The 140,600-nt window shown below is 48.5% G+C and overlaps 5 protein-coding genes and 1 pseudogene across 14 annotated transcripts in view; 3 read left to right on the top strand and 3 right to left on the bottom strand.

Moving 5' to 3' along the window:
• The window catches only part of Dcun1d2 (defective in cullin neddylation 1 domain containing 2), a 29,396-nt gene extending 17,289 nt beyond the window's left edge, over positions 1 to 12,107 (bottom strand). For all 3 annotated transcript variants that reach the window (XM_085844173.1, XM_085844175.1, XM_085844174.1), the window contains exons 1-3: positions 11,886 to 12,107; positions 4,855 to 5,071; positions 2,416 to 2,584 (exon numbers count right to left, since the gene is read on the bottom strand). In XM_085844173.1, the coding sequence (XP_085700299.1) occupies positions 2,416 to 2,584; positions 4,855 to 5,071; positions 11,886 to 12,107 (608 nt within the window). The remainder of the gene's footprint in view (positions 1 to 2,415; positions 2,585 to 4,854; positions 5,072 to 11,885) is intronic.
• Positions 7,040 to 7,139, bottom strand: LOC115031776 (U6 spliceosomal RNA; annotated as a pseudogene).
• A 101-nt stretch (positions 12,108 to 12,208) lies between the features above and the next one.
• On the top strand, positions 12,209 to 45,536 carry Slc9d1 (solute carrier family 9 member D1). 2 transcript variants are annotated; one of them, XM_021169926.3, is made up of 13 exons: positions 12,209 to 12,466; positions 15,438 to 15,952; positions 16,511 to 16,690; positions 18,364 to 18,555; positions 19,513 to 19,641; positions 21,658 to 21,750; positions 27,457 to 27,643; positions 32,244 to 32,361; positions 34,024 to 34,219; positions 38,418 to 38,568; positions 42,904 to 42,983; positions 43,827 to 43,976; positions 44,866 to 45,536. In XM_021169926.3, exons 2-13 carry the CDS (start codon positions 15,509 to 15,511, stop codon positions 44,977 to 44,979), a joined length of 2,034 nt encoding a protein of 677 aa, XP_021025585.1. In that variant the 5' UTR covers positions 12,209 to 12,466; positions 15,438 to 15,508; the 3' UTR covers positions 44,980 to 45,536. The 2 variants fall into 2 exon arrangements, with proteins under 2 accessions (XP_021025585.1, XP_021025584.1); XM_021169925.3 differs by having other exon boundaries at positions 32,241 to 32,361.
• A 17,373-nt stretch (positions 45,537 to 62,909) lies between these two features.
• Tfdp1 (transcription factor Dp-1) lies at positions 62,910 to 103,241 on the top strand. Of its 6 annotated transcripts, none has more exons than XM_085844168.1 (12): positions 62,910 to 62,959; positions 63,808 to 63,882; positions 81,213 to 81,279; positions 89,222 to 89,328; positions 94,282 to 94,403; positions 95,292 to 95,457; positions 95,707 to 95,850; positions 96,157 to 96,225; positions 97,367 to 97,518; positions 97,839 to 98,005; positions 98,759 to 98,837; positions 101,932 to 103,241. In XM_085844168.1, the coding sequence occupies exons 2-12, from the start codon at positions 63,871 to 63,873 to the stop codon at positions 102,077 to 102,079; spliced, it is 1,233 nt and encodes a 410-aa protein (XP_085700294.1). In that variant the 5' UTR covers positions 62,910 to 62,959; positions 63,808 to 63,870; the 3' UTR covers positions 102,080 to 103,241. The 6 variants fall into 6 exon arrangements, with proteins under 6 accessions (XP_085700294.1, XP_085700296.1, XP_085700293.1 ...); XM_085844167.1 differs by having other exon boundaries at positions 62,959 to 63,073; XM_085844169.1 differs by lacking the exon at positions 62,910 to 62,959 and adding an exon at positions 63,675 to 63,696.
• An 8,009-nt stretch (positions 103,242 to 111,250) lies between these two features.
• Positions 111,251 to 119,288, bottom strand: Atp4b (ATPase H+/K+ transporting subunit beta). 2 transcript variants are annotated; one of them, XM_085844363.1, is made up of 7 exons: positions 119,177 to 119,288; positions 116,224 to 116,352; positions 114,666 to 114,779; positions 114,342 to 114,541; positions 113,453 to 113,509; positions 112,050 to 112,160; positions 111,251 to 111,412 (listed from the first exon to the last, which is right to left on the bottom strand). In XM_085844363.1, the coding sequence occupies exons 1-7, from the start codon at positions 119,286 to 119,288 to the stop codon at positions 111,251 to 111,253; spliced, it is 885 nt and encodes a 294-aa protein (XP_085700489.1). The 2 variants fall into 2 exon arrangements, with proteins under 2 accessions (XP_085700489.1, XP_085700490.1); XM_085844364.1 differs by having other exon boundaries at positions 112,050 to 112,145.
• A 7,732-nt stretch (positions 119,289 to 127,020) lies between these two features.
• Grk1 (G protein-coupled receptor kinase 1) lies at positions 127,021 to 138,178 on the top strand. Its single transcript, XM_085844362.1, has 7 exons — positions 127,021 to 127,719; positions 129,715 to 129,842; positions 131,192 to 131,349; positions 131,744 to 131,827; positions 135,053 to 135,177; positions 136,332 to 136,533; positions 137,880 to 138,178. Exons 1-7 carry the CDS (start codon positions 127,021 to 127,023, stop codon positions 138,176 to 138,178), a joined length of 1,695 nt encoding a protein of 564 aa, XP_085700488.1.
• The last annotated feature ends 2,422 nt before the right edge of the window (positions 138,179 to 140,600 follow it).

The raw sequence follows: 140,600 nt of genomic DNA, 5'->3' as shown, positions 1-140,600 counted from the left end.
TGTTTGTGCAGTGAGCACAGACCTGGGCCGTTGGCACTGCTGTGCTTAATGTTCAGGACTTAGGAAGCCTTGCTGCTTAAGCACTTAGGGGCCTCCTCATTGGTGCAACTTCAAGTTTGAAGTAGCTGGGTGTTATAAAACCTATTCTTTTTACTTTGGTTTTTTGAACTGGAGTCTCTCTGTGTACTTCTGGCTGCTCTGGAACAGTGTAGACCAGGCGAGCTTTGAACTCAGAGAGATCCACCTGCCTGTGCATTCCAAGCGCTGGGGTTAAAGGTGTGTCCAAGTAGTATTGTTTTACAAATAGATTTTCCTCCAAAAAGGCAATCACATTTAAAAACCTAATCAGCCTGGACTTGGTGTGACTCAGAGGTGTTTACCTACTGTCTGTAGGCCCTGGACTCCATCCCTAGCTCTGTAAACTGAGACAAAAAGCTCCCCTACCAAGAAACCCCCAAACACCTTGGTAAAAATATTCATTATTCTTTAAGACAAAAATGTGAGAAGTTGAAAATGAAATTGATGTCTTCTGCTTCAACTGTCCAAGCGAAGTCAAACTAAGGAGACCAGAGCAATTGGTGACAGTTGATTTCCAGACGGCCTGCCACTCCTATCCTTATGAACTGTGGATAGGATGTGGCACAGCTGCAGCCAACCATTGGTGAAGCAGGTACCACCCACAATAGGGGTAACGCCTAGGTAGTAGGCACCAAGGCCTATGGAGGCCCAGAGAGGCAGGGCCAGCCAGCTCCACTGGTTTTCTGTCTCTCTATCCCACCTTGATGGCATTCCTGCATCCGAGGCTGATGTAAATGTGAATTCCAGCTATTTTGTGCCTGGTCTTTAGACCTACATTATGTGTGTGAGGTTCATCCTGTGGTGTGTGCAGATACAAGCCAGTCAGTGCTTTTGTTACAAGAACCTTTCACTCACTCACACACACACACACAATTCATAAATAATTTATAGGACATACTGATGGCAAGTTGCCTGTATGTAGTTTTCTCATCACAAGTAACACCGTTAGCATTTCTACACACATGGCCTGAGCACACATGAACATAAGGCAGGAATGTGTTGCTGGGAGCAGCAGCTCTTGGGTGAGTGCCAGTGCAGGTAAGATGTGATAACTTGTGTGACTACACACCATGGCTCCCAGGCCTATCCCATTGCTTGCTGCTCTGACTTATTACAGCCTCAAGGCTCTGAATCACTGCACATCTCACCCAAGCTTCCGTGAAGAACGAGCCCACATTGTGCATATTTCACATTTCTTGTTTACTTTCCACTGAGGTTTTCATCATTTGTCAAGTTCTTTAAGAGGTAGGTATAAGCCCCTGTCAGTGGTATTTTCACACTACACTCACCTAGAATGTACCCTGTCTTTCTACTTTATGTTTTGTGTGTCAACTTGACACAGCTGAGTTATCACAGAGAAAGGAGCTTCAGTTGAGGAAGTGCCTCCATGAGATCCAACTGAAAGGCATTTTCTCAATTAGTGATCAAGGGGGAAAGGCCCCTTGTGGGTGGGACCATCCCTGGGCTGGCAGTCTTGGGTTCTATAAGAGAGCAGGCTGAGCAAGCCAGAGGAAGCAAGCCAGTAAGTCATAGCCCTCCATGGCCTCTGCATCAGCTCCTGCTTCCTGACTTGCTTGAGTTCCAGTCCTGACTTCCTTTCGTGATGAACAGCAGTGTGGAAGTGTGAGCTGAATAAACCCTTTCCTCCCCAACTTGCTTCCTGGTCATGATGTTTGTGCAGGAATAGAAACCCTGACTAAGACAATGATGAAGAGTTAGGTTTTGTTGTTTTGTTCTGTTTGTTTTTCTTTTGCACAAACACTCTTAAAAAAAAATTTCTTCCTTTAACATACTGATTTGGTAGAGCCGGGCGTGGTGGCGCACACCTTTAATCCCAGCACTCGGGAGGCAGAGGCAGGTGGCTTTCTGAGTTCCAGGCCAGACTGGTCTACAGAGTGAGTTCCAGGACAGCCAGAGCTACACAGAGAAACCCTGTCTCGAAACAAACAAACAAACAAACAAACAAACAAACCAAAAAACAAAAACAAAAACAAAAAAAGTTTGGTAAGTGAAGACATCCCAAGTTTTCTCTTTGAAATTTTAAATAATAGACTCTGGTGACAAGAATGAAAATGTCACCAGGAGGCTGACATGTTTGAACACTTGGTTCCCAACCAGTGGAACTGCTTGGGAAGGACTAGAGGGTCTGCTTTGTTGGAGGAGGAGGACCACTCAGGGTGCAGACTCTGGCCACTCCCTCTACCTCTCTGATTCCAATCTGCTGATTAAGATATGAGCTCCCAGGGGTTCCTGCCCTCATGAACACTGATCCTGATTCTAAGCCCCTAATCAAACAAACACTTCCTTTTATAAGTTGCTTTGATCATGGTCACTTACCCCAGCTCCGTCATGCCATCCACAAATTCCTTTTTGCTAAATTCACATTGAGTGGCGGCCCTGAACTTCCACGCTATGACCAAAACGCTGATACTGGCGGGGTCCAGACTCAGGTCATCACAGAACTGCTGAATCCCATCGATTCCGATTTTGTTTTCGTCCTGTGGGTCTGTTGTTAAGATTAGAGAGAGGAGGGGGATCATACCACATTGAAAAGCAATCCTCAAGCACCTTGTTAGAATCACACTACTCCTACATTAGAATCACACTACTCCTACATTAGAGTCACACTACTCCTACATTAGAATCACACTACTCCTACATTACAGATCTATCAAGTATTTCAGCCACACCAATCAATGAACAACCATGTTCTATTAAGTATAAAACAGATATAGAGCATTACGAATCTATTCAGAAAAGAGTTTCTGGATTTTAGGGAAAGAAAAAACATGGAAACTCTTGGGAAAGGATGTTGTCCTGAAGAGTCAAGGGCTGGGCGCACAAGCTCAGCAGAGAAGGGCGTCGTGGTGTGCTCGAGGCTCTGGGTTCAAGCATCAACAGCAGAGGGAAAGCAAAGCCAAGACTGCAGTTAATGTCTCGCTGAGCACGAGAAGTCACAGGATTGCTTCACGCGCACACAGACATGGGTTTATCTAGAGCTCTGATGCAGGACAGCAGTGCAAAGGAAAGAGAGTTCTGACAGTTCTGCCAAAGCAAACGGGATTGCCTGCTTTCTTTTTGAAGTAATTTCACGTGCCAGCTCTAATACTGTGGGACAGTGACTACTTTTCAAATTCAGTTAGCTTATGCGCGCACACTTAACTGCTTAGAGATTAATACTCCCTACCTCATATGTCTAGTTTAGAAATAAAAGAACTCAGAATCTGTCTACCAGAAAATAAAACAATAAAGTGTTTTAAAGGCACTTCTGCAAAATCTCAAAAAACTAGATCTTGGGCTGGAGAGATGGCTCAGCGGTTAAGAGCACTGACTACTCTTCCAGAAGTCTTGAGTTCAATTCCCAGCAACCACATGGTGGCTCACAACCATCTTTAATGGGGTCTGATGCCCTCTTCTGGTGTCACAATACATCACCAAGGTACCAGTGTGAATTCCACTGGCTTAAAGATACTCCTTTGCTGAAATAGTGACTGCGCTACACAGAGAACTTACCTTTGGCTACTAAAGTATTATACACAATTTTCATATATGATGGTAGAAATGTGTGCTGTCTATGTGGTGCATGTGTGTTGATGCACATGCCTGTGTACGCATGCATCAAGGCTCAAGGTCAACCTGAAGTATTTCCCCCATTTCTCTCCATGGTATTGTTTTCAAATGTTTTCTTTTCTTTTTTTCCTTTTTGGTTTTTCGAGACAGGGTTTCTCTGTATAGCCCTGGCTGTCCTGGAACTCACTTTGTAGATCAAGCTGGCCTTGAACTCAGAAATCCACCTGCCTCTGCCTCTGCTGGGATTAAAGGTGTGCACCACTATGCCTGGCTAGGTTTTCTTTGTTTTATGTATATGAATGTTTTGTTTGTCTGTATTAAAACACAAGTATGCCTGTTGCCAGTAGGAGCCAGATAAGGGCACCGGTTCCTTGGGAACTGAAGTTACCAAGGGTTGTGAGCCACTACACAGATGCTGGCAACCAAACCCTGGTCTTCCGGAAGAGCAGCAAGTGCTCTTCTGTGCTCAGCCAGTTTTCCGGCCTCGCTGTCTTATTTTTTGAGACAGGATCTATCACTGAGCCTGGAGCTGGATGCTTTGGCTATGCTGGCTGGCCAGTGACCCCTGGAATCCATCCATGTCTACTCTCCTCGGAGTGGAGGTGTGGACGTGTCAGCGGTTGGTTTTTATGTGGGTGCTGGGGTTCTGAACTCGGGTCCTCATGCTGTACCACAAGTGCTTTACTCACTGAGCCGTCTCTTCAGCCTACTACTCTACTGTAAACAACACATGTGTTGTCTTCTGAGACAAGGTTTTGCTGGGTATCCCAGGTTGGTCTTGAGTTTGCAGCAACTCTCCTGTCTCAGCTCTGGAAGTGCTGGGATTATAGGTATGTACCATGGTGCCCAGGAAGGAAAACTGATGGCACAAACGAAAGAGAGAAAGCAGGTATCTCTCTAACTGTATCATACTGAGAGACCCCACCATGCCTGTGGGACAAAGGCGGTTAAGGGCGTATTAACAGGTAGCACACAGCTCCAACAGTAGCCTGCAAATCGGTTCCCTCTGCATGGCACTCACTGCATGGGGAGATATGGATCCAGGGGTCAGGCGACAGCTCACTCGTTATCAGTCTTTTGATTCCCCCCTCATCTCTAGCCTTTCTGCCAGGAGGGTTCTCACAGGGGGAGGGTGGTCTGAAACTCTTGGCCTCGACCCCGCCAGCGAGCGTCATCAGCCCCACTCTCCCACCATTCCACCCTTACCTTTGTACCTGCTGTACAGTTGCTCCAGCTTCTTCTGGTCCACACTGCTCTTCATAGACTCTCGGTGAAACGCCTCCGGGTTTTGGAAGAAACTGTCTGTGGCCTCGTCTAGTTTCCACTCATTCTGTGTCAGGCAGTAGATGGCAGTCCTCTCGCTAGCCTGAGTGCATGCCATGAATTGGCGGACCTTGTCCTTCTGAGCTGATTTAAGTTTATGCTTTGGGATGGAAAAATAAAAGTGGGAAAGCCAATGAAGCCATGCTTGTTCAGCCTGTTCTATGGGTTTTTGTTTTTGTTTTTGTTTTTTGTTTGTTTGTTTGTTTTGTTTTTGTTTTTTTTCTGAGACAGGGTTTCTCTGTGTAGTCCTGGCTGTCCTGGAACTCACTTTGTAGACCAGGCTGTCCTGGAACTCAGAAATCTGCCTGCCTCTGCCTCCCGAGTGCTGGGATTAAAGGCATGCGCCACCATGCCCGGCAACATCTACAGTTTTACTCCATTTATTTTTCTGGTTGGGTGACTCCACTTTCGGAACAACAGCAAGCAAAACCCTGCTGTTCATCAGTTAAGACTGCATAGTCTTCTGAAAATTGCAACGACATTTTACAGAGAATAACATCCTGAGGCCAGGAGTGGTGCTGCCAGAGCCGGCCTCGATACAATGAATTCTACGTTAGCCAGGGATATACTGGGAGACCTTGTTTATAAATAAATAAGTAAATCAGCAAGTCAACCACAATTAATCTAGTACATGGAGGCAGAGATGTGGATCTTCAGAGGTCAGCCTGATCTACAAAGTTCTAGGCCAGCCAGGGCTACATAGTGGGCCCATCTTTTAAAAAGCAAGAAAAGAAAAACATTTTTTCTATCTATTCAGTTCCATTTTTATAGAATATAGTTTTCCCCTTTTAAAACATTAGCACAATGTCTCAGTAATATACATCTGGACTTCTGTCAACAACACAGGGGCCTGAGGCCGTCACAGGGGCCCACCTTCAGAGCCATGAAGCTTCCATTGAGTTCAGGCTGTAATAAATAAGGAGAAGGTGGACAGTTTGGAAGCACGATTGTTTTAGAGGTTTTCCTACTTTAAAAGCAGAGCTGTGCCGATGGAAAGACAAAGTAACTGAGAATTTCATCGGAGGCAGTAACTTAAGGACCATGGCAAGCTTGACAAAAAGTGCTTATAAGGAAAGTAGTAAGGCTGTGTTTGAGATGAGGGGCTGTGGGTGGATGGTGCATAACAAACCGCCACACAACGGTGCTTAGACAGTCTACAGTGACACAGGATAGCTCTGTAGCTTTCCACACTAGCACGGCTACTTCTCTAAATAACTTGGAGAAAGCAACAGCACAAGTAACTGGCTCAGTTCTAGAAATCAAAACAGAGTCCACCATACTCAGGTGTCTTTATTTATTTGGTAGTACTGGGGGTCACCACCGGGTCCTCGTGCATGCCTCGGAAGAGCCATGCTGCGGTGCTGGTGATGTATCACCAGTCTTGACAGAAGGTTCATACAATAAGAAGGGAACAAGTTTTACATAAGAGGATTACACTTAATCTTGTTCCAATGAAGATGAGAAATTATAGCAATGCTGAATAAACTTTAACTTACAGAAATGCATAATGAGCACCAAGATACAGATGAAGAACTAAAGGGGAAAAGGAGGTAAGAATAGGGTTAGAATATAAGACATGCATACCAATGGGAGCAAAAGCGGGCTCTAAGCCTCCTAGCTGCTACAACAAAGAAGGAAATGTGATTAGGTTAGGAAAAGCTCTTGTAATAACATGTAAAGGTCTACCAATGGATAGACATAGTCCTGCGCTCCTGGCCTCAATCCTGAGGGAATGGTCCTCACATTATAAGATGTGTGCAATGCCCCCTGTAAATATGCAAATACCAACAACAAACAGAGCACATTCCAGAGTCCTAAGGTAAACATCACTGTTGACCCAGCAGGCATAAGATGATGCAGTCCAAAATACATCATGATTGACTAGGCGCTGCAGACCCCGGGTATGAGACCTTTGGGGGCTCCCGATGAGAAGACAAGATTTCCTCAGGCTCTAAATGGCACCAGTCTCATGCTTTTCTCCTCCTGAGTATGCAGGAGAGGCCTCCAGGGACGCCACGATTTGTGATACCACAAGAAGATGAACACAGAAAGACTGAGACCTTCTTTAAAAAACACGGAACACTTCATGAATTTGCAGGCTGACCTTACACAGGGGCCACACTAATCTCTGCATTGTTCTAATTTTAGTCTGTGCTGCTGAAGAGAGTGGAAGAACTTATCTTTTATAATACTGGACAGTAAGATATTTTCAGAGATGTAAGGCAAAAAAAATGATTCGATGTTGCAAATTTTTAAAAGATCTTTGATATTTTTACTTATTATTTTCCTGTGTATGTGTGTTTTGCCAGCTATCTGTTTACGCACCATGTGTGTGCAGTACCCCTGGCGGCCAGCAGAGGGTGCTGGATACACCAAGACTGGACTTGTAGATGGTTGTGAGTTGCCATGTGAGTGTTGGGAGTCAAGCCCAGGTCTTCTAGGAGAGCTGCCAGGTGCTCTTGACAGCTGGCCCCACTATTACAAATTCTAAAGTATGTTTACTTATACACACACTTATTCCTGGCATGGTAAATTCTGATGACCATGATTATAAGTGATTATATAAACAAAGCACTCTGCAATCCCAATTACTAAAGACACACAGGGTTCCTGAGACAAAGACCTAGACAGTGAACACCACAGACTATGGCCATACAGTTTTTCGCTCATGCTCAGCTCTGCAGAATAAAGCCAACAGTTTAGACACTATGAACATGCAAATAAAACATACAGGCAGCTGCTGGTTTGTTGGTTCTAATCTGCTGCCCCAGTATAGGTTCTGAAGGAATATATTCTAGATACTATTCCTTAAAACTAAACTTTTAAAAATAGGCAAAGAACTCAATGTCCATTCTTAGCTAAGATCAAATTTAGTTAAATTAGGACAGATCTTATACACTCTCGTAGTCATCTGACAACTGATAGAGACAGCATCTTTTTATGAGTCTGACAATCTCCCCAAGGGAAGACTGGCATAGCCAGAAATATGTAAAAAGCCTTAAGAGAAAGGCAAATTTGCCATCCCCAAATGGCCCTCTATTAAGAATAGACAAGGCATCTTTACAGTGAAATAGCTGTTAGAGCTAGATTCAAAAGTTCTGTTATGGTTATAAAACTAATTTTGGTATACATATACAGAGTATCATTCAGTCGTAAAAAGGGATGAAGTAATGACAAAGCCACAATGTGAATCTTAAAAACACTGTGCTTACTGAAATAACCAGACACAAAGTGCTATACAGTATAGAAAATGCTATATGCTATGTGTGGAATATGCAAATTCGTAGGTTAGTAGCTACCAGGGGCTGAGGGGGAGGGAGGAACTTGGAAATGCTTATGGGTACATGGTTTTCTTTGAGGTAATGAAATGTTTTGGAACTAGATGGGGTGGGGTGCACAGTATTGGGACCATGCTAATCACCATAAACTTGTACCCTAAAAGAAAACTTCAGGATAGCAAGCAAGAACCTCCAGGTCTATCCACCAGATAGGTCTCTGGAGCAGCCACACTATTTGACAAGTGTAATACCACAGAGTGTTGCACATCAAGAAACTGAAGACAGGATGATGCCTGGGTCTGAGTCATATAACTCCTAAAGTCACCCCTGTAGGCCACCCTCCACCCCCCGTGTACGACAACTTAGCTTCACTTACTGCAAAGAGCCTACGTCATAGACATAAGTACGTCGGGCACTCACAGACTTTTTGAATGACCTCTATGTTAGACAGTGGGCAGAAGTGGAGACAGGGAAATAATCAGACCCCTCCGATATATTAAAACTGCCTTATCTGTAGAGGATACCCCCACCAACTGCAGACCTCAGGAGAGTACCAACATGTGCAGCAGTGTATTACACACAGGAGGAGCCAGGAGCTGGCACCACAGTCACATGGTCTGATGTTAGCCTTTACAGATTAAACATTGTATCCAGATGCTGGCTGTGATGGTGCAGGCCTTTACTCCCAGAATTTGGAAGACAGAGGAAACTAGATCTCTGATTTGGGGATAGCCTATCTACATAGTGAGTTCCAGGCCAGCCAAGGATACATACTGAGACCCTCCACCCCACACCCCTTATGGTCTTCCCCACTACTCCCGCCAAAAAGAAAGTGCCTGGCGAAGCAGCTCAGTGTGCTCACTGCACGAGCTGGACAGCCGAGTTCCATCCTCAGAGCCTACACAAGCGGGGAAGGGGAGGGGAGGGGGGAGAGGAGGGAAGAACTGACTCCACATGTCCACCTCAGAATAAAAGAAATGAATGATAAGATTTATTTCTATTTTATGTGTATTTTATGTCTGCATGTCTAGTGCCCATGGGAGCCAGAAGAGGGTGACAGATCCCTGACATTAAGGACATCAGTGAGCTGCTGTGTGGGTGCTGGAACCCAACCCTGAGTCTCCCTGAAAGTTCTCTTAACTGCTGAGCCATTTCTGTGGCTCCAGTAATAAAGGTTTTTAAAAACAATAATCAAGAGATAAATCTAAGGAGTGTTTGTTTTGCATTAAAAAAGTTAAGAGAACGGGGGTTCAGTGGGAAGAAATGGGAATTGGTAATAACTTTCTTATGAAAAATGCCTCATAAACCAAAAATTTACAGACAAGAGAGCATCAAGTCCATCCGTGTGTGAAATCCATGCTAAGTTCTGCTCAGGCAAGTGGCTTTCATTAGAGCTTCCCTTGTCACGGAAGCCAAAGCATTGGGGGCATTTTCTCTTCCATTATTTTAGTGTTTAAAATGCATAGGATTTAAAAAAAACCGTATGTAATTTGTGTGTATGTGTCCCAACGTGTGTGAATGTGTGGAGATCAGAAAACAACTTGTATTGCTGGTCCTCTTTACTCACCATTTGGATTGTACTTGATGGTAGCTACCTTTACCTGTAAAGCCATCTCACTGGCCCCAAAAATGAAAAAAATTCCTTAACTAAACACTGGACAGTCCAGTTGACCTCAAGAATTGGTATAGGCTTGCCTGGCCTGGAACTTGTTATATAGACCAGGATGACCTTGAATCTAGATTACTGCCTGACCCTGACTTCCAAGTGCTGGGATTAAAAGTATGTGTCAGGAATGGAACTCAGATCCTCTAGAAAACCAGCAATTGGTGCTGAGCCAACACTTCAGGCTGGAGTGGTAGATTTTACTTTACGCTTTTGGTCAATTAAATTGCAATAAAATATTACACTTAGAAAAAAGACCATCGGGCTGGTGAGATGGCTCAGTGGGTAAGAGCACCCGACTGCTCTTCCAAAGGTCCAGAGTTCAAATCCCAGCAACCACATGGTGGCTTACAACCATCCGTAACGAGATCTGACGCCCTCTTCTGGAGTGTCTGAAGACAGCTACAGTGTACTTACATATAATAAATAAATAAATCTTTAAAAAAAAAAAAAAAAAAAAGACCATCAAGAAGAGACTAGCAGAACTCCTTCAGGAACAACCTTTTAGGGGGTCATTCTCTGCCTAACAGTTCCAATGTCTTATCTGCATCAATTTCAGATGTTTCAAAACTAAATTTACAGTAGACTGCTGCTAGAAGTGCCCGTAGCCACTGATTTATGTTTTCATAGACTCCCACAGAGCTCAACACAGTTCCTCACGTACAACAGCAGCTGTTTAGAATTGTTTCAGCAGGTGACAATCAGTAAGAGATACAGGACAAGTGGACCTTCCAAACAACAGAAGCTGGTACGAAAAAGTTTCATACACTTTGTGTTATCTTGTGAAGAATAACACACAACCTAGGCACAAGAGTGCTCCTATATAAGATTTTAGAAAGCATCTGTAAAATGCCCTTCCACAGACACTTAGCAAAATACCTCCTCTTATGGTCAATTTCAAAGGGCTCATAGGACAAACATTTGATCAAACAGATTTGTGGTCCACTACAGACTGACTGTGCTTTGCCATGTGCAAGCCTGGAAATGAGGGCATAAAGTCCAAGTGTTCTCCAATCTTCAGCCTCCCACCATTTCCTTCCCCAGTGACGTTCCTGTTCAAGAGCGCAGGTGAGTGGCTTGGCCGCTGAAGTCTGCTAGCAGCTGGTCAGAGGAGTCTTTCTGCTGCTCTTCTCCATTATTTCTTGATTTCTAGGTTCAAACCTTTTAGTTTTCCAGCCTCGTCCTTCTCGGTATTCGTTCCATCCCCTCTTCCCTCCCCGGGGTTCGGTCCTCAGTCCCCGTTTCCTCTACGCAAACACCAAGCCAAGCAGACATCTCTCCCAGGACAGAGACAAAACTTGTCTTCCTCGGCTCCCATTCGCTCGCATCCTCTCGGAGCAAGGCTACCCCGAGATCCAAGGAATGGGACTGTCAGGCGTCCTCCCGTGGTCCAGGCCTTTGCATGGCTCTACTAGGCAAGCCCTCCTCTACCTCCAGGGCGTCCAGTCCGTCCCTCCCCGCCTTCAGGATTCCCAGCCTGATCTCAGGAAGAGAGCGGGCGAGTAGGGGATATCCTCGCCCCGGCGAAAGCTGAGCGGATCGCAAACCATGCTTAACCCCGCGGAGCCTTGCGCACCACCTTCCGGGGATCGCGTCCTTCCACCTCTTCCAGAAACCTCCCGGGGCTGACGGCTTCAAAGCTCCGCCAGCTCCGCCCCAATCGGCGTCACTGTCCACTCAGAAGCGGGACGGCTCCGCCCAACAGGCAGGTTGTCACCCGTCGCACAGCCCCGTCCCGCCCTCCGGTCTGGTCAGCACCCGGCTGACCCGGCGCCGCTGCCCTCCCCGGAGATCCAACTGGGCTCCTCACACCCCTCTTCACACCATGCTACTCCAAGTCAACCGCGCTCCCCCTCAACACCCCGACGGGCACGCCCGGCCTCTCGGTTCGGTTATCCTGAAGCCGCTACGGAGCGGTGACCTCCGCGCCCGGCTCTGGCCCGCACCTGCAGAGCGCAAAGCCAGCCACCTACCATGCTCCCCAAGGCTGCCGAGGCGACTTCAATTTTCTGCGCAAGCGCAAGCCGCTCTTCCTTTGCGCAGGCGATCGCCGCCGCGGCTAGCAGCAGGCGCTCTGCGCAGGCGCAGTGTCCGAACGCTCCCTTCAGGCGACTGGGGGGCTCGCTCTGTCTTCGGCTCTCCGCGTGCAGCGTTGACAGGCGCTTCAGCTCCGAGGCACGGCGTTTGGGGCACATCGTAACCTCTCTCGGAGGCTGTTGCCGTTCTGTGGCTCTTAGGCTTTCGCACCCTCTGGAAGCTGGCTGGCCGGCGGGCTGCCGGGACTCCAGTTCCCGGCGTGCACCGCGCCGCGCGAAGGACGACGGAGCTGTCCATCCGCAGCCTGCTTAAAGGAGCCGCACCTACTTTCCAGCTGCGCGTCAGAAGCGCCTCAAGTAAGAAGAGGGCGGTGCCGTCCTCGGTGTCCTGGTCCCGAGGCCAGGAAAGAGATGAGGGCAATTCTTTGGCGGCCCTGAGGTTCGCTGCGTCGGGGAACTCTCGATCGGGGACAGTGATGCTGAGGTCGCATGTCCAGAGAGCGGCCTCCTCCATCGGGGTAAGCTCTGCGGCTGCGGGACTTCTGTCCTGAGATGCGCTCCACCGGGGTCCTCATCCGGGTTGCTCAATCCTGGCGACTCCTACCCCGGGCTCCTCCTTGGTTTGTCTCTTCCAAAAGGGGATCCTTCCTAGGAGACTGCCTTTGTCTACTTTCCAGGGGGTGGAGGGTCTTTTCCTAGAAGTTCTTTCGGGGTATGGGGGAAGACAACCGTTTCCAAGACTTCACCTAAACTCGGAGGTTCAGCTCCCCGAGCCTCCCGTTTTTTGTTCTTCCCTGTAATTTTTTGTCGTCTCTCTGTCCCGCCTCGTGAGGCTGCCCCCAGACAGCCTCTTTGTAAAGCTATACCTGGAAAGACGCCCCAAGATTGTCTTTCTATAAGGGCTGTGGGTGCCCTGCAACACTTGACTTAAGCTTATACAGCCAGGGAGGTGGTCAGAGTCAACAATCAAACCAAGATGGTTTACACATTAATTTCTTAATTTAGGTGGTAAAACCAATCAAGTAAGTTGAAAGTGACAGGGAAGGTCACTCTGGCCCAGTGGGTTTAACCTCTCGTTTATTTATTGTCAGCATCCATCTCATCTTCCTGGGGTGCAGTGTGGATTTGCTTACTTACCAGAGAAGTGTTTGCTGCTGATGAAAGGGCCTCTTTCTTCATAGATCTTTTTCTCCTCCTTGGCTTCCCTAACTAAAAAAAGAACAAGCAGCTGGCTAGTGAGTAGGCTCTGTGTCTCCTCTCTTTGTGGATTTAAGTTGGCACCTCCTGAACAAATAAAGTAGCTATTTGAACAGCCCTTTGGGCACCACCAAGAAGCCATGGTTCATTGGTTCTAAGTCATAGGCTGTTTGCTCTGCCTCTGTTTTTCTTATCTTCCTATGGTGCATGGCATCTTATTCCTCTTCTGTGTTATGTTCTTTTTTCTTTTTCCAAAGTAGTTTACAGGATTGGCCGGCAACTGAAGTACTTCATCTTTGGCAGCTACCTGTTATGCTCATGTGGGTACATGTGCTCTTTTAAAATGTACTTTAGAGTTAAAATAGGCTTTGCTGATGGAAGTAGACACATTTAATCCCAGCACATGGGAGGCAGAGACTCAGATCTCTGGGAGTTTGAGGCCAGCTTAGTCTACATAGCTAATTCCAGGACAGCTAGGGTTGCATAGTAAGACTGTCTCAAAAACAAATAGGTAGATAGATAGATAGATAGATAGATAGATAGATAAATGGATACCTAGATAGATACATAGATAGAAAGATGAATGGAGAGATAGATAGATGGGCTTTAATTCTGTAATTTTTCCCATTGGGACTTTTCTTTGCTGTCTCATCCATTTCTCCTTTTCTATATCATCTTGCAGAGAGCAGAGCTCTACTTTGGAGGCTGAGGCAGGAGAAGCAGATGCTTGAAATTAGCCTAGTTACATAGTAGTAAACATAGTGTTTCAAAAATGGATTTGAGATTTTTTTTCTTCTTAATAAACTCATGACTGAGATTATAAGGCTGAATCACCATGCCTAGAAATTTATGTGATTCTTATGCTGGAAGTATTGATGTTGCTGTGCTAAATGAAAAGTAGCCCAGAGTTTGACTCTCAGAAAGTTTCTTCCTCAAAAAAAAAGAAAAAAAAAGTAAGAAAGAAAGAAAGAAAATAAAACTAGGGACAGCATTACACACCTTTAATCCTAGCTGCATTCAGGAGGCAGAGCCAGGAGGATCTCTAAGTTTGAGGCCAGCCTGGTGTACAGAGTGAGAACTAAGCCAGAGTTATACAGTGATACCCTGGATCCTGTCTGTCTCTCTGTGTCTCTGTCTCTGTCTCTCTCTCGCTCTCTCTCTTTCACACACACACACACACACACACACACACACACACACACACACACACACACAGAGAGAGAGAGGAATGAATGGAAAGGAAAACAGAAAGCAAAGGATTTCATCTGTGTTGCCCTGGTTGTCCTGGAACTCAGAGATTCAAGTTCTTGTGTTTGTTTTTGTCAACCTGTCTCCATTGGCTTTCCCTTCCTGGTCTTATCAGAATGCTTGCCTCCCTCTCCTGGGTAGAGTTAGAGTCTTTAGAAATGCCACCTTTTATTTTTGCTACAACTAGCCCACGTCTGGAAAATCAATGGGGGTAGCAGAGAGGTAAGTGTGTGTGTGTGTTTAGGAGGCAGACTCCCAGGAAGGTGAAATGCTGGCATATGGGGGTAGAGGATGCTGTACAGGCAGGACAGTCGATTGGAGGCTCCGCTAAGAGACTAGAGGGGGTACATCCATGAGCTGTAAATTGTGTAAACGTGGTATATTTTGTTTTCTTTGTGGGCATAACTCCAGGGGTTCCATGTACATCTGATTCCTAGAGTTTAGCTCCCTTTCCCTTGGTTTCTTCTTCAGCCCATTTCCCGGCCTCCTAGATCACTGTCTAGGAGTAGCCTGGTCAGACTCTTGTGAATGTTTTTAATCCCCGTGCTTCATTAACTACGGCTCATTTTGGAAAATTAGCAATACTCCAAAAGGATTTGGAAAGCAAGCAGGGCGGCTGAGCACACCATCAGTGTATCGGGAGGCAGGGGCTTCCGGGGTGATGGGGAGTTTCTCTCTTTCTTCTACTTTTGACATGTGGCTCCTCTTAAGTCGAATGGATCTTTTTTCCTTCACACAGGGTCAGTTTATGAAGCTGTGTGAGCTACTTACTGATTTATCTGTAGGGCTCTTCTGAGACAGGATGTCAGAGAGCATAGGCTGGCCTCAAATTCCCAATCCAATCTTTCTCTTTCCCTCTCCTAAGTGCTTGGATTACAGGCTTGTGACACTGTGCCTGGGAGCTATGTCTTAAACCTTTAAAATTGTCTTTAAAGTCAGATGAAACCCCTTTACCCTCCACTAATGGTACTTAACATTCAGTATTTGATTGTAATCTGGATATGGTAAGTTCAGAAGTTGATGCAGTGTCGACTTGTTTTTCAGCTGAAAATGTGTGTGTAAAATGCCAGCCGGCTATAGCAGGGGTCTCTGCTCCCGCCCCGCATCCTTGGACCATGAAGGTACTGGACCAGAGTCTCCTCTGGATGCTGCTTCCCTTCTTTCACCTGATAGCCAGTGCTGCCGAGCACGAGGAGGTGGCCAAGCATGCCATCAAGCTGCACCGTGGGAAGGGCGCCACTGCCACTCAGAGGAAACAGTGGGCCCTGGACAGCTGCAGGAGGCTCACCGGGCTCCTGCGGCAGAAGAATGTGGTCCTCAACAAACTGAAGAATGCCATCAGAGCTGTGGAGAAGGACACCAGCCTTTCGGGCGAGGAGAAGCTCTTCCAGGTGCACACATTCGAGATTTTCCAGAAAGAGCTGAATGAAAGTGAAAATTCAGTCTTCCAGGCCATCTACGGACTGCAGAGAGCCCTGCAGGGCGACTACAGAGATGTGGTCAACATGAAAGAGAGCAGCAAGCAGCGGCTGGAGGCTCTGAGGGAGGCTGCCATTAAGGTCAGCTGCCACTCTGGGGGGTGTCAGGGGGGTGGGAGTTGGGGTGGGGCGACACACAGAATTAGGAAGGGCACCTGGAGGGATTACCTTTTGCGAGGCCTGCTGGTGCCCTCATTGCGTCTAGGAGGTGCCTATGCATGTCAGGTAATTCCTACTGCTCAACTCACACTGACTAGGAAATGGATTGGGCTCTACCTGTAACGAGTATCAGTGCCTCACTAATGGCAGCACAGTGCTTCGTGGCATTGCTGTGCCTGGCACATGGTTTCATGTTAGCAAAGGACCTTCATGGGTGAGGAGCAAGCCCGTTTACAGTAGGATGCTTTCTTCATTGGTGTGTTTCCTTGTTGGCTTGCCCTGTCCATTTTGCCAAGCTCAGCAGATTTGAGCGGTTTAGGATGCACGGCGCCCTCTGCTGGGTAGAGCTAGAGTTGCACCTGGACAAACGGCCCATTGACTAGGAAACTCCCAAGTCTGATTCAGAGAGCCTGTAGTAGATTTGGGTACGTCACACCTTGGTGTAAGCTTACTAAACCTCCCCTCCTTACAAATCAACAGGAGGAGACAGAGTATGTGGAACTTCTTGCCGCAGAAAAACACCAAGTGGAAGCCCTTAAAAACATGCAACATCAAAACAAGAGTCTCTCCATGCTTGACGAGATCCTCGAAGACGTGAGGAAAGCCGCCGACCGTTTGGAGGAGGAGATTGAGGAGCATGCCTTTGACGACAATAAATCAGTAAGCAGACCAGAGCCCACCAGCTGAGCCACTGTGCTGACATGTGCCCTGAGATGTGTGAGATACTTGTGTGTCTCAGGGACGCTGAGAGTGCAGATAAGCCCAAGCACTTCTGTGCCACATTGAAGTTAATCTGGCATGTCTTCAGAAGTGAGTAGCCGCTCTGCTCTCTCTCCTCAGTTCTCTGAGACAGGGTTTCTCTGTGTAGCCCTGGCTGTCCTGGAACTCCCCCTGTAGACCAGGCTGGCCTCCAACTCAGAGAATTGGCCTGCCCTGCCACCCTAGTGCTGAAATTAAAGGTGTGTGCCATCACTGCCTGGCCACCACCAGCTCTGCTTTTGTCTCTCAGGACAACCACAGTCGCTTTTTTTTTTTTAAGATTTATTTATTTTATGTATATGAGTACATTGTAGCTGTCTTCAGACACACCAGAAAAGGGCACCAGATCACATTACAGATGGTTGTGAGCCACCATGTGGCTGCTGGGAATTGACCTCAGGACCTCTGGAAGAGCAGGCAGTGCTCTTAACCACTAAACCATCTCTCCAGCCCCCACAGTCACTTCTGTGTGATAGCTTTGCCTCTCAGACTGGGTCAGGACTCAGGTTTCAGGAGGTTTAAGTCGTTGGATTTCAGAGCTTATGTTTGCAAAAGACAGGCTTAGAGCAGAAATAGGACCCATGCATTACCTCTGCTATGCTGAGATCAGAAGGGGAAATCCCTGATGATGCTGAGAACTGCGGTCTTGGATGGACTAGAGACAGTGACGGAGTAAAGACAAAGCAGACTGAGAGTAGGCGTTTGGGGAGAATGGGAACAGGAAGCAACAGGGAGGCCAGTTCATCAGCTTAGGATCGGAGAAGAGTTCCTAAAAATGTTTGAAAGAGTATACTGTAAACCAGGCAAAGTGTGCAAGTAGCATAGGTCCTAGTATTTTTACCCTTAAATTCTCTAGTTGAAAAGTTCCCCTAATTCTGGCTAATGGACACCGTTGGGTTGGTTTAATTCTGGCTAATGGATACCATTGGGTTGGTTTAATTCTGGCTAATGGATACCATTGGGTTGGTTTAATTCTGGCTAATGGATACCATTGGGTTGGCTTAATTCTGGCTAATGGACACCGTTGGGTTGGTTTAATTCTGGCTAATGGACACCGTTGGGTTGGGTTGGTTTGGTTGTTTGATGGAACTGGATATTGAGCCCAGGGCTGTGCACATTGCCAGGAAAGGCCACAGCACTGACTTAGGCACTCACCTTCTTCTCACTTGTCTTCTGAAACGGGAGCTCACCCAGCTGTCTATGCTAACCTTGATTCCCTCTGGAGGCCACAGAGGTCTTAAACTTGGGTCCTTGTGCCTCACCCCCACAGACCCTGACAACAGACTTCGCTTTCCTGATCTCTTTTTCACAGAATACAAAACCATTTCCATTATTCTTTCTTTCAGTCTTTACTTTTTTTTTTTTTTTTTTGAGTTTTCTAGAGAGGGTCCTGGCTGTCCTGGAACTCACCCTGTAGACCAGGCTGGCTTCGAATTCAGAAATCTGCCTGCCTCTGCCTCCCAAGTGCTGAGATTAAAGGCGTGCACCACCACTGCCCAGCCTCAGTCTTTCCCCTTTAAGTGCTGATGTGAAGGCATTTGATTGTAACTGTATAATATTGGTTATCGTTGCAGGTCAAAGGCGTCAACTTTGAGGCAGTTCTGAGAGTGGAGGAAGAGGAGGCCAGCTCCAAGCAGAATATCACGAAGCGGGAAGTGGAGGACGGCCTGGGCCTCAGCATGCTCATCGACTCCCAGAACAACCAGTACATTCTAACCAAGCCCAGAGATTCTACTATCCCACGCGCAGACCACCACTTCATAAAGGCAAGCCGTGGCCTTCAGCAGGGGCTGGCCAGTGAGGCCGTGTCGCCTGCCTCTCACTGGACACCAGCTTTCCTGCTGCCAGAGGCTTCCCTGGAACACTCAGATCTGTTCTCTCAGAAGCCTTTCTCATTTTGTTTTATTTTGTTGAGCCAGGCTCTTACCATGGAGCCTCGGCTGGCTTGGATCTCACCATGGAGTGCAGATTGGCCTTGACTCCTCCACAGTCCTCCGGTCTCGGCTCCTGAGTGTCGGGGTTATAGGCATGCAACACCACAGCTGAGTGTCAGATAGCCCCTCCCATGGGCAGAGAAGACAGGATGCCCAAGGGCTCCTTCCAGGTGCTAGTACTTGCAGAAGAGCCAAGCTCCTGTCAGGTGCTGCTGCTGTAGGAAAACGTAATCCCAGTCCAGGGTTTCCACCCTGCCTGTAACCATTTAGTTCCTGGATAAAAGCCACACACAACATGTATATTTACAATAAGGCTTAATCAGCACAAGAGCTGGACAGATGTCTGTCCTCTGGCTGTTCTGTCTGTTTCCCAGCCAATAATCTCTTTATATAATTTGCTGTGTTTCATCTGGGCTACTCTTAACTCCAATTAGCCAACCCACATGGCCATCATTTCATGACTCAGCTAACCCATGGCGGCTTCCTTCTCCATTCACCTTCTCCTCGCCCCTCCTGGTTCTCTCACACCCCAAACCAGGGAGCCCTACCCACCCCACCCATGTCTCCTCTGCCCAGCTATTGAAGAATGCTTTCAGGGAGCTTGAACAAACAGACAGGTCATCACTTAGAGCACAGCTTAAGGTTCTCAGCTTCTGTGTGAGGCACAGCAGCCGTGAGAATCTCCCTCTTACTTTCATCACTTGCTGTTTATTCTCACGAGATAAGAGGACATCAGAGACCTCTTCCCTGACAACCTCTCTGTGTTCTGACTTTTTCTTCCCGTGTTAGGACATCGTGACCATAGGGATGCTGTCCTTACCATGTGGCTGGCTGTGTACAGCAATAGGTCTGCCTACGATGTTTGGGTATATAATTTGTGGCGTGCTTCTGGGGCCTTCAGGACTGAACAGTATTAAGGTAAGAACAATTAATTCTGCGTTAGTATGGAACACGATGAAAAGGAACAGGAGTAAAGACTAAATAGATGCAAGCTGCTGTCAGTCGGTGCAGATGCCAGTCAAGGGGGCCCTCAACGCAGTCTTTAACCTATGGGAATATTTCATTTCTTGATGCAGAGTGGCCTGATGACGGGTAGTTTGTCTCTTTAAATTATAGTAATATTTAAAAACGACTGGTGATGTAATGGCCTGTGTTATCCAGACAACCATTCAGACAGTAGGTCAGCTGAAAATGTTGGTCTCTGTGTAATTTTATGCAGCTCCCATGGTTTGGGGAAGCTGACTGAAGTCCCAGTCTCAAGACAGTAGAGAGATCAGGGTTCCTTTTGCTGAATGTATCTATCAGGAAACAGATACACTCTGACAGGAAAGAAGAGTCCTGGAGCATTTTGAGTGTGTTAGTTAGGTGGGGACAGTGGGGAGAGGATACTCGGAGCTCATCCTGGAGGAAATGATCTAGGAGGTCACGGGAGCAGCCTCAGAATCCTCCTCGCATCACTGAGACGCCCTATGGGAACAGAGGCAAGTGCTACCCAGGGAACCTGCAGGATGCTCCAGCCCACAATCCTTGAACCAGGTCGGAAGAGCTCAGTGACAACAAATGATCTTTGACCAGGAAAAGAGCTGTCTGCCTAGCCTGCTCAGGCTCAGAGCTTTGGGCCTTCCAGGAAGAAATTCACCTGCTGTGAAGGCAGCCCTCCATCCCGAGAGGTGCTCAAAGGCTCCACAGCCCAGGGAGCTATGCAGATTCGCGTTTGGAACAAGTACTCCCACTGACCTAGAACAGTGTAATAAGATTTAGTGGAACATCCCTCTCCCACCTAGAGTGTTGAGGATAAGAGCAGACACACGGGAGTACTCACAAACACGCTGCCGTTAAATCAGAATTACTGGGCCATGTAACACCTGGGTACTGCGAGCGCTGACAGAGCAGCTGGACCAGGGGAAGGTGATGTGCTTGTGAGGAAAGACCCAAGAGCATCCTGGCTAAAGGTGGCCCGAGGTCAGAGGAACCAGAGCAGTAACCATTTCCTATTGGAAGTTGATAGGCTTGCATTATGAAGGTGAGAAGTGGAGATGTGAGTTATCAGTAGGGCATCAGTGACTTATGGTCTGACCAAGAAAAGGGAAGAGAAATAGCAGGGAAATAGAAGTAACAGTGAGGAAGCATCAAATCAAGATGTCAAGGAGATGCCGTCACCCTCACAGTCAGTGCATAAATTCCCACACTGACAGACAGACTTACGGGTGGTCCAAACGGAGGCATCGCAAACGAGAGCTGTGGAGGAAGGACGGCGCAAGCGGCAAGGCCAAGCGTGCTGGCAGCTCAGGACACAGGGACCAACCACAGCAACAGTGAGAGACATGGGACCTTAGACCTGGTGTCCTGTCTCTTTTCCTTTAACATGACAGTGTTAAAAACAAAAGGCAAATGGGTCAAAAGGGGTGTGTGTGTGTGTGTGTGTAAATATAAAATCTATTGAACCCTACTCATCGAAACCTCTGTGATGTGGCCAAAAGTGAGGATTCCCCTCAGGAGGAAAACGTCCCTGCTTAGACATGCCGGTTTCCAACAAGAAGTGGTGGGAACTGGCCTTCACCTCAGCTTTGGGGGCTCCTTCTCCTCAGAAGGAAGCTGAAGGAAGGAGTCACTGAGGCAGAATGGCCGCTGTGTATGTGGAAGTCAGTGAACCCCACAGCTGATTCTTCACAGAAGCAATTATGAAAGTGAATATTCCTCTGGCAAATCAAGAAAAATTGTGTGTGCATATGTGTGTATGACACACACACTTTAAGAAGTCAAAAAGATCTCAGCTATAAGAGACATTCACAAAATCCATTTCCTTTTTGAAAAACATACTGGTTTTTTGAGGGGAGGAAGGGGCTGGAGACTATTTCTGTATTAGCACATGTTCTCTTGATAAAGAACACTAAGTAAATCAAACGTTACATAATACGCTTTCTTGTTTCTCAGTCCATTGTACAGGTGGAGACATTAGGAGAATTTGGGGTCTTCTTTACTCTGTTTCTGGTTGGCTTAGAATTTTCTCCAGAGAAGCTAAGAAAGGTAAGGACCCAGCCCCTCTGCCATCCCCTGGGGGAGACACTGGGTTCATTTATTTATTTATTTATTTATTTTGGAGACAGGATCTTGCTAGGCCAGACTGGCTTTGAACTCATTTAGAGTCCTCTTGGCTATCAAGTGGGCTTTTTTTTTTTTTTATGTTTTTAAGATTTATTTATTTTATGAATGTGAGTACACTGTCACTCTCTTCAGACACACCAGAAGAGGGCATCAGATCCCATTACAGATGGTTGTGAGCCACCATGTGGGTGCTGGGAATTGAACTCAGGACCTCTGAAAGAGCAGTCAGTGCTCTTAACTGCTGAGCCATCTCTCCAGCCCCACTTTTTATTTATTTTTAAAACTAGAATATGACATTTTAGTTTGATACTATTTTTAGAAAATCAATTTGAAAAAGTCAAAAGTGAATAAATGAGATGAATTTTCATATAGTTTTATATGTGTCCTTCCAAAAGCTACATAGCTGAGGGTAAAATGTAATAGAGATGTAATACTCAGTCTATTTCTCTAGAAGAAAATTCCCAAGATGGAGAGTGAATTGGAGATTTCTCTTTTACCTCAAAAACAGGGAAATAATTTCTTAAAGAGTAAAGGAGTTAGGGGACAAATACTATTGGCAGCCAAGCATGGTGGTACATACTTTCATTCTAGTATTTGGCAAGTGGAGGTCCTTGGGCTGCCTGCCAGTTAGTCTACCCTAATTGGCAGCCTCCAAGCACGTGAAAGACTGTCTCCAAAAGATGGGCAGTACAAAGAATGACACCCGAGTTTATCCTCTGGCTAGTGGATATGCAGTGTGCACTGTATACACACACACTGCTTCCCTCCCCTGTTATACCCACACACACAGCCAATGGTCATACAGTGTGCACCTGCATACACACGCACTACCTCCTCCCCCGTTACACACCCACATGCATACAGTTTTTGTTTGTTTTTTTTTTTCCGAGACAGGGTTTCTCTGTATAGCCCTGGCTGTCCTGGAATTCACTCTGTAGACCTGGCTGGCCTCGAACTCAGAAATCCACCTGCCTCTGCCTCCTGAGTGCTGGGAGTAAAGGCGTGCGCCACCACGCCCAGCTATGCATACAGATTTTTACCATCGAAGGAGTTTTAATTCCTCATGGTAACAAGTTTAAGAAACACTGGACTTAGGGACAGTGGCACAGGCCTTTAATCCCAGCACTTAGGAGGCAGGAGCAGGTGGATCTCTATGCGACCTAGACTAGCCTGCTCTACATAGGACATTCCAGGCTAGTCAGGACTACATAGTGAAACTCGATCTCAAAACCACCTCAAAACAAAGCGGGGCTGTTGGTGAGATGGTGCAGCACGTGAAAGGTGCTGGCCACCAAGCCTGAACCCCACACTTTGAGCTCCAGGACCCACGCTGTGGAATGAGAATACAACTCCTGCAAGGTGCCCTCAGACCTCCATAGGCAGGTTGGGCATCTCCCTACAGGCCGGTCTGTCAGTAAGGTAAATGATTGTCTAAATGGCTAAGCAGGAACTTAACTGTGATGGAATGTTGGGTAGTGACTAAAATTCTAAAGGGTGGCAACAAAGGAAAACGTTTGCTACAGCACTAACTGTAAGCAAATGGTGGAGCTGGAGAGCTGGCTCGGTGGCTAAGGCACTGTCTGCTTTTGCAGAAGACCATTCAGTTCCCAGCACCACAGCAGGCGGCTCAGGCTTACCTGTGACTCTACCTCCACGAGGACACAACACTCCTGGTCTCCAAGTATACTCGAATTTATGTGCACATATCTCCACATAAATCCATATAATTAAATGTAAACATAAAGGAAGGAAGGAAGGAGAGAGAGAGAGAGAGAGAGAGAGAGAGAGAGAGAGAGGTCAAACTGTGTCAGTAGCATGAACCTGTAACCCTAGTATCTGTCTGAGTCTGAGTCTGAGTCTGAGAGTCTGAGATCATGAGCTGCGTTTAGTCAGACTGAATATGGGATAAGAACATACTACTTGGTAATAGCAAGGTAAAGAAGCAAGCACACACAGGAGACAATAGGGAATAGCTATAGTTGCACCTTTCTATGTCTTTCCAATTTTTCCACAGTACTTTTAAAAAATATGTATTTATATATTTTATGTATGGGAGCCTATGTCCTGTCTAGCCATAGGTTCTCGACTCAGTAACAGTGGCAGGTCTGGGTTCCATCTCATGGGGTGGGACTTGAGTCCTCTGAAGGCGGGTGGTTACCCCCATGATGCTCATGCCACTATTGCACCAGTGGGCGTGTCTTGCCAGGCCAGTCGTTGTGGTGCGTGATTTGCAGATGGTTATGACTCGTGGTTGTAGCTGGCTTAGTGCCTGCTAGCACTGTGAAAGCTGTCCAGGGTTTTGGGTTTTTGTTTGAGGTTCCCCCACAACTCCTGGTAGAATCTGATAGTCATGAAGACTAGAACTTGTTTTAGTTCTTCTGTCTTTGCTTCCCACATCCTGGATGATAAATGTGCACCACCACCACCACCGCCACTCCTAGCTCTCTGGAGCTTTTTAACTTTCTTCTTAAAGCCCATTTGCTTCCAGGAGCGAGCACTGGTTTCTGACATTGTCTTCACACTGTAACATCCTTTGTTGCCTTCCCTGGGGAGAGGCTGCTTGTCACTACTGCCTTTAAGTTTCTTTCACCTCTTTTCTGCTGCCAGCTCTGTTATTCTGTCTGCTCTCGCCATCTGGGACTGACAGGCCGGGATGTGCTTCTTCCTGAGGAGTCTGAGTTGTGTCAGTGCCGTCTTCCAGGGACTTTGGTTTCCTCACGCACTCCTTCCCTCAGAAACCACACATCCATTTCTAAGCTGAAAGTGCAAAGAAAACTAACCATTCTTCTAGATCCTAAATTAAAAATTGGCTCCATTTTTCCTGTGCATTCTCTTGAAGAGTATGGGGTAGGAAGGGAATAAGCTTGCGTAGAAGGGATTTGTGGGGTGTCCTGCTTTGTTGGAGTAAGCTGGGATTGGCCATCACAAGTGCCATGTTGGGCAGGCTTCATGGAAACCTGTGACCTCTGTTTCCAAGTACAGTGGCTCATGTGGAGTTTTATAACTAGAGACATTTGGTGTAAATGTTGATTCATGACAAACAAGGCAGGGGAAATCCTGTTTCCTTATAACGAGCAATAAATTCGGACTCAGAGCCTTCCTGGTCAACAATTTCGGACAGTGTCTGTTGTTAGGGTTTTGTTGCTATGAAGAGACACATGACCAAGGAAACTCTTATAAGGACAACATTTAATTGGGGCTGGCTTACAGGTTCAGTCCATTATCATCAAGGTGGGAACGTGGCATCATCCAGGCAGGCATGGTTCAGGAGGAGCTTAGAGTTCTACATCTTGTTCCGAAGGGAAACAGAAGACTGTCTCATGGACAGCTAGGAAGGAGGGTCTAAAAGCTCACCCCCACAGTGACACATTTCCTCAAACAAGGCCACACCTAATTCAACAAGGCCACACCTCCTAATAGTGCTACTCCCTGGGTCAAGCATACTCAAACCACATCTGTATAGTGGAATTTTGTTAAAGTTTTTCCTGTGTTTTCATCATTAATTTTTTTTTCTGTAGTATTCAAAGGTTGATGATGAAATGACATTCTATGACATATTGTTAACATTGTAATTGTGCTAGTTCTGATTGGTACTGTTTGGGGTCTTTTGCCCTTGTAATCTAGACATGGGGAGAGCGTGTGAGAAGGGTTCTTGCTCTGTCAAGTGAGTGTGTTTTGGGTGCTTGAGGGACAGGATAATGTACCTGACTAAGGAGAAGAATGCTGGACTGGGAACCTGTCTTTCCTTGAGGCCTTGCTGGGCCTTCATTTAGTGGTCCTTCAGGGCCTCTCCTCTTGTCTGCTGTGTGGCAGCCCTAGACCTAGACATGTGCCTTGGCTCTGCAGTTGCATTGTTAAGAATGCAACTTGTTACCATTGCAGTTCCCGGGTTGGAATACAGAAGACTGGTATTGATTTAGCAAACCACAGTATTCAGTATGTCTCTACTACTTTGTCATGCAGGGATAAATGACTGGGGTCTTTAGGGTAACCTAAAAGTAAGGAGAGAGAACACTTCATATCAGTAGGTCTCTTCCATGTAGGAAGTTTATGTTTGGTAGAAAAGATCTGATAGTGTTTTCCAATATTTGCTGGACACCCTCTCAGGACTCGGAACCCTCAGAAGGGATGCAATACTTAGGTCTGTATAAGTAGAGTGCCTATCACCGTGGTCCCTCTGCTAGGCCGAGAGCCTAACTTAACCGAAATGCTGATCCTGGAGTTTTCAAACTGTCACGTGTCCTACTGTGTGTGTGTCACTGTGCTACGTGTATACTGAGCACCTAATAATGCCCATGTGCCCGGGGAGCCGCTCGGCCTGGGCTTGCCTCGGGTTCTGCTGCTGCTTCCTGATCATGTGACTTCTCACAGGCTGCTTCTGTATCTTCACATCTCCATAAAAAGTGGGAAGATGTGCTCTATACTTACAGGACTTGTTCTAAAGATTTTTAAAAACGTCTATACACAGTCGGGCAGTGGTGGTATGTACCTTTAATCCCAGCACTTTGGAGGCAGAGGCAGATGATCTCTGACTTCGAGGCCAGCCTGGTCTACAGAGCAAACTGTAGGACAGCCAGGGCTTCACAGAGAAACCCTGTCTCAAAAAAACAAAACAAAACAAAACAAAAAAGTGTGTCTACACACTGGAGGGCAGGGGTAGGGAGAGTGACAGAGAAGTCCTGTGTCTAAACGGCCTGTAGACACTTTTCCGTGTTGTGGGTTCTGCATCTGTGGATTCAGCCAACTGCAGAATGAACACATACGTAACAGGCTTACTTTTGTCATTAATTCTCTAATTAATACTACATAAACATTTGCAAATCATTTATATTGTATTGCATCTTATAAGTCATCCAGAGATGATTTAAAGTCTACAGGCAGGTGTACTAAGTACTACACGTAAAAAAAAAAAAAAATTATTCCCAGCACTTGGGAGGCAGAGACAGGCAGATTTCTGAGTTCGAGGCCAGCCTGGTCTACAGAGTGAGTTCCAGGACAGTCAGGATTATACAGAGAAACCCTGTCTTGAAAAACCATAAAAAAAAAAATACTACATGCTTTTAATAAATAGGAAGGTTTGAGCAAGGCTGCAGAGAGGGCTAGTTAAGAGCACTGGCTGCTCTTCCTGAGGACCCAGGCTCAGTTCGCAGCACCCATGTGGCCTCTAACAATATTTTATAACTCCGTTGTCAAGGGTTATGGCGCGTTCTTCTGGGCTTCAGGGGCACCAGACATGAATGTACTGACAAATGTACAGACAGAACATACATACACACAAAAAATAAGTAAAATTTAAAAATTAAAGATTTGAGCACTGGAGGATTTCAGTATTTGATATTTGGTGCTGGTTTATAAACAACCTCCAGAGACACTGAAATGATTTTACATAGTGTATGTATCTGTTTGAGAGTGTTTCAGCCTAGGAGTGTGTTTATCAGGTGAGCATGCATAGGCTTCAAGTTCCTTCCTGAAAAGCCAGCTCTCTGCTCTGGAGTGGCAGTTCAGAGATGAGCTGTTGCTTCAGAATGCGTGTGAATGAATATGCGTGTTCTTTCTCCACTCTGTGGCCATCACTCAGGGCTGGGCTGTTGCCCTGGAGTGTGTATCAATGCCTGTGCTCTGTCCCAGGTGTGGAGGATATCCTTACAAGGACCCTGCTATATGACGCTGCTGATGGTTGCCTTTGGCTTATGGTGGGGACACCTCCTGCGGATCAGACCCACTCAGAGTGTCTTCATTTCCACCTGTCTGTCTTTGTCGAGCACACCCCTGGTGTCCAGGTTCCTAGTGGGAAGCGCCCGAGGTGATAAAGAAGGTAGGTGAGCAGTGTTTTCTCAGTCTGTGTGTGGGGAATATCCATGTGCACCTCACCTACAGACTCACAAACTGCAGGTCCTTCTGTAGGACTGCCTAGCAGTTAACTCAGGCTCCTGTCGACACATCAGGGAGCTCCCATCTTGGAGTTCACTGCCTCCATGTATCCACCCTTCTTCTGGGTTAAAGGAAATACCCAGGGGCTGGAGAGATGGCTCAGCATTAAGAGCACTGACTGCTCTTCCAGAGGTCCTGAGTTCAATTCCCAGCAACTACATGGTGGCTCTCAACCATCTGTAATGGGATCTGATGCCCTCTTCTGGTCTGTCTGAAGATGGTGACAGTATACTTACATACATAATAAATGAATAAATCTAAGGAAGGAAGGAAGGAAGGAAGGAAGGAAGGAAGGAAGGAAGAAAGAAAGAAAGAAAGAAAGAAAGAAAGAAAGAAAGAAAGAAAGAAAGAAAGACCCACTGTGTGCTCATATATTTAGCATTGTTAGAGAGCTGGAAAGAAGTCAGACCAAGGCTAGGCAGTGGTGGAGCATGCCTTTAATCCCAGCACTTGGGAAACAGAGGCAGGTGGATTTCTAAGTTTGAGGCCAGCCTGGTCTAAAGAGTGAGTTCCAGGACAGCCAGGGCTACACAGAGAAACCCTGTTTTGAAAGCCCCCCCACCAAAAAAAAAAAAAAGACCAAGATCAGAAGCCCGTGCTGCACAGTGAACGGAGGTTGTAGAGGTGATAACTTCGTTGAGGGGTCTGTGTTTTTGCTGGTTTGCTTGGTTATGGCAGTACTAGGAGCTAACACAGTTAGGGAATTTTCCTGTAAAACCAGAGTGCTTTAGCAATGAAGAAACTCCCAGCTCTCTTACTTGGCTTGGTTTGTCCTGTGTGTGAGCTGTTGTCTCTCTGAGGCACTGCTTTGTATGGTGAGGCCAGAGCCGGATGGAACAGTCACAAGCAGCTTCATCTCCCAGCTGTGTCTTTGGCCGCATTATAAATTTCACATATGTGTGTTCACCAGGCATGGTTTGCCTCTTTGTGAAGGTAAAACAAAGCCCAAAATGTCACAGCAGCTTCATATTGACGTTTGAACTCATCAGCAATAGAAGAGAAAATATAAAAAGAAAACCAAGAAGACGTGGCCGACTCCTCCAGTGACACTAAAATGGGTGTGCTGGCACAGGAGCTGTGTGCAATAGTGTGTGGAGCTGGCCCCAGGCCTCCTGAACTCGAAGCTGGGCTGGAGCTCTTGAGTCCCTCTGGGACTGTCCCAATGCATTCATAGTATGACCTGGGAGTAAGGGGCTTCTTGCTGGCAAAAGAGGCTCAGAAAACTTCCATTTCTACCAGACCTGTGGAGCTCATGGGATACAGATGTGCCAGTTCCTTGGGTGACTCACCTGCTGTCACTGTATTAGTGGCCACATCTGTGGTAATCCAGCAGACAGGTCCAGTATTCCTATGGATGAAACCTGGGACACAAGACGGGGACAGAAGCTGAAAAACATCAGTCCAGGAGTGAAGAGTGTAGCAGCTTCACACAGCTTTGTGTGGCCTGAACAGGAGAGATCTGCTTCTAGAAAAGACAGCTATCAGCCTCATGTCTGTGCATCCGTCCTTCACGGGACTGTTCACTAGACCACAGTGGCATGGTCAGATGACTGAAAGCAGAAATGCAGGTGTCACATCCATGTAATTGGATCAGGTACAAAAAACTGAGAGCAGGGGAGAAGCAGGAGAGAGTATTTACACACATGCAGATGAGATGGAAGCTGCACGGAGGTCTGTGTGTGGGAGAAGCTATGGGGAATGGCTGGTGATTTCCCAGAACCAGAGGACGAGGTTAGCTAAGATTTAAAGTACATCTCTAACCCTGTGTGGGAAAAATGGAAAGTTTCCCTACCCATGTCAGAACACAGAAGTGTTTCCAGTCCAAGAAAATCTCAGAACTCTGTGGAAGAGACCAGTGGCTTACAGAAGTAGAGTGTACCTTCTCTGTACCATTAAGTCATTCCAGAGGGCAGGGAAACTGTAGCTGTGAGAGAGAAGGTCACATAGACAGAAATGCCACTGAGGGCAGGGCTAGAGGAGTGTCTTCTAACATCCTCTCACCCCGAGCTGCGGGATAGCAACAGCAAATGGTTGCTCACCAGAGCAAGCATGACAGGGAAGCAGTGAGGAGTGTGGGTTTTACAAGCTGCTATGGTTCTCAGCACCCAGGCAGCAGCTCACAATCTCTGCATTTCCAGGTGATCCAGTGCCCTCTTCTGGTTTCCTAGGGCACTTCATGCTCATGGTACATACATACATACGTACATACATACGTATGTGTATATATGCACATATATATATATACACACACAGGCAAACCACTCATACACAAAAAATAAACATAAATTTAACAAAATATTGAGCACAGGGCAGTAGTGGTGCACGCCTTTAATCCCAGCACTTAGGAAGCAGAGTCAGGCAGATCTCTGAGTTCAAGGCCAGCCTAATCTACAGAGCAAGCTCCAGGACAGCCAGAACTACACAGAGAAACCTTGTCTTAAAAAAAAGTGAGAAACCTTCAGATAACAGGACTGTCTGTGACTGTGACAAGGTGGCCTTGCCACTTGCACTTGTGGACAGAGCAGTACCCTAAGTGCTGCAGATATGAGGAAGGAAATGAGGAGTCACTGGTAAGAGCTACCGCCCGGTTCCATTGAAAGAGTGAAGTCAGAGCCCTTCCCTGATCGTAAGTAGTGTAATTTCTACACGGATCAGCAGCAGCATGTGAGGCAGGACCCGAGAGCTACAGAAGAAAAGATGGGACTTCCACCTTGACAGCTGTGGGCCTCCCTGTGCCCACAGGGATGTAGAGTTTGTCTCTGTTACCTTTTCTGTTGCTATGGTGAAATAACTTTGACAAAAGCTACTTAAGGAAGGAGGACTTACATTGGCTCACAGTTTTGGGGAGTCAAGAAGAAAGTTCATGTGTGGTGTTGACTCTGCAGAGCAGGGAGGCCTTGTGGCAATGGCAGCAGCTTGGAAGCCGGCAGCAGACGTACATCAGGTGGTGCTCTCTGCTTTTCTCAATCCACGAGGATTTGCAATTGCTCAGAAGAAAGAGCAGAAACTGCTAAGGTGGAAATGAAGTCTCTAGTTCCTGCTTTCCTGCGGTGGTTAAGAGGAGCCCCTGCCTGTGCCGGGGAGCGGGGAGGACGTTGGGTATTGGCGAGTGGTATGCAGAATGTGGAACCTGCCACCAGAGAGAGCTGAGTCTGGCTTGTTAGGGAGCTGGGACTAAGGACGAAAAGATCATATTTCCAGTATCCAAGCATGTCATCTTGTTTGCCAGAGCATCTTTTGATAGTAGCATTTTGTTACAATTATATTAATAGCAAGCCACAGGAATACGGTATTTTGATGATTTTCTTCATAAAAAAAGTTTTTCAGGAGGCTGGAGAGATGACTCAGCAGTTAAGAGCAGTGACTGCTTTTCCAGAGGCCCTGAGTTCAATTCCCAGCAACCACATGGTGGCTCACAACCATCTGTAATGGGATCCAATGCCCTCCTCTGGTGTGTCTGAAGAGAACAATGGTGTACTCATATAATAAAATAAATAAATAAAATAAATAAACATAAAATAAATAAATCTTTATAAAAAAGGTTTTCAGGCAATGGGTGTACACTTGTAGTTTAAGGCTCTACAATGTAATAAAACCTGCGCACCCCCATCTCAAACAACAGTAATTAAAATGTTTTCTTTGAGAGTGAACATTGATTTTAAAGGTTATAAGCCCTCTAAATTGTGTTTTGAGATGGGCCTTGCTTAGGATGGCCCCAAACTCTTGCCTAAAGGGATTTTTCTGCCTCAGTCTTACAGTTGTTAGGGTGCAGGTGTACCCCACCTACTGCTCCAAAGAGATCCTTAAAAATGTATGTATGTTTAAATTACAAAGATTATTGTGAGCCGGGCGTGGTGGCGCACACCTTTAATCCCAGCACTTGGGAGGCAGAGGCAGGCGGATTTCTGAGTTCGAGGCCAGCCTGATCTACAAAGTGAGTTCCAGGACAGCCAGGGCTATACAGAGAAACCCTGTCTCGAAAAACCAAAAAAAAAAAAAAAAAAAAAAAAAAAAAGATTATTGTGAATTATTTTGAAAATATGTCACTCCCTGTGATTTTTAAAATTGTTTTTATTTATTTATTTTATGTCTATGAGCACACTGTAGCTGTCTTCAGACACCAGAATAGGGCATTACAGATGGTTGTGAGCCACCATGTGGTTGCTGGGAATTGAACTCAGGACCTCTGGAAGAGCAGTCAGTGCTTTTAACCACTGAGTCATCTCTCTAGCCCCCTGTGGTTTTTTTTTTTTTTTTTAGCTACTGTGCGTGTGTACAAGCATGTACCGTGACATGCGTGTGGAGCGCAGACAGCTTTGTGGATTCAAGTCCCCTCCACCTTGTCCTGGGTCCTGGAAGTTAGATTCAGGCATATATGCTGCAAATGCCTTTGCCCACTGAGCAGTTGTAGCTGCTGCGGTGAGACCTGGGTGACCTGGGTTTTGCCTGTGGGACTTTGTTCTGAGTCGCTGTCTCACCAGCAGGTGACATCGACTACAGCACAGTGCTGCTCGGCATGCTGGTGATGCAAGACGTGCAGCTGGGGCTGTTCATTGCCGTCATGCCAACTCTCATACAGGCCGGAGCAAGCGCCTCTTCCAGGTGAGTGTCTGCACGCTGCGACCAACCGCTTGTTAGCTCCAAGTCATTTGTTTATGGAGGTGCTACACAACACCTTCACCCTGACACCTTCCCCAGCATGGTGCCTCTGCGCATAGGCTGTGGGACTCCAACAAACTGATTCTGGATTTGCTGTGTACCAGCTCCTGGTCTGGGATATTCCAGTCACTGCTCTTCACTGTGACTGTGGCATGTGACAGCGGCAGCCCTGAGGCAACTCAGAGGCTTAAATGAGTCAACAGGTGTACGTACCGAGAATGCACTGAGAGCGGTGACACACATCTTTGCACACGTGTGTTGTGACGTGTGATGATGTGTAGAGGTGTTGTGGTGGATGTCATTGCCATCGGCACTGCTATATCCTCTCCTTTCCATTCTTCCCCACAAACAGCCCCAAACCTACTCTGCTCTTGCTTGGTCCACATAGGAGAAGAAGTTAACTGGGAAAAATTATCTTGTCCGAAAGCCTTTGGTTGTGTTATAAGTCCAGCAGGCCTCCAGGACTGCCGGCCAGGATATAAGCACATTGGAACATAATAGCGAGCCTACAGAATGAAGAGTAGACTGTGAGAGGCTGGAAGCTTGGTCTGAACAGATGGGCTCTAGGTTACTCACAGAAAGACTGGGCTTCTCTCCAGTAGACGTTTAGCCCTCTAACATTATCATATAGTATCCATAGAGATCCAAAGCTGTCAGTTGAGACTCGGTGTGTATGCACGTGTGCACCTGTGAGTGTATATGGTTTGTGCGTCTATGTATGGGTGTGTGTGTGTCTGTATGTGGTATGTGGTGTGCATATTTATATGGTGTATTGTGTGGTGTGTGTGTATAGTTATGTCTGTGGTGTACATGAATGTATATGTGTATAATATATGCATGTGCATGAGTGTGTATGTGTGCATGCATGTGGTATGTGTATGGTGTACATGATTGAATGTATGGTGTGAGTGCATGTGTGTGCAGTGTACTTGCATATGGGGAGGGGTGCACGAAGAGGAAGACACCAGATATCCTACTTTATTACTCTGTCTTACTCCCTTGAGACAATGCCTTTCCCTTACTCTGGAGCTAAGATGGCACCAGCAAGCCCCAGGTGACCTCCCACTTCTGACCCCCACCACACAGGGCTTATGAGCATACTGTGGCCACATCCAGCTCTTTTTGGTTGTTGTCGAGACAGGGTCTTACTATGTAGCTTTGGCTAGCATGGAATTTACTGTATAGACCAGGCTGGGCTGGAACTTCCAGAGATCTGCCTGCCTCAGCTTTCTGAGTGCTGGGATTACCATGCTACCACACCTGGCCTTTTTTCCTGGCACTAGTTATCCGAGCTCAGGTCTTCATGCTTGTGAGCAAATACTCTCACCCACTGAGTACCTCCAGCCCCAGTAGAAACCCTTTATATGCTTGAAAACTGATTTACTTCAAAGCACAGATCCCCAAGAGACCTGCATTTGAATTACATGACTTGATTTTCTAAATTAATGTAATATATAGGTTTCCTTTCAGCGTTTAAAAATAAAAGACATGTATGATTTGGGCCATTCAGTTTGCAACATGTTAAGGAAAAATGTTTGAGATTATTTATGGACTCTGAAGGAATGCATTAGGGGTGAGATGACGCTTGTCTCTTTTCTTTCCTAGCGTTGTCATGGAAGTATTGCGCATACTGTTTCTGATTGGACAAATTCTCTTTTCGCTAGCTGCTGTCTTTCTTTTGTGTCTTGTCATGAAGACGTATCTCATAGGACCGTATTATCGAAAGCTGCACCTGGAGAGCAAGGGGAACAAAGAGATCCTCGTCCTGGGAGTGTCAGCCTTCACCTTCCTGATGCTGACGGTAACCCTCCAGTGTCTGCTGTTTGTTCACAGGGCCCCTGCGCAGCCTCCTGGAAGCCGACGGTTGCTTCTCTAGTTGAGAGGTGCTTGAGGCACCACGCGAGAGTGCTCGCTTATTCAGTTACCCTACCTACTTGGCCATCCAAGTACTTGTGAAAATATGATTTGTGAGTGTCGCTGTGTGAAACACAAATGAGTGTTCATGAATAGGCACACCGCTGTCTTAAGCTGCACGCAGCTTGCTTTCAAAATATCAGATCAAGTTTGAAACCACTTTCCATGCCTTTTGGTGAGGACGAGCTAGTTAACTGCATGGCTTCTCATGCTGTAAAGAAAGGTCTTTAAAACAAGTATGTATTTGAAAGAGAGCAAGGGGAAGGTATAGGAGAAGGTTTACACGGGGGAAGGGAAGGGAAATGATATATTATCTAAAAAAATAAAAGAAATAACAATAAAAACAAAACAAAACAGATTTGTGTTAGGAAGTGGGCATCCCATGAGAGAGTCGGGGAAAGGCCCGGAGACATCATAAATGGTTCAGTAGTAGCAGTGGAATCACTGCACACAGTGACTGTACTGTCCGGCAGCTGTGCGTGTTCTCTCAGAAACTTAGCCATGTTCAGGGCATTCTGGATTATAATAGCCAAATCTAGTCCAGTGGTCCTCCAAGGGGAGTGGCGAGTAACTGTGGCACACGGGGCTAGAGAGACAGTTCGGTTGTTGAAGTGTTTGCCTTGAGTTGGGATCCCTGGCTAAGGTGGTGAGAAGTGCCTGTGACCCGTGAGCTAAGGTGCTGTGGGGCAGACATGAGCGTCCCCAGTGCTGTCTGCCTGAGTAGGTTAGCTTCAAGTCCAGTGACAGGCCGTATCAGCAAAGATAAACAAAAATAAATAAATAAAACAGAGAGGGAATGTGATTGTGTAAAGAGCCTGACCTCTGCTCTCTGTCTGCATGCATAAATATAGAAACACTAAATAAATAAATAAGTAGGAACTGTTATACACCATACCTGGCAATCTGCCGTACAGTGAAACCGCTCATCCACATGAAGCCAAGGCGCATCTCCAGGGAGTCATGCAGAGTGCAAGGGTTGATCCATATGGCTGAGAGAATCCGTTTGTATAGTACTTACAAGATAGCAGTGTCAGAACCTAAGGAAGGAAGTGAGTGCTAACTAAGGGTTAGGAAAGGCCGAGCCAGAGTTAGCCAGGATGCTGCCTGGGGAACCTGACTGCTCCTCTTCAACTGTACCTGGCTCAACAGTAGGTCTCAGGGTTTGGGTTTGTTGTTGTTGTTGGTGGCTTGTTGGTTGTTGTTGCTGTTGTAATTGTTATTGTTGGTGGTGGTGGTGGTAGTGGTGGTTGGTTGGTTGGTTGGTTTAGTTTGGTTTTTCCAGACAGGGTTTCTCTGTGTAGTCCTGGCTGTCCTGGAACTCACTCTGTACACCAGGCTGGCCTCCAGCTCAGAGGTCTTCCTGCCTCTGCCTCCCAAGTGCTGGAATACAAAGGCGTGTGCCATTGTGACCAACATCTAGGTTTCAGGGTTTTTTTTAAGGTATATTAAATTATTTCTTTATGTCTGGTATTATTTTTATAACCTTGGGGAAGCACAAAACTTGCTTCTGTTCATGATGATGGTATGTCTTAGTCAGGGTTTCTATTCCTGGACAAAACATCATGGCCAAGAAGCAAGATGGAGAGGAAAGGGCTTATTCAGCTTACACTTCCATACTGCTGTTCATCACCAAGGAAGTCAGGACTGGAACTCAAGCAGGTCAGGAAGCAGGAGCTGATGCAGAGGCCATGGAGGGATGTTCCTTACTGGCTGGCTTCCCCTGGCTTGCTCAGCCTGCTCTCTTATAGAACTAAGACTACCAGTCCAGAGATGGTCCCACCCACAAGGGGCCTTTCCCCCTTGATCACTAATTGAGAAAATGCCTTACAGTTGGATCTCATGGAGGCATTTCCTCAACTGAAGCTCCTTTCTCTGTGATAACTCCAGCTGTGTCAAGTTGACACAAAACTAGCCAGTACACGATAACTCAAAAATGTTATTTAAAAATGTCCCGTGCCTTATCCATTCCAGAGTATTTCCTTAAGTAAAAGTAAGGTCCAGCAAAGCTGTGTTGATGTGTAGACTGGTGCTGCCTTCCCCTGGGATGTGCCAGCCAGCTAACTCCTCGCTGGCACTCAGTTCTTCCCTTTGATCACTCACCTGTGTTTTCTGGACAGCTGCTGTCAGGTGCAGCTATGACAGGAGGTGCCAGGCCTTTGCACATTAGCTGTTAATTGTTCGTGTGGCTGCTCCAGTTAGGGGTGGTGTGAGAGAGCTGCTGTTTGTTGTCTCTGTGGTTTGCCCCCAGATTTCATTTCTGAAGAGGTGGAATCTCTGGGCTGGAACACATATCTGGTTACCTTCACTGCTAGTCGGGTTTGCCCAAAGCCTGGCCTGTGACCTCAAGGTTGACGGGAGCCCAGTTCTCACCCCATTCTCGGTGTTGTCTTTAATCTCAGCCTTTCTGTTTTGTGTGTCTGCATACACAAATGCAGTAGATTCAGACTGCCATTTCCTTTGGGCTACTGGGATGTGTCCTGACACAACCCATATCTTTTTGGGATTGTTAATGTTCTTACTCATTTGTATGACTTAAAAATATTTTTGGCAAGTTGTCTGTGTCATTTAAAAAGCAGCTGTGATTTACTTATCCTTCAGGACTCAATCATCTTACTTACTGTGTGATACTAACAATCACCACTGACGTGCGGCTGCCGCCCCTTTCTCTCCTGTCTCCATCCTATCCTCTAAGCGCTGGTCTCCTTCCCCGCTGTCTGCTTCCCGCTAGCTGCCTCTTGGCTTTTTTATCTAAGTGGGGTCAGACAACATGTGGCTGATAGTGTCTGGCTTCTTCCAGCCTGATGCCTCCGGGTTCACATGTAGAGTGTGCCAGCACTTCTGGCCATTTGGTTGTATAGTGTCCTATGTCACATCCATTCTTACGAAAGTCTTCCTGGTCATGGCTTGCTCTTAATGGCAATTTTTAATAAACTGTGTTTTTTTTTTTTACTTCAATGAAATCCAATAGCAAGTGTTTTCTTTATGGTTAGCACATGGCATATCCAATGTAGATGTTCTGTGTTATCTTCTGCAAATACCATTGCTCCCCTTTCTCATTTAGATCTACGTTCCATCTGGGCTATGAGTTCAGTCTCTGTGTGAGGGGAGGGTTCATTTCTCACATGTACCTCTGAGGGCCACATGTATAAAAGAATCTTTGCCCATTGCTTCATAGTATAGCCTTTTCAGAATCTAAGTAGCTGTGTTGTGTATTTGTGTGTACATGCACTTGAATTCATTCTTGTGCCTATTGTGTGAGGTATATGTGTACATGTGCACTTTTGTAAATACATGTGGATAATGTATATATGTGTATATATGTATATATTTGTTATACATATATATGTGTGTATATATATGTGTGTGTGTATGTGTGTCTATTTATATTTGTGCATCTAGTGGGTTGGTGTGCACATGCATCTGTGCTTACGTATGCATGTAGGTTGCTCATACATGGTTAAGTTGTTATTTTGATTTGCCAGTGCTTTGCCTCTTACCCCATGCCTGCTCTCACACTGTTGTAGCAGACACCCAGTAGTATTCTGGCCCAGTCTTGAGCTCTGTGCCTAACAGAGCGAGAGTTACAGAACTGGTTCATGATGACCATCGTCCTCCCCTGGATCTACGGGAGCTCTCCCAGGTTCCTTGTCAGTGTAGTTGCCTGGGGTGGTTCTCTGTGAGGCTTGAGGTCAGTGAGAGGAGTAGCTTTCATGCTGGAGTGTGTACAGCTCTTTCCTGTTCCAGATAAGGAGAACACATTACAAATAGTCAAGTAAAGGTTGAGAAATATCCTCAATTAAAAATATCACAGTTGTCTAAGTGAGTGACTTTGAAATATTAGTTTTTCTCTCTTAAGGATGGCTAACTCAACCAATGTTAGTCTCTTGTGTGTGCTCTTTCTGGGGGCCCTCCTGGGACTCCCGAGGAACCTGTGTCTCTGGGGTGGTACTTGGGTGGTAGCTGTTCTTGCTGTCCCCTGAGGCTCTCCCTCCTGCTGGGTTGAGGCGTGTCTATCTGCGAGCACTCTTGACAGTAAGTGTGTGACTGGGCAGTACCAGGTATGAAGCTGACTCCCTCATCCTCAGGTCACAGAGCTGCTGGACGTCTCCATGGAGCTTGGCTGCTTCCTGGCTGGAGCGCTGGTCTCTTCCCAAGGGCACATGGTCACCGAGGAGATCATGGCTTACATCGAGCCTATCCGTGACTTCCTGGCCATCATCTTCTTCGCATCCATAGGTACTCCCCGAGGCACTGCGATTCTCTCGATAAGTGTGCAAGATTTGTCTGTTATGTCTGTATATAAATATGCTTCCTTAGAGTCTGAGGCAAAGACTTATCTTAAAAGAGGGAAAATGGGAGGAGAAAAAGGGACAGGAATTATCCGGTTGCTTGTCAGTTTTCATCAGTGCAGAGGTGAGAATCCCAGTTGTGGGGTTCCTGAGGATGCCATGAACTGTGGGAATTGAGTGGGTTATAATCCTGGAGGTTGGAGCAGCAGATGGGAGACGGAGCCATAAAGCACCCTGGCTTCACTACTCTCTATTGTTGGATGCTCACGTGCCTTGCTGTGGTCTGCAGATTGAGTGCAGTCCCTGGAAGATGTGGAAACTGAAAGCCAGGCCTTATGATTCACATAGAAATACAGAAGGCTGTGCATAGCTCTGTCTGTAATGAAGGAGAGGTACACAGAGGGGAGGCCAGCAGTCATGAGGGATGAAGTGAGACTATGTACCAGCTGCTCTAGTGTTCTCAGTAGATTTGGGCCACAAGACATCAGCAGAGTGTGTGATGACCCACATAGAACATGACCCACATCTTACCTTTCTTCTGCACTCCAGCTTCACCCTATGACACCCACTGAGCATGCTGACAGCTCACTAGTTCTGACTCCCTGGCCTGCTGTTCCCACTTGATGGTCCATCCTTATTAAGGCAAGCTCCCATCTGACCCATTTCCATATTCCCCCAGCTCACCTGGCTACTGTGTGCTCACCCTCCATATCCTGCCATCTGGGGTCATTGAGTATCCATATGTTTGTTTGTTTGTTTGTTTGTTTGTTTGAGATGGGCTCTCTTTATATAGTCCTGGCTGTCCTGGAACTCAATATGTAAACAGACTGGCCTCAAACTCAAAGAGATCCTGCCTGCCTCTGCCTCTTGAGTGCTAGGATTAAAGGTATATGCTGCCACACCCAGCAAATATCTAAATTTTGGAGTGGCTTTTGCATATTATTTTTTTACGATTTACCTTGTTTTTTCATTATGTGCATGTGTCTGTGTGGGTGTCTGGTGCCCTTGAGACCAGAGATGTCATATACCCCTGCAGCTGGAGTTGGTTGTGAACCACCCAGTGTAGGTGCTGGTGACCAAACCAGGTCTTTTGTAAGAGTAGTACATGCTCTTAATTGCTGACTCATCTTTCCAGCCCTAGAATAGGCTGTTAAACCCAGATCTCTGCCAGTGTGTTATTGAACAGAAACACCTGCTTCATGATCCTCGAATCAGGTTACTAAGTCCACGTGTGTTTGCTTCAGTTCTTTGTGCTAAATTCATCAAGGGAATTCAAGTTCATTTCCAATGGAGCACACACACAGCCTGCCATTCCACCTCTGGTCCCTGGGTCTTTCTGTTCAGGGCTCTGGCCACATAAAGGACATCAGTTCCATCAGACAACACTGTAGCGGTGAGGTGAGTGAGGCAGACACCTGGTGTAGGAATGTTAGCAAGTCCAAGGACAGCTGCTACATAGAAACAGCAGCAATCCCAGGAAGCTAGCAGTTATACAGAAACAGTAGCAATCCCAGGAGGTGTTAGACAACAACAGTAGTGATCCACAGAAGCAAGTCCAAGGACAGCCGCTAGACAGAAACAGTAGTGATCCCAGGACACTGGCCAGCAAGTGTGCATCTCAAAAGGAATCACACTAGCAAGGCACGAGGAATGAGGAGCAGTTTCTGGCCCATGGTGAGGAAGGGCTTTCTCTGTTGAGGGAAGACACTGAGGCTGCTGGGGAGAGTAAGAGCTGTTTTTGAGGGGGCTGGAGAGATGATGGCTCAGTGGTTAAGGGCATTTGACTGCTCTTTGACCAGAGGACCTGGGTTCAAATCCCAGCATCGACATGGCAGCTCCTTAACTGTCTGTAACTCCAAGAGCTCACACCTTCATGCATGCAGGCAAAACACATAAAACAGAAACATTAAAAGAGCTGTTGTTGAGGCTGGAGGTTTCCTGACCCAGGGTTATGCGGGCAGCAAACATGGTGTAGATGTAGCACCGGATTTTGTGGCCCATCTTCTGACCATCGATAAGGGTTGATCCATGTCCCAACCTAGCCTGCCGCCTGTTTTATAAATGAAGTTTTACTAGGACGCAGCCACACTCACACACTTCTGTTCTATGAATGGCTACTTTGATGCTGATATTAGCTTGGGATGTTATTACTAAAGACCCCAGCCCAGATCCCTCAAACAATAGATATTTCTCTTACTCCTCGAAGTTTCTATAATGAAAACAATGTTCATAGATGCCCTCCTACTAGACAGAGTCCTGTCAGCTGGGGCTCACCCCTGTATCATCATCACACTTTGGTTACCTCCTGCAGACTGACTCCAGATGGTCCCCTCTCAAAGTTTCAGCCTGAAACTTTGCAGGGCATAGATAAGTCCATGGCATCATGGCTGCTGCAGGGGCAGAGATGGTTTAGGTCCTGTGGTGTTGCCCATGTCTCTAGAGAGCAGGGCTGCCGACTGGCACGTCCTACCGTCCTCATCTGGCTCTATGAGTGATGCAGCCACTTGGTCCTGTCCCAAGTGTTCCACCTCTCCTGGGCAAAGGAAGATTCTGCGACTAAGACGCCTCTGTGGGGCAGGGCCTCAGAGCTGATCTTCACACATCTTACAGCATCTGCCTTGGGAGCATCTCACAGACCTCACAGCTGTGGCCTGGCATTAGCATAAGGGCCATAAGGCTGGCCACGTACTCCGCTCGGCGTTTTTTTATTGACCTGCCTCTCTAATCCATACTTATAGAAGCAAGTACACTAAGACCAAGCAACCATCCGTCCAGTGTCAGAGCCTGCAGAGGTTACCTCACATTGTACCGAGCCCGTGACATCTGCCACGAGCGGAAACCACAGTGGCTGTACAGCTGGCAGCTCGTTCACCACCACAACCACACACACATCACTGACACTTGTGGCCAAGTTGTTGAGACGCAGATCTTCCTTATTGGGTTCTGGTTCTCAGGTGTTCCTTCACACTCATCCGGGCAAGAAAAAAAGACTGACCACCGAGCAGAGGGTCTCTGGGTTAGGGACCTGGATAGAGGCCTCAGCTACAGCGCAGGTGCAGGAGCTCCATTTGTGCACAGGCTAAACAGATGACATCATCCCAGGAGAACCATTGTAACTAGGGTAGGAAGGCTAGCATTCTCCAGGGGAGGACCTCAAGGAAGCCTGGGGACAGGATGGGTGAGAGCAATGCCCCACACACGGCATTCCATGGGAGAGACAGGCAGGAATCTAGGAAGCCAGATTAGGTGCCCAGTACTTAGGTCGTACTTGTCCCCTGTGGGCTCAACCTGGGGAATCTCCACCGCTCTGGTGGTTGTTTTTTCAACATGAATATCGCTGTAGCACACACTGCTCCTGAACGTAGTTACACCTATGTGAGTGGGCTATGACACCAAAAACATCTAAACTCCCACATCACCAAGAAAGTCCATGTGGGCTGGTGGTGCAGGTTTTGAGTGTCCAGGCTGTGCAGTCGATAGGACTTATAGCCGGCTGGCAAAGGAGACCCCAGATGCTTTTCATGGCCTCAGGGGACTTGCGGGACATTCAGGAAGGTGGCAAGAAGAGGTGGGGTGGGGTCCACGGAAAGTCTGAGGTGGCTGTCTGATCTCTAACACTGAAGATGGGTCCCTAAAAGGGAGGCTACGTCACATGAAGCCAGCAGTAGAGGAGGGAGCTCCAAAGGGGCCAGGTGTACAGCTAGAGGGGCTGGAGGGCCAGGTGGATACGTACCAGAGTCTAAACCACTCTGGGGAAGCATCTCCCTGTCTCAGGAAGGAAGAAACTGTCTAGAAGGAGAGGGAGCATCCTTACGTCCGTGAATGTGAGTGAAGCAGAGACATCGTCTGCAAGAGGGGAGGGTGCGGACCGTGTACTGAGTGGTTGACTCAGGGCAGAGCCTCTGATGGGGAAGAAGGCCTCCAGGTACCAGTGTTCTCCTGAGAAGATGACAATGTTCCGAGTGGGCAGAGATGCTCCCCTCTGCAGGAACAGGGGACATTGAGAAGTACCTAAAGGTGCACTCCACTGTTTCCTCCTTGGCTGAACCAAGTGAGAAATGACAGACTGTGTAGATGTGGAACAGCTCCCGACCCTTCCTCCGGCTGCTGCGCATGCTCACGGTCCCTGGAAGAGGAACACAGCTTGCTGAAACACTCAGAAGGGCTCGGGTTTTAGTTTAATCCTCTGTAAGAACAGGTTTAACTAGGATGATAGAGTTGCAGATTCAGTTGCGAGCTATCTGGACCCCATTCTGAGGCATCTTGTCTCTGTCCCCCACAGGGCTGCATGTGTTCCCCACCTTTGTGATCTATGAGTTGACGGTGCTGGTGTTCCTCACCCTATCCGTGGTCATCATGAAGGTATGAGACTTTCTCCCAGAACCGGCAGCCGAACTCTCACACAGGTTACACAGGAGAGCACTTCCCGTTAGTCCTCACTTCCAGCCAGCAGCTGCCTAAGTCCCACAAAGCTCCAGTGACACTTGTGTCTCCAAGTGCCACTGTGTGGAGGGAGACACTGCTGATCCATACCCTTGGCAGACCCAAGAGGGCAGGTCTGGGCCAGTAGCTAGGCTGTTAGGGTGATGTGTCATTCAGAACTGAGGCGCTGGGAGTTTCCAGAAGCCAGGTCACGCAGATCTGCAGGCTTGCTCTGAACAATTCTAAAGAGCAGCCTGTGCCTCCTTCCTGATGGTGGCATATGTCAGCACGCAGAAAATGCAGTGGACATTTCCAAATGTCCATCCTCGTGGCTACTGATTACTGTGTTACCTGCCTGGTGCCTGAGTCCCAGAGTGACTGCTGCCTATTTAGCAATATCTGGTGAATTGCTAGTGCTGAGCTGCCTGGAGCTGTCCTGGCTGCTCGTTGGTGAACATCTCATGTGTGGACTGAATCTTCCTCTTGAGCACTTAATATGTAATGCTATTGATTCAACTTGCTGCGGGTGGGGGAGACTTATTTTCTGTCAATGAACCCAAGCCTTTTATTTTGCCTTCTTGTTCTAGATGAATTTAATAGTTTATCTATTTATCTTGTGCCTTCCGGGAGGGTATCTGATGTGCCACTGTGTGCACCTTCCCACTTGGTTTGTCACTAGAAGCAATGGTAGCCATTGGTGGTTTCCATCTCGGTTTTGTATTATGAGAGTTGTTTTTTCCAGCCTGTGGTCATGAATGGCGATGCGATAAACTACTCTTACAGTTTGTGTTGGCAGTGCTGGTCTTGTCTCTCATCCTGCCGAGGAGCAGCCAGTACATCAAGTGGATCGTATCCGCTGGGCTGGCACAGGTCAGCGAGTTCTCCTTTGTCCTGGGGAGTCGAGCACGGAGAGCAGGCATCCTCTCCAGAGAGGTGAGTGTCTATCATCTGATGGAAGTGAGAGCCCTGTGGAGCATGGAGTGCTGCAGTATAAGCAGTGAGGCTAAGAGTGAACCCCCACCCCCACCCCCTACCCCACCCCACCCCACCCCCAACGCCCTCCGCTCCTGACTTGGTAGCTCAGGCACACCAGGCCTCAGAGGCAGCAGCAAGCTCTCAGTGGGCGCTAAGCTGGCCTGGAAGGAAGCCTTCGGTGGGAGTCATGGAAGCTGGCTGCTTCCTTCTCATATAAGATGTCAAATTCCTTAGGTGGAAATAACCAGTTAATCCCACTGTTGTTTTTTTTATATTTGATCTTTGCCCAAAGGCCAAGAAGCGATGTCATTCTTCCTTACGGTAACTGTAATTAACAGGCTGTTATTTGTTGTGACGGGCTGTTATCTTGATCCTACAATAGAAGCTCCCACTGACACTCAGGGAGGCCTGTGCAGCATCTGCAGTTCCCAGGCTGTGTCCGTGTGTAAGGAGCGTGGGGAAGCAGCAGTGTGGGGAAAGGATGGATCTAGTCTGAGTCCCTCTGACTCAGTGTGTGGGGCCCTGTAGGGTTCACCTTCAGGCCAGCAATGGAACCAGGCTGCTACCCTGGAACTTACCAGAACTTACCACAACTTTCCGTCAGGTCGAATCCCAGTTCTTCCCACTGCAAATGTCCTCTCGCCTGTGGCGCTATTTCCCCCTCTTTAAAGATGGACACGCTTCTGGTTGACAGTGTAGCTCCCAACACTCAGTGGGGTCACACTGTCCACATGCGCTACTCGAGGTGTCCTCTGAAAATGCAGGACTTCCTGAGGCTCAGCGAGACACGCAGGCTGTGCGCTTTACCTCCCGAACTCTTGTGACTGTGCCCATTTGCCCATTGCAGGTGTACCTCCTTATCCTAAGTGTGACCACACTCAGCCTCTTACTTGCCCCAGTGCTGTGGAAAGCAGCCATTACCAAGTGTGTGCCGAGACCAGAGAGGCGCTCAAGTCTCTGACAACACCCGAGGATGACAGACTATGGGGTGGGGATCCTTCCGGGGGTTTCCAGTCCCGAGATGGTCTGCTGCTGTGCCTCTCCACTGGCTTCCCAGCTGAGACAGAGTAGCACGGACCAAGAGGCAGCGCCCTCACGCTTGCAGCGCCCTCACGCTTGCAGCGCCCTCATGCTTGCTTGCTTTTTCAAAGACTCTCCTGTCATGTTTAAGAATTTTCCAGAGTAATTTATTTGCAGTCAGTTGATTATGTACAGAGTTTTAACACTGCATTTTACAATCACCTGAACTATTTTGCCTGGATGTGCCTTTTTTAATGAAAATTATTAACTTCCATTTGTTAATTTATCAGCTTATGATTTTTTGGTAAAGAAGAAAAATTAGAAAGCCATTTTATTTATTGTACAATTATAATAGTTGGTCAAATATTTGTTATTAAACATAATAGCAATATGCGATTTTAATTTTATTCCTGAGCTTGGAAACTTACTTTTGATCTTTAAAACCCCAGTGTCCCCTTGCCTCTTGTCACTATTTTAAATAAAACATTTTCATGTTCATTTTTATTAGTTTTAATTTGATTTTGAATCACAAGAATATGCATTCTTAAATAAAGACCATTTATGATCAGGGTATAATTATTTGAAATTTACTGAGAATCTCATTTTAAAAAAAAAAGATTTACTTACTTTCCTGTGGTTCTTTGCCTGCGTGTACGTGTGCATATGAGGGTGCCAGATCCCCAGGGACGCGCTTACAGTTATCAGCAGCCATGTGGGTGCTGGGAACTGAACCTAGGGGCTCTGGAAGAGCAGCCTGACTCCTAACCCATGAGCCATCTTTCCAGCCTCCAAAAATCTCATTTTATGTTAGATTTTTGTGTTGAACTAATCATTGGCAAAATCTCGCCAATGTTTTATAATTTTAGATTTACTTATGTGTCTGTATGAGCATCACCTGTGTTCCTGGTGTCTGAGGAAGTGAGAAGGGGGCTGGATGCACTGGACCTACAGTAATGGGTGACTTTGAGATGCTGTGTGAGTGCTGGGAACCAAACCTGGGTCCTTTCCCAGAGCAATGAGTGCCCTTAACTGCCCTCAATTGTCTCTCCAGCCCCAGCCAGTGGTTTTTTTTTTTAATAAGAATCACTCATATGTCATCATATAGTTCTTTTTTTAAAAAAGATTTATTTATTGTTATATGTAAGTACACTGTAGCTGTCTTCAGACACACCAGAAGAGGGTGTCAGATCTCATTATGAGTGGTTGTGAGCCACCATGTGGTTGCTGGGATTTGAACTCAGGACCTTCAGAAGAGCAGTCAATACTCTTAACCACTGAGCCATCTCTCCAGCCCCATCATATGGTTCTTAAAAACCAAATGAATGCATTTTAAAGATGTTTTAGTTATCATGTACCCTAGAAATGAAGCCCTGACCCTTGCCAGGGCTCTCCTGAGGGGCGTGGTCACTCTCTCCATGGTGCTGTAGCTGGACAATCTGTTGGGAACTGGAATTTACTCTTAGTTTTAGATGCTGAGAAGCACAAGGTCAAAAGGCGGAAGGCTCTGTCCTGCCCTGGGGCTGTTTGCTGCATAGAGGATTTCAAGTAGTGAGGGCAGACAGCCCAGTTCCAGGGGCTTGTTTATAATTAATGTAATTAACCCACCCATGAGGGAGTTCTCTCTGATTGAAACGCTTCTGAGCCCACCCTTCCGACACTGTTGTATTGGGGATTAAACTTGTAGCACCTGAACTCTGGGTCTGGAAACATTCACGAATAGGTGTTTCATTTTTCAGTTGCATACACTTTCTATTTTAGTTGACAGTTACAATTATATATGTGTATACTGTGTACAACATCACTGTTACTTTAAACAATTTCTCTGTATATACTGGTTTTCAGAGCTGGACAAATTGACCATATACTCTGAGGTAGAGGGACAGAGTATAAGGTGTGATTATGTATTTTATGTGTGCATATATAGATTGCAGTAATGTAAATTAAGCCACTGAGATCAATTGAAATACTGTGTCTTCTTGAAGTGGTGAACAATAGAAGCATTGGCTTTTAGAAAATGATGTTGCTGTCCTGAGTGGTGTCAGATGGCTGGTTCCATCGATATGCTAAAGGAGCAAGATATCCTGGCACAGCTGCTGGCCAGAAGTGGCTACAAGGTTTCGTGACTCCTGAAGAAGGCAAAGATTGCTTGGAGACAGTGTCAGGAGGAATCCTGGACAGAGAACTCAAGGATGTCAGTTTTGCTGCCTTCTGGGAGCTTAACCATCAGCTACAGGTACCGATGCTTCAGAGCACAATATACTCATGGAGGCTTTGCTGAGGTCAAATGCAGCTCCAGGTATGGAGGGATATGCATCCAAGATGCTGTACTCCCAGAAGATATGGCAGTAGGACTGGGAAGGATACCTGGTTTCCCTGGCTTCCACCACGCCGCACACTGGTCATGACACACACTTGGGCAGGTCTGGAATATCTGAGGGAATAGAATTGGCACACAGGCTCACTAACCTTCCTGAAGTTGGTTCTAGAAAAGCCAAGGCTCTTGGAGTACCTGTAGACCCCATTAAGATGAAGGGGAAGAGAGATGTGTGCAGAAAGACCTGGTTGGAGCTGACTTCAGAATCCCCATTCTGAAGTCTGTAGGGAAGGAAGATGACTGGAGTCATATTCCTATCATGTCCCCGGAGCCTGATGATGACAAGACCCCTCACAAAGGGCTTTGTGTTCCTGCAGGGGCAGGGATGATAGATGGAGCTGTAGCTAGCACTTCCAGGTAGAGAGGAGGCAGTGTCTAGAACAGGGACTCTTGCCTGGAGGGGAAGATGCTGAAATAAACACAAGACACAGTGTCCAGGGTCGTCTCCTACCTAGCTGGACTGGGCCAGTCCCTGTTGTAAGGACAGTAGTAAGGATACTGCTCTACACAGGAGGAAGTGGAGGAGACCTAGACCATTCATTGAAGGGGATTTACAGTGTGATGATGTCACAGAGAAGCAGGCCAATAGGCACAGATTATTAAATTTACCTCTCCTTATGGAATTGAACTTTTTCCCCACCTTCCTTTCTCCCTCTTGCTCCGGCCCCAGCTCGCTCCAGCCCATAGGTTTTATTACTATTATTATTTGTTTCTCATTACAGATGCTTGTGAGCCACCATGTGGTTGCTGGGATTTGAACTCATGACCTCCAGAAGAGCAGTCAGTGCTCTTAACCGCTGAACCATCTCACCAGCCCTGGTGTTGAACTTTTATTGGGAATTCTTTTTCCCAAAAAGTTTATTCTTGAAAGGTAGATTATAGGCACCTTCTAGAGTTTTTTGTTTTTGTTTTTGTTTTTTTTTTTTGTTTTTTTTTTTTTGAGACAGGGTTTCTCTGTGTAGCCCTGGCTGTCCTGGAACTCACTTTGTAGACCAGTCTGGCCTTGAACTCAGAAATCCGCCTGCCTCTGCCTCCCAAGTGCTGGGATTAAAGGTCACCCTGCCCAGCTAATATTTTGTAATGATTTTTTTTTTTTTTTTTTTTTTTACGTGCATTGGTATTTTGCCTGCATGTATATCTGTGTGAGAGTGCCAGGTATTGGAGTTATAAATAGCCATGAGCTGCCATGTGAGTACTAGAAATTGAACCCAGGTCCTCTGGAAGAGCAGCCAGGGCACACTGCAGACTTAAGAGGTTGAAGACCTAGAAGGAAACTTGTCCAGACCATGGTGAACTGACTGTAGGTGGAGGCTGCCTGGAAGGGGTGGGCTTCTGTGACTGGCAGGCCTTCGAGCCAGCTCTGACCCCGCAGCACTGAACTATCTCAGCTGGTGCTTGCTAGCGTCATGGAGAAGCAGCCTTGGTATGGTCCTGCAGGACCAGCAGTTCTCACCTTTCTTGTGCATTTCAGCCAAGTAACTGTGGTCTGTTAAACCCAAAAACTGCACCGTGGGAGCTAAATTCCAGGGTTGGATGACAAAGATTTCCAGATACCTTTGGGTCGATACCCTCCAACCCTATGACGCAGAGGCACAAGTTGTCTGGGAGTTCACCTAAGACTAGTTCCCAGTTCCTTCCCTTCACGCCTCTCATGATACCAAAAGGAGTGCCGGGTGAATGCATAAGAATATCTTCACCGGGCGTGGTGGCGCACGCCTTTAATCCCAGCACTCGGGAGGCAGAGGCAGACGGATTTCTGAGTTCGAGGCCAGCCTGGTCTACAAAGTGAGTTCCAGGACAGCCAGGGCTATACAGAGAAACCCTGTCTCAAAAAACCAAAAAAAAAAAAGAATATCTTCATGTTTTTGTTTGATGTTTTCCTGCAATGGTTTGTATCTATGAGAACACATAGACACGACCTTGATGCTGCTGCCCTTTGTAGGTGTCAAGCAGAACTTTTCAACTTTTCAGGAATGCATTTGACCCAATTATCAGGCTTGAAATACCATGTTTGCTAATTAGGATACAATGTAACTTTGAGGTACCATCCTGCAGTTACTTCCCCTCAGTACTCATCCATTTCCTTGGTCCCAGCCATCATTTAGACTGAGTCCAAACAAACAATGTAACTTCCTTTCAAAGAAAGTTTGGGGTTTCTGATTAAACCAGACATAGTTTTACCATCAGATCCAGCAAGTACCCGCTCCCGCATTTGTCCACGGGAACTGCTGACAAATTTGTGTCCATATAACAATCTGTGCATGATGGTTTGGGGCAGATTTTCCTTATTGCCAAAACTCAACCCAGAATCCTTCGGAGAGTCTGTGGGCGCATCCAGAACGTGGAACACGCAGCAGTAAACAAAGAGTGATTGAGTTGTGAAAATACCCAAAGGGACTTTAAATGACACCGAGTGCAGAAGCCAGTCCAAACACGTCTCATTTGGCCTGTGACATTCTGAAAAGGACAACACTGTTGGGACAAAAAAAAAGGCAGTGGTGTGTGACAGTGGGCAGGGGGTTGGCAGACTGCAGAGGACTTTTAGGGCAGTGAATAGTTTTAATGAAATCATTCAGTAGGAGGTAGAGGCAGTCCCATGCCAGTGTGTGTTTTTCCCAATGCAAAGAGTGCATAATAAGATTAGAACCTGCCAGGCTTGTGGGGGCGTACCTGTAATTCCAGCACTCTGAAGGCAGAGGAGGGAGATCTCTGAGTCTGAGGCCAGGGCGAGGGCAGCATACTGTCTCAGAAAAACAAAACAAAACAAAGCCCCAAACAAGAGTAGGACCTGATATAACCTATGAATTCTCGGTGAGAATTATAAATAGGTGTAGGCTGTTTCCCTGGGTAGGATGGGTGGCCATGGGGATATAGTTTAGCAGTGTGCTTAGCATGTTCAGAGTACCAGATCCAATCTCCAGTGCTGCTGTTGAGAAAGCAAACGATCGGGGCACTGTTATTGTTCTTGAGATAAAGGTCCCACTATGTTGCTAAAGCTAGGCCTGAACTCACAATCCTCCTGCCTCCCATGAGTACCATGGATCAAAGATGTCTAGGGTCACACCTAGCTCATAAAAAAACCAGACGGCCAAGTTTTAGCAAAAAAATGCAGAGGCTTTTTATCGAGATATCATGGAACCTACAGGATAGTTTGAGGATGATGGCCAACTTAACAACACAGAGTCTCCAAACCCATCAATGTGGTTTGTATTCATATTTTTATTTAGATTTTTTAAGGCAATATTTTTTATTTTTATCTATGGGGCTTTTGCAAATCTGAATTAATTTTAATTAGATTTCTTTCATGCTAATATAGACTATATTTATAATACATTTTCAGTAGATTGTTGTTTTAAGGAACTGTAAGTTATTTTATTTAATTATTTGCAACATTGGACTTATACCCTGGCTCCCTGAACTGACCTTGCATCACGGAAACTGCTGTTTACTGGTTAACTGCAGTGCCTTCCTTGATTTTCCACATGTTCAGTAGCCACCTGTGAATACATGTCTTCCTGTTCAGCATTTATGTCTTTCAATTTCGTTTTCTTATCTTTAGGACTTTTATGGTAGCCTTGCCCTTGCCATGTTGGCACTGGTGTATGCTGGATACTGGAGCATGGCAGCGTGGCATGCCCAGTGATCCTGTGGAGGTCAGAGGACAGCTTTCAGGAATCTGTTCTCTCCTTCCACCTCTAAGACAGGCTCCCCCTTGTGGTTTCTGTTGCTCTCATTCCCATGCCCAAGGCTAGCTTTCCTGTGAGCTTCTGGATCGGTTTCCTGTCCTTCCAGCAGGGCAAGGACTCCAAATACCATCCATTGTATCTGGCTTTTGGGTTTCTGGGGATAGAATCCCTGAATTCATTGAGGCAGGTTTGTGCAGGTAACAGTTTTTACCCACTATATTGCAAGCCCCACTTTCTTGTCTTCTCACACTGTTTGGGACTTCCTGATTAATGCTATACAGGAATGAAATGTTATCCCAGTTATTTTGAAAAATTCAAAGTATATAGAGGTTGGGTCATAAAATCCCCACATTCTATGCAATTATTATGTTCTATCTGAAGCATGTGAAAATAAATTTCCAGTATCATGACCCTGTATCTATTTTCATACTAAATATGAGAATGATGTTATTCTATGAAAATTCCACTGTCATACCTAACAATTTGTCCTTGATAGCTTTGAAAAAGTCATATTGAGGGCTGGAGAGATAGCTCAGTGGTTAAGAGCACCGACTGCTCTTCCGAAGGTCCTGAGTTCAAATCCCAGCAACCACATGGTGGATCACAACCATCTGTAATGAGATCTGACGCCTTCTTCTGGTGCGTCTGAAGACAGCTACAGTGAACTTAGATATAATAAATGAATCTTTAAAGAAAAAGAAAGAGTCATATTGAGATATAATTAATTAAATAATTGGTATAATAATTAAATTCACTCATTTAATGTGTGTATTGGGCTTTTATTATCTTTTTAACTTTTGAAAACTCAGATACATACACACAAACACACACACACACAGACGTGTGTGTGTGAGTGTGAGTGTGTATGTGTGTGCGTGTGCGCGCGCGCTCGTGAAGTTTATCTTTTGTTTTGAGACAAGGTGTCTCTGTATAGCCCTGGCTGTCCTGGAACTCACTATGTAGACCAGGCTGGCCTCAAACTCACAGAGACCTGCCTGCCTCTGCCTCTGCCTCTGCCTCTGCCTCTGCCTCTGCCTCTGCCTCTGCCTCTGCCTCTGCCTCTGCCTCTGCCTCTGCCTCTGCCTCTGCCTCTGCCTCTGCCTCTGCCTCTGCCTCTGCCTCTGCCTCTGCCTCTGCCTCTGCCTCTGCCTCTGCCTCTGCCTCTGCCTCTGCCTCTGCCTCTGCCTCTGCCTCTGCCTCTGCCTCTGCCTCTGCCTCTGCCTCTGCCTCTGCCTCTGCCTCTGCCTCTGCCTCTCAGGTGCTGGAACCAAAGGCTTGATCTTTCGACCATGCCTAGCCAGAGCTTACTATTTATGTGCCCATTACTAGTGTTAATGAACAGTGCTGCATAAACACTACTATCATCTGTCCCTAAAACACTGTCATCTCTGCAAACAGACTCTACAATTACAAGGAGTGAGTGCACATTTCTTGCTACTAACAGTGCTAGTATTATTCTGAATTCAAAATTCTAGTGGATTCACATACTATTTATCCTTTTGTGTCTGACTTATTTTACGGTGCAGTGTTTCCCAGTCCCATACATACTGTATGTAGCTCATGTCAGAATCCCATTCCTTTTTATGGATGACTAATAATAGCCCGTTGTGTGTGCTGTGTCCCATTTTGTTAATCCCATTTCCATCAGGGACAAGAACTTTCCACCTCGTGGCTATTATAGCTAAAGCTTCAAGGAATATTTTCATAAAATACCAACATCCACCCCATATGTGTGTGTTCTACCACTCTAAAGTTACATGGATTATCCTATGGCCAGCTCCCTTTGTATATCCAGGATAAACTTCAAACGGTCATTATTTGATGAAAGGCATGAATGACTCTATCTACTTTAAAGCTCCAAAGCTCAAGAAACTCCATATTGCATAAGCTCAGAGACCCACACCAATACACAGAAACTCAAAAGACAAAAGCAAATACATGCTATTTAAATCACCAACAGAGAAGTGATTTGTTCCTTACTAGTGACTGTCATAGGATTGGCATCTCCTCAAAGCATAATGACCAGGAGGCCGTAGGTGGAACACTTTAAGTGCCGAAAGAAATAAAAATAAACCTTGCCCATCAAGAATTCTAAAGTTAGTGGGGGGGGAGGGTATGGGGGACTTTTGGGATAGCATTGGAAATGTAATTGAGGAAAATATGTAATAAAAATATTAAAAATTAAAAAAAAAAGAATTCTAAAGTTGGGGTCTGGAGAGATGGCTCAGCAGGCAAGAGCACTGACTGCTCTTCTAAAGGTCCTGAGTTCAAATCCCAGCAACCACATGGTGGCGCACAACTACCCGTAATGAGATCTGATGCCCTCTTCTGGAGCATTTGAAGTCAGCTGCAGTGTACTTATGTATAATAATAAATCTTTGGGCCTGAGCAAGTGGGACTGACGAGTGAGCGGGGCCAACCAGAGGTTCTAAAATTCAATTCCCAACAACCACATGAAGGCTCACAATCATCTGTACAGCCACAGTGTACTCAGATACATAAAATAAATAAATAAATCTTTAAAAAGAAATTCTGGGGCTGGGGAGATGGCTCAGTGGGTAAGAGCACCCGACTGCTCTTCCGGAGGTCCAGAGTTCAAATCCCAGCAACCACATGGTAGCTCACAACCACCCGAAATGAGATCTGGTGCCCTCTTCTGGTGTGTCTGAAGACAGCTACAGTGTACTTACATATAATAAATAAATCTTTAAAAAAAAAAAAAGAAATTCTGAAGTTGGCAAAGCTACTCTTCAAAAGTAAGGGGTACAGGAGCTGGAAAGATGGCTCATTGGTTAACAGCACTTGTTGTTTTTCCAGAGAGCTAGATAGCCCCCAGGTGGCTCACAATTGTCTGTAGCTGCAGCTCCAGGGACTGCAGACCCTTTTCTGACCTCTGTAGGCACCTACATATATGTACACAGGCATACATATATACACATAAAATTTAAAATAAGCTACATGATATGACTTTCTCCAGATTAAAATGCAGAAGAACTTTATATTTTTGTTGTTCACAATGGTGGTGGGTTTTTGTGTTTGGGTTTTTTTTTGTTCTGTTTTGTTTTGTTTGTTTTTACAAGACAGGGTTTTTCTGTGTAGCCCTGGTTAGCCTGGAACTCACTCTGTAGACCAGGCTGGCCTGGAAATCAGAGATCTGCCTGCCACCTGCCCCTGCTTTCTTAGTGCTGGGGTTAAAGGCGTGCATCATCACTGTCCTGTGTAGCTTGATATTTTTATTTATTTATTTTTAAAAACTCATATGCATGGGTGTTTTGCCCATGTATGTATGTATGTATGTATGTATGCATGTATGTACGTGTACCACATGCATGCCTGGTGCCCACAATGTTCAGAAGAGGAGATTGAATTCCCTGGAGCTGGAGTTACAGAGAGTTGTGAACCACCATGTGGGTGCTGGGAATGGGATCCAGGAGCTTTGAAAGAGCAGCAGTGCTCTTAACTCCCGAGCCATCTCTGACTCCTTTTTTTCTTCTTTTGAGATGTATAGTCTAAAGTGCAGGTTGGTCTGGAAGTCACTTTGTAGCTCAGGCTGATCTTGGACTCACGGCGATCCTTCTGCCTCAGACTCCCAGATGTGAGAAGTTCTGATGTGGGCCACCATATAATTTAAAAGAGAAACGCACAAAGTAAATATGGACTGTGTTGGTGGGCAGCAGCATGGAGATGTATAAATGACTAAGCTCAGGTAAAATACAAATTGGCAGGATGATAAAAAAACAGACCCCGGGCTGGAGAGATGGCTCAGTGGGTACAAGTACTAGCTGCTCTTCCAAAGGTCCTGAGTTCAAATCCCAGCAACCATATGGTGGCTCACAACCATCCATAATGAGATCTGATACCCTCTTCTGGAGTGTCTGAAGACACCTACAGTGTACTTACATATAATAATAAATAAATCTGAAAAAAAAAAAACCCAACAGATCCCAATACATACTGTGTGTAAAAGACTTAAGGTCCGTGAACACACAGATGGTGGGATGTGATGTAAAAGGGTCAGGAGTTGAGAGAGCGGATTCACCTACCTGACATAACAATTATAAACATACACATACCAAACTCCCTCAGCTCCCAAGTAGAACAAATGAGGAGGTCAGCTCAGGAACTTGGGAAAGGTCATGGAACGCTTGCCCCTCTGGAAGGGAGAGGCTAATTAACATTCCTCAGACCATGGAAGTGAGGGGTTGGGGGGTACCCGACCTGTGAGTGGGGACACATTTCTCAGGAATGTTGGGCCGGTTATTGGCTGGCCATTCCTTCATTCTCTGCTTCATCTTTGTTCCTGCATTTCTTTTAGACAGGACAAGCTTTGTGGGTGAGTTGGTGTCCTTATCCCTCCACTAGGAGTTCCTGCCTGGCTATTGGAGGTGGCCTCTTCAGGTTCCAAGTCCAGCTGTAAGGCATCTCAACTCAGGTCACCTGCATTGCAGTCTGGTTGTCTTCAATACTGAGGAAAGCAATGATGACTTGGACATTATTCTAAAGCTCTGGCCACCTATAGACAAGGGAAGTCCTTGCCACCTCATTCCCTAAAGACCAATCAGTTTTAAAAGTCACACTGTCCTGCCAATCACATTGTGCCTAATGGCTGCTGCCCTGAAAACTGTATAAAAAGCTCACTGAACAGGCTTTTCCGGGTCACTACTTCACCATCTGTGCAGGACAACCCCAACACATTGGAACAATAAAGTCCTCTTGGTTTTTGCATTGATTCCCAGGTCCACGTGGTTCACTCAGGGGGTCTCCGGTAAGCTAAGGCTCACCAGATTCTTACACAAACGGAAGGGAGAGGCGCAGAGCTTTAGAATAATGTCCAAGTCGTCATTGCTTTCCTCAGTATTGAAGACAACCAGACTGCAATGCGGGTGACCTGAGTTGAGATGCCTTACAGCTGTATGTGGAGCCTGAAGAAGCCACCTCCTGTAGCCAGGCAGGACCCCCAGTGGAGAGATAAGGACACCAACCCACCCACAAAGCTTGTCCTGTCTAAAAGCAATGCAGGGACAAAGATGAAGCCGAGACGGAAGGAGTGGCCAGCCAATAACCGGCCCAACTTGAGACCCATCCCATGGGCAAACACTGGTCCCTGACACCATTAATGACACTCTGTTATGCTTGCAGACAGGAGCTTAGCATAACTCTCCTTTGAGAGGATCCACCTAGCAGCTGACTGAAGCAGATGCAGAGACCCACACCCAACACTGGCCGGTGGTCAGGGACTCTATTAAGAGTTGGGAAAGGATTGAGGACACTAAAGGGGAAAGGAACCCCGCAGGAGGACCAACAGAGTCAACTAACCTGGACCTCTAGAAGCTCTTAGAGACTGAGCCACCAACCAAAGAACCCACAGGGGCTGGAACAAGCTCCCCACCCCCACCCCCACATATATAGATGTGAAGCTCAGCCTCCATGTAGGTCCCCCAACAACTGAAGCAGAGGCTCTCTCTGAAGCTGTAGCCTGACGGTGGTATCCATTCCCCAACAAGGCTGTCTTGTCTGGCTTCAGAGAGAGAAGATGTGCCCACTCTGGCAGGGACTTGATGTGCCAGGGTGGGGGATACCCAAGGGGGTCCCCACCCTCTCAGAGGAGGAGGGGATGGGGAGTCAGGGAATGGGTCTCTGTGAGGAGGGTACTGGGAGGGGGGCAGCATTTGGGATATAAATAAACAAATTAATTAAAAAAGAAAAGAAAACTCGACTGGCAAATGAGCACTGGATCCAAGCAGCTGCGCTGCGTGCTACAAGGGGCTGTAAGAACAGCAGGGCAGGGTCCCTGTGAACTCTCCTTGTACTTTGTGACGTAAATAGTGCTGTTTGGCCAGTGAGTTCCAGATTGCTGCCAGTCTCTTCCCCACCCCAGCACAGGTTACAGACGTGTGCCGCCAGATGGATGTGGGGGATCTGGATACTGGCCGTCGTGCCTTTACCACAAGTACCCTGTTAATCCACTGTTTGTCTCCTCAGTACATCCATGATGTACATTTTGACTGTCAATGTGACTGGCTCAGGAAATGCCTAGGGTATCAATGAAGCACACCTCGGCGGATGTCTCAGGGCATTTCCAGAGACCAGAGGACTCTGGCCTCAGTGCACTAATTCCTCAATTTGGAGTCATATGTGATGGCATTACTAAGAGAAGATGAAAAGTAGGCCATTCCAGCCTTCTGGGTGTGAAGCAGATTTTAGAAGGAACGACCTTTCATTCCAGGATGCCCTAGTGTAGTCTGTGAGCACAAAGCCCAGGGCCAGGTTCTAGGAAGCAGGTCACTGCAGCCATGCCCTTAGGGTTAATCTCAACTTGACTCCTTCCTATATCTCTGTTGTATAAAATGTTTTGGAAAAACAAAAAACAAAAACAAAACAAAACAAAATCTACTTATCCCACATAGAGAGCCAAGCACGTTGCAAACTAAGGTCATCAGTGCAGCCCAACTTGGAGAACCTGTGCGTTTGTCTTCTGAGTCACCTAGGAATCCGGGTCACTCACAGCAGCAGCAATGACCCTGTAGGGGCCATGGAGGTCTTTGTGCTCACGGATGTGCACGAGGGGTTCCTGGAATGTGATGCACAGAGGGTTCTTCCTTCCAGGGAAGGAGTGTAAGACCTGCTTCACACCCAGAAGGCTGGAATGGAATTGCTTTCTAGCTAGGTGATGTTTGCACAATCTGCGTGGACAAAGACTCTCCGGCACCAGACCCTGCTTCTAAACTGGTTGTTCTCAGTCAATCCACGAGACCCATCTTTAGAGAAGGTGTCACATGTAGTCAACCTGTAGAATCCATCTTTATGGAAGGTGTCTGTACTGGCTATTTTTGTGTCAACTTGACACAGCTGGAGTTATCACAGAGAAAGGAGCTTCAGTTGGGGAAATGCCTCCATGAGATCCAACTGTAAGGCATTTTCTCAATTAGTGATCAAGGGGGAAAGGCCCCTTGTGGGTGGGACCATCCCTGGGCTGGTAGTCTTGGGTTCTATAAGAGAGCAGGCTGAGCAAGCCAGGGGAAGCCAGCCAGTAAGGAACATCCCTCCATGGCCTCTGCATCAGCTCCTGCTTCCTGACCTGCTTGAGTTCCAGTCCTGACTTCCTTGGTGATGAACAGCAACATGGAAGTGTAAGCCAAATAAACCCTTTCCTCCCCAACTTGCTTCTTGGTCATCATGTTTGTGCAGGAATAGAAACCCTGACTAAGACAGTGTCAGATATAGTCAATCTATAGAACCCATCTTTATGGAAGGAGTCACATATAGTAAACCTATAGAACCCATCTTTACGGAAGGTGTAACATATACCCTATAGAGTTTCCTTGTAGTTGAGTCTAATCTGTGTTTAGCTTGCTTTGTTCTTCAAAGAGATTTAGGTATGCTCTGTTGTACATGTGAGGTTGAGTTAATCTCCACAAGCAAACTTTTCACCAAATTGTTCTGCGTTTAAATACCCCTAAAATAAACAACCCAGAGTCAGATTCCACCACCAAGGCACACTAAGCTCAACAGCCTTCTTGTCTCCTGCTGCTCACCTCTCTGTTGCCTGTGAAGATCTCGGTGCTGACCTCAGTCATGACCCCCTCATCATGTCCCAAAGACTGCGGCATCACCAAAGCCCGCCCCAGTCTCTGCTCCTGGAAACTGGGAATCTAGAGCTCATGATACAACTTGCAGGAAGCTCAACGTGTTGAACTGTGTATTTCCCAGGTGGCTCCGTGATCATGGTCTCTTCTCTTCAGCTGGGCTGATAGGAGGCCATCTCTGAGCAGTCCTTACCGATTCTCTGAGCTCAGGGAGGGAGGATCCTAGTGCATCTGCTTTCAGGGACTTCCTGAAGCCCTAGAGTTGCTTACTTCCTGTTTTTAATTATTGTGCTCCACAATATCAACCAACCAGTCCCCCAAGAGCTCCCAGGGACTTGGCCATCAACAAAGGAGTACACATGGCTCCAGCTGCATACGTTGTAGAGGATGGCCTTGTCAGGCATCAGTGGAAGGAGAGGTCCTTGGCCCTATGAAGGCTCAACCGATGCCCCAATGTAGGGGAACTGAGGGTGGGGAGGTGGGAGTGGGTGGGTGGGTGGAGGAACACCCTCATAGAAGCAGAGGGAGGGAGGATGGGCTAGGGGGTTTCTGGGGTTGGGGAAACTGGGAAAGGGGCTAACATTTGAAATGTAAATAAAGAAAATATAAAAAATATTTTCCAATAAAAAAATAACCACACTAAAAAAAGTATTGTGTTCCATTCCTGTTTGTGTCATGTAGATGGGTGTTTTGCCTGCATGTCTATCTGTGCAGCATATGTATGTGGTGCCTGTGGAGTCCAGAAGAGGGCATCAGATCCCCTAGAACTGGAGATACTGACAGTTGGGAGCAGCCATGTGGATGCTGGGAATCAAACCAGGGTCCTATGGAAGAGCAACCAGGGCTCTTAACCACTGAGCCATCTCTCTAGTTCCAAGATGATGATGATGATGATGGTGGTGATTTCTTCTTCTCTTCCTCCTTTTCTTCAAATAATGTGTATAAGTGTTTTGCCTGCATGTATGTGTGTACACCATATGTATGCTTTTATGCTTGGTGCCTAGAGGCCAGAAGAGGGTGCCAGAATTACAGATGGTATTTTTTTTTTAAAAGATTTATCTATTTATGTCTGTGAGGACACTGTAGCTGTACAGATGGTTGTGAGCCTTCATGTGGCTGTTGGGAACTGAATTTTAGGACTTCTGCCTAACTCTGTCAACTCTGGCCCGGCTCACTCAGTCCCTGCTTGCTCTGGCCCAGAGACTTCTTATTATTAATAAGTACACTGTTGCTGTCTTCAGACACACCAGAAGAGGGTGTCAGATCTCATTACAGTGGTTGTGAGCCACCATGTGGTTGCTGGGATTTGAACTCAGGACCTTCAGAAGAGCAGTCAGTGCTCTTATCTGCTGAGCCATCTTGCCAGCCCTACAGATGGTACTAAGCTACCTTGTGCTAGGAACGAAAGCTTAATCCTTTGTAAGAACAGCCAGTGCTTTTAACTTCGGAGCCATCTCTCCAGCTTCTACTTTCTGACTCTCAGGGCATCTCCCTTCAGAACATTAGGCTCTTTCCTGCAGGATGGAAATGTTATACAAAGATCCCGTGTGTCTCTCTCTGCTTCACTCTCACTACCGGTTTCTGACTACAGTCGGTTTAGCTTCCAGAATGCTTTGAGGACCTTCCACATTCTCCAGCGAAATCGAGTCAACTGCTCTCAGGAACAACTGCATGTTGAAGGCTGTTGGCATGTAAAGTTATCCCTTGTAGGGGAGGAGAATTAGAAAACAGGAAGACTCCTGGCCATCTGAAGGCTTCCATGCATGAGTTCGATTCTGACGTGCAAAACCAAGGTTAATTAGATGCTTGGCGGCTTAAGAAGGCGGGGCTTAGCCGAAGTGGTGGGAGTAGGTGTGGTCAGCATAAAGGCAGTTAATTGTAAAGCCATGCAATATAGGGGTGTCCAGTAATAATATGTTGCATATTACTGAGTGAGGGCTTTGGTCTGTGCTCCTCAAAGGTCTTCATAGATGTTAATTAGCCCCGCACTTGGTACAGCTCTGACCTCTATATTACTAGTCGGTTGGCTTTATCCAGATACACAAAATTGGGCAAGGAGAAGATTCTCCAGGGCTAGCAATCCCTGGCCTTACACGCTCAAAGTTTATGGGATGGACTGGCAGATCCAGATGCTTACAACTCTCTTCTCTGAGAGCAGAGGGCCTATTGCTCCAGGCTCCAGAAGCCAGAGACTTACAGCTTGAGATGCTGAAGTTGGAGACTTAGACTCTTCTGGGCCAACAGCAGCCACAACACTTGGCAGCTACTGTAATCCCAGCCGGTGCTGTGGCTCTGTGTGGGTACGGGGTGCTGGGAACTTACCTGACTGTAGCTTTAGCTTTCAATCCTAGAGTAAGACCTTGATCCGACAAGACTCGCCACCTTCCTGGAACTCTTCCAGTGACTGGTACCCATGTACTCCCCTGTGCCTCTTCAGAGCCTTCTTCAGTCCTGGTGCATGCTTTATCTTCTCTAAACGGCTTCCTATTTCTGCCGCCTGTCGTCCCACCGCCTCTGTGTGCTGTTGTGCGTGCCCTGTTCACTCTTCAGAGTTCTTGCCGCTGCTACCACTCCGCTGACGCTCTGTCCTTTATTTTTTTCATGTTACCAGTCTGGCTTGTAAAAATAATAAAAAAATGTATAACATCACTTGAGAGAAGTTTCTATTGGACAAAAGATTCTCCCAATTCACTGAAAAGGTGAGTCAAGTAGCTTGTTTATATAGTCAGAAATGGGGTGTGGGAAGGATGCTTGCACCAGTCACAGTCTTTCTGCTTGGCCAGTAGAGATGCTTCCCCCCCCCCAACCCCTCATCCCCCAACCCCAAATTCTGGGTGAAAACTGCTACTAGAGCTTACCAGAGCTCGTGATGGCAAAAAGTCTAGTGCAAGCTATTGACACATTCATGCCTTGGGTATTGCTGGTGCAAGCTATTGACACACTCATGCCTGGGTATCGCCTCTTCTGCTTCAGCAATAACCAGCTGTGGTTGCAGGGCTGCTTCCTCAAAGCCGCTGAGCAGTGTTCAAACAGGACAGCTGCTGGTGGACAGTTCGGCCAGATGCTAAAGAAGGGCTGTTCGGCTGAGTCATGGGACCAAGGCAGCCAGGTATCTGTCAGTTTGGGAGTCAAGTTGGCCTTTCCTCCAGAATAAAATCCGGTCACTCACATTAACAGTTTTCTGATAGCATTTAACTGCGCCCTGCTCTTCAGTCACATATTCTTGGGAAACGTGTCATTTTTATCTGAACCATTTGGACTGATTTGTGAGGCCCAGCCTATTCTCCTCCCGGGCTCTCCAGCTTTAGTCTTAAAGAAGTGGCCTCTAAGATGGACTGAGTCTTCAGGGCTCAGGGTCTACCAGACCCCTCTTGGGATGAAGCAGATGGTTTCTGAAGTGAAAGGTTGTTTCCTGCCCTGAATCACTGACAGCCCAGGTTCAGGGCATGTGGCTGTGGAGGTCAGTAGTTGAGCAGAGGTGGGGGATCTTGTCTCTGTACTGTTCAGTATGCATCGGAACTGTCTTTACTTTGTTCTGTGTAAATGTACAAGATTCTTCTCCCTGTGGTGCACATGCAGGTACTTTAAAGCACTCTCAGAACTGACCTCTTTTTTCTCATGTGTACACACACGCCAGCTTTTTTTCAGTGCGCAGGCATTAACATAGGTATCCATATGTTTGCACAGAGGGTTCTCTTCTGTATATATGTTCAGGCGTGCACACACGACTGATACTCCATGTATACACACGTGTATACAGTCAGACTCTGCATATCCACAGGTGTGCACACACATGATCCTTTCCCTACGTGTGCATGCAGGTATGGCACACATCCTTTTCACCGTTGGCGCGCGTGGTACACGCGCACACATAGAGCCAGACACGTGGCCCTCTACTCCCTGCGCATGCACACAGATATGCATACAGTTGGCCCTTGGTGTACACACACACACACACACACACACACACACACACACAGAGGCGCGCACACACGTGGCCTCTCTCCGAGCGCACATGGAGGCGCGCGCAGCGCTGTTCGGCGTCGGCGGTCTCCAGCCGGGTCCCGCCACACGCGCACGCGCGCGCAGGCCCCGCCCCGCTCCCAGGGCGGGTAGCACCGGCGAGAGGCGCGGGAGATGAGCGGCGGGAGGAGGAGGAGGAGGAGGGCGCCGAAGGCGCGAAAAGGCGCGCAGGCGCGCTGCGCGGAGCGGGCCCGCCGCCGCCCACGTCACCGCGCCGCGCGCACGTCACGCCGGCCCGACGCTCGGCCCAGGGTGAGCCCGCGTCCCGGCGCCGCTGGCTCAGGGCAGGGACCGCCAGGGCCGGACCTCCGGGCCGGCGCCCCCGCGCCCCCGTCGTCCGCCCCGCGCGCCCCGCCGGCCAGCCAGGTGTGGCGGGGGCACCGGCCGGTCGCGGCGGGAGGGCGCAGGCTGGGCGCGCGGCCCCGTTCCCGCCCCAGCCCGGTTCCCGCGTCCGGTCGCATCCCGCCCGCCGCCCAGCCTCAGCCTGGAGTCGGCCTCGACGCGGCGCGGCGTGGGCGGCGGGCAGGGGTCCTGGCCACCCTCCGGCTCTGTCCGCGTCAGGGCGCGGGGCTGGTGGCCGGGCCTAGTGACAGGTGGGGCGGGCGGGCGGGCGGCCGGGAGCCCACCTGTCAGAGTGGTCGGCGGCCCCTCGGGGTCTTGGGCAGCCCGGGGTGGGGGGTGCCCGCCGCGGCCCGGGCGGAGCCACGCAGTGTCGTGTGCCCAAGTGGGGGGCCCTGTGCCTCGGCGGGGCCTGTGGTCAGGCGGGGCCCGCGTGCCCAGGTGGGGTGAGCCTGACGGCTGCGCCTCGCTCCGCCAAGGGGCCGGGGTCTGGCCCCGCTGCCGGTGGGAGCTGCTGGTGCCCGCAGGGAGCATTTCCATTTGGAGAGGTGACTTAAAATCCCCGTGTGGGACCTGCTTGGCTAGCTCTCCTGTCGGGATTGTGCAAGAAAGGCCCCTGCTGCCTGGAGGCCTGCCTCTGCCTCGTGCTGGTGGGGAGATGTTTCCTTTGAAATGAGATGTGCGTTAAACTTCTTTTTTTCATTCTCATTCATTACTCATCCCCTCCCTTTTTTCTTTTCTTTCTTTCTTTTTTTAACCAGATAAGTCCGGTTTCTTCTGTGGAGGGTACGCAGTTAAAGCCTTGATTTCCTGGATCTGGTAACATGGCAAAAGATGTAAGTATGGTCGCTGCATGCTGCAGACATGTTGGCACAGTTCCTTGCAGTTTTCTCCCTTTATTTGAGAGTGGCCATACGTGTGTGGCAGTGGGTTGGCCAAGACATTTTACAGGCAGGAGCTGGGATGGAGATGAGGGATGCTGGCGAGAGTCGGTAGGTGGGTGTCTCCCCTCTGCACAAATGGTCTTTGTCATCAGAAGCGTGACACGGTTTTTTTTGTTGTTGTTGTTTTTTTGGGTTTTTTTTTTTTTCGTGGTTTGATGATGATGTCTTGATTTTTTTTTCTTTATCTAAACTGCTTAAATAAAATAAAAAAATTAATACATCTCTCAGTTATAATGAGTGTGTGAGAGGGTGTTGTTTGTTAGTGGGTTTCCACACAGAGCTGTCAACATGGAACTTACACTGTACTTGTCTTATGTAGTACATAAGACCGTAATCCAGCTTTGATGGATTGAATTCCAACTACTTGTTTGGGCACATTTTTCTCAAAAAGATGACATTTGGTGATTAATGAAACACCGTGGAAATGCGGGTTGATTTAGCTTCATATTTATCACGAAGCTACCGAGTGTTTTGAAGGTTTTTTGGGAAACAGGTATGGACAATTAGGTTTTTAGGCTGTAAATACAGTCTGTATTGTTGGTCACATACATACATTTTTGCAGTATTGCTTTAACTCTCTCCAACACTGATCGTGTCCGTTCCAGTGTTCCTCAGTGTCCACTGTTCTGTGACTGTTAGATTCAAGCCTTTTCTGTGCAGCCCTGGAAATGCAGGCAGACATGTCGCATCAGCTAGAGTTGTGCCCAGGTGTAGCGAAACCGTGGTGCAGGTTCGGAGTCCTGTCTTGACCGGCCCGCATGGTGACCCTCTTCTGGTCATCGAGCACCGGACCTGCTCCTGGCGGGGTCGTGCCTCACCCTGAGAGACCTTGTGTAGGTCACCTGAAGTCACAACTACATATGGTGCAGGCTTGATCTCTTTATGTCTGTTGTCTATGTACATCCATGTCCTGACTCTGCCCCCACGAGTGCCCTAATGAGAGACATGCCACCCAGTGCATGCCTACAGAGTAGCTAGATTTGGTGAATGGGTGTAAATGGGGTACTGGCTCCCGTGCCTTTGTGAGGCCACATTGCATTTTCACTGAGTCAGCATACTCTCAAGCCCAGTCATCTTAGTTTTTCATTATACACTCCTGTGTACAGTGTCCCCTGGGGAGGCAAGTGGTCAGGATCTCCAATCCGACTGCCGGTTTGGGGTTAGCCATTGTGGTGTGGCTAGGCCAGTGCTGTGACTGGGTATCAGAATGCTGCAGCTTAGTCCCCCAACAAGTGCGCACAGACCTAGGCAGAAGTGAAGTGGCGCTCCCTGTTTTCTTGCAGTCAAGAGTTGGGTCTTCTCTGTAGCCAACTTTGTTTTTAAGTAGGATGTGATGTTTGGGTTCGGAAAGGGGCTTTGTGACCTGTGCTGAAGGGAAAGAAAGAGGCACCATTGAAGTGCTCTAAGCACTTGATGCTTAAGGTGAAATCTGGTTGTAAAGTGTCCTGTAGACATGTGGCTCTGAAGGCCGTGACGCTGGTAAGAACAGACAAAAGTCATGTTCGAGGTCACAGAAGAGGAGCAGGAAGGGCAGACAGAAGACAAATAACTTAGGGTTTTTCTGCCCCTGCTGGTGCCCAGGCAGGCCAGCAGGTAAGTTGGGCTCACTGTGAACCGGGGCTGTGAAACCGGACAGGCAGTTGTCAGTGGACAGGATGGGGATGGCAGGAGCTGGCATGGAGCAGTGGAGTGGGGGTGAGCGCCTGCAGATACTCTGGGGCGCACCTGCAGTGCTTTCCTGTAGTACTGTAGACTGTAGTACTGCCCACTTGAGTGTGGGCAGGGTGAGCCATGATCACCCTGCCTTGAAAGCTAGAGAGGCTTGGTTTGGGCGTCTTCTCCCAAGGTCGGTGCTGGCACTCCCTGCCTAGCAAGCCCTGCTGTCTTCCTGAAGATAGTATTCTTGAATCTGTCAATCATCAGAAAAGTTTATCCCCATAGATGTGCCCGGAGGAGTGTTTCCTAGGCGATTATAAATCCCCTCATGTATCGACAATGAGGATTAACTATCAAGTCCATCCCTTGTTGACCTGACAACAAACTCTTCATTTTGAATCTTAACATTCCATCCCTGGTCCTCGGAGGCTCGACTCCTAAGGCAAAATACTTCTAGTGCATTGGTGCGAGCCTCCAGATCCTAACGTTGTTCAAAAACGGTAAATCTGTGGCTGTGAGACAGCCCAGGTGCCAGGCCTCGGTACTTGAGTTTGATCCCTGTGACTTAAACATGGTAGAAGGAGAGAACTGACTCCCTACGTTTTCCTCTGATCTCCATGTGTTCTCTGCACACATGGGTCTGGAGAGAAGGCTCAGCGGTTAAGATGCAGATTGTCCTCTCAGGATGCCATTCCCAGAATCTCCATCAAGCGGCTTGTAACTGCCCTGAGTTCCAGCTCCTGGGGCGTCTGACACCTCTGGCTTCTGTGGGTACCCGCATTCCTATAGATACATAATGCACATGTGTGCATGCAGATACACAGAAATAATAAAAATAAATTAAAAAAAAATTTTAAAGGCAGATTTGTTCTTTATCAAGACTCACCAGCAAAGACTGGACCAGTGCAGAACAGAATTCAGTAGGGCAAACAACCAAGCCTGGCAACTCCCATGCCTGTTATCTTGGGCTGTAACAGACATGAGTAGGTAGCCTTGTCTCTCTAGTACCACTGCTTGGAGCACTCGAGGCCTCCCCTGCCAGCTCCATTTTGTGCTTGCAGTTTTCTTTGGCAAGTGTTCCTTGGTCTGGTCCTGAGATATTTCTTTATCTTAAGGTCTCCATTGCAACTTAGGCCTTACCTTCCCAGCTTCATGCAGGGATCTCTCAGCCTCTTGGCAAAGACTCTAACCCTGCACTCTTATATTTTGTGTACCTGCAAAAACCATCCTGAGGACAGTGCTGAGTTCTGCTGCCAGCTTGAGATAGATGGCTCCTTCTGTGGCGCTAGTGGCCCTCTTATCTCGTCAGCTGAGCTTGGGAAAAATCCTTCCCTGAGCGGTCGCTTTCTCTTGATGGCATTCTCGGTTCAAGCTCTTTCTTTCAAATGAGCTTTTAGTTAAAGGGTGTGTGCGTGCGCACACGCATGCGATCTCATGCGAACAGATAGGACAACTTTGTGGAGTTGTCTCTCTCCTTGTGTCTTTGTGTGGATTCTGGGGGCTGAAGTCGGGTTGCTAGACCTGCTTTCACCTGCCCAGCCACCTTACCATCTGGACTTATTGTGTCAGTTGGACCTTTCTGTAAGTGACTTGCCCTAAAAGCATGCTGGTCTTTTTCTTTTTTTTCTTTTTTTCAGGTTTTTCCAGACATGGAAAACCGCTCAGGTTGTTTCTCTGTGTAGTCCTGGCTGTCCTGGTACTCACTCTGTAGACCAGGGTGACCTCGAACTCAGATCTGCCTGCCTCTGTCTCCCAAGTGCTGGGAGTCCTGAAGGCCTGTGGCACCCAGCCCTAAGGGTGTTTATCTTGCCTTGTGGGTGTGAAGTGTGAGATTTCCCCTCAGTTGTAGGTGCTTTGTCTGTACCTTCCTTGTGTGCAGCTTTGAGCTCATGCTTGCACCTTTATCTGTATGCTTTGTTTTGTCATCTAAGAGTGCAGCAAGCAGTAACCGTGTCACAGCCTGGACGCTGCGCTGTCTCAATCACCAGACAACGTAGCCTGTTCCTTTTAAAATTAGCCTCACTTACATGTTAAGGGCATGGGCAGAATACGGCCAGATTATTTCCCAGAAGGTAACACAAGTGGCCTCTAGCCCAGTTCCCAATAGAACCTTTGTCCCCTCTGAAACTTCAGGAGCCGAGCCTTCAGTCCACGTTTCCATTGACATTCTGGTCTTTTCCGATGCTTGTCAGAACAGCTTAGAAGTTTTGCTTGGAACCTTCCAGGATTCCTTTACACCACAGGCCTGCAGATCATGGATCATGTTTCCCGCAGCAGTACCCATGCCTCAGTTTCCCTCATCAGTCATGTTTCCCATCACCATGACAAGAGCGAGCGACAAGCAAAGGTTTATTTTGGCCATCATGATGGTGAAGGTGTGCTGGAGGCGGCTGTGGTGTCCACAGTCAGAGAGCAGAGATGAGTGCGGTGTCAGCTGGCTGCCTTCTCTGTTCCTTTGTATTTAACGTGAGGCTCCAGGCCATGGGACGGATGGTGCGGCTCACATTCAGGGTGGGTCCTCCCAGAAAACTCTCCACAGAGTCTGGAGGAAATCCAGTCAGCCTCCTGGTACAGTTGAGACAGCTCTCGTACTGTGGTCTTTGTCTTTTTAGTGGTTATTTGTTAACTTGATATGTTTTAGAATTGTAGAGAGTTGCTACTGAGTGAATTAGTACAGGAAATAAACTTTACTATAGTGCAGACCAGTGATACCAGCACAGTCTTTATCTGTGGACTGAATGCTGCTTTCTGCACAGCACGTGCACTTGCTTCAGTGTCCTGTGTGCACTGCAGTCTGCTAGGTTTCCAGTGTTCCAGGCCCTTCGTAGCCAGGGCAGTCAGTGTTGGGCTGCATCGGACCAATTTTCAGCAGCTCATGCTCAGAGGACAGTTTGTTCAGGAGGGCCTGTTGATGTTGCATTCTGGGAAGTGACCGGACTCCAGAGGTGCACAAGTGCCTAGCCCTCTTGCTGTGAACATTGCTGGGAGTTCTTTGGCTTCTGGGATCAGTCTTCTCAGATGGTTAAAAAGCCATTCTGACCCTAAGGATAAATCCTAGGAGCAGTGATTGTGAGGTGTGTGTACCTGTATATGTGTGTGCATGCATGTACACAGGTAGTGTCTTTGAGATGTCAGATTTGTTCTAGACAGATGGGGCTAGATCACCATGTGTGTGTATGCCATCAGGCAGCTGGAAAGCACCCATTTTAACTTTCCCTCCCCAGGAGCAATGCTTTAAAAGTTATGAAACTTGCTTAACCCAATATGTAAAGTAATAAATTGCATCTTGTACCTGGGGAGTTCCAGGTCAGTTAGAGCCACACAGAGGAACTGTGGGCTCAAACAAACACAGAGTTTAGAAATGAAAGTTTCCTCACCTTTTTCCTTGATCTCTCAGCTTTGCGTCTGTCTATAAATGTAAGAGAACATGCCTTTAAAACATTTTTTAAAATGTTACGTGTGCTTGCCCGCCTGCACAAATACCACGTCATATATGTGGAGATCAGAGGCCAACTTTTGGGAAGTAGTTCTTTGTCCAACCATGTGGGTCCTAGAAGTCGAACTCTGGCCCCTAGGCTTGGTGGCCAGCGCCTTTACCCACCGAGGCAGCTCTCAGGCCTCGCCTTGAATTTTAACAGCAGAGAAAGGTGATTTGCAGGAAGGGTTTTGTTTGTTTTTGTCTCCAAGTACTGGAGGTTGAACCCGGTGCTCTGCCTCTGCGAGGCTCTGTCTCTGAGCTACATTGCCCGCCCCCTTTGTACTTTTGCTTGAGACATAGTCTAAGTAAGTTGTCTTTCCTGTCCTGGAGTTCACTCTGTGCTCTGTCTGGCCTTGAGTGGCCCTGATGTTTCCCCCTCTGAGTGCTGGGATCACAGGCATTTGTCGCTCATGACTCGGCTGTACTTCTTTATCGTGACCATCATGATTTTCTGAGGCTGGAGCTGGAGAGGTGGCTCTGTGGTTAAGAGCACATGCTGCTCTTGCAGAGGACCCAGGTTTGAGTCTTAGCACACATAGTGGCTCACAACCATCTGTAACTCCAGTTTCAGGGATCTGCCACCCTCTCTGACCTCCAAGGTCACCAGGCATGCATGTGGCACACATGTATACAGCTGGCAGAACACTCATATAAACATTCATACATAAAAATAATTTCTTTAAGGTTCTCTGAGGCCCAGGTTTATGCTAGTGGCTGCATAGAACGCAGGGTGGTAGCGTATTAAACCATTTCAGCTGCTGAGGGCTTGGACATCTTATTTATGTGTATGTGGTGGTGGTGGTGGATTTGTTTTGTTCTGTTGGTGTTGGGTGCTGAACAGTGCCCTGTGTGCACTGAGTGTGTGCTCTAACTCTGAGCAACTGTCTCAGCACCTGGGATTTAAAGTAAGATGTCTTAGGCTACCTCTGTTGCTTTAACCCAACTGTACTATGTGTGGAAGAAGACAGAAGGGGAGAAGCTGGGGGGGGGGGTTCAGTCCTTAGCCTCTGCATGTGTCTTGGTGGCTGAGTTTGGGGTCAGCTTTGAAGTCACATTGGTCTCTGGCCTGGTATGCTTTTGAGTCAGTCCATTTATTGAAAATGACTCTTGCTTTAGAACATCTTCCAGCAGTCTTGCTATTCCTACTTTACTTGTGTGACCTAGAAGACAGACATCTGGAGTTCTGCATGGATAGGAGACTGAGGTCAGTGCTGTTCAGTTTGTTTGGAGGCTGCTGCTTTCAGAGTGCGGTGCATGCCTGGTTTAGGAAAGAGGCAGGGACCAAGGCAGCTGTTGAAATTGGACAAGAAAGTGCAGTTCTGTGTTGTGGGGCAGCCACTTCCTACCCAGTGAGTCTCCACCTGCCCTAGCTGTGGTAATTGTTTTCTACGTCTGAGCCATCCACTGCTATGTTTCATTCTCCCTTCCCAAAGCTGCCCTGTGACACCAGGAAGTGGGACTTAGAAAACCTGGACAGTTAGCTACCTGGCAGCTCTCCCAGGTAGCTGTGCATTTGGGTCTCTTGTGTAATAAGAGGCATCATTTGAGTGTCTTCTGGCAGGAGGTAGGTGCCTGTAGGATTTGAGGCTGCAGCAGATCCCGTGGCCTATCTGCTTTTCTAGGAAGGCCAAATCTATAGTCATAACCCAGCGTGCACATAATGTTGTGGACAAGGGCTGAGGCTGAGAGAGAGCCCTGAACCTGCTCACACGCAGAGCAGAATTGAAGGTCATTCAGGGCTTGCTGGGCCTGTGCGAGGAAGGACGTGTCAGCACTGTTGCTCACTAGCTGAGTGCTCGCAGGGCTGAAGCAGGTCATGTCCTGTCAGAAGCTGACCAGGTCTGTTGGTCTGGCGTAGGGTTTGTGCCTGGAAGGAGAGGATGGCAGAGACATGCTTGTGTGGGTGATGCATGGCTGTTTCAACAACCCCCTACTCTGCTTTGGTGGTACTGGGAGTTGAGTCTAGGGCCTCACCATACCGGTCAACAGCTCTGACCACTGAACTATAGCCCCAGCCCTCTGAGTGTTTTCAAGGGCTCTTCCTTGTAAATTGCTCATAACTCCTGTTGTGGATCCTGGCATCTTTTGATCTACCCTTGTTCAGAATTGATGTGAGTCTCCGAGTTGGTGGCTCTTGATATGCTAGCCCACTACTCTCCCTTCTCCAGACGATAGGAAGCTTGCATTTTGTTGACATTTGAGTTTATCTCCCAGGCATCAGCTAGTGTCAACCTGAAGGTTTTAGATTCTCCCTAAGGACATGGATTCTTGCTGCCCATTTGGGATGGGAACTGCCCTGGTAGTTTCTTCAGAACTCTCTCAGCTTGGACCAAGGCTTTCAGACCTGTCCTACGCACTGGACAAGCTCACTTGCTCGCTCTCTCTCTTTTTTTTTTTTTTCCAAGACATGGTTTCTCTGTGTAGCCTTGGCTGTCCTGACTCACTCTGTAGACCAGGCTGGCCTCAAACTCAGAGATCCGCCTGCCTCTGCCTCCCAAGTGCTGGGATCAAAGGCGTGTGTCACCACACCCAGCATCACTTGCTCTCTCTAAACCTGTCCCCCATCCTCTGAACATTTCTGCTGCTCTCTAGGAAGTGAGCTCTGCTTCTGTAGACCCTGTGGTAAGCTATGGATGGCTTGGCTTCATCCAGTTATTCAGGATTCAAGTGGTACTGGAGGAATCAGAAAGGCTAGTGGTAGACATCTGGGCTCATCCCCAAGGTTGCTAAAGGGATACTGTGATCTTTTGTTGTTGTTATTGTTGTTTGTTTTGTTTTGTTTTATGTTTTTCTTAAAGATTATAAAACCTTTTTATATAGATTACGAAATTTTATGTGTATGAATGTTTTGCCTGCACATATATAAGTGCACCATTTACATGCCTTATACCTGTTTGGACCAGAAGAGGGCACTGGATGCCCTTCAACTAGAGTTATAGATGGTTGTGATCTACCGTGTGGGTGCTAGGAACCAAATGTAGGTCCTCTGCAAGAGCAGTAAGTGTTTCTAATCTGAGCCATCTCTTCAGCCCTTCCACAGGCATGGATGCAACAACCCCATGTGCTGCACAGTCTTACCCCACTGCACTCAGGCTGTTTCTTGCTGTTCTAGTCAGCATTTTGCCCTAGGTCTTTTTATGGCAGCAGATAGAAACAGGTGGCTGATACATTGCATTTAATTTTACTTTCTTTGTTTGAGCTCAGGATTCACCTTCAGCCTCCCTGACGCCAAGATTACCAGTGTGTACTGTCACCACTGGCTCTAATGATGTGTGTGTGTGTGCACTTGTGTACACGTGCTACACCTGTGTAGAGGCCAGATGTCTGCTTCTATCGCTCTTACCTATTTTTCTAGACAGAAAGTCATTAGGCAGCCCTGGAACTTGCTATGTAAACTAGGCTAGCCCTGAACTCAGAGATCAACCTGTCTCTGCCTATTGAGTGCTGGGGTTAAAGGCACGTATGACTGTACCTAGCTTACCACCTTATGAGATGGTCTTTCACTTTACCTGGAGTTTATGGACTAGCTAAAGACTTGGCTGACTATTCAAGGGTCTTCCTGTTTCTGCCTCTCAGTGCTAGGAATACAGGTATATACTTCCATGCCTGGCTTTGTGTGGGGTCTGGGAATTCAGACTCAAGTCATCAGGCTTGCATGGCAAACATTGTGGAAACTTGTGGAAGCTATTTAGTCATGTTAATGTGTCATTGTTGTTTTCTCTTTTACTGTGGGTGTAATATAAATGACTTTTTTCCCAGTGTCTCACACGGGTGTCTGCTCTTTGGATATTTACTTTGGGTGGATCATGACACAGGTAGCCACTCGTGAGCCTTGCTCTGGCTCCTCCTGCTGTATCGTCTAGCTTCCTGGCAGGTTATCCACATGGTTGGATAGATGTCGGTTTAACACTGGTTTCACTTTATGTTTCCTGGTGACTGCAGGCGAGCACCCATCTTTTGCTGGAGGTCTTCAGGTTGGCCTCTGTCAGGTGCCTTGTCACTGTCCTTTCTGATGAAGGAGCTGGAGTGGTTAGTGTCTGAAGTGGATCAGAGCCCTCTTTCTTTCTCCGTTTCTTTTTTGACATCATGTTATGAGATCTTTCAGGTTGCCCAGGCTGGCCTTGAACTCTTGGCCTCAAATCATCCTATCACTTCTGGCATAGCTAGGACTTTAGGTGTGTGCTATCCACTGTACCTGGCTTCTGTGTTTTCTTAGTGGTTCTTTCTGTGATTCTGGGGATTGAACTCAGGGCTTCTGCATGAGGTGGGCAAGCATTTACATACCTCCATTTATTTACCTCCTTTAGTGGAAAAAAATGTTTCTTTGACCAATTTTCTGCCATTTTCAAATACTGCTTCTGCCTTCACCCCTTAAGTCACATTGTCTATTTGTTGGGCACTTGTGGAAGGCACAGCTTCACACTTCCCAGCCGCTGGTCAGGGTCCTGATAGCAGAGCCTTTTGTCCCAGGGTCTTGGCTTTTTCATATACTTTTCAGGTGTTTGCAAGGTCTAGTCTGGGGATTCCCAACTCAAGACAGCGTCTGTGAGGCCTTGGGGCCTCGGTTTCATTTGAGTGTTTGAGTTGGGGATCCCCTCCGCTCCCTCCCCGTTGATGTCAGCATTTGGACTTGATGTTCCTCAGCCTCCTTGTCCTTGTTCTGCTCTTGTAGGTCGGCCTCGCTTGCTGTTTTCCCCTGGGAGCCTATGTGATGTTTGTTAGATGAGCTTGGAATCCACCCCACATACAGTGGCTTTGTGCTGTGGCCTGCCGCCCTGCCCTGCCCTGCCCTGGCACAAACGGCTGCAGACCTGGGTGCTCAGCAGGCTGGGCCCAGTGGTTACCCAGAGGCTGCAGTCTCCCTTCACCCCTTTGGTTTGGAGCTAGGAGGTTGGTTTGCCGAAGGAGGATTTTGACTGGTGTGAGGTGGCCTGGGCTTCTAGAAAGATCCATTGTCCCGGTGGGGTTCTGTCCCCTGCAGGGAGGATACCTGAGTTTCAAAGGCATTGGATCGGGCAACTTCTCAGAAAGGAGAATAGCACAAACGGACGGGTGGGCGGATGCAGTGAACTCAGAACTCTCTTCTGCTAGATATGTCCATGCACAGGCACAGATGACCTCCAGAGGTGACAGTGGCTCCCAGAAGGCTGGCTTCCCAGATAGGGCCTGTGCCAGGCTTTTTACTCCGGTGCCTCAGGGCTGCACAGTTCCAGCTAGCCAGGCCTGTTGTCAGCAGTTGTGAGAGTCAGGAAAATACTGAAGTATGGTTTCAGGAATTACACTCTCCATTACTGTTGGAGGGAGTGTCTTTCAGGTTAACAATGCATAAAGAGGGTAATTACAGGTCGTTCTCTAAGAGGTAGGAATGGTGACTTCCAGTGGTGTGTCCCAGTTGCTGGACTGTAGGTGTTCTGGGTGGAAGCTGATTCTGAACAGCACCCTCTGGCCAAAGCCAGATGCGCAGCTCTGTAAACACTTGGGCAGACATCGATTGAGGGCAGACATCGATTGACCACCGCAGCAAGAATGCTGGAAGGTGGTGGCCATGCTGACTTGAGTAGAGATTAGCGGCACTAGGCCCAACCTTGCCAGGGCTTAGCTCCAGCAAGCTCTGAAGTTTAAATGTGTTCTGTGTCTAGTGAGGTCAGTGGCCACTTTCCCTAGGTTATGAATTTACTCCAGTCGTCCCTCACCTACACTGTGTAGAAAGATGTCACTCAAGAGAGTTGAGCCCACAAAGCAGGCCATACACGTGTACAATCCTCTGAAAGCTTGTCACCCATGGCCTGGCACCTGTGTGGAAGGGCTAGTATTTACAGGTCTGTCTCCTGACATCTGTGAGAAAGTAACCTTTCAACTATTAAGACAAACAAGTAGAGTTCCCGGGAGAACACAGTTTGCTGTTGCAGGGCTGTGGGGTTGACAGGCAGGCTTGCCAGGTATGTGCTGCAGTCTCCCTGACGGGTGACCTGGGGACCTCTTTTCCAGGCATCCTCAGAGCTGGCTTCTGGTCCCTTAGGCCACCCACACACTGTGTATTTATGACACAATGTAGTTTTTTTGTTTTTGTTTTGTTTTGTTTTTGTTTTTTGTTTTTTCGAGACAGGGTTTCTCTGTATAGCTCTGGCTGTCCTGGAACTCACTTTGTAGACCAGGCTGGCCTCGAACTCAGAAATCCGCCTGCCTCTGCCTCCTGAGTACTGGGATTAAAGGCGTGCACCACCACGCCTGGCTCACAATGTAGTTTTTAACATCTGCTTGTTACTTACCTACTTTTTGTTTGTCTTCTGTGTCCCCAAAGATGGCAAGAGGCTCTGCCTGGCTCAGCATGTTTCCTAAGGAGATTGCTGTTCTCATGGTTGTTGTAGAGGGGATTTAATTCTTAACTCTGCTCGTAGATTTTGGCTGGTGAAACAGGAAAGTGTGGAGATAACACTTTTCCTAGTGGTTTTTATGAGGGCTTGTATTTGTGACCTTTTGTCTCTGTACTTGGGGTGAACATAAGTGGACACAGGACAAGTGGGAGGCTTAGAAAATGCCAGATCAGGGAAGCCCAGGCGTGATGCCAAGGATGCCAGCGGATGGGCTCCCCTGGCAGGACCTTATTACTGCTTCATGGCTGGGATGCTGTTTTGTGCTTTTCAACTTCATAGTCACCATTGTTCCTGCTTAGAGTCAGTACTTAGGCTTCCAGGCAGTGTCCACACCCACCAGACAGGTGCCCTGCAGAGGAGAGAGATAAACTTGCTGGTAGAGAAATAAACCATTTGTAAACGGGAAGCTCTCAGGGAAGAGCGATGCAGGCTGTCCCCTGGGAGAAAGCCCTTGAATGAGCCCTGGGGTGTGGCTGGGGGCATCAGTAGCATAGGGCATCTCTGCTTTCAGTCTGCATCTGCTACGCACAGCTGCGGGGCTGAGACTGTGGTCACTGGTGGTGACTGTGGCCACTCTGGGCTGTCGTTGAGGTTGGTGCTGTCATGTTTGTGAAGCTGACTATTGACAAGCACCAGCAAAATTTGCTCTCTGGTGCTTGCTGTTGGTGAGTTGACTGTCCCATCATTGTTCTCAAGAAGGGGTGGTTGTGGTCACCATGGTCACTGTGGTCATTGTCATCTGCTGCTGCTGTTTATACTACAGGCCTGCCTAGAGCAGGATACACTGAAGAAACCAGCCAGTGTCAGCAGAACAGTTAATGTTCTCTCCCTGGAAGGTGCCTGGGCTCTCCAGCTTAAAGGTATTACAGGAGAGCAAAGTCTGGAGTAATTACTTCAGTGTCTAATGTACTAATAGAAAGTGGGCAGAGGGGTGGAGGTGTTGCTGAGGACCTTGTGAGTCATGCTGCCACTGACCAGCTGCAACTTTATAGCCTTGGGTGTACCTGGTGTGACCTTGGGAATACTGTGACCTCTAGAGTATCTGGTTGGTTGGTACTCATTGCTATTCTTTGCCACCTTCCATCGCAGTCGCATCTGGCCTCTGTGTGGCCCTAATTTGGGAGGGGAGGGGAGGGGAGCCGCAGCAGGTCTTCTCTTTGCTGCCCTACCCTAGCAGCCACTCCTGTTGTGCTGTGTGGCCCTGTCACAGTCCCCCTGATGAGTTGAATCTGCATCAGTGACTCTCTGTTGCAGGGAAGGCTAGGGATGGTTTTTGCTCTTGTCCATCAGTCTCTGGTTTACTATACTTTGTAATCACCTCCAGGCAGGGTGGGTGCAGCTCGAGTGCATGTACACATGAGTATAACTATGCATTCTGGTCACAGAATCCCAGAGCTGTAGTGTGTAGTGCTCACCCTATATAAACCTTTGTTCGGGTCCTTTGGAATATGCTCCATGACTCACACTTGGCTGTGAGTCACCTGGTGCTGTGTGACAGACATCCTTAGAACCGAGTGGCTGAAGGTAACGGTGTCCATACATCTCTGGTCCTGTGCCTCTGTGGGTCAGGATTGAGTAGTGACTGGGAATGTTTATCTTATGACTGAGCACTGTACAGATTTGAAGCTGTCTGGAGTCTTGCCTACTTCTGTGATGGGAATCTCCCCTGCCCACCACAGGCTGCTCTCGCGTTCTTGTGACCAGGCTGCCTGCTTCCCAGAGAGAACATGCTGACTGCAAAGGTTGTACTAGCATTTCAGTTTGTGCTATAGCGTTCAGTTCAGTCAGGCCAGGAGGCTGGGAGACATCTGTCCCGGTCCATTTGAGCTGCTTTAATAAAGATATAATGGAATCTCCTTGCAAGCCCAAGATCAAAGGCAGATTTAGTGCTTAGCAATGGCTGATGGCTGCCTTTTCTCCAAAGGAGTAATGTTCGTGTGGTTTCTCTGCTGTGTCCCCACATGGTGAAAGGGCACAGCTCTCTGGGTGCCTCTTGTGGGCCTAATCTTATCGCAAAGGCTCTGCCCCTCAGCTTCACCATTTCCTAAAAGTCCTATCTCTACTGAAGGGTGTGGGAGGCAGACATTTGGACTGTAGCAGATTGTCCTGGGAGGTTGTCTTCCACCGCACACTGTGGTCTGGGGTACCGCACGCCAGCTTAGACGTAGCAAGCTTCCTGGCATGGTCAGGTCTCTGCTGAAGGCTGCTGGCTTCTAGAGTCAGCTACACAGAGACTTTTGCTGGTCTTCAGATCTCTATGAAGAGAACCCCCAGTGGTTTTGTTTTCTAGTTTCCTTTATGGACAGGAGAGCTTGCGTTTCCTTTTTGATGTTGACACCCATGTGTTATGAAAGAGTGGCCTCTGCTCGTGAAATGCTGGGACAAGCTGTGGAGGGCCTTAGCTGGCTCCAGGAGCCTTTTGCTGGGTCTTTTGGGTCAGATTATTTTAAAAAGAAATATTTATTAGTCTATTTATATGAGTACATTGTAGCTGTCTTCAGACACATCAGTTTGCATTACAGATGGTTGTGAGCCACCATGTGGTTGCTGGGAATTGAACTCAGGACTTCTGGAAGAGCAGCCAGTGCTCTTAACCACCGAGCCATCATCTCTCCAGCACCCTTGGGTCGGATTTTATCTATTGATCTCAGGCCCCTACTTGAAAAGGGGCTGAGGATAAAGCTGTGTATTTACTGCTGGCTCTGGAAAACAGATCTGTTCAAAGCATTGTCATGAAATCATGCCCCAAAGCCAGCAGTCCTCAACTGAGGGCAGTTTTGCAATCTAGAGATACTTTTGTTTGTCATGCTGGGAGGTACAACTGGCAGGTAGTGAGAAGTAGTCAGGGGTGTGGCTGAGCTCACTGTAATAAAGGATCGCCCCGCCCTCCTGGGAGCTATACAGGGGACCCTGTGGGATACAGCTAAGCAGGGCAGCTTTCGTGGGGTGCTTACTTGGGGCTCGGGGGATACAGTTACCCTTGTTTGCAGACATGGATGATGGTGGGGGACAGACTTAAGTTGGGCAGTCCTCCCTGGCTTCATGGCTTCCTCTTTCCTTCATCTTGGTCCATTGCTTCACCATTACCTTTGAGCCATCAGGCACCAGACTGAGACTTGTGGAAGTCTGCCTGTTCACCACGTGTCTGACCCTGCACAGGTCCTGCTGGCTGCTCCTGGCCAGTGAGCTCTATGAGGCCTGTCTAAGGAAGGAGGACTGATTTGGAGGGAGCGACCCTGTTGGGTCAGGTGGATGGTTAAGTGGACCATCTGCGTCTCTCACATGTAGTCTCTCCCTGCAGTGAGACAGCTGCGATGGGATGGTAGCCCTGTGTCAAGGCTGGGTGTGGCCTGAGAGGAGTTGGAGCGCAGGGCGGCTGAGGGACTGGCTGGGTCTCCTGTCCACCCTGCCTTCCTTTACCTCGGGGTGATCTGTACAGTGGTGGATGTCAGACTGGTTTCTGTGAGTGGTAACATAATGAAACTTACAGACACAAACATGGCGCGGGGCTGAATCCCTGCACTGGGTTGTCTGTTAGCTGCTGTATTCCTGGGCAGTACTCCTCTGTGGTGGACTCCCTGATGGACAAGGAGAGGTGATTCGGTCCATAGTGTCCGCATTTGCCTTTTCTGCCAGTGACAGCAAAGGCTGCTGCTCTCTCAGGCCCACCCCAGGGTACTCTGCCCTGCGCTGCATGGGTGGGCAAGCCAGTGGTCAGGAAGGACACTTGCAAAGAAGTAGCATGCTGACTTTGCACTGCGGCTCTCTGTAGAACATAAAAGCTGTGTGTGTTGGGGGGGGGCGTTGGGTGGTATAGTCAGTAGGTGACAGAGAATGATCCTACTTGTTCAGATCCAGCCAGTGGTGACACATAGAGGCAGAGATAGGAATAATGTGTGGTGACTGCACCAGGAGCCCCACCCCCTCCTAAACCCATGGTGCTGAGGGAGCCTGGGAAATGAACACTACTTTGAGCTATAATTGCTAAAACTGGGACTCAGGGTCACTAGACCTGTTCCAAATTTCCAGGCTGTATCTACCTGGGCTGACTCACTGGCCCTGGGGGGCTTGGCCTTTGCCTCTGAGCCGTTCTTTTCCTGCTGGCCTGGCCCACCTGGTGTTAGCCCCGAGCCTGCCTCTGTTTAGCCTGCCTAATGTGGTTGGCTTTGGCGTTCAGCTTCAGAACTTCTTGTTCATAGCACAGATTTCCCTGCAGGTTCATGCTGGGCTGTACCCATCTGTTGGTCTTCTCTGCTCAGTCTTAACATCCTGGTTTACCCACCTGGCCCTAACTTCTGTGGCCTCAGCATCTGGCATTTCCCTGGTTTTACTCATTGACTGTAGACATCTTAGCCTGCCTACTGTTCTTTCTTTCCTGCCTCTTGTGATGTGGACCTACAGACAAGGCCTCATTTTTCTGTCATTGTGCCCACAGGTCTCACCCATCCTGCTGCAACTTCATGCCCGCCCATCAGTGGGTTTTAACCTAATTTTCCTTTGCCCTGGGCTAGGGGACCTTACCTGCCTGCTGGGTTTCTAGTCTCCTACGTTTACCCCATTGGCCTTCCCAGCCTGGTCCCAATGTGTCCCTTGTACCTAGAATGGCTTTTAAGTGTTTGCTTTTTCATTTCGGTAGTGCCGGAGTTGGAGCCTGAGACCGTGAACATGGCTGGAAGCAGCCGCGCTAACACTGAAGCGCAGGCCTGTCAGCTGTGGGCTGCTGTGTCCCCATCAGCCCACACTGGGTTCTTCTCCACCTGGCTTACCTCACACAGCTCTACCCACTAGGCTTAGGCAGCCACCAAGTCTCAGTTCTGCTCATTTCTTGCATTAAATCCCTCCCTGAGCCCTGTGGCTTCACCAGGCCCTGCCTACTGGCCTTACCCACCCAACCAGTATCTTAGGTTTTCCTGGTGTTATCTTAATTCATAGCTTTAAACTTGGGTTTACATGTCTGGATTTATGTAGTTCCTACCTTTGCTAACCTGCCTTTAACCTCTTGTCCTTACCTGCCTGGCCTTACAGAATCTCACTCACTCTTAGCATCCTGGTGCTTCCGTCTGTAACTGTGGCCACGTGACTTTGTTCAGCCTTCCAGCCTTGCCACGCCCACACATGGCCCTGTCACGGTCCCCAGAAGCTTCCGACAGCTCACTTTTATGTTCTGTAGGAGACTGGGGTCCCTCCTGAGGGGCTTTTCTTGGCCACTGTCCCCTCCCCCACTTCCATCACCCGCCTTTTCATTTGTGGAAGAGTATTGGGATGAGAATGTAGGCTCCATCGCCACCTCTCACCTCTGGCGGTCAGTGGCCGTGTACAGTTTACCTTGGTTGCTGTACGCCCTGGGAGAGGACTAGCCATGATGTGCTGTCGAGGCTTGGTGGGAATAAACGGTTGCACGGTTTCCTGGAGAGGTGAGAGTGACAGTCTGGTAAGATTCCTTCCTGCTGACTTTATCAGATATGTGCTGCCTCTCAAGTATCACCTGGTGACATTTCCTCTGCCATCAGTCCTGGCTTTTATGACTGGTTTGGCGGGTCATGCTGTTCCCTGCTGTGGTGGCCACTGGGAGCAGTGTAGCGCTGGGGCTCCTGCTGCCAGGCAGTGGCGGCTCTGCCCACGAGCTTAACTTAGGCCCGGTGTGTTTAACAACTTTGGCTGTGTGGCTCCTGAGATGTTGTATTCACTGTTGTTGTTGTTGTTACTCTCTGCAGGCCAGTCTAATTGAAGCCAACGGAGAACTAAAGGTCTTTATAGACCAGAATCTTAGTCCTGGGAAAGGTAAGGGAGCCTGTTCTGGAAATGTAAGTCTGCTGATGACTGTGTGCTATGTCAATGCCTTGCTAACTGTAAGGCCCACTGCAGCGCTCGGAGATGTCAGGAAATTGAGGAAAGCGTGAAGGGGGAACTAGACATGTGTGTTCTCTCTGCCCAACGACGGCTGCCTCGCCACGAGAGCCCCAGTGCTCCCATGTGGGTGTGTGTCTTTTCAGGCTTAGGCTTGTGATGCCGTGACTTGTTGAAGGTGCTGTGTTCTCTTAGGGAGTCTGGTGCAGGAGGAGTCGTGTGTGCTGGATGGAAGGCTGAGGCCCACCTTATCAAGATGCTTGGTGTCTGTAACAGGAATCAGCTGCCAGTGTCCTGACACTTGGTGGCTTCCTTAGATGACTCCTGGGTTGTGCTGTCTGTGTGTCTGTTGCTTTGCCACTGTGTCCAATCCCTGTAGCCACATCCCATAGTGCTAAGCTGTGTCTTCAAAGCTTACAGTGCCTTACAGTGCTGTGGCGCTGCTGAAGACTGAACTTGGGGAAAGGTCTCGTCTCCAGAGTGTTTTAGGCCAGGCCCTGTGGACACACAGCCTGTGTAGGAGCCAGGACCATGGCAGCTCGGGCTAAGTTCTGTTGAAGACTTTCTTATTTCTGGCTTCTCTTAATTTTCTTCTTAATAGTGAGGCCCAGGAAAGTGACTCCTGCCTGCAGAAGAGGCTCTGAGGTCTTGAGAACAGTGATTGGCTTTTACTTAGCTTCCTGTATTTGTCTTAGGTCTATACTCTGTGTGTATTGGAGCCCAGGGATCATCTGTCTGTAGCTCCCGGGGGTCCAGTGTACCTGGACCACTGCTGTCCTCTCTGTTTCTCCCATGTGACTTCCCAGCCCTCGGTATGGGCATAGAAGTGAAAGGATTTGCCCTCAGTCTTTTTCTTTTTTTTTAGATTTATTTACTTATTTTATGTGTATGAGTACACCATTGCTCTCTTCAGACACAGGAGAAAAGGGAATGAGGTGGTTATAAGCCACCATGTGATTGCTGGGGATTGAACTCAGGTCCTTTGGAAGAGCAGTAGGTGCTCTTAACCACTGAGCCATCTCTCCAGCCCAATTTGTCCTCAGTCTTAATGCCTCTGAATCCAAGCCTTGGTCTGTGGTGCCTGCATGGTCCCTGCCCCTCACAGTGGGACACAGAGGACCCTCAGTCATGAGGATTATGCAGGCCTGTCTACCAAGGTTGGTTCCTTCTTGTTTGTCCAGTAGGGATGGGGGCTTCATGGTTGGCAGCATTCTCCTGTGCTTGCAAGAAATGACTGTGAGTGTCACTCATTTCTTGTTCCCACAGGAACAGTGGGAGTTGAGCAGTTTCAGGCACAGCGCTTCCCATCCAGGTGATGGAGCTGAAGCAGCAGCCTCTTCCCTGGGAGTGATGCTCCCTCTCTGGTGGTGCCCTGTGAGCCTTCCAATGCTTTTCACACACGGGTGACTAGACGACTTTGAGCTGAAGTTGACCTGTAGGAAGGGTTAGGACATGAGACTTGTGTCTGTGTGTCATAGTCGGGCTGTTCACTTCCTTTGCTTTCTTTTACTCCTGGCTTCGTTGTCAGCCATGACAAACAGGTTCTGCTCCTGCATGGACAGGTTGGTGCTGCTCACTGTATTGGCTAGCATCTTGTGTGGACCAGTACTCTGCCTGGTGCATGGGGTTGTGTCACCTCGAGATGCTCTTTTGGAGTTGTGATGTTTGGGAAATGCTCAGTGATGACTCCCTTCACTCCAGACCTTCTTCCCTCCTCAAAAAGTGTGCACTGCTGTTAGCTTCTGGTAACCATTTTAGAGATTAAGTCTAGATAGAACTGTCTGTCTGTCAGATAAGCAATCCTCACTCCTGACAGGTAACCGGGCAATGAGAATGGAGGTTTCAGAGAGGCCTAGTGCACACACTTGCATAAAGGTGTCCATGAGGCTCAGGAGCCCAGGCACTTCCTAGTACGTGTGCATTCTTGGTCCCGTGCTGCCCAGACACTGCCCCTCTTTTTTAGCACATGCTGAGCCTTCTGTTCCTTGGCTGCGGGAACAGCAGTCAGTTTTCCTGAGTTGCCATCTGGGTGAGGGCTAGAAGAGCTGTCTTCACCAGAAGTCCCTTTGCTTTTGCTTTTCAGCCTAGGAGTGCAGGTGATGGAGTATTGTGCTTTCTTGGTTGTTGAGGTAAAAAGCCCAGAGCATCGTTTATGTCATCATGTTGGAAACACCCCACCTACCCCTTGTGTCTCTCCTCTAATTTTTCCTCTCTTTCCTTAAGAACCCAAGCAGTCACTAGTCAAGTGTTCTGCACCGAGTCCTATCCTTGGAATAGCCAGTAATGCCTGTATATGCAGAGAGCAGGACCCCAGCCCTCACTTGCTCCTTGTGGCCAGCATAATCACAGCAGTTTACACTGGAGGCATCTCTTGAGTCAGATCTTGAAGAAAAAAAAAAGTAAGCAGGAGCTGTCCAGGAGGCAAGGAGAAGCTGGGGTGTATGAAGGCAGCATTCTTTCCACGTCTGTCCTTCCCTGTGGTTCTCTTACCTGGCCCCTATGGTTAGTTCACAGTTTGCTCAAGGCCGTAAGGCCAGGTACATTCTCAATTTACCAGAAGTCACTGTATGTAAGTACACAGAAGTTCTGTGCAAACAGTGGTGGGCCTGTCTCAGAGAGGGGGTTTTCCTCGATGACGAAGACCAATGAGATGGTGTTGCTTTGGTGCTGTTGAGCCCAGGTAGCTGTACTCTGTTGTTTCCTTGTCCTAAACCAGTCATTTACACCCTTGTCTCCTAGCCCTGTGGAAGGCTCAGGGCTACCCGTGTCCTCTTCTTGCAGGGGGATGGTTTTAGTCCCACAGTTCCTGTCAACGTTCTCCAGGAGATGAGTGATGGAAATCTTCATGTGTGCACATGAAGAGGGGCTTTGGTTGTGGGTGGCAGGGCCTGATGCTTCGTGGCAGGTGTGAGTGCTAATGTCTTGGGGAGAATTTTGCATAGGAAACCCCTTCACCTGGTTAAATGAGACCTACCTACCGGCATTGAGACTTGTCTGTCTTACTTAAAGGTGTCTTTGCAGAGGCTGGGCAGGCAGACCCGCGACCCTGACCTTCACAGTCTTTGTCTGTACACTCTGCCTGGCCAGGCTCAGTTTCAGCAGTGAGGTGGGGCAGTAGCTCCTGGCGTGGCTGGCGTGGCTGCTTCTGACTTAATTCAGCACAGAGCATGGTAGACACGTGTGCCATGATGCCCTGTGCGCTTGCTGCTCCCTGTGGTGACTTGGTCTTGAAGATGTTGGGCCCTGGGGGTCACCATCTGCTATATTACTACACTTCCTTCCTGTCTGTGCCCATGGGTTCCACCTGTTTGCATCCTTGCCAGCTTGTGGTGGTGTTGGGTTTTCAGACTTCTCTGCTACCCGTGACTGTCCTCTTACTCTGTAACTCTGAATTGCCCACAGGGTTCTGCCCCAGGACCTCACTTTACTGTCAGAGGCTCCTTCCACCTCTGCATCAGGGTTGCTGCCATTGAACTTCCTAATATGTCTCACTTCTCGGTTTCTTTCCCCAGGGGCACCTAGCACATGCACATCTTCCTGGGCCTAGCAATGGGGGGGATTGCGTTCCCTGGAGTGCTACCATCGTGCCCAAGAGCACATGTCAAAGTTCCCAATCTTGGTGTGTGTGCTGGGGACATCTTTGGGGCGACATAGGACGATAGTCATTGTCTCTGCTGTGATTTCAGTTCCTGGACTCTTGGCCCTTTCACCATAGTTTCTGAGAATGGCGTACTGCCTGCCATTATTCCCCGTTTATCTAGAGCCCTGCCTCTCATTTGGACGCAGTCTGATCCCATTTTCCTGAAGTTCTAAGGTATCCAAACTCAGAGTCTTGGTATGAAGGGGCCATCTCCAGCAGCCTGCTTGCTGGAGGTTACGGTAGTGCAGAGCAGCCTGCTTCTTGTCTGCTCTAGGGTGCTGTGTGCTCCAGATGTGCCCTGTGCCTGCTGCTCCTCATTCTTACTTGCTCCCATAGTGTGTCTGTCTTTCCTTTCTGCTTCAGGATTGTGCTTTTGACCCCAGAGTGAGATTTATTGTGAGAGAAAAATTTTAGTGATGGCGTGTGTCAGACACGAGTGTGGTCTCTGTGTTTTTGGGCCTGTGCTACCTGTCGTGGTGAATGGTGAACTGCAGCCCAGACATGGATCAGAATATTTTTTTCCTGGCCTTGTGGTAGGTATACTGAGATCTCTTTGGGTAGAGGGGTCTAAGAGATGATGAGACACATCCCCCCTTAAAGATTTACTTATTATATATACAATGTTCTGTCTGCACAGCCAGAAGAGGATGTCAGATCTCATAGATGGTGTTCCTCCAGCAGCCAGGTCCTGGGGTCCCTGTTGTGTGTACCTAGTGATATAGTTAGTGTGTGAGCAGTGGTGGAGAGCCAGATGCTGAAGGCCAGCAGTGGCCACACCATCCTACCCTACAGCAGGCATTGGATAAGAGCCCACTTTATCCTTGCCCTGAGGGAGGGGTGGGTGAGTGAGTAGGAAACCTGTGTGTGCATGTGTGTGCGTGCTCGTGTGTATGTGTGTGTGTGTGTGTGTGGGGGGGGTGCTCAGAGGGTGTCCCTGGGGACACAGAAGGAAGAAAGCCATGTTTTAGACTTAGGCTTTCATGTACCCACCCAGTGTCCAGGCTCATCCCTCAGAGCCTTACAAATCATTCTGTGTCCTTACCAGATCAGTGAGCAGTGGGTGAAATAGTTTGCAGCAGGCTTTGAAGAAGGCACAGGTGGCCAGGAGGCACATGGGGTTTTGTTAGTGACCAGAACCTCAGAGATGCCCCTATATCCAGTAGGAGCCTCTAGAAAAGGTACAGGTGGGACTGGAGATTGCTCCACAGTTAAGATCACTGCTATTGCACAAGTTCCTGTTCTCTTTAGTACCCACACTTCAGCTCCCATCCATCCACAACTCCAGGTCCAGGGACTTGGATGCCCTCTTCTGGCCTTCTCAAGAATTGCATACTTGTGGTGCACAGGCATACAGGCAAAACTCCTATACACAGGAAGTGAAAGATGGGTGGGTGGGTGGGTGGACAGACAGATCAAACCAGTAAAGGTACTTGTTAGAGTGCAAATAATAAGTGTGCACGTCATGTCCTTGTATATGTTAGGAAGACCAAAAACAGCTGCCACAGGACCCATCACTCCTTGTGGGCTCTTCTCAAAGGAGTTACCGTCATTGTTGTGAAGACACACACTTACTGTAGTCCTGCTCACAAGGTACAGAAACAACTTGTGTCTGTCAGTGCCCGAATGGATTTTAAAAACCTGGGGAGTTAAATATTCGTAAAAAAGTTGAGATTTGCCATTTGCTACAGTGAAGGTGAGCAGGTGTTACACCAAGTAATCCAGAAACAGAAAAGTACTGTGTGGTCCCACTTACATAGAATTATAGCAGAAATAAAGTATGTAGAGAGAATGTAGTCATTCACCTGGGCTTGGACTAGAGAGAGAGGAAATGAGGGTTGTGGGTAGAGCAGGGTGGTAGGGTCCTGTCTGTTGGCACGCAGTAGGAGGTTTCTAAGCACCAAACTATTTTGTGTAGAATTTCTGCTGAGATGTGTTAGCTGCTCTTGTCCCTAAAGCCATGTGCCAACGTGGCTGAGATGTGATGGGCATGTTGACTTGTGTTACTGTGGTAACTTTCTATCATTGAGTGTCTCCTGGCATCATGTGTTTTCTTACAACACATGTGATTAAACACACAGTAAGCTGGGTGGTAGAACACCTACCCAGTGTGTCCAAGGCCTGGATATATTCCCAGTGTTAACTTTTAAAACTTTTATATGTATGCATGTTTTCGGCTTATGTGCCCCTAGCCTCTAGAGGCCAGAAGAGGCCTTGGATCCCCTGGAGTTAACGTGTGATAGTTGTGAGTCACTCAGGGTGCTGGGAATCAAATCCAGGCCTCTTCAAGAGCAGCAAGTGCTGTCAGTCACCAAGCCACCTGTCAATCCTCTAGTTGTTGTCCTGTTTTGCCCAATAGTGTGCACTCAAGTGTGTGTGCGAGTGTGCGCGTCTGAGTGCACACTGATTCCCCGTGGGGGCTGTCTGCTGCCCTCTCCCAGCAGTGTGTGAGTTTGCTACCCCCACACCTCCCCAGTGTTTGCTTCTTGGTTTCTTGGCAGTAGTGAGTCAGGCAGTTCAGATGGAACCCAGTTTTGATTTTCACTTTCCTTGGCTAAAGTTGCTGAAGTTATTAATTATTAGTATAAATTGGTTATTTGTACTTTTGAAAATTGTGAGATGTTTGCTCAGTTATTGATTGATTTATTTGTTCCTTTGTTGTTGAGGTCTTTTTGTGGAGTTTTTGTGTGGAGTTTTTGTTTTGTTTTTGCCTTTGTATAGTGGTGTTAATCCACTGGTTGGTAGATGAGCAACTGGCAAAGATTTTCTCCAGTTTTGTAAGTCTTCTCTTCCCTGGTGACTGTCTGCTCAGAAGACGCCTCTAAGTGTCATTTCCTGTGTGGACAGAGTCCTTTTCAGAAAGCCCTTGCCTGCACCTCTTATCCTGTTTCCACCTCGCAGGCTCACAGCTTGAGGTGAGGCCTTACACCAAGGTGGTTAGTACACTCTGAGTTAACTAACTTACACTAAGGTGGTTAGTACACTCTGAGTTAACTAACTTACACTAAGGTGGTTAGTGCACTCTGAGTTAACTAACTTACACTAAGGTGGTTAGTGCACTCTGAGTTAACTTAGTGCAGAATCATTCAGCTTCATTCCTGGGCACATCCAGATGCATTTGTCACAGCACCTTTGGAGAGCCGCCTTTTCTAGAGTGTAGTGTTTTGGCGTTGTTGTTGTTGTTGTTGTTGTTGAAAATCAAATGTCTGTAGCCCCTTGGATTTGTCTCTTGGTCTTCTGTTGTAATCCATCAATCTGTGCACCTGCCTTTGTTACTGTATGGCTGCTCCTTCTGCTTAGGGCTCCTTTGTTACTGTGTGGGCTACTCTAGCTGTAGGGGTTCCTTGTAGCAACTGCATTTAGAAATGTACAGAGTGCTGTTGGTGTTTTGGTGGGGACTGGATTGATCCTATATGGTTTTTTGGTAATGGGGCCATTTACTTAAAACCATTCTTATCTTTAGAAGGCGTGCTTGCTTGGCATGTGTGAGGCTCTGGGTTTGATCGCTAGTGCATACACCAAAAACCAAAAAGAAAATAAAGCAAAAAACCTAGGAAGTCTCACTTGTGGATCTTTTGGCTAAGGTTGGGTGAGGCAAACTCCAGGTTTTACAATTTCATAATTTGCCACCTTAAATCTGCAGAGAGTAAGGATGTAGTTTATAATTGGAAAAATATGAATGCAGTATTTTGGGATCTTTCTCCGAATTTTACCAATTCATAGTGTCTATACAACTATATTTAAAAGCATTTTCCTTTGAAAGGTCTTTATAATATATTTTATATTGAGTGAGATACTTTTTAAAGTGAGAGTTAGCTTCAGGTCATGTTCTGATTTTTCTTTTATAGCTGAAAAGTCAGCCTTCCCTGGGGATTCTGTGTGTCAGTCTTTGTGTTAGGAAAACTCGTTAGGTGTTCTACTTTGTTTTGCCACATTAAAGCAAAGAAATGGCCATTTTATCCTGTAGACAGCCACTGGGGAGGTGCATTGGCAAGTCTGATGAGTGTAGAGTAGACCCTGGTCCCAGGGCCAGTGCCTTCCTTAGCCAGTGCCCTAAAGAGGGAACTAGAGGGCCCAGGACCAAATTTGGGGATGGGACACGTGTGACTTAGCCATAGGTCTGTAAATCAAAACTAGGGAAGGTGAGTTCTTGATAGACACACCAGCTTCCTGGAACTGCCTCTCTAACCTCAGCTCAGAGAAGCAGTTTGACCCTTAACCCGTGTTGTTGTGTTCCAGGTGTGGTATCTCTTGTAGCCGTCCACCCGTCCACAGTCAACACACTTGGGAAGCAGCTTTTGCCAAAAACCTTCGGACAGTCCAATGTCAATATCACACAGCAAGTGGTAAGTGGTAAGAAGCGTGAGTGTCAGGTCTGTGGATGGGCTGGGTGTGGGCCATGCTGCTGTGGACCATGCTGGGGCCACTGCGTGGTGAGTGTAGGAGGCTCCTTGTAGGAGTGACTTTCTTCTCAGGGTGCATCTGATTCCTGACAACGTGTACTGCTTTCTGTTGTACACAGTTCGCAGTCTTACTATCTCCAGTGTGCTTTCTATGTTGGAGTGTCTGAGGCCCCTGTACACTTGGCCTGAGCACTGTCCTGCTCCATGGCTTCAGTTGCCAGCTCTGTGCCCTTTCTCCATTGAATAATGCATCAAAGATGAGGCACTCCCGTAGGGCCTCCCTCAGTATGCCTGCAGGGGGCTTACCTGTAGCTGGGGCTTTAGCCAGTGGTGTTTTAACACAGCTACCTAGTAGTGGATGGATTCTTGTCTTTCATCCAGGGACTTTGTCCTGGGCTTCCCTCCCCCAGCCTTGGCTGGGTAGATGCTCTGGCTTCTCCTGGGAAGCTACCTTGCCCACATGCTGCCTTCTCCACAGTGTCTGTCACCCACCAGTCTTGTGTCTTCTGAGGATGGATGGCCTGACAACCCTCAAATAATCATTGGGCCTTAGGACTCTGTAGCTTATCATTTTTTTAGAATATATTTTATTTTTGTTCTGTTTTTACATATTAAGTGGCCACTCATGTGGAGGTCAGAGGACAACTTGCAGGAGTTTCTTTTCCTCCGTCATGTGTGTTCTGGGGAACAGACTTGGTGGTTAGGCGTCCTGACAGGTGCCTTTATCAACAAACCCCTCTGCAGCATTTCACAGGTGTCCCTAGCTATCCCTCCAGTCCCTCTCAGTCTCATAGGCATTGGCAGGTGTTCCTAGATGTCTCTTATCCCTAAACAGAGTTCTAGGCTGTGCTTTTTGCCCCTGTTGTTGGGGCATCTCTGCAGTGCAGTCGGACTTTGTATGGGGAAAGCGGTCATACCGAATTGCTAGTGTTCCGATCGTCCCCTGCACCAGCTTTGGCTGTGGTGTACGCATTCACTGCCTCCTCTTGTCAGTGGATTCTGGGCATTGTGGGTTTTCTTTCTTTTTAATTTTTTTTACAATAAAAATTTTCTATGTTTGAGTGTTGTTCTGCATTGTCTATGTGGACTGCGTGTGTGCCAGCATCATATCTCCTGGAACTGGAGTTGTAGATGCTTGTGAGTCACCATGTGGGCACTGAAAATTAAACCTGGGTCCTTGGCAAGCATAGCAAGTGCCCTTAGCCACGGAGCCATCTGTCAGGTCCCTCGTGATGTTTGTTTGTTTTGTTTGAGGTGAGTGTGGTGTCCTGTGCCACTGGCTGGCTTGAAAATCATTTTGTGTAGAACAGAATTCCTAGAGATTCGTTTCCTCCTTTCTCCTCCTGAGTGCCAGGATTAAGGGTGTGTGTCACCGTACCTTTCGAGCATTGGGGTTTTAAGTGTCATGGCTGTGGGGAGTGCTCTGGGTTTTAAGGACCCTGCAACCCTGTGGTGCGAACCTGGGCTCTGCTGGGCCAATTGAAAAGAAACTGTTCTTACTGTTTAACTTTATTGATCTGAAAGTCACTCACTACCTGTGGAATTGAGCGTGGTTGAAGGGAGTGTGCTGGTTACTGCTGAGGCTTTGCACCGGGCTGATGTGCTGCCCGCGTTCCCTTGTTTAGTTTTTGGTGATACTAGGATTAAATAGAAGACCTCACGTGTGCAGCATCCTCTAAGGCTGTATCCTCAGCCTGGCTTGTTCCAGGTAACCCTTAAACTGTTTGAGGAGATGGCTGGGTTGACTCGAACATAGGAGGTGATAGTTAAACCTTATGTGCATGCGAAGTGTGACTGGGGCAGGTGCTGTGTCCCTGGCACTTGCTCACCAGAGGCTATTAGGAGTGTCTAGGTGTGTAGTATTGGAAGCTTTGACACAGAGATGTCTCTGTTAAGCACAGAGGTGCCTGCCTTGCTGGTTTGCACTCTGGGCCCTGCCTGTAGCTTCATGGTAAAGCCTACCTAACCTTCCTTTTAGCATTTTCTCTTCCCTGAACCTTTCTAAATTTGTAGTTTGCTTTTGTGTTTAAATTTTTTATTTTGTATGTAACTAGTAGAATCATGCAGTGTATAATACTGAACAGCTTTTATCATCTGAAATTAAGGTGCAAAATGAATCCTTACGGTGGTTTGAGGGGAGAGTGTTTTGGAAGACCTTGTGGTCTGGGTAATGGGTGTGGCTTGTTGGCCAAAGGCTTGTCTAGAGTGTGGGAGACTGTGCGTTCTATAGCAAGGCAAAGACGCATCAACAGGACTCCCATATTGGCTTGAAAGCTAGAAAGGGGCTCTAGGTGATGTCAGTCCTCAGTATGTGCCAGTTAGCAGTCATGTGGCTTGCTGGAACTTTGGGTCTGGAAGACTGGGTCTGAACCAGTCTCAGTCCCAGCAGTAGTGACATAGGAAAGACTCTGCTTGTGACCAGGCTTCCTCTTGTCCTGAGGGGTAGCAACCAGAGAACCCTAACAGAAGTAGCTATGTGGTATCTGAAAGGCCAGTGTCCCTGGGGGCTTCTGCATGCTGCATTCACATGCGTGCAGATGGTGGATCATGAGCACACCAAGGGGAATGTGGCCCTTTTCCCAGTGTCAGGGTGCAGATGGAATGGGACCCACTTCCGGCCAGCATGGCTGTGCTCCCCAGAGCTTTGTCTGCAGTCTTGGGATCTGGCCATGCCAGCAGGGAGTTGCTACTTTACAACCTGGTTTTCCTCTGTCTCCTTGAGGCCTGGGCACCTGGCCTCCTTGTGCCTTTTCCTCTTCTCCCCATCCCACTTACTGATATTTCCTTGGTCTGTTTTTCATTTTCTTTTCTTGCCTCCATGGCCTCCCACTGCTGCAATTGAACTTTGTTTCTGCTGAGCCTGTTCCCATCTGCGTGTGCACACAGAACCAGAGCTTGTTCTAAGCAGTGTGTGCACATGGAGGGTGGAGCATGCATAGGCAGCCATGGGTACACAGGGCTGAGCATTTGCCAGTCATGCTGTGCATGAAGGTGGGGCCTGAATGTATGGCAACAGTGACCGGGACATTTGATGCCAAAGGTAGATAGCTCCTATATGCATAGTTTTCCTTGTTTCTATTGTCAGATCCACAGAGAAGATGTGTGTACCTGAGGGTTGGGGAGCTCACTCTGCACTGTCCCTCAGATGTGCACAGGGTCTCTGTGTGTCCTGATGGATGTAGGTCTCAGTGAGTAATGAGGCTGCCTGTCGGGAGCCACCTAGCCCTCCTTGGCACAGCATATCAAGAAGTGCTATATTGAGGAGTTGAATCTGGGCGTAAGTTAGTTTTCTTCAGATCCAGTCATTTGGCAGCGTCTGTGCAGCCAGTGGGTAAGCCAGCCACAGTGCCGTCCTGCACAGGCACAGCCGCAGGCTGCTGGCAGGCACTCCCAGGCTAGTCTTGAGTCTAGCGCAGCTGTGCATCTTCTCAGGGGTGGCTGTTTTGGTGCTGCAGAAGAGACTCAGGTCTCCCATGAGCTCCGGAACCTTTTGTGCAGCCCTCGTGCTGGTATGGGATGTGTCAGCGTGACTGGCAAGCAGTACTGGTGGGGGAACGTAAAGCTCTTACTGTCTGTGGGGATGAGGAGGGTCCCCTGTTCCCGCCTGAGAGAGTAAGCCAAGATGCACTTCCCGTCTTGTGTTGCCTAGTGCTCCCAAAGTGTACCCACACCTTCACTGGGCAAAGGAGGAGGGGTCCTGTGGATCCAGGTATCTCAATTTAGTTCCTGTGGGGATATCCCCAGAAGAATTTGATCACTGAAGTACTCTGTAGTTTGGGATTTACCAGAGGTCTTTTTGACTTAAGAGTTATGTGTGTAGTAAGATTTTTGACATTGAGACATTGGTTGTCAGAATAGGACAGTTGTCTGTCTCCAGAATAACAGGTTTGTGTGTTAACTGAGGGAACTAAAACAACAGACCTCTTCCCAAAGGACATCAAAGACATTGCTATAAGTGTGGTTGCCATATCAACTCTGGTAGAATTGGTTACCTGACTCCCAAGAGCCACCACCTCTGGTCAGGTGAGCTGCTGGCTGTGTGCTCCCAATGGGGCTGCCTGTCCCTTTCTTGTCCTGATGATCTTTGGATCCTGAGGTCCCTCATAGACAATAGAAAAAGGTGTCCCCGGCAGGACAGTCAGGCACCACTCCCACTTGGGAGCTGGAGGAGGTACCTGTTGTCTGTCCTAGGGTTACAGTTCTGGACGTCTGTCTTCCTTCTTTCTTTCTTTCTTTCTTTCTTTCTTTCTTTCTTTCTTTCTTTCTTTCTTCCTTCCTTCCTTCCTTTCTTTCTTTCTTTCTTTCTTTCTTTCTTTCTTTCTTTCTTTCTTTCTTTCTTTCTTTCTTTCTTCCTTCCTTCCTTCCTTCCTTCCTTCCTTCCTTCCTTCCTCCCTCCCTCCCTCCCTCCCTCCCTCCCTCCCTCCCTCCCTCCCTCCCTCCCTTCCTTCCTTCCTTCCTTCCTTCCTTCCTGGTAACTTTTATACTTTAGAGGGGCGGTTTTATCCTTGCCTAGCTTGTTAAGAGGAAATAAACCAGCAATGTGTTACTGCCCTGTGAGTACTCCTAGCTATCAGTAAGTTGCCTCCTTGTCACTATCGGTTTTCTTGCCGTAGGAAGCCTGCCTTGGCCTGCTCTGTCTTCTCGAGCTTGCCTACCTGGTTGAGACCTTGATGTTCTTTTAGATGTACAGGTGTCTGAGCTGTGTGGGGTAGTGCCACAGCAGAGCAGCTGTAGTTAACACTGGCGGTGCTCTTGCTGTTGCTACGTTGGGGCACGTGCAGAATTCTCTGCTGCTCTCTCCCTGTGGCTGACAAGGAGCCTCAGTGGCTGCAGAAGGAAACCGTGGTACTGTGATGGAGACAGGCCTGATTGTTCTGAATTCTCTCTTGACTATAGGTGATTGGCACGCCTCAGAGACCGGCAGCATCCAACACTATTGTGGTAGGAAGCCCACACACTCCCAACACGCACTTTGTGTCCCAGAACCAGACGTCTGACTCCTCACCTTGGTCTGCTGGGTGAGCACCCCCACCCCAGTTTGGCAGCTGCTGAGAATGTCCCCTTTGTCCTCTGGCCGTGTGTCACATGGTCTGTAGTGGGGGTCCCTGAGCAGAGAGAGCACAGAGCTCCCATCTCACCTCTGACAGGGCCACAGAGAGAACACCGGTCGCTAATACGACACAAACGCTTAGAAAGTGTCAGAAGATCTGATCCCAGGGCTCTATCCCATGCATGGTCTGTCCCTCCAGGGCAGTACTGCCACTGAGACGTAGCAGATGTGGAAGTGAAGTGACTCTCTTTAAAGCTCACCAGTGTGTCACATTTTAAAAACACTGTTGTGAAACCCTGTCTCTCTTGCTTCAATTTCAAATCATCTGTGCCCCAAACTCTGCAGAGAAATGTAGCGACTGTTCCCGGTGTGACCTAGTGAGGGCGACACAGTTGCTGTGCCTCCCGACCTGAAGCTGCACCACGGTTCCCACTTGACACATGTCCATCAATCTAAGCATCTGCCTTATGTCATGGTAGCTTGCCAAAATTACCCCTGGAAATTCCTAAGTTTACACTAAAATGTGCCGTGCTCTGATGCCAGCAGACGCCTTTAGAACAGTGGTGCCTAGTGTGTGGTCCGGATCAGACCCATGCTGATTTCTGCCCTTCGGATGTCTGTCCATCTTCCCTGACATTTAAAGGCACAGGTGTGTGAACTGGCCTCATACGTGTTCTTTTCTGACCTGAGAAACACTGATACTTGCCAATGTCCTTGATATATCAGGGCGGAGTCCCTGCTACCTATGGTGGGGCTGTGGGAAAAATGGGCCTCTGCAGCCTTAGGCCTTCTCTGAAAATGACTTTGCTTCTGGCTCCCGTGACTACTAACGTTATCTGTTTTTCTGGTGTTTAAGGAAGCGGAACAGGAAGGGCGAGAAGAATGGCAAGGGCCTGCGGCATTTCTCCATGAAGGTGTGTGAGAAGGTGCAGAGGAAAGGAACCACCTCCTACAATGAGGTGGCTGACGAGCTGGTGGCAGAGTTCAGCGCTGCCGACAACCACATCCTACCAAACGAATCAGTAAGTGTTCTGGCAAGACGTGGGGCTTGCCTTGCAGCCACTCAGTATAGCATGGTTCAGCCTGTCAAGCTGAGGCAGTGATGGGGGCTAGGAAACCCTTACTCAGGTTTAAGGCATGAATGAAGCAGGACCGGTGTCACAGAGTGGGTAGGCCAGGAACATCCCCTCGGGACATGCTTGTGGTATGAACCTCAGGTATGAATTTCCAAGCCACTGGATCACCGAGAATGCTGTTGCTCTGTCGTCTAGGCTTATGACCAGAAGAACATCCGGCGGCGTGTGTACGATGCCTTAAATGTGCTAATGGCCATGAACATCATCTCCAAGGAGAAGAAGGAGATCAAATGGATCGGCTTGCCCACCAACTCAGCTCAGGAGTGCCAGAACTTAGAGGTGCACTGCCTAAACAGGCTTCCATTGTCCTTGGTCACTTGAGAGGGCTATACCAGGTGGCTGAGTGGATGTGATGATGCATTTAATAGTCCCTGTTACAAGACAGTTTTTACGTGTGTATGTGTGTGTGTAAGAAAGGAAAGGGTCAGCATGCTATGGAAGTTACAGGAACACTGGCCTTCATCTAGAGCTTCGGCTGTGTCTGTCTGTACACGGTAGCTGTGCTCTTGGTGAAAGTGCCTATGGGCCTGGCAGAATGGGTTTGTCAGTGTGCGTGCTGATTGCCCTTCCTCACTGTGTCTGCAGGTCGAGAGGCAGCGGAGGCTGGAGAGGATCAAACAGAAGCAGTCACAGCTCCAGGAGCTCATCCTGCAGGTACAGCCTTTCTGAGTGTCCCCATGTCCTCCTTGGAAACAGGCTGTTGGCCACACAGACCTTGTTCTCAGAGAGCCTTGACTGTGAGCATAAGCTCCTTGGCGTGACATCCAATGCACCAGGCATGTCATGCACTCTGTAGATGTTGGGCTTCATGGTTACTGCCCAGGGAAAGCATGGTGGTTAAGGTTGTCCGTGTTCATGTGAAGTGGCCCTGGGAGTTGGACTTCTCATAAGAGACCTGGGGATTCAGTGAAGTTAGTGTGTGCAGGGCTCATGGCAGAGCAGATTGAGATGTGCTAGAACCTTCCAGAAGGCGTAGCCATGGTACTAGGGGGTGACTGGCTACCAGCCTGAGGTGAACATAGCATTCAGAGTGGGAGGAGCCAGCATCATCCCAGCCCCTCACCAGGCCTTGCTACCTCCCTGAAGTGATGTGACTGGTGGAGGAGTGGAGTTGGGGCCCGGTGACGGTGACGTGCCCTCCCTCCCTCCCTCCCTCCCTCCCTCCCTCCCTCCCTCCCTCCCTCCCTCCCTCCCTCCCTCCCTCCCTCCCTTCCTTCCTTCCTTCCTTCCTTCCTTCCTTCCTTCCTTCCTTCCTTCCCTCCTTCCCTCCTTCCCTGTGTGCTCAGCCTGAGGTTGCATGCCTGGCAGGACTGGTTCAGGGCTCCAGGAAGATCCTGGCTCCAGAAGGGAGAAGAAGCTGGGTAGGCAGTGGCCCAACTCACTCCCATTTCCTGCCCTCGCTTGCCTGTCACCTGTCATGTGGAGAAGGGCCTCCTACTGTGTAGTCACATGTGTCTCTATGAGAGCACCTCCACTGTAGAGGGAGGAGTGTGGTTGGCAGGGTTAGATCAGAGTCTTGTGTCCATGTGGACTTCAGGACTGGACCATTGGCTCTGGGTTCATCCCTGCACAGCTGCAAAGAGGTCCTTCAAGGATTAGCGTAGGACTGAGTGTCCTCTAGCAGGTCATTCGTGTGACTGCTTTCCTGTGTTCCTTGTCCCCTATAGGCTGTGAGCAGATGCCACAGGCTGCTACAGGCCGATCTCTCAACACCCAGGTTCCCACTATCTGCAGGAAGGAAGGGATCATGTTACTGGTATTGACATCCACTGGGGGCTGTGTTGGTCTTTTTCAGCAAATTGCCTTCAAGAACTTGGTGCAGAGAAATCGCCAAGCCGAGCAGCAGGCCCGCAGGCCGCCTCCTCCCAACTCTGTCATCCACTTGCCCTTCATCATTGTCAACACCAGCAGGAAGACAGTCATTGACTGCAGCATCTCCAATGACAAGTTCGTCCTCAGTGGGCCCTCTAAGTGCAGCTCCTCGGGGGAAGAAACAGATACTTGGTTATCAGGGTTCAGTCTTACGGCTGCTTAGTAACAGCAGCTATGGTCTCTGGTGGTCCTGGCACCCATGCCACGTGCAGGCAACACTGTGTCCCCAGCCCAGGGCCATCACTATGCAGTGACATGTCTTTCATTCCCTAGTTTGAACTGTTTTAGAGAAATTCAGTAGTTATGGGGTCTGAGATGGAGGGTGGGAGTGGGGGGGTGGACTTACTGCCTGCTCTTGGAAGCCTCGTAATCCTCACGGTGCCTTTCCCCAACAGATTTGAATATCTGTTTAACTTTGACAACACGTTTGAGATCCACGATGACATTGAGGTGCTCAAGCGCATGGGCATGGCATGTGGGCTGGAGTCTGGCCACTGCTCTGCTGAAGACCTCAAGGTGGCCAGAAGTTTGGTACCAAAAGCTCTAGAACCATACGTGACAGGTTAGTTGTGCCCTGTGGCTGGCCATGCCGTGGCCCAGTGCATTCTGAGTGCCTGGGTGTCTGCCGAGTGAGGATGGGAGGTGACAGGCCTGCTGCCCTCCCTTCCGAGGCCATCGGTTGGTCCTTGGAACCCAGCAGTCAGGGCAGCATGAGGCAGGGCTCTCAGTTCCCTGGGCTTCTAATTTGGTGACTTTGCTGAGTCATCAGGTCACACTGGCCTTGTGATGAGTCATGAAAGATCCTGTCAGCGGTCAAAAATGCATGATGTGTGCTTGCTTTCTGAGGCTGTCCCAGGTTGCATGAGCATCATCCTGTCCTGTATAAGGCATTGCCCACACTGGAGCACTTGCAGGCCTGGGGCCTGGCCCGGGGCTCTGCCTTGTAGCTGCATGAGTCTGAGGTGGAAGGTGCTATGCTGCCCGTTCATGCTCTTAGTCCTCGTTTCTACTCTCTGGTGCTACTGCACACAGAGCAGCACGGGGAAACTCCCGAGCAGACATGCATGCTGCCTGGGAACTAGCCACCCCTGGTTCTCACACAGGCTGGCAGGGTATCCACAGAGCTCCCCCAAGCTCTGTCTGGTCATGCAGGCTTGCTTCTCTCTCACATTCTGGGTTTCAGGAGGTTTGTTTGGTCTCTGCCTCTGGCTGGCTCAGAGCTCAGAGATCTGTCTCACAAGTTATGGGGTTCAAGGCAGGTGCCACCACATTTGACTGCCTGGTTTTATTATTATCTGCTTCTGTCTCTTTTCAGAAATGGCTCAGGGATCCATTGGTGGAGTATTCGTCACGACAACAGGTTCTACATCCAATGGCACAAGGCTTTCTGCCAGGTGACAGCAGCGGGGGTGGGGCAGCCTTACTTTGTTTCAGATAGGCTGAACTGAGCTTAGCCCAGGTAACTGTCTGCTCAGGCAAGGGAACACAGTGCTTGTCCCCATAAAATGATCCCACAGCACCCTCTGCCCCCAATTAAGTAATTCATGGTTTTTACTTTTTAAAAAGTGTTAAACACAGTAAGGGGGGATACAAACCTACCTGTATTCACTGTTGTTGGCAAGGAAAGTGACAAGGGTGTTTTTGGTTTTTTGTTTTTTTTTTTTTTTTTTTAAAGACAGAGTTTGTCTGTGTAACCCACACAGTCCTGGAGCTTGCTCTGTAGACCAGGCTGGCCTCACACTCAGAAATCCACCTGCCTCTGCCTCCTCTGCTGGGATTAAAGGCGTGTACCACCACCGCCTGACTGGTTTTGTTTTGTTTTTAATGGCTCTTTACTTGTTTTCTTAAGATGTGTCTCACGGTACAGTGTGTGTACAGTTTTATTTTCTGCTTCTATATACTTGACATTTCTAAAGAAATCTTTTATTGTGACTATTTGTGTGTGATATATGTGGGCAAGTGTGGAGGTCAGAAGAGGCCTGCATGCGTGTGGTTCGCTCCCACCTTTACATGGTTCCAAGGATCAAACTCTGGTCTCTAGGCTTGTGTGGCCCAGGTTTAAAACCTGTTTCATGTGTGATGTGAGTGTGGGCGTGCACATGGTGTACTGTGGAGGTCGGAGGGCGTGGGATCCTGGGATGGAACTCAGGTCAGCCTAGCAGGTGGTGGTACTTACCCTTTTTTTATTTTTTAGTTAAGACAGCCTCACTCCACAACCAGGCCAGGTCTTGCCATTCCCTTGCCTCAGTCTCCTTTATAGTTTATTTTAAAAAAGTGTTTTATTCAATATTTACACACTTGTATAATGTATTATGACCAAATCTACCCTCATTCCCTCCTCCAACTCTCCTTGTTCTCACTGTCGCTATCCACCCCCACCCCCAGTCTGTGTAGTGTTGTCAGTATGTGCAGGGTGTCTATTGGAGCTTGGGTGGCCGCTTAGGGCCCACATCCATGAACAAGACTGACTTCCTTCTCCAGCAGCTTTCAGTTACCCGGAGCTCCTCAGCTTCATGTGCTGCCTTCCTGCTTGCTTTGGTGGTGGTGGTGGTGGGGTGTGTGTGTGTGTAAAACAGTGTTTCTCACTGATTGGCTAAACTGGTTGAACAGGCTTCCTCTGGCCTCCTCGTTCTAAGTTACGGGAAGATACTGCCAACTGTAGCTTTTAAAAATATATATTCTTTAAATTTGTGCAGTGTATTCGTATTTCGTCTACATGTATCTTTGCATACCATGTGTGTATCAGGTACCAGAGGAAGCCATGAGGGTGTTAGGTCCTTGGAACTGGAGTTACAGACTTGTGAGCTGTCATATCAGTGCTGGGAATTGAACCCAGGTCCTCTGCAAGAAGAGCCACTGCTCTTAACCTCTGACCCATTCACCTCTCAGAGTCTCTCTGTGGTTACCACGCTTGACTTTGATGAGGGTGCTAATGATCTAAATTCAGATCCTCATGAGCACGGGGCCCTGTGATGACCAAGCTGTCTTCCCCTGCCCTGTGCTTTGTGTTTTATTCCATCTTTTTATATTCTGAGTTATTGAAGGAACTTTACTATGTAAAAACAAAAAAAAATCAGCTACCAGTTGGCCTAGCAGTTTGAGAAGGTGAGTACTAAGCTTTTGGGATAGGCCTAAGGTGGTCTTTACAATGAATGTGAACGATGAAATAATTGTATTGCCATGTTGATAGGTACAGTCTAGTTAAGATTAGCTATTAGTGGCCAAGCGTGGTGGCGCATGCCTTTAATCCCAGCACTTGGGAGGCAGAGGCAGGCGGATTTCTGAGTTCGAGGCCAGCCTGGTCTACAAAGTGAGTTCCAGGACAGCCAGGGCTACACAGAGAAACCCTGTCTCGAAAAACCAAAAAAAAAAAAAAAAAAAGATTAGCTATTAGTAAGGTATATTAGTAAGGTATAAATTTAAATTTTAGAATTGTTTTCAGTTGATAACTGTAGATGTTGCTGGGCTCATTTGAGGCTACAGCGAAAGTGACCACCTCACCTGAACATGGCTGCTTTCTCAGAGATCAGCCTTTCTCTTGTTCTGAGGTCTGTGCTGAGTGTGACTGCACTGCAGGAACGGGGAGGTTGTTTTGTTTTTTAAAGTAGAGTATATTTTTAAATATTTTCTCCTTAATGGACGTATGTGGAGGCCAAAAGACAACTCGTAGAGTTGTTTCTTTCACTTTTATGTGGGTTCTGGGGGTCAAAGACGTAGGTTTTCAGGTTTGTGAGGCAAGTAAGTGTCTTTACCCAATGAGCCACTTGGCTGACCACAATTGGTTCTTTTTATAGAATAAACTTTCCTGGCTTCCCACTTCTCACAGTGAGAAAATGAGGCTGTTGGCCTCCTATGTGGAATGATAGCATTGGTGTTGTGTTTAACACAGCATGCGGTGGCTTGTGGTGATTTTCTGGATGTAGTTGCCCAATGGGGAAGCCCAGTACACGGAAGTGTTATTGTGTGCTGTTAAGTACCAGTAAAAGCATTGGGATGAATAGTTGTGGCTTTACATTAATTGACAGGCCCTGAATGCTGGGAGTGCGACATCAGCCCAGCCTGTGCTTAAATATTTAAGGATGTCGCCTAGCTGTTCTAGGTTCTGACCCATGTTGCTATAGAGTGTGTGAGTGACAGGCTAGGGAGGGAGAGAGAGAGAGAGAGAGAGAGAGAGAGAGAGAGAGAGAGAGAGAGAGAGAGAGAGAGAGAGAACACGAACGCGTAGATTCATGGTGCATCTTGGTGGTCTCATGTGAGTACTGGTGACCAAACACTATGCTGTACCAGGTCTTTAAAGGATTGGTCTCAGAATAGCCCAAGCAGAGTGAAGCTCATGACAGGTTATGGTTTTAATATTGCAGATGGTGAACTTTTTCCTTTTTTTGCTGTATAATTTTTAAAAAGCCAAACCACCCCCCTTAGGGTCCTGTCCAGCGGTTCTTGGTCTGGACAGAGCAGGCTTCCCCACTGACTGGCCTGTCTTTGCAGTGATTTGAGCAATGGTGCAGATGGGATGCTGGCCACGAGCTCCAATGGGTCTCAGTACAGCGGCTCCAGGGTCGAGACCCCTGTGTCCTACGTTGGGGAGGATGATGACGACGACGATGACTTTAATGAGAACGACGAGGAGGATTGATTACTCAACCCGTAGACCCCTCTCCCTTTCGAATCAGCTTCAGGAAAGACATGTATAGAGAAAAGAAACTTAAAGTGGGGCTTTCTGTTCTTTTTGGCCTACTCCCAAGAAGATACCCGAGAGTTCTGGAGTTAGATGTGCAGCTCCAAGTGAGGAGTGTGCGCAGTTTGAGCCTAGCTGCGGATGTGTTGTGAAGCCAGCGTGCTAATGCAGAGCCTCTTTTAGGATTTTATGGTTTCTCTCTTTTCTCTCTTTTTTTCTTTTCTTTCTTTTTTGAGTTTGAAGCTTATTTTGCCCCTCAACAGTTGTTGCTGGGTTTGCCGAGGAAACTGTACTGCGCCCACACCAGTGACAATGATGAAGTGCTGCCCTGCCTCCGATGTCCAGCACCCAGGTGGTGGACAGCCAGGCTTTAGGATGAAGTTTTCCATTTGTTAAATCATGCAGTGTCCAAAGAACTAAGCCAGTAGCACAGCTCTACTGTTTAACAAGCGCCATACGTCTTATTATGACTCCTTCCTTAAATTATATTGACTGTTGTAATTCCATCGTGTCTGGACACCTTTTCTCTATTGCAGCAACAAATTGCGAAGTAGATTTTGTTTGTTTGTTTTCTTTTTGTTTGGAAGAAGTTTACTGCCACGCTGGTGCAGCTATGGAAATTGTTTAGAAAGTTTGCTTATGGTAAATTTGCCTGATTTCTTACAGGCTATGTTTGGAAACTTTTTATTATATAGTTGTTTACATACTTATAAGTCTATCATTTAAAGACGTGTACTGAAACAAATGTTGTATTTGTTTCATGAGCATCTTCCTGTAATCTATTATAAAGTTGAAATTAAACATAGAGAATGTTTTAACAGTTTTTTAACTCAAAATTTGTCAATCATTTTTAATAGTTCTTTTTTTATAAAAAGAAAAAGGAATTTAAGGACAGGCAATAGTCTCTTAAAATTTATTCACAAGAACCCATTAACTGCACAGTTGCCCTTAGCTGCCTGTTCTAAAATGATGGTCTTTTTATTGAAACACAAATAAACTTTTCTGTAATATTTTATGGAATATAAAGAGACTTTAATTGTTTGACTTGTTTAACTAAGCACTGTTAGTTTTTATTAATAAAACGCGCATGGGCATTTTAAACAAGCTCTGTGTTTCTGTAACTCGGGACTGTATTCCACGGTTACTCCGGATTGCCCTAAGGTAAAAGGTGGATGCTGGCCCAGGAGCAGAGTCCCCACATGTCTAATAGTTCCTGCACTGTTGGTCATAACTGGGCAGGACATGGGAAAGGAGGGTGAAGCAGGCGTGAGATTTTGAGTGCCCAAGTACAGAAGCCGGCTTTTTGACTTTTTCCCTCTCTCCTGAAAGTTGAGGCACACTTTGTAGGTTTGGCTTTCAGGAAAGCTATCACACTGAGCATTCTGGGAAAATGAGTGGGTAGACCAGTAGTCTTTTTGCTCCTTGACAACTGTACTGGTAGAATTTGCCAGACATAGCTATTTAGGAACTGTTTGAGGTAGTTACCTGACACTGGAGCTGCGCTGTGGCTTCAGCATCATTAGATTTCCAGGAATTTAAGGGTTGGCACATTCTTTCCCTCCATTTTTCTCTCCCATTTTGGGAATCCAGACACTGAAAACTCAGATACTAAAAAAATAGCCTTTGGTTTGGGAAGGTTACTCTGGGCATGCCCAAGGAAAGGCACAGAACAGACTTGAAAGGGCTGTTAGGTGCCAGTCCAGGCTGGTCCACCCAAGTGCAGTTAGCATGCAACTATCAACAGGAACAGAGTAACCTTCGGGAAATAGAATGCACCTCTCTGGCCACTGTGAGCAGATTTAAATGTCTTCAACAGAAGACGTGAAGGAAAGGAAGAGTGTTGCATTTATAGGAAGGGGGAACTTAGACACTCCTGAGAGTGATTACTTAACACCCTGCACAGCATTGTAATCAGTCAGCTCAGAGATGCTCAAAGAACCCAGGGAAGCTGAGTAAGTGCCTGGTCACAAACCAGGGAGGCAGCAGTCAAGAGGAGACTTCAGGCACAAGTCCTGGGCAGAAATGGATGGAAAGAAAACACAGAGATGGTGTCAGACCTAACTGGCAAATACAGTTCCCAGGTCTGAGGAACGGGAGAAAAAGATCTGAGGGATGTGCCACAAACACCCATATTTGCAGAGGAGAAAGCGCAGAGGGTGTGGGAAGACAGCAGCTGAAGACTCGCCATGCTTGAGTAAAGGCCACCTGACTGCGCATCCACGAAACACATTGGAGTCAATGAGGGTATGCACATTTTCACGAGGCTTCTGAAAGGTATTGTTGAAAGCCAAAGAGGGAGACATCATGTGTGTGCACTTAGCGTCCAGAGTTGTCATCTGCGGGGCCAGGAGACAGTACGCCCAAACCTTCAGAACACCAGAAAGGGTGAGAGGGGCCCATCCATCAAGAACCCTATCGGGGAAGCTATTGAAGAAAGTCCTTTAAAACTGATGGGGATGGTCAAGCATAGCTCCTCACAGTCGATGGCTTCTGCCAGGATGGGCATGTGTGGGGAGAACAGAGATTTCTAAGAACTAGCTGCTGGGAGTTTGACCATGCTCCAGTGAGTATATGGGCAGCACAAATTGGACTTTGTGTGTTTTATGGAAGCAACGTGCTGAGGATGCATTGCATGAAATTCCCAAATAATAATACTGTGTTGGGGCAGGGGGAACCCTGTTAGGCAGGCGAGATGCCTCAGAGTACAATGTACTTGTGTGAGCTTGGCGGCCTGAGTTCGATCCCTGGGACCCATGTAGAGAACTGACTGGAGTTGTCCTCTGACCAGGTGTGTTTTTTCCCTTTACATCTACATGTATAATAAGTTTTAAAGACTTCAAGAACTGATTTTCAATTTCATATACTAGGCTAGGCCACAGAGTTACGACCGTGCTTCAGTTCGGACTCCCTCTCCTAAAAAAAATTAGCCGGGTGTGGTGGCGCACGCCTTTAATCCCAGCACTCGGGAGGCAGATTTCTGAGTTCGAGGCCAGCCTGGTCTACAGAGTGAGTTCCAGGACAGCCATGGCTACACAGAGAAACCCTGTCTCTGAAAACAACAAACAAAAAACAAAAAAAAAATTAAAGGAGAGATGAAATCATCCCCAAATCAAAGATGAGGGGATTTGTACCCCCTGTATCTGGTCTGGTAGTCAGTGCTCATGACAGTCTATCAGGTTATGAAGACAGCAGTGGCCAGAAACCAAAATGAAGGACATAGACCTCTATAAACACAACAACAAACAGTCACTAGTATTACAGCTTTGCTGACTCCACAGTTTGTTTCCTTTATACTTAAAGAAGCAGCACCTGTGCGCGCCGTGGGGTAGCTCAGACCCGCAGGCTGATAGGCCTCCATCCTATCACCTTATCTGATCATCTCTGATCAGGAAAACAGTTTACAAAACTCGGCACTTTCGGGTAGTCAGCAAATGAGGAATAGGGGAAAAAAACCTAACAAGGTCATTAATGAACAGCCACTGAGCACAATGCCGGGTATTGAGGGGAGCAGGGTGTCGGGGTGCTGATGACAACATAGTACTAGAAATTCTAGCCAGGAGTTAGGTAAGAAATGAAAGACATCCCAGTTTGATAAGTAAAATGGTTAATCTTACATACTAGATACAATCTGAAATCCAAAGGAATCCACTAAAATACTTTTAGAAATAGTAAGGAGGCAGGGTGCAACCTGCATTGATTGCTTTTGTGTAGCTATCAGGGTTCTGGAGAGGAACCAGACCCATAGAATGAGCATAAAGGATCGACCAGACTGACTCACACAAGGAGGACTGGGTAGTCAGTCCCCACCAGGGGCTGCCTGTTTGCTGGGGCACTGAGAACCCAGAGGCCACTTAGTTCACAAGGCTAGGTGCTTTGGCAGTGTCCCTCTGGCCCTGAAGGATCTGTGCAAGTGAAATAAGCTGGATCGATGGAGTGCCACATAAAGAGCTAAGGGGGCCAGGGATGATGGCTTAGCAGGTAAGATGGCTCCTACAGAGGACCCAGGCTTGATTCCCAGCACCCATGTGGTAACTCAACCATCTGTAACTGCAGTTCAGGGCATCTCATACTTTCTGTCTTCCATATGGTGCACAGATATACATGCAGGCAAAGCACACATAAAGTAAAAATTAAGGCATGAAATGAAAAATAACATTGTAAACCTCCGGTGGGGATGGTTACTTACTGTGCATTGAAAGTCACTAGCAACAGAAAACTGCCAACCCACGTGTATCCATGACTTCTCTCATCACCAGGATAACACCTGATAGTAACTTGAAGAAGGAAGGGCTAAGTTTTGCCCATAGCTTGTGAAAGGAACAGTTCATTATAGTGGTGAAGGCTTGGCTGCGGGAGCACTTGACAGCTGGCTACCTCTTATATATGTGATCAGAAAGCAGAGATGGCTCCTAGTGCTCAGCGTGCTTCCTCTTACATCGGCCTGGATGCTGACCCTGAAGTGTATCTATCTATAGTGATTCTAAGTTTAGTCAAGTTGGCAGTGAGATTAGTCATCACGTCATAGAATGAAAGAGATACCTTACAAACTCTGAGAATCTGTATGAAGCATGGAGAGAACTCTTAAAACCAATCAACAGCAAGCAGCATTCCTGGTGAAGAGGGGGCAAGGCTGTGATTGGACGCCTCTCCGTGAAGGTTGGGAGTGGTTTGCAAGCATGAGCGTAAGAATCAAGGAATGGAAGTTAGAGCCACAAAAAGATTCCATCGTATTGCCCAGACAACCACGACTCGTGAGAGCAGGAAATACAGAAGCTGGCAAGTCGCTACGGCTTGGATCTGTGATGGATCCTTAAAGCTTCTACCTGGGTGTGGTGCTTGTCGTTTTACTCTTTGTTCTTGTTTTTGTTTTAAGATAGGGTCTCCCGGGTACCAGGCTGGCCTTGAACTTGTTACGTAGCTGAAGATGAGCATGAACGTCCTTTCTACCTCTGACTCCCAAGTGCAGTAGTACAAGCGTGTGTCACCACACCTAGTTTATATATGCTGCGCTTGTAACCCAGGGCTTCTAAGCTAGATAGATGCTTGCAACTGAGCCCTGTTCCCAGCCCAAGACCCACACATGCAAGTACTTAGTTTGGCAATTTGGTAAGTCGTGGAATTTTAAGACGTGAGACCTCGTGGGAAGTCTTTAAGCCATTTGGGGGACCTGCCCTTGAGACAGATCCTAGAATCTGAGTTGTGTGTGGATTTTTTTGATTGTTTTGTTTTGTTTTTTTCTGCTTCCTGACTACGATGTGAGCCAAATTCGTTCACCATTCCCTGCCATACTATTGTGGCCCTACCAGACACCTATTAGGCAATGGGTGAGCCTGGTCAAAATCCACAGTTGTGACTCAAAGTGAACCTTTGTTCTTTACTGAATGACTAATCCCAGGCCTGTGCTATAGCACCATACAGCTGTCTAACACACATTTGTTGGTCAGGATATGAGAAATGGAATCTCTACTGGTAGGGATAGGAAATGGAGTCACCTCAGTGGGAAACACAGGAAGACTGCCCCTGAAAGGGTTAAAAATAGGAATTTGGTGCGTGTGCAAAGCTGTACAAGCAGGTCTTGAAGACTGAGTTGAACACTCATGATCTAAGCACCATCGGTCACCAATAAAAACGAAGGTAAAACAACCCAAGTGGCCCTGGTTACATGAAGGACAGGTGTGGTCTACACACACAGAAAGACTTTAAATCTTGACTGAAAAGGGAAATCTGACACGGGATGAAACTTGGGTCTCTGTGTGACCAGTCAGAAGAAAATACTGTGGTCACATAAGGAACCCAAAGTTAGATTCACAGAAACACAAGGGACCTGGTGAACACGGCGTCTGTGGGGAAATGGGGGCAGTGGGTGTCAGCTGGGAACGAGCAGATGTCGCCAGCTGCCCTAAAAAGTCAAGCTGGCAATCTTTTTGTTAGGTGGGAAGGAAGGACTGCCAGACACGGAAGGGGCTGCGCTGGGTAGTTCTGTGCCTGCTTGAGTCATCTGAAAGGAGGGAAACCCAACGAGGATCTCCATAAGATTCTGCAAGCAAACTTGTAGGGCATTGTTTTTAATCCATGAGGGAGGGCCCTGCCCACATGTGGGTGTTGTCCTTGGCTAGTGGTCCTGGGTTCTGTAAGAAAGTAGGCTAAGAAAGCCACAAGGAACAAGCCAGTAAGCAGTACCCCTTCATGGCCTCTGCATCAGCTTTCTGTCCTGTTTGAGTTCCTATCCTGACTTCCTTCAGTGATGGAAGTGTGAGCCAGAGAAACCCAATTATCCCAAGTTGCTTTTGGTCACGGTATTTCATCACAGCAATAGAATTCCTCAGATGTTGGTATCAGGAGTGGGGTTTTGCTGTGACAGACCTGACTGTGCTGGGTTTTTTTTGGGGGGGGGGGCAGTTATGGAAGGGCTTTGGATAGAAAAGCCACTGAGTGTTGAGAGCTCAGTGAGCTGTTCTGTGGGAGTTTGGAAGATGAGATTGTTGAGAGCAGTGCAGGTGACGGAGGCCTGGCTTGTGAAGCTTCAGAGGAAGGAAGCACTCCATCAGGACTTTCCTTACAAATCTGTGGTTCTGGTCAGTTGGGACTGAAGAATTAGCATGATTATTAACAAGAGACCAGAACCAATGAAGTAAAACCCATGTTTTACTGGGACAATAGATGCTGGTCAGCTGGAGCTGAGAAATTAGTGGTGACTGAGGAGAGTTGGGGGGCGGGTGCACTTTTGATCCCAGCACTTGGGAGGCAGAGGCAGGCAGATCCCGCTCTACAGAGTGAGTTCTAGGACAGCCAGGGCTACACAGAGAAACCCCATCTTGGAAGAGAGAGAGAGAGAGAGAAAGAGAGAGAGAGGGGGAGGGGGGGAGGGAAGGAGGGAGGGAGGGAGGGAGAGAGAGAGAGAGAGAGAGAGAGAGAGAGAGAGAGAGAGAGAGAGAGAGAGAGAATCTGCTGGCAGCTGAACTCGGTAGTGTAAGAGTTATCCAGGTGGTACTGGGTTTGAAGGCATGAAAGGATCATGAAAAGAAGCTGAGACCTAGCACTGTGAGAAGCCAGGATGGGTCACTGGAGAAGGTGTAGCCTCCATATAGTTGAAACCCCAGAATTGTAGGGATTATGCGGAGAAGTTGAGACTTGGCACCATGAAGGAAGCGTAGGAGAGGCTACTGGTGAAGGTGCAGCCCAGTTGCAGCAGAAGCCCCAGCATTTGTGGTGATGTCAGTACCACAGGATGACCACCAGGAACAGTAGCAGTAGTGGAGTTAAGTCAGCCAGAACCCAGAAGAAAAGCTGTGTGTGAGGCAAAGGGCAGAGAAGTGACCCCAGCCCTTTGGAGGAGCCCAGCAGACTGTGAGCAGATCTCAGACATTAGATGCTGTTCTTTGCACTGCTGGAGTTTTGTTTTGCTTTGATCTGATTGTGACTGTGCCCCAGTTCTTCCCCCTTGAAGTAAGGAATTATTTAACTTAATTTTGAGTTTTACAAGAGCCCACGATTAAGAGATTTTGAACTCTTAAAAGAGATTTGGGATTTGGATATTTTAAAGGAACTGAACTTTTAATGTGTTTGAATTTATAGACTGTTAGACTTTTAAAGGCACTTATGTTTTTTAATGTGAGGTGTTGGGAAGAAAAGAAGGTTGTGTCTTAGCTGTGATGTGTTTGTGTGTCAAGCTGACAAGAGGTCAGCTGTGCTGGGTAGTCTATGTGACACAAGCTAGAGTCACCTGAGGAAGGAGCCTAGGCTGATGAAACGCCTCCATAAGACTGAGCTGTAGGCAGGCCTCTAGGGTATTAATTAGTGATTGATATGAGAGGGCCCAGCCAATTGGTTGAGTCATTCCTGGGTTCTATAAGGAAGCAGGCTGAGCAAGCCATGAGACTCAAGCCAGTAAGCAGCACCCCTCCATGGCCTCTGCATCAGCTCCTGCCTCCAGGTTCCTGCCCTGTGTGAGTTCCTGTCCTGACTTCCTTCAGTGATGAATGGTGACATGGAAGTGTAAGCCTGATAAACCCTTCCCTCCCCAATTTGGTTAGTGTTTCATCAGAGCAATAATAACTCTAAGACAGAGGGCTAGATGTTTTATTTGGCTTGGTCAGATCAGTGGATTGTTTGCTAGTGGAAGTGAAAACAACCCTTTCCCCCAATTCTTGTGTTGCTTTAAAGTATTCAACAGGGTGCGTTGCGGAACTTAAAAAGGGTACACAGGGTAGTCTGTGTAGATACATGTGTAGGTCTTACGCCTCAGGAAGCTCTGTACCTGGTTACACTCTGTATGTGTGTGAATGTGTGTGTGTGTGTGTGTGTGTGTGTGTGTGTATACACTGATGTCTGTCCTCCTGAGCTGTGCCTGTCTCAGCTGGGAAAAGACAAATGCAGACACTTTGGTCTTTGGCTGCATGGGAAGGAGGCAATATGAAGTGTGAACATTTTTTAAGGAAAGGGCCTGAGACCTTGGGGACTGAGAGACAGGAGGTGGCAACAGGGTAGGTCTGTGGGCAAAGTGGCAGGCTGTGTGGGTCCCTCTGCGTCTCTCTGCACCTTACTCCATCTCGGTGATGCCTGACCCCGGTGACTGAGGTGCCAACGACACTTGTATTGCGGTTGAAATCACAGAAAGGTTTTAGATAAAGGAGTGTTCAGTTCTTAATAGAAATTTCCCCTGGGGTCAGGAAAGGCATGGCTTTTTCACACAGAATAAGAATAACTTTAATATATTATAGTTTGTTTTGATGGCATAGGGACTGTGGTCTCAGAAGCACGAACTGGAGATGTGTCATGCCAGGGTGACCAGTGTTACCCTGATGTGGACCCATAGTTCATATTGAAGTGCAGGACAGACAAATGATCACAGGACAGAAATGTGGACAGATAGGCCTTCCCTTAGTGGCAGCCGGACTCTGGGTCCCCAGTGTTAACCCCACAGCTCCGATAGGATTGCGCTCACGTGAGGGTTGGTGATACTCGGGGAGTGCTGGGCTGGAGCACTTCCTGGTGTCAGCAGATGGGCAGTGGTATCAGCTCTGGACCGTGATGGAAGTGGCTGTGCATGCTGGCCAGCAGAGGCTGTGCAGTCAGGAAGAGTGTCCATCCGTGTCCACCCATCTGAGGGGTGGACACCACTCCCGCGACTTACTTCTGTATTGTAAGTTTGAACTCCACCTTCCCTTCATAGGGGTCATGGGGATTGTTGAAGATCACGTGGTCTGCCAGGATCTTGCACACAATGTTGACTTGCATGTTCTTGGGGACATTGAGGAGCTTGGCTGCCACCAGAGGGTTGCTGTAGTGGGGCTGAAGTGGAAGCACAGGGGGGCAGGGGTGACATGCTTGACAAAACCCTGATGTCAAGAAAAACAAGGCTAACTGAAGAGGGGAGAGGCAGGTATAAAGGACTCCTCTGAGGGTCTGTCCTGGGGTCAGGTCTGCTGGCCCAAAGGAGCCCTTGGATCACAGAGCGGCTGGTGTCTGCCCACAGAGCGAGGAGGAACAATGACTCTTGGGACTGCAGGTGGCAAACAGCACGTGAGAGCAGCATGGAGAGAGAAATCACTTTAGAGAGATTCTCAGACACTAGATGATGTGGGAGAGCCTGCACCCGAAGGGAATCAGGCTGAGAGCCATGACATTTTGGGAGTGTGGGGGTGCATTTTTAGGTGGGTATGAGAAGTGTTCAGGACTGGCTAAGTCATGCCTTTCTTTTGTTCATTTTTTCCAAGAGAGAATCTCATGCAGCCCAGATTGGCCTTGAACTTCTATGTAGCCAAAATGACCTTAGGCTCACGATCCTCCTGCCTCCGCCTCCAAGTACTGATGGGATCACTTTGCTCTGCCTTTTTTTTTTTTCTTTTTTAAAATAGAAACTGGCTTCCCTGTTGCTAAGTCTGAGGTAATTCAGCAAGTGCCCTGTGGCAGAGTGAAGCAGACCTACCTGTGCTTTCTTGCCATAGTAGGGGAAATAGTGGAGACTGAAGGTGCCGTTGGGGGGGTAGTACTCGACCTGCAGGGGTTCAGTGTCCTTCCGGGGCTTTTGAGGATCATCCTGGGGAGGAGAGACCACAGCTGAGTCTGATAGGCATTAGGGCACATGTTCAATTGTGTACAAGTCCATATGTGAGTTGCGTGCGTGCTGTGTGGCACGCACTGGTACCGATGCCAGTGATCACACGACATGTGTGATCATGGCATGCTAGTGTAATAGAGTTAGCCTTGCAACTTGTCAGCTTCCATAGTCAGGGCTGAGAGCCTGCAAGACATAATTCCTCAAAATGCAAGCCTCAGGCACTTTCCACCTAGAGAAAGAGAGTCCCATCGTAGAGTCCTAGCTGAGTGATGGAGCTGGGGAAGCCGGTGTGTGGTTGCTAGCATCTGAGAGGGAAGCTCTGACCAGTCCAAGACCTCGTCTGCCAAAGCAGGTTCAGAGTCTCGGCAGGTTTCTGGATTAAGTGCAAGCACATGTTCCTACGATCTAGTTCCTTTTTTGTTGGTGTCAGACCTGCCCAATGAGTAGCTTACGCTCAACAAGGAGCAATGACCTCCCAAATCTCAGGGTAGCTTGTCTGTGGCAAAATAATAATAATAATTAATAATAATAATAATAAATAAATAAAGTGAAGACCAGGGCTGGTGAGATGGCTCAGTGGTTAAGAGCACTGACTGCTCTTCCAGAGGTCCTGAGTTCAAATCCCAGCAACCACATGGTGGCTCACAACCATCCGTAATGAGATCTGACACCCTCTCCTGGTGTGTCTGAAGACAGCTACAGTGTACTTACATATAACAATAAATAAGTCTTAAAAAAAATATGCCTGAAGCCCTAGGGACAGAGCTCTGGGGGACAGATGTTCCCTGGATCACTTATCGACTTCCCCTTTTGATGTATCACCTAGGGCTCAGCATTGAAACATTTGGAAACATTGGAAACATTTTTGTGAAGGCTAAGTTTAGCATTTGATATTGTACTTAGACATTTTGCCAGAGGTTTCTCTGAGATCCATACTACCTAAGTAGACATGGCAAACCCCATTAAACAACTATGCTGTTGATGATCTGGAATATTTCTGTAAATACAAAATATAGACAGTGCAGAAGGTGGGCCACCCACAGCAATGCCGGGCTTTCTGAAGCGTGAGTAGCTGCACAGACCGGATGAGGGCAAAGCCATGGCTATAGCATCTTCCTTCTGTGTCATCACTCTTGTCAGCAGCAGATGGGCAGATGAGGTTCTCAAGTTCCCTGGGTCCTATCCCATCTCTTGCCCGCCCCACCCCCTGGCCCTGCTCCGCCCCTCCCAGGCCCTTCCTACTCGCCCTGCCCCACCCCAGCTGTGCTCACCTGGAAGGTGCAGTCCACTCGGGGAGCTGTGTTGTTGCTGGGGAGGAACTTGACAATCTAGGAGAAAGGGTGCCATGTGCCCTTGAGGTGCAGGCAGACATTCTTACATTACCTGATTCTGAGCCATTACCCATGGTACCACAGTGTAGGAGGGCAGCTGGCAGGGGTAGAGGGTCCTAGTCACTGGCACCACACCCATGCCTGCTGTGGTGATTAGCAGCCTTCCTTGTTGCAGAACAGGTCTACCTACTGCTCTCAGTGGGGTCCCCACATTCTCACATCCCTTCCTAGACTTCTTGAGCCTCAGTCATTGTCTCCTGAGCTCTGTGCAGGACCTGCCTTTGGCAGGAGTGTCAACTGGGGCATGGACCTGTGGAGCCCTGATCACTGCCTGCTTGCCAGGCAGCTCTGGGGAGACCCCCCAGTCACAGGGCTTCATGGTGTGTTCAGTGCACATGTGAGTGGCTTTCTAAGGCCCCGTAAAGTGGAAGTAGGGAGTGAGGCCACTTGGTCTCTTCAACAGTGACCCTGAGCCCCTGTCGTCTGAGTGTCACTCAGTTTGACTGCATTTCTGCCTCTTGCTTACTGTGTCTGTGTTCTTAGGGCATTGACTTGCTCTCCCTTGGCTTCTGATACCAGCAGAACCTCAGTGGTTCCTATAGGATTTATCCTGACAGACTCCTGTTTCTGATGCAGAAGGAGCCCGTGTAGAACACCCCCCTGCTTCTCCAGTCTGAATCAACAACTCAAGGCCCCTGCTGGCTAAGATTTCTTTAGAGTGGAACATGATGAATGTGTGTGGAGTCCGGGTGGGTAGGTGAAGGGCCCAGCCCCCACATCGTTGAGTGTGGGGAGGGGCCATCTCCAGAGCAGGACCGTTGTAACTCACCCTGTTCATTTTAATAATGAAGCAGGGCTTCCCCTCCTCGAAGCCGAAGCTGGGGTCCAGCAGGCCTGAGCAGTTTTGTAACATGTCTGCAGTGAACTTGCAGGAGAACTTGGTGTGGTTTGGAGCTGCAAAGCTCTCCTGGAAGAAGTACTTTTCAGATGTACAGTTGATGCTGTCCTGCTGGGATGCTGGGGTGTAGCCTGTAGAACACACGTCCTCTCAGCAGCCAGCCCCTCCCTGCCCCTCACGGTCCATGAAGGAGGCCCTGCATCCCCAGCCATTCTCGTAGGAGGCAGACACGCTGCTACATTTGTGATCACTCACCTGCTAAGAAGCTGTGCAGGGTGTGTGTGAGGCCAGCCCAGGAACTGTTTTCAGAGACATTGTAGGAAATCTGCAGCCCTCTTTCCCCATACACGTCCGGTCTCAAGGTTACCCCTGCAAGGAAAGCGAGCCTCCTTGATCGGTTTCTCTGGGCGCTCACTTACACCAAGCCCTTGGCTCTGAGGTTGTTGAGACTCCCGTAAGCACCAACCATAGGCAGCTGCCCCTGAGGAGGAGCCAGGGCCTTGCCCTCCTAGGTGGGGACCACAGAGCAGACTCCCTGTAGCTGAACAAGCTTGGCGATAATGCTCTAAAGAAGGCCACGGCCTGTGAGGACACCGGCCTGGGGCCCCTGACCTCTGCAGAATGCAGCACAGTGGGCGTCAAGGCCTGTCCTGTGCCTGAGACTCTGGATGCCCAGCCCAGCAATAGTGACACTTGGTCCTTGGGGGACTCTGAGCCTGGGGGGCGGTGAGGGTCATGAGCAGGATTGGTGCAGTGGATGCTGACCTCTGGGGAGGGTTTCTAGCCTGCAGGTGGGTCTCTAGGGGAAAGGCATCTGAATATGTCACATGTCACATTTTTCACTTGGGAAACACATGTTGTGGCTTGCATCTTTAATCCTAGCACGGGAGGCAGAGGTAAGCAGATCTCTGTTTGGGGCCCAGCCTGATTTACATAGAGTTTCGGGATATCCAGGGCTACATAAAGAGATTCTGTCTCAACAGGAAAAGAAATAAAAAGTTTTTCATTGGGGACTGGGGAAATGGCTTAATGTTTAAGAGCACTGGCTGCTCTTCCAGAGGACCCTGATTAGATCCCCGGCATCCACATATCAACTCACAACCATCTGTAACTCAAGTTCTGGGGCATCTGATGCCCTCTTCTGGCCTCTGCAGGGACTTGGCACACAGGTGGTGCACATGCAGGTAAAACAGCCATGCATATAAAACAAAGAAAAAAAAAAACACCAAACCCAAAATCGTAAAAATATTTTTTTTCCCTTGTGCAGCAAGAGGGCTTGTCAGGTAAAAGGAGCTTGCCACCAAGCCTAATGCTCTGAGTGCAATGCCTGGAACCACACAGTGGGAGTGGACAGGGCTTTGCTGCTTTTAAGGGTGTTGCAAGGAGAGCAGTTGTACGGGGCTCCAAGCGGGAAGGACTTGTTTTCGAGTTTCTCAGCGTCAGACGGCACAGTGTCATCTCTTCTCTCTTCTGTCCCAGGGACTAATGAGCTAGGGGCCTCTACACCCTAGATCCTTCTGGAATCACTAGGCCTACTCCCTGCCAGCAACCTCTTCTCTACCCTCCCAGAAACTCGCCTGTGTGTGCATAAGCGTATAACATGAATGCAAAGGCTTCTTGTCTCTGTGACCATCCCCCTGAAGCCCCTCCTGTTACATAAAACTAAAGTCTAAGTCAGACTTGGCAATTTGGGGTCATTGTTCCTCTCAGGAATCTGTGGGGACCCCTGTCCCAGGTGTAGGGAGAAAGATATTCTGCTATGTTCTACTGTATGTTGCCCCAAGAGCATTGCTCAAGCCCTCCCAATGCTTACCTGGTGACTTTAACTGGTCCTGGTAGTCTGGGGTGTAGGGGTCAATGGTCTGCATCAGCACATAGATGCACAAGGCAAAGAGCCCGGTCATGACCACATAGAAAGCTGCGTAGTACAGGCTGATCCACACTATGAAGAGAGAGTTGGAAGGAGCCACCTGAGCCATGGCAAGGTATGTGGCACTGAGCCACGCTTTCTCCACCTCCAGCCCAGCACACAGGAAGACAAAGGCAGCTGCTAACCACGGAGACCCCCAGTGCATGATCTGACCGGGTAGGACTGTGGCTGCGTATGTATCAGGCTGTGCCGAGGACCTGGCAGGAGTTTGCCCCATGACCTACAGAGAAGAGGGACATAGGGCATGCCAGGTGGGTGCGGCTCCTACACCTCCCAACACCGTAGCTTCAGACATCATCTGTAGAGGAGCCATGATTAGCAGTAAGTGTTCCAACCAGGATGTGAGCCAGGCTCCATGGGCTCCTGACTGAAGACTTCCCGGTGACATTCCTTTCAAATTCAAGTCTGATCCGCACTCCTCTGGGGCACAGCCTTGGGCTTGGGATACTGTGAAGTGCCCACCATCATGTTTTGATAATGTCTAGCCAAGCGAAGAAATATGCCGGCAGGAAAGGTCTTTTGTGCTGCCCTTGACTTTGACTTCCTGGGAAGATCTCTTAAGAACATGTGTGCTCCTTCTGAATGCACGGCGGAGTGGGTGTGGCTTTCTCTCTGAAAGTCATTCTCCAGTGACCTCCAAAAGTTACTAACGAACAGGCCTAAGCAGAAAGGGCATGAGAGCAGGGCATGCGAGACGATGGGGAGGTTGCAGGCGAGAGGCCAGCTGTGGGACCAACAGGGCCTCCCTGGAGGGCCAGAGCAGCAGTGGCTTGTCTCAGAACTGTGGTTCCATGGAGGAGACGCTGTACTCCTCTTGGGTTTGGCTGTTGTTTGTTGTTGTTTGGCTGTTGGGTATCGTCTAATCGCCTGGCCTTGTGCTCATATGATTGACAGCGGTGTATACCTACTTAGCTGCATGGTCTACAGGGGCGAATGCCTAAACTTGTTCTGAAAGGATCAGCATAGGACATTTCCCATTGGAGGGCTGACGTGCTCACTACAGTTCCCACCTGTGGCTTCTGGCCAACTCATCTACCTTCCCGGGACCCAAGCTCCCACAGGGAGGAACCTCAGCTTTGCTGCTTGTCCGTCCCCCTCATAGACCCACTTACTGACTTAGCAGCTGTGAGCCAGGGCTCAACATCTCCAGTCGAAGGATCCAACCTTGCCACCATCAAGCCTGATTCCTCACATGGGCAATGCCGTGGAACCCCACAGCCTGAGAGCCACTGTTGGTTAGAGTTCCATGCCACCCAGAGAGTGTGGCCCAGGTGGCTGGGTGTGCCCCAAGTCACTGAGACTTATGTATGCTGTTCTCAGTCTATGATCTCTGCCCCCGCACCCACCCCTGTTTCCTGTGTGTGCCTCCTCTCCTAAGAGTAACTTGGATTCTGTCATTTCACTGGAAGTATGCTTTCTTCCCGAGATTGTCATCACCAGACACCCAGTCCATGTCTTCTGATCAGGCTGTGAATCCATTCCAGAAAGTTCTGAGTGGCACTACAGTCATCAAGGAGGCTTGGCAGCTACAATGGCCTCTGTACAAGGTTCCCGAGGGGATAGTTGGCAACCCACCCCCATCTGTCATTTGCCTCAGGGCTCTATCTGCTGTCCCTTCTTCAGGTGACCCACTTCCTGGGATGGTGCCAGAACCAGCTCTGCTTCTGTGCTTCCCACTGGTGGACTGTTTCTTCTCCGCCTTGGAACTGGTTGTATTTTCCTAAGTCACGCGGGACTCGGGGATGCTCTCTGCCCTAGGGGGTCTCGGAGGCTTGAGGAGGGTGCACCATATCTCCTTCTGCATGCACAGTGTGGGTTTTCCGTGTAGTAGTCTGTCCAGGCTGAGCTGGGGCTAGCTGAATCATCAGGTTCCACTCTCTGTGAACCTCATCTCAGTTCCCGAGCCCCCGAGATGGGTCTGCGTGGGTCAGCCAAAATGGCCTTTAATTTGTGCGCAGACCTGGAGGACCTTGGACTATAGACCCCTATGGCTGCTGTGGGAACACAAAAGGACAGGCCCTGGGACCTGCCTTCTAAGGAGTAAGGCAGCACCCACCCTGTGTTTGTATTCTCCAGTGTATAGCCCTGCAAAGCCTTCACTGCTCTCCCCCACGCTGTCTGTAACTCCCACACCATGGGTCCTGGAGAACTTGAAAGATATTTACTCTTTGGGGTCTCAGGAGTACTTCATGTTTGTGGAAGACTTACTCTGTGTGTGTGTGTGTGTGTGTGTGTGTGTGTGTGGATATTCTGAACAGGTGCACAGCCTTCTGGGAGTGAGGACTTTTCTGCTCCTATAGTGGCCCCAGAAGGAAGTGTCCCCCCACCTGCCCCACCCCTCAGGTCGCCACAGGGCAGGCATAAGGAAAAAAACCTCTGAATATACCTGCCTAGCCTACCTAGTCCATACCTGAGAACGATAGCTACACAGGGCTATTTTCAGATATAGCCTGGAAATCGGGGACATCTCCAACCACACCTGGGATGTTAGAGTCATGGCAACTCTCACCGTAGGATAAGATCACTGAAATAAATCCCTGCCTCCCAAGTGACCTGAACAAGAAACTATCATCACTTTCTATAACTTAAAATATTAGTTTCAGAAACAGCTTTAAAATGCTGTTTCCAAATTATGGGTGAACTTGGGGCCAGTCTCGGACCTGCATGGCAGTCTCTCTGGAGTCTGAGCCTCAGGGCCATCTGGGGACCCTAACTTCCTGCTGAGAGGTGAGGCATGGCCTGGAGAGTGTTTCCAGGTGTCCCAGCAGGGCCTGGGTCCTGCTGGCTGCTAGCCCTCTGCCTCACCCCATCCCCCCTTCACATGGCCCACACCTACCCCACCGGGCTGGGGTGCGGCCCAGCATTTGCCCAGTGTCCGGGTTCCAACAGTAGTGCCGGAATTCGGCCATGCGCTGGCTGCATGACTTCTTCTCCTGCAGGGCTGCCATGTCCTCTCCTGCTTGCCTGGACTGGGCCCAGGAAGCGTCCTCTAGGGCTTATAGTCTCCTCTGTGTGAGGCCAAAGGTATCAGAACCAGCTATCAGTTCCCCACTATCGCCTCTACAAACACAAGGGAGGGTTGGGGCTTGCTTGCTATCTGCCCTCCGCTGTCCCAGAAGTCAGTTGGTCCTTGGGGCGCCCTTGGCTGGCAACTTCATCTACCCTGATGTCAGCTGAAGGGAAGCATGTCTGATGTGAACACCCTCTGGGTTGTGCCTCACCTGCCCTTCAGGAGGGAAAACACATCCTGGCAGCTTCTAGGTCAAATGCCCCTAGGCCTGAGACCTGCCACCTCACCACTCAGGTCCCTGAGACCTCAAACTGCTTCCTGGAGACTCCCCTCCTCCTCAAGATGGTGGAGAAGGTGCTTGAAGTAAGCCTACAGCTACCTGGAGTGGCCCCACAGCCCTGTCCTCAGTATTCTCCTGCGGAGATATGCATACCCATGTGTATACACACACCCCCATATGCGTGTGTGTGTATATATATATATATATATATATATATATATATATAGAGAGAGAGAGAGAGAGAGAGAGAGAGAGAACATTTTAGACAAACCTGGATCTAGGTATTCAGGGCCTGGAAATTATCTGTAGGCCTGGAGTCAGAGGTCTGGGCACCTGAAATTACCTGGGTGGTTAGAGCTAGCATGTGTATGCAGACCCAAGCCTGGGGTCTGGCAACCAGGAGCATGAAGGTATCTTAGAGTCACAGCCATTGTCTCTCGGTGAGCATGGAGGCGCTCCATGTGTGAACGAAATGCTGAGTTATTACTGAGCTTTTTAAAGCTCCATTTCCCTAACTCCACCTCTGAGATTCTGGAAGCATGAGTAGGGTCTGGACCACACATGGATTGTCAGCATGACCTGATCGTGTGTCTGTGGGAGGAGGGATGGGGCTGTTTCTCTACTGTGTGAGAACACAGAACTGTGTGTTCCACCAAACAGACTCAGAGGAAAGAGCTCGAGACCTTTACCCCACCTGGAAGTTGTAAAATTCCCCCCTCTTCCACACATGGCGTTAGAGGCCTGAATAAAATTTCATAATGATTTTTTTGTTTTGTTTGTTTGTTTGTTTTCGAGACAGGGTTTCTCTGTGTAGCCCTGGCTGTTCTGGAACTCACTTTGTAGACCAGGCTGGCCTCGAACTCAGAAATCCGCCTGCCTCTTCTTCCCAAGTGCTGGGATTAAAGGCATTCGCCACCACCGCCCAGCCCACGATGATTTTTTTAGGCTGGAAGAGGGAATTGAAGACATAGCTTGGTGGTTAAGAGCTCTTGCTGCTCTTACAAAGCACCTGGGTTTAGTTCTCAGCATCCACATGGCAGCTTACAACCATCTGTGACTTTAGTTCCTGGAGTTCGAGTTCTCTCTTCTGACCTTCACGGGCACGTGTAGTGTGCACTTACATATGTGTATATAAGTAGTGCACTTACATACGTGCAGGCAAAACACTTAAATGCATAAGAGAAAATTAAATCTTTTTTTTTTTTTTAAGTGCTGAAAGGAAAGGGTGATCAAGCCAGAATGCCACATCTAGAAAAATCTTTAGGAGTAAAGGGAAAATCTAGACATTGTCAAATGAAGGAAAAGTCAGAGAATGTGCTGCCGACAGACCTGTCCAAAGAGATGACAAGAGGCTCAGTGGTCATGCCCTTGGGTCTGGGAGGCAATCAAGACGGGCTCTGGTAACATAGGCTGGGAAGATGGTGTCCTGAGAAGCCACTCAAGCTGTGCTTTGCCCTGAGCCATAAGCAAACGGGATCTTTGTTCTCCTTATTCCCCAACATGGCTTTGTAGGAGGCCAGGCTCTCAGGCTCCTTGCTTTTGGCTGTACGAGAGAAGTAGGAAGATTTTAGGGCAGGTCTGGGCCCTTCTCAACCTGAAGATAGGAAGAACTTCCTTGAAGTCAGCTTCAGACCATGGGAAACAGAAATGGAGAACGGGTGAGAGACCATGACTGACTGCGAAGCCCTGTTTCCATATGAGGCACACAATGTCAATAGACAGTCTAAGAAGTACACTGAGTGTCATCTGAACAATCAGCTATGAGGGCTGCTGGGAAGGGAGGGTCATATGACGAGTAACCTCTAATGACCCCATGGAGTTATTTCCGCTGGACTTTGGCCAGGAGGGGAAAGACCCAAGAAACCACCTGCCGCCACCGACACCTTCCATTAAACAGGAGCAGGAACCACAGAGAGAAGACAGGAAATTAAAAAGATATCTTTTTTTTTTTTTTTTTTTTGGTTTTTCGAGACAGGGTTTCTCTGTATAGCCCTGGCTGTCCTGGCACTCACTTTGTAGACCAGGCTGGCCTCGAACTCAGAAATCCGCCTGCCTCTGCCTCCCGAGTACTGGGATTAAAGGCGTGCGCCACCACGCCCTAAAAAGATATCTTAAAGCAGATCTTCCACATGACCCTGCTATACCACTCCTCGTTCTGCACCCAAAGGACTCGGCACATGCCAGAGATACCTGCACATCAGTGTTTATTGTAGCTGTATTCACAATAGCCAAGTTACAGGAGCAACTTAAGTGTTTGACAACAGAGCAATGGTTAGCGGATACACACAATGGATTTCTGTCAGCTTCAAATTATGTCATTTGCAAGAAGAGATGTAAAGATGTAACTGGAAATAACCAAATGGATTAATACAGTCTCGAGCACATGGTGGGGGTACACACACACACACTCCCAGACAGCACTCCAATTCCATCCAAAAAGAGAACCTGTGGTGTGTGGCCCTGGGTCCAGCCATGGTGGGATTTGGAACAAGGTGTGCTAAAGGCGTTTCCACCCAGAGGTCACATGTAAAACAAGACACGGGCCCATGAGGCTCTAGCGGTGCCATGTTGATGATGTTTTCCATCATTACAGTAAACTTGCACAGCATCTGTTTACAAGGCTTATAGTTTCCATGATTATTTTGTTTTGTTTTGTTTTTTTGAGACAGGGTTTCTCTGTGGCCTGGCTATCCTAGAACTCACTCTGTAGACCAGGCTGGCCTTGAACTCACAGAGATCTGCCTGCCTCTGCCTCCCATGTGCGAGGATCAAAGGTGCGCACGGCTATGCCTGGCTTAGTTCTGTATTTTATGAGAACTGCTTTGTTACGGGTTCCCCTCATGCTGTATCCCTTCCCCCGGTCCAGGTGAACGTCTGCTGGTGGTGTGTGTGTGTGAGGTGTGTGTGTGTGTGGGACATGCCACCCTGCTTTGTGCTCCCTTGTATATGAGTGAGTCTATTACACTTGTAAATTTAGATACAACCAGTCAGCCCTCTGCTAGCAAATTCCAAATCCCCAAGAGAGAGAGTGTGGTTATGGTGTCGTTAGAGGAAGAGGCAATGTGGCATTTTTGGAGATGAGTGTTCTTTTTTTTTTTTTTTTTTCTTTTGCAATTCATGTCAGGCAGTGTGGCATCTTTGTTACTCTTAAAGACTTCGCACTTTTTTTTTTTTTTTTTTTTTTTTTTTTGGTTTTTCGAGACAGGGTTTCTCTGTATAACCCTGGTTGTCCTGAAACTCACTCTGTAGACCAGGCTGGCCTCGAACTCAGAAATCTGCCTGCCTCTGCCTTCCGAGTGCTGGATCAAAGGCGTGCGCCACCACGCCTGGCATGAATGTTCTTTTGAAATCACCCTCCACAGTATATGCTTTAAAGTTGGGCATTGGTTCTTTTTTTAAATTATTGTTTTATTTATTTACACTCCAAATGTTGTCCCCCTTCCCGGTGCCCTCTCCCCTTTGCCTCTGAGAGGGTGCTCTTCCTTAACCCCCTCACCCACCTCCACCTCACCCTCTTCCCTGGGGCATCAAGTCTCTACAGGACTAGGTTCATCCTCTCCCACTGAGGCCAGACAAGGCAGTCAGTCCTCTGCTACACATGTGCCAGGGGCCACAGACCAGCCCATGTATGCTCTGTGGTTGGTGGTTTAGTCTCTGGGAGCTCTGAGGAGCCTGGGTTAGTTGATACTGTTGGTCTTCTGTGGCCATCCCCTTCAGCTCCTTCAATCCTTCCCCTAACCCTCCCATAGGTCTGAGACCTTAGTCCAATCGTTGGCTGTAAGTATCTTCATCTGTCTCAGTCAGCTGTTGGCAGAGCCTCTCAGGGGACAGCCCTGCTAGGCTCCTGTCTGTAAGCACAACATGGCATCAGTGATAGTGTCAGGGTTTGGAGCCTGCCTATGGGATGGATCCCAAATTGGGCCTGTCATTGGATGGCTTTTCCTTCAGTCTCTTCCCCATTTTTGTCCCTGCATTTCTTTTAGACAGGAACAATTCTGGGTCAAAAATTTTGAAGGTAGGTTGGTGACCCTATCCTTCTGCTGGTGGCCCTGTCTATCTACTGGAGGTGGTCCTTCAGGCTGCCTCTCCCCACTGTTGGTCATTTCTTTTAGGTCACCCCCACTGGGGTCCTGGGAGCCTCTCACACCCCAGGTCTCTGGGACTTTCAAGAGGTTCCCCCTGCCTCCACCCCCTCCCTCATATTTTTAAGTTCATATTTTTATTCATTTACTGGGAGAGGGGTCATGCATGTGGCAGTCAGAGGGCAACTGGAGGGAGGAGACTGTCTCCTTCTACCATGTGACCCTGAGCCAGGGATCAGGCTCAGGCTGCCAGGCTTGGCAGCAAGCACCCCACTTACTGAGCCCTCTCGCCAGCCCAAAGTACTGTAAACTCTGATCTTTTTAATTAAAAAAAATAATACTTATTATTATTAGTGTGTGTGTGTGTGTGTGTGTGAGAGAGAGAGAGAGAGAGAGAATATGTGAGTGTACAGGCTTGTGGAGTTGGCTCCCCCTTCTACCTTTACATTTTAACAAATGGTGCTGAAGTAGTTTGTCTCAGTCAGAGTTTCTATTCCTGCACAAAACATCATGACCAAGAAGCAAGTTGGGGAGGAAAGGGTTTATTAGGCTTACACTTCCATGCTGCTGTTCATCACCAAAGGAAGTCAGGACTGGAACTCAAGCAGGTCAGGAAGCAGGAGCTGATGCAGAGGCCGTGGAGGGATGTTGCTTACTGGCTTGCTTCCTCTGGCTTGCTCAGCTTGCTTTCTTGTAGAACCCAGGACCACCAGCCCAGGGATTGCACAACCCACAGTGGGCCCTCCCCCCTTGATCACTAATTGAGAAAATGCCTTACAGCTGGATCTCACAGAGGCATTTCCTCAAGGGAGGCTCTTTTCTCTGTGGTACCTCCAGCCTGTGTCAAGTGAACACACAATACCAGCCGGTACACAGTTGAAAAAAAATGCCTCAGCTAAATCTCAAACCTTTCCCCAGATGGAGGTGGGTCACTAGCTTGCATTAACAGAGGAAGTAAAAAGCTTTTAGGGAAGATGTGGGAGGAGCCAAGAACAGGTGACCCACAACAAAACAAAACAAACCCACCACCACCACCAAAAACTTCAGCCAGGGAAGGCGGGTGGGGTGGGCTGAATACTTCTTTAACCTCCTGACTCGAGTTTTCCAGGTTTCCTTTATTCTCAACACACACCTTTCTCCTCCCTGTAAGTGCTCACTCCTGTGGCTCCCCCTCAGACTGTCAGTAGTACCTACAGACATGACAGATGTGGTCCCCAGGAGATGGTGACATTCCCGGGTGTGTCCTGGATGTGACCAGGGTCTGAGCTGGGTCCCCAGTATGCTCTGGTGCCTTGCTGAGTCCACTGCTGAGATGCTGTGGTGAAAATTGGGGAGCTATTACTGTGGAGGGATCCCTCTCCCTACTTTCCCTCCTTCCTCTCTCCTCCCTCACCCCCACGACTGTATGTGCTCTGCCATTATCTCAAGAGTTTAACTGAACAAGGTTACTCAGAGAGTGTACCCTCCCCCTCTGAATAGTCTGGCTCGGGAACCGAACTCATCCCACTTTGGTGGCAAATTCTCCTCAGCCCCTTCTACAATGGACCTTCCTGGTATGAAGGCTGCCTGGAATTCCTCAGCCCTAACCCTCTCCTGGTCCTGTTCTGCAGCTTCGATGTGAGTCACCTGGAAACCTGTCAGAGACGGAGGCCTGAGCTCCCCCAGGCCCTCTGAGGCAGGTGGAATATGGATTTCAGTGCTCTGGGTGGCTCTCCTAGCAAGGTACCCCATGGTAAAGCACCATGTCCCCTTTGGTCCTGATTGCTGTGGGAGTCAGCTACGGTCTTGTCCAAGGTCACCAGCTACTTAGGTGGCAGGGCTGGGACTAGCACAGGTCACCCCAAGAGAATGAGATCGCGTTTACCTCAAATATTTACTTGCCAGTCTTCCTGTCACAAGCCCTTGCTAGGAGGTGGGTGTGTGTGGCAGGGGTGGGGGTTGTCATTCACCAGAAGGTTCTCCTTTCACTTCCTTAGTCACAACAGAAGACCCTGCCCCCACCTGAAGCGCCCCACTGCCCTTCAGAGAAGGGGGTGGGGTGGGCTGAATACTTCTTTAACCTCCTGACTCGGGTTTTCCAGGTTTCCTTTATTCTCAACACACACCTTTCTCCTCCCTGTAAGTGTTCACTCCTGTGGCTCCCCCTCAGACTGTCAGCAGTACCTACAGACATGACAGATGTGGTCCCCAGGAGATGGTGACATGCCCGGGTGTGTCCTGGATGTGACCAGGGTCTGAGCTGGGTCCCCAGTATGCCCAGAAGAGTCCCTGCTGTTTCAAGTCTGTCTTCGGTGCACCCTTGCCCTGAGTCCCAGATGCACCCCGGGCATATGTCTGATGCGTCTTCTGGCTCAACAGGGGACTTGACATGATGTCCTGTGGGTCTCCTGCACCCCATCCTTGTCCTCTGTCTTTGGCAAGTCTGCAAGGGGAAGACTTGCTTCCTCAACACGGGCCTGCGGTTTCGTCTACAGACAGGGACCCTGGTCACTGTGGGCTTCCCCTCTAGAATCCTGATATCGGGAGGCTTCTTCCAGGCTACTTTCTTAAGGATAAAAATTAAAAAGTGTGTGTTGGGGGGCAGAGGGGGGACTGGGCTGGAGAGATGGCTCAGAGGTTAAGAGCATTGACTGCTCTTTCCAGAGGTCCTGAGTTCAGTTCCCAGTAACCACATGGTGGCTCACAACCATCTGTAATGGGATCTGATGCCCTCTTCTGGTGTGTCTGATGACAGTGACAGTGTACTCATATGCATAAAATAAATCTTTAAAAAATAATCGTATAGAAAACAACCTGGAAGCCACATACAAATGGAGTTTCTCCTGGGACTGACAGACTACCTTCTACCCCAGACTCACGTCTCAGCAGGACACGGACAAGTCCTGTCCACCTGCCAAGGCCAGGGGAGGATAGAGCTGTTCCCTATGGCCTTCCGGGAGCCTTTGGTGTGCCCTTCCCTAGGGAACACGAAGGCAGCACCAGGGGGAGACAACTGAGCTGAACTATAATCCGATTTGGAGCAGCTTAAGGGATTGTCTTTTTCTGGCACCTTCTGGTCACCCCTAAGGTGTCCTCAGTGACCCCAGGGCTGAGATTTAGCTAGATACTTGTCAGCCTTGGTCTCCCTGGGCCTCTCAGTGGGTTCCCAAGCACCCTGGCCACGGCTGCATATCTCCCTTGTCCTACAAGGGCAGGGACAGGCCATAGGCCAAGGGCGCAGGGTCAAGCCTGCTTTGGCTGCTGGTGCCTTGAGAATGACTTCAGCTTATGGGTCTTAATACTTGAAGTGGACACAGGGCATCAGCAGGATGGATTTCGGGTCCTTGGAGACCGTGGTGGCCAACTCTGCCTTCATTGCTGCCCGGGGCAGCTTTGATGGAAGCAGCACACCGTCTTCCCGAGACAAGAAATATCTGGCCAAGCTCCGGTTGCCCCCACTGTCCAAGTGCGAGGGTCTCCGTGACAACCTCAGCCTGGAGTTTGAGAGTCTGTGCTCAGAGCAACCCATCGGCAAGAAGCTCTTCCAACAGTTCTTGAAGACAGACGAGAGGCATGTGCCAGCTCTGGAGCTCTGGAAGGACATTGAGGACTATGACACTGCTGATGATGACCTGAGGCCACAGAAGGCACAAGCCATCCTGGCTGAGTACCTGGACCCACAGGGCACACTCTTCTGCAACTTTCTGGACCAGGGCATGGTGGCAAGGGTGAAAGAAGGGCCAACTGGGAGCCAGGATGGCCTCTTCCAGCCTTTGCTCCAGGCCACAATGGAGCACTTGAGCCAGGCGCCCTTCCAGGAGTACCTAGAAAGCCTGTATTTCCTGCGGTTTCTTCAGTGGAAGTGGTTGGAAGCCCAGCCCATAGGTGAAGACTGGTTCTTGGACTTCAGGGTCCTGGGAAAGGGGGGCTTCGGGGAAGTGTCTGCCTGTCAGATGAAGGCAACTGGCAAGATGTATGCCTGCAAGAAGCTCAACAAGAAACGGCTGAAGAAGAGGAAGGGCTACCAGGTAGGGAGCCCAGCAAGCAGTAGGATGCCCTTAGGCTAGAGGAATTTCCTACACGGGCCTTAGCTACTGTGCATGCGTGCTGCCATTTGGACCCCCCCCCCCCCACACACACACACAGGCCGCTACTGGCAGGGCTGTAGTCCATCTGTACCATGCTCAGGAGCAGTTCAGAGGGAGAGCTGCAATGGAGCACGTACCTAGTTATCTAGAAACCTCTCTGTATGGTCTGGCTCCTGTTGTGATTACATACAGGAGAGTGAGGCAGTCTTCCATCATCAGGTACTGTTCACAAGAGGCAGAACCCATCTGTGATGCCGCAGTGCAGGACCACTTTTCCTGAACACAGGTTTCTAGGGGACAAGAATGAGTGGAGGACATAGGCAGGCTGCCACGTTTTCATTCCTCCTTTGATGGCGTCAGTGTCTAGTTAAGGGTAGGATCAGTGAAAGCAGCTTATTGTCCAGGGAACACAGCCCTGCTGTACAGTACAGATAATGCTGTTATCTGTAGGTGCCTGTTCAAATAGCAGGTGCAAGTAGAGGTGTCAGGCAAATCCAGGGGTCTTTACCAGGGGGGCCTTGGAGATGCACCTTATGGTGGTCTAATGTTGATCTTTAAATGTTAATCTTTATGGGAGAAGCGAAAGCGGGGAGAGACAGGGGGGAGTGGAGGGAGGGAAAACTATGTTCAGGATGTAATGTATGACAGAAGAGAAAAAGGTCATGGAATGTGGAAGATAGAGTTTCTCTCCCTCCCTCCCTCCCTCCCTCCCTCCCTTCTTCCCTCCCTCTCCTTCCTTCCTCCCTCCCTCCCTCCATTCCTCCCTTCCTCCCTTCCTCCCTTCCTTCCTTCCTTCCTTCCTTCCTTCCTTCCTTCCTTCCTTCCTTCCTTCCTTCCTTCCTTCCTTTTCTCTTTTTTTCTCGCCCCCTCTTGTTTTTCATGATAGGATGTCTCTGTATAGCCCTGGCTGTCCTGTAATCCACTCTGTAGAACAGGCTGGCCTCAAACTCATAGAGTTCCGCCTGCCTCTGCCTCCTGAGTGCTGGTATTAATGGCGTGCGCCACCACGGCCCTGCTGAAGGTGTATTTTTAGAAAATAGGGCCTTTTAGAAAAAAGGCCTTGGTGACTGATTTTGTTTTGAATTTGGAACTATTCATAAAATTGGAAAATGATTTAGCTTTTTCATTTTTATTTAAAGTATCTCAATTAGGGGCTGGAGAAATGGCACAGTGGTTTAGAGCACTTACTGCTCTCCCAGAGGTCCTGAGTTCAATTCCCAGAAACCACATGGTAGCTTACAACCACCTGTAATGGAATCCAATGCCCTCTTCGGGTGTGTCTGAAGACAGCTACAGTGTACTCACATACGTAAAATAAATAAATAAAATTTAAAGTATCTCAATTAAAAGGAACAAAACTGCATACTTAAAAAAAAATAGCACCTTTAAGCTTGTGTATGGTGGCACACACCTTTAGTGCCAGCACTCGGAAGGTAGAGGTGGTGGCTGGGCTTGTGTGAGTACTGAACTCACACTGGGCCCACATGGAGAGTTCTAGGAGAGCCAGGGCTACACAGTGAGCCCATGTCTCAAAATGACAAATACACAAATAACTGCAGCTTTCTGGAACTGTAATTGGAGTTCTGGGCCACCCACACGGACCTGCAACCCCGTATAACACTTTTCAGACTTTAGTATCCCCAGGGGACATGACCTGCGGTTCTCACATAAAGCAGGCTCTCCTGGAAGGTCAGGCTGCATTGGGAGCTGGCTGGATGCAAGCGAGGACTGGATGGTGGGGCTATGGTGGTGCAGGGGAGGGGAGGGTGGACAGGGCAGTGACAGAGATGTCCCAGTCAATGCCAAGGCTATGTCCCTGAGTGAATGCGTACCAGATTTCAGACAGATTGCAAGCCTGTCCTGCGCTGCGCCCAGCGTGCAGGCGGCTCTCCACAGTGTAATCCCGAGGACTGAAGATCATAACTCTGCTTCCAGGGCGCCATCGTTGAGAAGAGGATTCTGACTAAAGTACACAGCAGGTTCATTGTGTCTCTGGCCTATGCATTCGAGACCAAGACGGACCTCTGTCTGGTGATGACCATCATGAATGGAGGTGACGTGAGGTAAAAGTGTCCAGACCTGGGACTGCTTTCAACTAGGGTTCACATCTGGTGGGGTCCAGGACTTGGGGTTTGCCTGTCATTGCACACGCTTACACGTCTCCGTGATTACTGGGGACAGGCGACAGAGGGCATGTGATGTCGTAGATAGCTGTGGTGGGATACTGTAGGTCGAGAGGGCTAAGAAGTGAAAATTAATGATTCCATCGGTGTCCAATGCTATAGGTCTAGAGAGCTGGATGACTGTCTAGAGGCCAGCTTGCCTAGAGTAGGAGGGTGCCCACTCTGATGGCACCTGGGCTAGCCACCCTCATGGTGCTCAGAGGTTGGTCGTGCATTCTTAGGGATGTTGGGTTAACGGCTTTCTTTGGCTGGGTGACTTCACCACTCTTAGCTCAGTTTCCTGTTCTGTAAAATAGAGACAAACAATAGGGACCAAGTCAGTGTCAGGAGGATGAGGGGGTGAGTCCCTGGAGTAGCTGACACACATGGTTAGCTCCATGAGATCCCTGGGTACCTAGTACACAAGGCTTACACAGTGAGACCCTGGGGTGCCTTGGGAATGCAGAGTGCTACTAAAGGGAGCTGTAACTTGCAAATCCCTGTGTCTCTCAGTTCACTGCCACCCCAGCAAAGCCAACTGCCTTTTCTTCAGATGAATAACGTTAGGTCTAGATAACCCATCTTTGAGAAGGGGAAGAGGCCCATAAGGAATGCTGGGGCATTATTGCAAGTTCTGTCCACCCCCTCCCAGGGACCCTCTGATTTTCTTTTAAACCCCTGGTCTGCAGCCTCTCTCCCACCTCCCCCACCTGCCTTCAACACAGCTTAGGCCATTCACAGCTTCTGGCTATGGGCTTCGTTTCCCTGTAAAGGGTTGAGGCAGCAAATGTACAGTAGAATACAAAAATGGACGCACTTCAGGGTCCTGCGGAAAAGGGCCAGGAAGGAAATGCTACTGTCAAACCCACCCAGGGGTTCAAAGTCTGGTGGAGCAGGCAACAGGTATACTTAGAGACCTGGGGGTTGCTTGTACTTTAAAAAACTGGGGGGTGAGCTCTCCTCCCTTGGCTCTGTCTTGGCACTGCTCTGGAGTCAGAGGAAGGAGGTATCAGGTGACAAGCTGTATGTCTTTTTAACCATTGTCTCTCAAACAGTTATGGGTAAGGTGGCATCTGAGGTTACTAGCCTTGGGCTTCTCCAGGGGAACATTTATGCCTGGTCCCAAGGGGACCACGCTATGCTGATACGTGTGTGTGTGTACACACACACTAAGATCCAGGCTCTCTGTTTCTGCATTTTACTGCCCTTAAAACCCGTGTGCATGCCTCCCATGGTGTTTTACCCCCCAGGTACCACATCTACAATGTGGATGAGGAGAACCCCGGCTTCTCAGAACCACGAGCCATCTACTACACAGCACAGATCATCAGTGGCCTGGAGCACCTGCATCAGAGACGCATTGTCTACCGTGACCTCAAGCCAGAGAATGTGCTGTTGGACAATGATGGTGAGCCCATGGGATGGATGCAGGTTACAGTGGCTTTGGAGGGCCCAAAGTATGGTTTCTTCAGCCTCTTTGAAAGTCACTGAAGGAGGGCTTAGTAGTGTTAGGGCATAAAGGACAGTGGTGTAAGCTATATGTGTATGTATGTATGTATGTATGTATGTATGTATGTGTATATGCATATAGGTGTGCATGCATGCATGTGTAAGGTATATGTGGTATGCCTACTATGTGTATGATACATCTTTGTGGGGAATGGATATGCGTGTATAGAGTGTGGTATGTATGTACATATAGCATGTGTTTTGCTGCTGTGCCGGGGAAACTGCTAAGCCCTGGTCACCTGGTACCTCTGTTCTATGGAATATGTGTAAACTCAGCTTGTCTCAACTTTTAGGCAATATCCGAATTTCTGACCTTGGACTGGCTGTGGAGTTGAAGGAAGGGCAGAATAAGACCAAGGGATACGCAGGGACCCCAGGTAAGGTCTGAGCATTCGGGGAGGGGGCTGAGAAGGCTTGGCATCCAAGAAGAGGCCTTGGGGTCATCCTCTCTCCCAGAACTTGAGGCAGCAGGAGCCTCGAGATCTAAGTGGTGACAGAGTGGGGGTTGTGAAGCAGGGCTCCTTATCCTCTCGAGCAAACAGCAGCAGTCAGGTTCTGCTCAGCAGCTCAAGAACTGTTTATTCCCTTCAAGGACAGGCCCTCCCTGGCCTTAACAGTCTCACTAGCTTGTCAGAGCTGCCTCCTTGGTACCTTGATGGGCAGAGAGAGCACAGAGAGTGGTGTCCTTCGCATTGGCAGATGAGTTTGCCTGGGGTATCTTATGAAAGAGCTGGACCCAAGGACTTATTGTGTAGGTCACACCGCAGTGCACAGGGGACAGAGGCTTTCCTCAGCCAGCTCTTGCTAGGCTTTAGCACAACTCTGGTAGGTAGCCACTCACAGGCAGGCTATGCGCATGTGTTATCTTTCTGTGGGCATGCATACCTGTGTACACACATTCCTACATGTGTGCTTGCTCTCATGTGGTGTGCACAGTTGTATGTCTTGTAGGTGTGACTGAGTATGCACATGGGGGGGTCTTTGTGTGTAAGTCCATGCGTGGATATGAACGAGCCTGTATGTGCATGTGCACCTGTGCACACATGTGCATCTGCACGTATCTGTACATGTATGTAAGCACACAGCTCCCTCTGTGTGAAGCATGCATGTATGTGTATGAAGGTACCTCTCAGTATGCATGCACCCATGACAGTCTCTGTGTGCACACATGCAAATACGTGTGTGCATCTTCACAAATGTGTCTTTGTGTATGTACATGTCTATAAGCACATCTGTATATGTGCTATTTCATGCATACATATACATACACACACACACACATATATATGTGTGTGTGTGTATGTATACCCATGTGTGAATGTGTACAGGCACGTCTGTGTGTATGCTTAGTACACGTATCTGTGCACACATGGGCGTGTGTCTCTGTGTGTATAGGCTTTGTGTACACCACTCTTGAACACATATGAGTGACTGTAGATGTATCTGTGGCTAAGTGTACATACACATGCAGTCCTGTATGTTCTTCTGCCTTCGTCCCCCTCAGAGGAAGGGTGAGAGGCAGCACGCATAGAAGAAAGCAGAGACTCAAGTCAGCTGGAGCAGGTGCATGGTCCAGGCCCATACTTTCTGACTCTGTGATCTCAGATGGTGTCCTTAGTCTGTCAGAGTCTTTGGCTTTAACACTTACCACATGGGCGTATGAGGCTGTTATGTGACCATTATGTACCCGGCATTTGCATGCTTTAGATATCTGCATTTGAGTCCCCCCTTTCTCCATATTCTGGATGGTTTTGTATTCAGGCCGAGTTCTGACAGGACTTCTTAGATGTTTATCTTCTTCCCTGGGCTATCTGGGTTGTAAACAGAGTGGCGACAGGATCCTGCTTTGTGCCTTAGGTACCATCTGAGAGTGTCCCTGATGCCATGGTGGGTAGGGAGACAAGAACGTTCCCCTTTGACTTTGGAGTAGGACAAATCCATACTGACCCCCGGGAGGTGGTGCTTGTCTAGCCTTGGTAGCTGGTTGGTGGGTGTTGAGGGCTCTGTGCAGGCACGGGGTGAAGGAGATCTGAGAAAAGGAGTCTGGAAACAGCTTGGCTTGAAGCCACTGCACAGCCTCGTGAAGACATGGCTATGCTTTCTTTCATGAGATAGCTCAAACTTCACTTGGATCTTCTCAGTTCACTACAAGTCCCAGATTTGCTGGAGCAAGATTTAAAGAACTTCAAGACTAGAACTGGTCCCTTTCTGGACTGCTGGCCCAGCTTGGCCAGTAGAGGGCTCCATTGCTTGCTTAATCTTTACCTTCCTGAGCTTACCAAGATGCAGTGGCAACCCTACCGACCTTTAAATCCTTTGCCTGGGACCACGGTGTAAATCCTGACCACAGTGTAGGCTCTGGAAATGCTGAGTTAGGGTGCAAACTAGAAGCTTGCATTCCAGGACCCAGTGAGCACTGTTCTAGACAGATCTTTTCCTCCCCCGCCCCGCCCCTCCCAGCTCAGTCCACAACCATACGCTGTGTGGATATAGGAAAAGTACACCTCTGTCTTCTGCTTCCTGCCACGAGGAGATGAGTTCATTACAGAAGAAGCAGAAACACACTTGCTCCCTCATCCAGTAACCCATGGGTGCTGGCTCTGTAACAGCAACATTCTTTGTAAAAACCCAAAACATGAAGGCAAAGGGTGGCATGGTCAGAGTATAGTCTGACACTACCAGGGGTGGCACTGAGTGGACACTGGTGGCGTCCTGAAGTGGAGAGGTGGTGCGCATGGCTCCAGAAAGGGATGCTGGACAATTCGCCTTCCAGAAGGGCTAGGAGTGCAGGAGCAATTCCATGGCCTGTTACATGGGGCAGAGAAACCAACAGAATGGGCGGGAGGAGATGGTCTATACACTGTGTTGCAGACGCTGGGTACTAATATGTGTGGTGGGTTGTAAGGGGTTGAGATTTTCATGAAAATGGTCTGGTTGTGAGTGGACAGCTAGGAGGACCAAGGAGGCCATGCTTGTGGAGAAGGCCACACAGTGGCTATACTATCAGGTGCTGTTCTTTGAGTGCATTCAGCTATAGCTTCACTGTAGGTAATAAAATAAGGTTCAAGGAACAAAATGACTGAAGACAGCATAGGACTGTGACCCCCATCACCCATGTTCCTCAGGCTTTGGCCACAGTGCCTGGGTCACCGGGCTCACTCTGGATTACAGGACACAGATCTCACGTCTGTATCCTTATAAGGGGAGAGTGAGAAGGTCCCAGCAGCATCTGTCATGTTGTCTAACCCAGGAGTCACACACAGCATAAGCACACTGTCCTGAAGCTGAGTGGAGGCTTCATATCCCACATTAATGAGATTCCTGACCCTGGCAATTCTGCCCCTAGGAATCTCTGGCTAGGCTGGAAGACATTTTTGGTTGTTAGCACTGTGGGCATCCAGTGGGTAGCGGCCAGGGTAATGCTCAATGTCCTGCAATGACAACAAAGAGGTTTCTGGCCTCCAAGTCACTGGTGGCAAGACCACTCACTCCCCTGGGGGTAGGGTATCACTAGAGCCTCAGTAGGGCTGTGAGTACTGGGTAGGGGCCATGCTGTGGGAAAGCAGGTGCATCTATGAACCCACATATGTTCGTGGCGGCAGGTTTCATGGCTCCTGAGCTCCTGCGCGGTGAAGAATACGACTTCTCTGTGGACTACTTTGCCCTGGGGGTCACATTGTACGAGATGATCGCAGCCAGAGGACCCTTCCGAGCCCGAGGAGAGAAGGTAGGTGCCGTCTGGCAGGAACCCCTGAAAGGGTCCATTCTGGGGCAGACCTGGATGGGTTGGGTTGTGCCAAGGACTATATAAGGAGCACAGGCTCTGGGTTCCTGCTCCTGCAGGATATTCTGTCCCAAAGCCTACCTGTTCTTGAGACCTGAGAGTAGAGCTGTTGGAAGATTCTAACTGTCTTTGCACACCACAGCCAGCAGGTGGCAGAGCAAACACGCTCTAGCTGAGACTGGGCCTCTCTCCCTGGTAAGACAGTGGCTTCTATCATTAGGTCCTTTTGGTGCAGACTTCACAAGGAGGCCACTGCCAGGTCCCTAGCTAGCTATGTCCACCAGGACATTGCTCTTGGGGCCTCGGACAACCACCCTATATACTTTCTCTGCTCCTCATTTCTGTTTACACACAGAGGTTGGTCTGGGGCAGAAGCTATTTTATGTCCCAATAGGGACGGTGTCCACCTACTTGTGGCTACCTTGACCTCGCCTGAGCTTACAGCTCTATGTTGTCATGTGATCCTGGCCAAACGTGGAGAAGTGTCTGAATCTCACAGGCCTCCACAGTGACAGACCTTAGTTAGGCCTGTGTGCGTGAACATTCATTCAGGTTCCACATGCTGCGTTTGTTCTGCCTGTGCCTGCCAGAGAGATGATGAGCACCGGCTTTGCTATGGGGGATGCCTGGGGAGCAAGCCACACTGTCTTCGTCATACACTTTGGGTGTGGGGAGCTTTGTTTAGGAGACTCCACCAAAGCTGACCAGAAGTAAGGCAAGCCTGTTTCTTAGGCTTCTCTCAGATGGTTTAGTAACACCATGCTCAGTCAAGCTCTCAGGCAACAACGTTCGCTTCTGGTCACAGTCTGTGCAGTGGCCGTCCAGCTGTGTAAACATGTGGATAAGTCAACCGGCACCACCCTTAAAAACAGCTGGAGAGTGTGGCTGGAGACTTCACTTTTTGACTTTGTTTCTCCGTCCTGAGATGGGAACCTTTCAAAGCCAAGCCACCTGGGAGGGGCCCACCGGATGACATTGGCCACGCCCACCGGCCACGCCCACTGCCCACGCCCACCTCAGTGAGGGTGAGCGCCAAGCCCCAAGGCTTGAGGCTTGGCCAGGGCTCAAGTGAAGTGGTGCATTTGCCCACCGTGCAGGTAGAGAACAAGGAGCTTAAGCAACGTATCATCTCAGAGCCTGTGAAGTACCCAGAGAAGTTCAGCCAGGCCAGCAAGGACTTCTGTGAGCAGCTGTTGGAGAAGGACCCGGAGAAGCGCCTGGGCTTTCGGGATGGAACCTGTGATGCGCTGCGGGCAAACGTCCTCTTCAAAGATATCAGCTGGAGGCAGCTCGAAGCCGGTATGGGTGTTACCATAAGCCTGAGAGGGCACAGGGGCCCCTAATGGCATATGTTATCCATGCGGTCGGGCAGACTGAAGTCAGGTGGGAAACGTGGGTGACAAGCTAGTGTGGAAGCTCTGAGCCTGCTTCATAGTATTTTCCTTATATTTATCCTTGAAAATGCATGTGCATATACACTTTCAGGGATACACAGGCACACGTGCGTGTGCGCACACCCACGCATGCTCCATGCCACATCACACACAGGCACTAGATGGACCTACAGGCATGCACAGGCCAGTGCATATACACATGAGGATGTGTACATGCAAGGGCTCACACACAAGCAGCCATGCACACATGGAGACAGACACACGAACACATGTTGCACACACGATGTCCTGTGGCTGCAATGTCATGACAAACACTGTGGAGTGAATGAACTTCGCACAGTTAGACTGACTCTGCCTCCCTCGAATCCTTGGATCTCTGGAATACAGGGTGTGGGTTTCAGGATGAGTCTGGAGCCGTAGGGAGGAGGAGAGGATTCTCCCAAGAGCAGTTACTTTTGGGCAGGAGAGCTAAGGACTTCATCTGAAGATGGGCTATTCTTGGCATAGCTGTCATGAGGCTCTGAGGCCAGGAAGGGTCCTGGCTGGCTCAGGAGGTCTAAGGACTGTCTTCTGAGGGCCGAGGGAGTAGTGGGGCCATGCTTTGGTGTGAGCAGCCAGCCTGGACCTGATTAGGTGAGTTGAGTTGACATCTGGGCTCTACAAGACCCCGCATCTTGTAGCTTCTGTTACAAAGTGCAGCTGGCTGGGGAGGGAGGATGCGGGAGCTCGCCTGACATCTGCCACTCTGATGCCTACCTGGGGCCAGACAAGAGCTCTGAGTCTGGGGCTGCAGAGAAGGCCATGGGAGGGACTGAGAGCCCTGGACTAAGGGGTTTCAAGATGCTTGTCTCATGAAGAGACTTTAGGGGTGGGCCTCGGGAAGGTATGGGAGGCAAAGGCTGAGATTTCTTTTAAGAGACTTCCTAGCTGGCATAGTGAATCAGAGTTGTAATACCAGCACTGGGTAGCTGAGGCAGGAAGATTGTCATTGCAGGCCAGCCTGGAAAACATCCATCTACCCACATCCACCTACACACCCGTACACCTTTTTAATCAGATCTGGGCATCTTTCACTCTGTCCATCATCCAGTCTGTGAGTACTGAGCATGTAGCATGGGATTGCTTAAGGATGCTGGCCTTTTCTGTCAGCCATAGGAAGAGCAGCAGGTCTTCTGTGTGTCTGTGGGGACCCTTTGGCTCTGCAGTTTCCTCACCACGAGTTTCTCTGGTCTGTTTCCTGTTTCTTTGCAGGGATGCTCATTCCTCCGTTCATCCCAGACTCTAGGACTGTCTATGCCAAGAACATTCAGGACGTGGGTGCCTTTTCCACAGTCAAGGGCGTGGTTTTTGACAAAGCGGACACAGAGTTCTTCCAAGAATTCGCCTCTGGCAACTGCTCCATTCCCTGGCAGGAGGAGATGATAGAGACTGGGCTCTTTGGGGACCTAAATGTGTGGCGCGCAGATGGTCAGATGCCGGATGACATGAAGGGAATCACGGTGGAGGAGGCAGCCCCTACAGCCAAGTCGGGAATGTGTCTCATCTCCTAGCCAAGTGTCAGAGGAAAGCATGGAGCTGGTTGTATAAAGAGAGGAAAGTGTACAGAGCCCAGGGGAAGAGAGTGACCCTGGTGTCCCACTCCACCCAGGTCACCATGCAACTGTGTCTCCATGTGGAGCAAGCAAGACTTTTGGTCTAGACCCTACAGACATGACAGTCCTATTTGTCCTATTTCATTCAAAAGAGACAAAAAAGGCCACAGATGGAATAATAAGGTGAAGGTGTAAATGCTCAAAGAACTTCTATGCATAGATGTGCGGCCAGGCCAGGAGCTTGGTGATCAGAGACTCACATTCAATGTCGATCTCCTGCTACTTGGACTTAATACTTCAGGGCAGACCTGTTTGCTCCTGGTTAGCTCTGGGTTGCAGGCACTTGTGTACCCCAAAGAGGGCTGTACTTAGAGTACCCACATGACCCCTCCTTGCCTGGTTCCTGCCTCCTAAGCTGCCTTTACTGATCACTGCCTGCTCTCAGGGACCCCAATGTGGGGATGTTGAGTCTTTAGAGAGCGGAAAGGATGGAAGGGCCTGGTATTAGCTAAGAGTCACTGTCTTCTCTAAAGAAGCAGAGACAGCTACCTCTGGCAGCTACAGTCTCCATCATCAGTCGACATTACATGCGGTGTATACCCAAATTGTCACAGTCACATCACATGTGATGGGGGGCCCAAGTCCTTACATGTTAATGACATGTGTGGTGGATGCCTGAGCAAAGCCATGGCCATATGTGGCTATTGCCTGAGTCCTTACATGGTCATTGCACCTGTAATGAGTGTCTGTGTTTTCAGGCCATCTTTGTACCCCCCAGCCTCCAGAGCTTTTTGGGAGGGAAGGCACCCTACATATACCCCAAATTTTTGAAAGATTGCTGGATGAAGCCAACACTGGAACATAACACTGGACCAGTGTCCCTAAATTGTATGGGGCACAAGCAACTCTCAAGAATATGTCATCAATAAAACCCAGGCCAGCTGTATTGTGGAAGGTTCCAGATGTTGCTATAGAGGTGCCTTGCACACATGGATATCCTGGGGACTAATGCTGGATGCTAAAGAAGTCCACACTAGATTCCTGCTCTTTCCAGAGAATCAAACACTGTGCAATTTGGGGCGCTCTGGAAGGGCCTTGGGGAGGTGACTACGCCTCCTGGACCATGGTCTGGGAATCTTTGGGACCCAGTAGTCATGCTAATTAGTGCTGAGTACTGTAGATAAGACAAATCTTCCATCCTCCCTTTCTCCTTCACTCCATCCTCTAGCCCAGGGCAGCACACATGTATCAAATACTTGGATGTATATTTCATTTCAATGTGTTCTGGAGCTCAAATTAATGTGCTCTGTGGTCTCATCCTGGGCTTCACTGGGGCGCGGAGTATGTGTGTGAAAAGGTGAATCCCAGCAGCCATAGCTGATTTCAGGGAGGCCTGGTCCTTGTTATACACCAGCCCTCATCCCTGCTTGGTTTGCCTAGAACTCCTGGCGTTGATGATGGGGCCTGGGTGACTACATAGGCCAACCCTGCACTGTAGATAAAAGAGCAAGATAGTCCAGTTTAAATTTCAAACAAATAGTGAATACTTTGACAGTGTAAGGTCTTAGCAGTATTTGGGGACAGACTTATACTAAAACCATTCATTGTTTGTTGGAAATTCAGATTTCACCAGATGATCTGTAGGTCTTTTAAAAATCTAAATCTAGCCGGCCCACTGCAGATTCACCAACAAGCAGGGATGAAATCGTTGGGGGCAATGCTGCTTTGCTTCTGTGTCTCTTAGGATCTAATCAGGAGAGGTCTTTTCTTACTCTGGCCCACTCACAGACGTAAGCTCGAGTGTTGCTCAAAGAGACTCACTCTGGGACCTCCAGCTGCCCTGTGCCTGGTTGTATGTGCAGGACACTGCTGGCTTCATCAGAGGTGATTCTGAGTGGAGGAGGGTGAGTTGCTTGCTCTGTGTTCTCTGGGTAGAAATTTTAGCCAACTCCTCGTCTTATAGGTTTCTTGGACTGTTTTCGGGGCTCTGCTGTAGGTATTCTCTCAGGGACAGTAACCCTTTGGCCTGAAGAGATGTCTCCATCACTACTGTCTCTCCTCACACCTAGAGCTTATAGACTCCTAGATCCTAGAGCTCAAGTCTTGCCTGGACACTGACCCCATGGAGTTTCAATGTGCCCACTTTGATTCTGGCACTTGTTGGCCACCTTGGTTATAATCTCTCCCAGGAAGACAGAGAGCAGAGAGGCATCACCAATTACGGGACACCATGGATGCTGCTGTACAGGTCTGTGCTAGTACCTCTGCCAAAGAGGACCTCCTGAACATGGGAAGTTATCCCTAGGATTGGAAGCCAACTTGGGAGCTCTGTGAGATGTAGGTTGACTTGTACCCTGGTCACCAGTGAGCTGTAAATGGC

Source organism: Mus caroli, unplaced genomic scaffold (genome assembly GCF_978045245.1).
Source record: "Mus caroli unplaced genomic scaffold, Mus_caroli_1 scaffold_10, whole genome shotgun sequence".
NCBI lineage: Eukaryota > Metazoa > Chordata > Mammalia > Rodentia > Muridae > Mus > Mus caroli.
This window is presented reverse-complemented; position numbering and strand designations above follow the sequence as displayed.

Coding starts and splice junctions, on each gene's coding strand:
- Slc9d1 (XM_021169925.3), top strand. CDS start 15,509: ATGAAGGTACTGGACCAGAGTCTCCTCTGGATGCTGCTTCCCTTCTTT. Junction 18,556..19,512: donor CAGACCACCACTTCATAAAG/GCAAGCCGTGGC, acceptor TTCCCGTGTTAG/GACATCGTGACCATAGGGAT. Junction 34,220..38,417: donor TCACCTTCCTGATGCTGACG/GTAACCCTCCAG, acceptor CCTCATCCTCAG/GTCACAGAGCTGCTGGACGT.
- Tfdp1 (XM_085844168.1), top strand. Junction 89,329..94,281: donor TCAATATCACACAGCAAGTG/GTAAGTGGTAAG, acceptor TCTTGACTATAG/GTGATTGGCACGCCTCAGAG. Junction 98,838..101,931: donor GGCACAAGGCTTTCTGCCAG/GTGACAGCAGCG, acceptor CTGTCTTTGCAG/TGATTTGAGCAATGGTGCAG.
- Atp4b (XM_085844363.1), bottom strand. CDS start 119,288: ATGGCAGCCCTGCAGGAGAAGAAGTCATGCAGCCAGCGCATGGCCGAA. Junction 112,161..113,452: donor GAGTGGACTGCACCTTCCAG/GTGAGCACAGCT, acceptor TCTCCTCCCCAG/GATGATCCTCAAAAGCCCCG. Junction 111,413..112,049: donor ACTATGGCAAGAAAGCACAG/GTAGGTCTGCTT, acceptor CTTCCACTTCAG/CCCCACTACAGCAACCCTCT.
- Grk1 (XM_085844362.1), top strand. CDS start 127,021: ATGGATTTCGGGTCCTTGGAGACCGTGGTGGCCAACTCTGCCTTCATT. Junction 129,843..131,191: donor ATGAATGGAGGTGACGTGAG/GTAAAAGTGTCC, acceptor TTTACCCCCCAG/GTACCACATCTACAATGTGG. Junction 131,350..131,743: donor TGTGCTGTTGGACAATGATG/GTGAGCCCATGG, acceptor CTCAACTTTTAG/GCAATATCCGAATTTCTGAC.